Source organism: Poecilia reticulata, chromosome 3 (genome assembly GCF_904066995.2).
Source record: "Poecilia reticulata chromosome 3, P_reticulata-male-v2, whole genome shotgun sequence".
In the NCBI taxonomy this organism is placed as follows: Eukaryota; Metazoa; Chordata; class Actinopteri; order Cyprinodontiformes; family Poeciliidae; genus Poecilia; species Poecilia reticulata.
Genome location: NC_088832.1, coordinates 4658683 through 4781035, shown reverse-complemented (window position 1 = coordinate 4781035; position 122353 = coordinate 4658683). Strand labels below are relative to the sequence as shown.

General features: G+C 38.6%; 1 protein-coding gene and 1 long non-coding RNA gene across 4 annotated transcripts; one reads left to right on the top strand and one right to left on the bottom strand.

Annotated features, from left to right (window-relative positions):
• Positions 1-10330: 10330 nt before the first annotated feature.
• LOC145550992 (uncharacterized) lies at positions 10331-13158 on the bottom strand. The gene is made up of 4 exons (XR_014086755.1): positions 12868-13158; positions 11996-12151; positions 11297-11389; positions 10331-10579 (listed from the first exon to the last, which is right to left on the bottom strand). It is a non-coding gene; the product is annotated as an uncharacterized LOC145550992 (long non-coding RNA).
• A 6896-nt stretch (positions 13159-20054) lies between these two features.
• On the top strand, positions 20055-121580 carry fah (fumarylacetoacetate hydrolase (fumarylacetoacetase)). Of its 3 annotated transcripts, XR_014086828.1 has the most exons (16): positions 20055-20194; positions 26232-26342; positions 27493-27614; positions 56543-56592; positions 64566-64656; positions 65122-65219; positions 73940-73992; positions 74616-74715; positions 78321-78451; positions 88728-88803; positions 98525-98571; positions 99222-99323; positions 109601-109663; positions 109804-109962; positions 110194-110249; positions 115892-115959. XR_014086828.1 is itself a non-coding variant. In XM_081604961.1 (14 exons), exons 1-14 carry the CDS (start codon positions 20114-20116, stop codon positions 118779-118781), a joined length of 1257 nt encoding a protein of 418 aa, XP_081461087.1. In that variant the 5' UTR covers positions 20056-20113; the 3' UTR covers positions 118782-121580. The 3 variants fall into 3 exon arrangements, 2 of the variants coding, with proteins under 2 accessions (XP_081461087.1, XP_081461088.1); XM_081604961.1 differs by lacking the exons at positions 109601-109663; positions 109804-109962; positions 110194-110249 and adding an exon at positions 118705-121580 and having other exon boundaries at positions 20056-20194; positions 115892-116009; XM_081604962.1 differs by lacking the exons at positions 78321-78451; positions 88728-88803; positions 109601-109663; positions 109804-109962; positions 110194-110249 and adding an exon at positions 118705-121580 and having other exon boundaries at positions 20056-20194; positions 115892-116009.
• Positions 121581-122353: the final 773 nt, after the last annotated feature.

Here is a 122353-nt window from a genome sequence, read left to right as displayed (position 1 = left end):
CTTAGCATTTTGGAGCTGTCCATCATCTAATATGGATGAAAATTGATTGTAGAGATACGAAATCAGAGATAGGCCATTTTTCACTTCTTTCGCTGAGATAAAGCTTTTTGGCTTCTAGGCTTCTTAAATCTAAACATGAATTTAGACCTGTTTCCAGTTTGAAACTGCCAGATCTATTGCTTCTTAGCATTTTGGAGCTGTCCATCATCTAATATGGCTGAAAATTAATGTAGAGCTACGAAATCAAATAGTCCATTTTTCACTTCTTTCGCTGAGATAAAGCTTTTTTGGCTTCTAGGCTTCTATATCTTCAAACATGATATTTAGACCTGTTTCCATTTTGAAACTGCCAGATCTATTGCTTCTTAGCATTTTGGAGCTGTCCATCATCTAATATGGCTGAAAATTAATGTAGAGCTACGAAATCAGAGATAGTCCATTTTTCACTTCTTTCGCTGAGATAAAGCTTTTTGGCTTCTAGGCTTCTTATATCTTAAAACATGATATTTAGACCTGTTTCCAGTTTGAAACTGCCTGATCAATTGCTTCTTAGCATTTTGGAGCTGTCCATCATCTAATATGGCTGAAAATTTAATGTAGAGCTACGAAATCAGAGATAGCTCATTTTCACTTTTTTCGCTGAGATAAAGCTTTTTTGGCTTCTAGGCTTCTTATCTTCAAACATGAATTTAGACTGTTTCCAGTTTGAAACTGCCAGATCTATTGCTTCTTAGCATTTTGGAGCTGTCCATCATCTAATATGGCTGAAAATTTAAGGTAGAGCTACGAAATCAGAGATAGTCCATTTTTCACTTCTTTCGCTGAGATAAAGATTTTTTGGCTTCTAGGCTTCTTATATCTTCAAACATGATATTTTTGACGTGGTTCCAGTTTGAAACTTCCAGATCTATTGCTTCTTAGCATTTTGGAGCTGTCCATCATCTAAAATGGCTGAAAAATTAATGTAGAGCTACGAAATCACAAATAGTCCATTTTTTACTTCTTTCGCTGAGATAAAGCTTGTCTGGCTTCTAGGCTTCTTATATCTTAAAACATGATATTTAGACCTGTTTCCAGTTTGAAACTGCCTGATCTATTGCTTCTTAGCATTTTGGAGCTGTCCATCATCTAATATGGCGGAAAATTAATGTAGAGCTACGAAATCAAAAATAGTCCATTTTTTACTTATTTCGCTGAGATAAAGCTTTTTTGGCTTCTTGGCTTATGTTTTCTTCAATCATTAGATTTCGACCGGTTTCCAGTTTGAAACTTCCAGATCTATTGCTTCTTAGCATTTTGGAGCTGTCCATAATCTAATATGGCTGAAAATTTAATGTAGAGCTACGATATCAGAGATAGCCCATTTTTCACTTCTTTCGCTGAGATAAAGCTTTTTTGGCTTCTAGGCTTCTTAAATCTTAAAACATGAGATTTAGACTTGTTTCCAGTTTGAAACTTCCAGATCTATTGCTTCTTAGCATTTTGGAGCTGTCCATCATCTAATATGGCTGAAAAATTAATGTAGAGCTTCGAAATCAGAGATAGTAAATTTTTCACTTCTTTCGCTGAGATAAAGCTTTTTGGCTTCTAGGCTTCTGATATCTTCAAACATGATATTTAGACTTGTTTCCAGTTTCAAACTGCCTGATCAATTGCTTCTTAGCATTTTGGAGCTGTCCATCATCTAATATGGCTGAAAATTTAACGTAGAGCTACGAAATCAGAGATAGTCCATTTTTCACTTCTTTCGCTGAGATAAAGCTTTTTTGGCTTCTAGGCTTCTGATATCTTCAAACATGATATTTAGACTTGTTTCCAGTTTGAAACTGCCTGATCTATTGCTTCTTAGCATTTTGGAGCTGTCCATCATCTAATATGGCTGAAAAATTAATGTAGAACTACGAAATCACAAATAGTCCATTTTTTACTTATTTCGCTGAGATAAAGCTTGTCTGGCTTCTAGGCGTCTTATATCTTAAAACATGATATTTAGACCTGTTTCCAGTTTGAAACTGCCAGATCTATTGCTTCTTAGCATTTTGGAGCTGTCCATCATCTAATATGGCTGAAAAATTAATGTAGAACTACGAAATCACAAATAGTCCATTTTTTACTTATTTCGCTGAGATAAAGCTTGTCTGGCTTCTAGGCGTCTTATATCTTAAAACATGATATTTAGACCTGTTTCCAGTTTGAAACTGCCAGATCTATTGCTTCTTAGCATTTTGGAGCTGTCCATCATCTAATATGGCTGAAAAATTAATGTAGAGCTACGAAATCACAAATAGTCCATTTTTTACTTATTTCGCTGAGTTAAAGCTTTTTTGGCTCCTTGGATTCTTATAACTTAAAACATGATATTTAGACCTGTTTCCAGTTTGAAACTGCCAGATCTATTGCTTCTTAGCATTTTGGAGCTGTCCATCATCTAATATGGCTGAAAAATTAATGTAGAGCTACGAAATCACAAATAGTCCATTTTTTACTTATTTCGCTGAGATAAAGCTTTTTTGGCTTCTTGGCTTATGTTCTCTTCAATCATTAGATTTCGACCGGTTTCCAGTTTGAAACTTCCAGATCTATTGCTTCTTAGCATTTTGGAGCTGTCCATCATCTAATATGGCTGAAAATTTAATGTAGAGCTACGATATCAGAGATAGCCCATTTTTCACTTCTTTCGCTGAGATAAAGCTTTTTTGGCTTCTAGGCTTCTTATATCTTCAAACATGATATTTAGACCTGTTTCCAGTTTGAAACTGCCTGATCTATTGCTTCTTAGCATTTTGGAGCTGTCCATCATCTAATATGGCTGAAAATTTAATGTAGAGCTACGATATCAGAGATAGCCCATTTTTCACTTCTTTCGCTGAGATAAAGCTTTTTTGGCTTCTAGGCTTCTTATATCTTCAAACATGATATTTAGACCTGTTTCCAGTTTGAAACTGCCAGATCTATTGCTTCTTAGCATTTTGGAGCTGTCCATCATCTAATATGGCTGAAAAATTAATGTAGAGCTACGAAATCACAAATAGTCCATTTTTCACTTCTTTCGCTGAGATAAAGCTTTTTTGGCTTCTAGGCTTCTTATGTCTTCAAACATGATATTTAGACCTGTTTCCAGTTTGAAACTGCCAGATCTATTGCTTCTTAGCATTTTGGAGCTGTCCATCATCTAATATGGCTGAAAATTTAATGTAGAGCTACGAAATCAGAGATAGTCCATTTTTCACTTCTTTCGCTGAGATAAAGCTTTTTTGGCTTCTTGGCTTATGTTCTCTTCAATCATTAGATTTCGACCGGTTTCCAGTTTGAAACTTCCAGATCTATTGCTTCTTAGCATTTTGGAGCTGTCCATCATCTAATATGGCTGAAAATTTAATGTAGAGCTACGATATCAGAGATAGCCATTTTTCACTTCTTTCGCTGAGATAAAGCTTTTTTGGCTTCTAGGCTTCTTATATCTTCAAACATGAGATTTAGACCTGTTTCCAGTTTGAAACTGCCTGATCTATTGCTTCTTAGCATTTTGGAGCTGTCCATCATCTAATATGGTTGAAAAATTAATGTAGAGCTACGAAATAACAAATAGTCCATTTTTAACTTCTTTCGCTGAGATAAAGCTTTTTTGGCTTCTAGGCTTCTTATGTCTTCAAACATGATATTTAGACCTGTTTCCAGTTTGAAACTGCCTGATCTATTGCTTCTTAGCATTTTGGAGCTGTCCATCATCTAATATGGTTGAAAAATTAATGTAGAGCTACGAAATAACAAATAGTCCATTTTTAAAACATAAGAATTAGACCTGATTCCTGTTTAAAACAGCCAGATATACTGCTTTTCACCATTTCGGAGCTGTCCTACATCTAACTAAATTGGAACTTAACTGTGGAGCTTCGTAAACTCAAGATGTCCATTTAATACTTCTTTCGCTGAGATAAAGCGATTTTGGCTTCAACTCTATTACAACATAAGAATTAGACGTAATTCCAGTTTAAAACAGCCAGATATACGGATTTTCAGCATTTTGAAGCTTTTCAACATCTAACTAAATTAGAACATAACTGTGGAGATATGTAAACTCAAGATGTCCATTTATTTCTTCTTTCGCTGAGATAAAGCGATTTTGGCTTCAACTCTATTAAAACATAAGAATTAGAACGGATTCCAGCTTAAAACAGCCAGATATACTTCTTCTCAGCAATGCGGAGCTGTCCACAATCTAAGTAAACTGAAAATTAACTTTGGAGCGTAATAAACCAAAGAAGTCCATTTATTACTTCTTTCATTGAGATAAAGCGATTTTGGCTTCAGCTCTATTAAAACATAAGAATTAGACGTAATTCCAGTTTAAAACAGCCAGATATACGGATTTTCAGCATTTTGAAGCTTTTCAACATCTAACTAAATTAGAACTTAACTGTGGAGCTTCGTATACTCAAGAAGTCAATTTTTTACTTCTTTCGCTGAGATAAAGCGATTTTGGCTACAACTCTATTAAAACATAAGAATTAGACCTGATTCAAGTTTAAAACAGCCAGATATACTTCTCAGCATTGCGCAGCTGTCCACAATCTAAGTGAACTGAAAATTAACTTTGGAGCGTAATAAACCAAAGAATTCAATTTATTACTTCTTTCGTTGAGATAAAGCAATTTTTGCTTCAACTCTATTAAAACATAAGAATTAGACCAGATTCCTGTTTAAAACAGCCAGATATACTGCTTTTCAGCATTTCGGAGCTGTCCTACATATAACTAAATTGGAAATTAACTGTGGAGCTACGTAAACTCAAGAAATCCATTTATTACTTATTTCGCTGAGATAAAGCGATTTTGGCTTCAACTCTATTAAAACATAAGAATTAGACCTGATTCCAGTTTAAAACGGCCAGATATATGGATTTTCAGCATTTTGAAGCTTTTCAACATCTAACTAAACTGAAAATTAACTGTGGAGCTTTGTAAACGAAAGAAATCTATTTTTTTACTTATTTCGCTGAGATAAAGCGATTTTGGCTTCAATTCTATTGAAACATAAGATTTAGACCTGATTCCAGTTTAAAACAGCCATATATACTGCTTCTCAGCATTTCGGAGCTGTCCAACATCTAATTAAACTTAAAATTATCTCTGGAGCTACGTAAACCCAAGAAGTCCATTTATTACTTCATTCGCTGAGATAAAGCAATGTTGGCTTCAACTCTATTAAAACATAAGAATTAGACCTGATTCCAGTTTAAAACAGCCAGATGTAATGTTTTTCAGAATTTTGAAGCTTGTCAACATCTAACTAAATTTGAACTTAACTGTGGAGCTTCGTAAACTCAAGAAGTCCATTTATAAATTATTTCGTTGAGATAAAGCGACTTTGGCTTCAACTCTATTGAAACATAAGAATTAGACCGGATTCCAGTTTAAAACAGCCAGATATATTGCTTTTCAGCATTTTGAAGCTGTTCAACATCTAACTAAACTGAAAATTGACTGTGGAGCTTCGTAAACCCAGCAAGTCTATTTATTACTTATTTCGCTGAGATTAAGCGATTTTGGCTTCTACCCTATTAAAACATAAGAATTAGACCTGATTCCAGTTTAAAACAGTCAGATGTACTGCTTTTCAGCATTTTGAAGCTGGTCAACATCTAACTAAATTTGAACTTAACTGTGGAGCTTCGTAAACTCAAGAAGTCCATTTATTACTTCTTTCGCCGAGATAAAGCGATTTTGGCTTTAATTCTATTGGAACTTAAGAATTAGACCTGAATCCAGTTTAAAACAGCCAGATGTACTGCTTTTCAGAATTTCGGAGCTGTCAACAATCTAAGTAAACTGAAAATTGACTTTGGAGCGTAATAAACCCAAGTAGTCCATTTATTACTTATTTTGCTGAGATAAAGCGATTTTGGCTTCAACTCTATTAAAACATAAGAATTAGACCTGATTCCAGTTTAAAACAGCAAGATGTACTTCTTTTCAGAATTTTGAAGCTGGTCAACATCTATCTAAATTTGAACTTAACTGTGGAGCTTCGTAAACTCAAGAAGTCCATTTATTACTTCTTTCGCTGAGATAAAGCGATTTTGGCTTCAACTTTATTAAAACATAAGAATTAGACCTGATTCCAGTTTAAAACAGCCAGATATATGGATTTTCAGCAATTTGAAGCTTTTCAACATCTAACTAAATTGGAACATAACTTTGGAGATTTCTAAACTCAAGATGTCCATTTATTACTTATTTTGCTGAGATAAAGCGATTTTGGCTTCAACTCTATTAAAACATAAGAATTAGACTTGATTCCTTTTTAAAACAGCCAGATATACTGCTTTTAAGCATTTCGGAGCTGTCCAACATCTAACTAAATTGGAACTTAACTATGGAGCTTCGTAAACTCAAGAAGTCCATTTATTACTCATTTCGCTGAGATAAAGCGATTTTGGCTTCAACTCTATTAAAACATAAGAATTAGACCTGATTCCAGTTTAAAACAGCCAGATGTACTGCTTTTCAGCATTTTGAAGCTGTTCAACATCTTACTAAATTGGAATTTACTGTGGAGCTTCGTAAACTCAAGAAGTCCATTTCTTACTTCTTTCGCTGAGATAAAGCGATTTTGGCTTCAATTCTATAGGAACACATGAATTAGACCTGATTCCAGTTTAAAACAGCCAGATGTACTGCTTTTCAGAATTGCGGAGCTGTCCACAATCTAAGTAAACTGAAAATTAACTTTGGAGCGTAATAAACCCAAGTAGTCCATTTATTACTTCTTTCGTTGAGATAAAGCGATTTTTGCTTCAACTCTATTAAAACATAAGAATTAGACCTGATTCCAGTTTAAAATAGCCAGATATAGGGCATTTCAGCATTTTGAAGCTGTTTAATGTCTAACTAAATTGGAACTTTACTGTGGAGCTTCGTAAACTCAAGAAATCTATTTATTACTTCTTTCGCTGAGATAAAGCGATTTTGGCTTCAACTCTATTAAAACATAAGAATTAGACTTGATTCCAGTTTAAAACAGCCAGATGTACTGCTTTTCAACATTTTGAAGCTGTTCAACATCTTACTAAATTGGAATTTACTGTGGAGCTTCGTAAACTCAAGAAGTCCATTTCTTACTTCTTTCGCTGAGATAAAGCGATTTTGGCTTCAATTCTATAGGAACACATGAATTAGACCTGATTCCAGTTTAAAACAGCCAGATATACTGCTTCTCAGCATTTCGGAGCTTTTCACAATCTAAGTAAACTGAAAATTAACTTTGGAGCGTGATAAACCGAAAGATGTCCATTTATTACTTCTTTCGCTGAGATAAAGCGATTTTGGCTTCAACTCTATTAAAACATAAGAATTAGACCTGATTCCAGTTTAAAACAGCCAGATGTAATGTTTTTCAGAATTTTGAAGCTTGTCAACATCTAACTAAATTGGAACTTAACTGTGGAGCCTCGTAAACTCAAGATCTCCATTTATTACTTCTTACGCTGAGATAAAGCGATTTTGGCTTCAATTCTATTGAAACAAGAATTAGACCTGATTCCAATTTAAAACAGCCAGACATACTGCTTCTCAGCATTTCGGAGCTTTCCACAATCTAAGTAAACTGAAAATTAACTTTGGAGCGTGATAAACCGAAAGATGTCCATTTATTACTTCTTTCGCTGAGATAAAGCGATTTTGGCTTCAACTCTATTAAAACATAAGAATTAGACCTGATTCCAGGTTAAAACAGCCAGATATACTGCTTCTTAGCATTTCGGAGCTGTCCAACATCTAACTAAACTGAAAATTAACTTTGGAGCGTCGTAAACACAAGAAGTCCATTTATTATTAAATTATTAAAGCGAATTTGGCTTCAACTCTATTGAAACATAAGAATTAGATCTGATTCCAGTTTAAAACAGACAGATATACTACTTCTCAGCTTTTCGAAACTGATCAACATCTAACTAAACTGAAAATTAACTTTGGATCTTTACTTAAACGCAAGAATTTCATTTTTGAATTCTTTCGCTGAGATACAGCGATTTTGGCTTCAATTCTATCGATACATAAGAATTAGACCTGATTCCAGTTTCAAACAGCCAGATATTCTGCTTCTCAGCATTTCGACGCTGTCCAACATCTAACTAAACTGAACATTAGCTGTGGAACTTCGTAACCCCATGAAGTCCATTTATTACTTCTTTTGCTGATTTGAAGCGATTTTGCCTTCAACTCTATTGAAACATAAGAATTAGACCAGATTCTAGTTTTCAAAAGCCAGATATTATGCTTCTCAGCATTTCGGAGTTGTCCAACATCTAACTAAACTGATAATTAACTGTGGAGCGTCACAAACCTAAGAAGTCCTTTTTTTAATTCTTTCGCTGAGATAAAGCGATTTTGGCTTCAACTCTATTGAAACATAAGTATTAGACCTGATTCCAGTTTAAAACAGCCATATATAATGCTTCTTAGGATTTCGGAGCTGTCCAACATCTAACTAAACTGAAAATTAACTGTGGAGCCGTTAAACCCGCGAAGTTCATTTATTATTACTTTCGCTGAGATAAAGCGATTTTGGCTTCAACTCTATTGAAACATCAGAATAAGACCTGATTCCAGTTTAAAACAGCCAGATATACTCCTTCTAAGCATTTCGAAGCAGTCCAACATCTAACTAAACTGAAAATTAACTGTGGAGATTCGTAAACCAAAGAAGTCCATTTATTACTTCTTTCGCTGAGATAAAGCGATTTTGGCTTCAACTCTATTGAAACATAAGAATTAGACCTGATTCCAGTTTAAAACAGCCAGATATACAGCTTCTCATGATTTCGGAGCTCTCCAACATCTAACTAAACTGAAAATTAACTATGGAGCTGTTAAACACGCGAAGTTCATTTATTATTACTTTCGCTTAGATAAAGCGATTTTGGCTTCAACTCTATTGAAGCATAAGAATAAGACCTGATTCCAGTTTAAAGCAGCCAGATATACTGCTTCTCAGCATTTCCGAGCCGTCCAACATCTACCTAAACTGAAAATTAACTAAAAAGAAAAAAGTTGATCCAACTTAATTGAAATACTTCTGTAGTAATTAAAACAGCCTATTTTAAGTAATTCAATTAAGTTGGATCAACATATATTTTTTAGTTTAACTTGATAAATGTAGGTCAGTCTAACTCAATTTATTTACTTTAATTCATATACAAATTTTTAATCCCTCTTACTTAAATTTATAGAAAGTCAACTCAAAAATTTAAGTTGTTCTAACTTAAAAAATGAAACTACCCCAAAGTCGTTTTGTACATATTTTGTACTTATAATAACGCTTAAATATAAATCACCTTTAAAGTATGTTTTAGATTTTACAATAGGAATATAATTCCTTACACTACTCAAAAATTCAACTTGGTTATAATAACAAATTTACATTGCACAAATAGAAAATTTTTTATTTTATTGTGAAATCAAAAACTTACAGATTTTTCACAACATATGCACAGAAGATACTACACAGATCTTTTGCTTTTCTGCTTTATTGGGTTAGCTTTTTAGTAAACTCAATATGGGGTAACCTAAGTCCAGTTCTGGAGAGCTACCATCCTCCAACTTTCAGATGAATCCAATCTCCAAATAAAATCAACTGCTCATTACTATGCCTCTGCTCAGCTGAGTGTCTGCTGGTGTGTGAATTCAGCAAGGTGGTATTGAAATAGTCCATCTGAAAGTTGCACATTGATGGCTCTCCAGAACAAACCTTGGACATCCCTGTGTGAGCTTGTAGAATCCAGAAGTATTCCTCTGAAAAAATAAGGATTTTTAGATTTACCACAAGTCCTCCTAAAATAAAGGAAATCAACATTCTCAATCCCTAAACTGTTTTTACATAAAATGCAACAACATGTGTGACTGTTTTCAACGTCTTCAATAACAAACTGAAAACAAGCAATAACATCTACATCCTTTCAAACAAGGACGTGGGGTCATGGCTGCAGCATTTAAACCATGTCTGATACTTAAGTTAACTGACATCAGAACAGAATAGTAAACATTAAGCACTGCTTAATCTAAATTGAAAAAAATATATATTAAAAAAACGCTGTGAAAGTGTCTGTGAACAATACTACAGCAGCCTACTAATGCTGTGGCTTTTATATGCACAATGTCCCAAAAGAAATTCAAAAAGTTCAGTCCCTTGAGGTTAAGCTTCCAATACATGGTCCCTCATGTTCAAACAAAGACAGAAAATAATCTATCCTTTAGCACAGGATGCAATTGTCTTCACTGTGAGGTCTGAAGTCCTCCAAACAAATACTGAACTTAGGAGACATCTTGTGTTGGTCAAGTTGCATGAAGATTTTTTGAAACACTTCAAATGTGAAGTGCAGAGGCTTTGGATAAGCCAGGTTAAGGGCATATATCAAACCAAGAAGCAGGGCACATGCTGAGGCAACTGAAGTCAGGTCATGCAATCCCCTAATGCCAATGTCTTCTGGGGATTCTTTTAATCCCTCTCCCTCCTTCCAAATCACAAACACTGCCAGGATGAGTTGTTTGAGTTCCATCTGGGCATCATCCCCACTGCTGCCCTGTAGTGAGATAAATCATATGTTAAACTTGAAGACTGTAACTAATCTCTCAATTGAAAAAGAAAAGCCTTATAAAAACAAGCATCGAGTATAAGTGTATAAGTGTACAGCTTGTGAATTGAAGAGAATCGTTTATGGCATCTGAAATATCCTTGATAAATTTTCCAAGTTCACAGTTGCATTACAAATTGAATAAGTCAAAGGGTGATATTTAATGTTTTTTTAAAAGATAATGCAAGCATGTAACTTTATATGTGTTTGGTCATATTGCAGGCTTTAGCTTAAACAAATTCATAGATTATACATCAAAGCAGAATAGTAATCCAAGCCAATGATCATTTTAGGTTGGAAATCAACACAAAATGCATATTTCTATTGCTTATCAGATATTTTGGAGCTGGTATGAAAATAGCATGACTAAAACATTCTTATTAACTTGTTTTTATTATGTTGGTGAACAGGAAATGAAGTTGATAGTGAAGTTAGATAATGGTCTCTCCCGAATAGCAAAGCACACCACTGCTGGATTTAAGCAGGACATAGCCATGTTAAATTTACAATTCTGACACTAAATCTGCCTGCTGTATTAAAACAGATGTTTACATATAGAAAAGCCAGGCCAGAAATAATTTTAAAATGTAAAAGCAACTGACATTGAATTTTTCAATTTTTCTGAATGGATTAAGATGCAACTTCAAACCTTTAAAAGAAACTTACACATTATTCCTTAATAAGGTCTTCTGGATCCTCTCCAAGAAAGGTGATGAGCCCTTTCAGAACACATTCCCTTCGAATCCCAGTGTCCTCCACCTGGAGAAAAATTATTATCAATATTCCATATCTCTGACAAGATTTCGGATGCAACAGTAATATATTCAAGCTATTCACAACAGCAAAGGACTAACAAATACCATAATGTGCAGCCCACATGTCACCCGGGCTTTAATAGTGCTCTTCAAAATTACGTAAATTCCACCTCTGCCATATTAATGCTTTCAGGTCTCAATTTGTGAGACTAGACTATATTGTTGAGGTTAAGGCTTTTTCTTAGTGCAATCTACTGAAACTAATGAATATCATTTGTTGTTAAAGAGATATCTTGCAGCATAAAACTGATACAAGTCTAACGTTTAAAAAATTTTAATTTTAAAATAAGCTAAAAATAATGTTTCTGGCAAGTTGGACTGAAAGGTGTATTTTATGAAATTCATGAATGAACCACAATACAGACTGACTAAATCCACCAAAAATACATAAGACATTAAAATTGCTTTTCTTTGAGTGATATCAGCTTTACACAAAGTGTATCAAGTATTAATAATTAAAACAAAAAGTCTGAAAGTAACTAGAGACTGTAACTTCTTTGTTTTAAATTAAAAATGGTAAATGTCCCCCAGATATTGATTATATCCATACCTCATCATAGGTTCTCATGATTCCAGCTATTTTTGCACGTGTTGCTCCTCCCTTGGCTTTGATGACTTTAATCAGCTGACTTGAGAGACTGTCCAACTGGGCAAAGAAAGTCTGGTCAAGGGGAAGAGCCATGAGTCTCAGGAACTCCGCATTAATCTGAGAAACAAAATAAAACTTTAGTATGTTATAAAATGACTTAAAAGTAAATACTGACCAATCATTCCAAAATCTAAGTAAAAATCCTCAATCTGCATTACTTGCACTGCAAATGGGGCATTTGAATTTGGTTAAGTAATGACTTAACATGTTTATCAAGACATGGACTGGATGATGTCTTGATAAATGGTTCAGTAAAGCATTCCAGGTCTTGAATCTACACGCGCAACTTAAATATGTGCATGGACATGAATAGCCCCGTCCATAATGCCTGTGATTTAGTTTGTAGTGCTTGAGCAATTCAGATCTTCTGGAAAACACGCTCTCGCAGTCTTTGCATCTCCACATGAAGTGCAACATTAGAAGGATAAGACGGGAACTGTGTTACATGTATGTTGGCAAATCTGAAGGCAAGGAAGATGAAACAAATATGGATGCAGAGTCAATTTTGAGTACTCTCCGAGATGACTGAGCTTCTGACCCCATGTTGAGGGAGAGCTCATCAACCCTTTGGAGGAAATTAATTTCATCTCGTTCTTTGACCATCTATTATTCCTTTTACTTTAAACTCCCTAAATGACGTTATTTATGGAACGTATTTTTGAATTAGTTTAGAGTATGTGTTTTTCATATTATCAATACAATACAGCATATTAACTAATAACTTACTTTTTTTTTTGCTAAATTAGAAGCTTAATGAAGCAAATATGGCTTACCTTCTATGGTCTGATGATGCTTGGTTCCAGGCCTGGAGAGTAGGAAAGAGAAATTAACTCAAAGTTCCTATAAACATGAATTTCTTATTTTATTTTTTGCTTTTCCCTTTTTAAGAGAAATGACATCTTATGGATTATTAGCGAAGTTAGGATATTATGCGTTTTATATCATGTTGTCAGTAAGCAGCGTGACATTTGGAACAAAGGCTTCCCTGACTGCAGCTCCACGATGACGAGCAGAGCGCAGTTGCGTCACATTAAATTAGTTTTGCGTATAACACCAACACCTCCGTAACTGTATGTTAAGCTTACCCATTAAAAACAACCTGTCCAGTAGTTCCTGTTATAAAGTCTGGCCACCACTGCAGTGCATTAGCTGCTCCCACACTTTGACCCAGTCTAGCTTCTGACCGGAACACGCCAGCAGTCCTCGGTCCACATTTCATATTGTTCACTACCTACAAGGCTTCTAGCTATTTAAGTTATTTAGGGTCAAATTAAAAGTATACACCCAAAATAAACATCCATTAACTAACAGAGCAGTTAAGTTCAAACATGCTCCGCCAAATAGCGCAGCTAATTAAAACTAGCAAATGTGTTCAAAGCAAATAACTGATGATACTTCGACGTTAAACACAGTTAACTGTTTCAAATTAAAGGTAGAAAAAGTAATGAATATTATTACACCGTTTAAATAATATTTTGTCATGGTGTGTAGAATACTTGCTGTTTTATTACAATCCGGTGAACAGTCGATGGTCAGAAAATATGGCGGCTGCACACAAGAAGTCAATTTATTACTTCTTTCGCTGAGATGAAGCGATTTTGGCTTCAACTCTATTGAAACATAAGAATTAGACCTGATTCAAGTTTAAACAAGCCAGATATACTGCTTCTCAGCATTTCGACGCTGTCCAACATCTAACTAAACTGAACATTAGCAGTTTAACTTCGTAACCCCAAGAAGTCCATTTATTACTGCTTTCGCTGAGATGAAGCGATTTTGCCTTCAACTCTATTGAAACATAAGAATTAGACCTGATTCCAGTTTAAACCAGCCAGATATACTGCTTCTCAGCATTTCGACGCTGTCCAACATCTAACTAAACTGAACATTAGCTGTTTAACTTCGTAACCCCAAGAAGTCCATTTATTACTGCTTTCGCTGAGATGAAGCGATTTTGCCTTCAACTCTATTGAAACATAAGAATTAGACCTGATTCCAGTTTAAAAAAGCCATATATACTTCTTCTCAGCATTTCGGAGCTGTCCAACATCTAACTAAACTGAAAGTTAACTGTGGAGCTTCGTAAACACAAGAAGTACGTTTATTACTTCCTTCTCTGATATACAGCGATTTTGGCTTCAACTCTATTGAAACATAAGAATTAGACCAGATTCTAGATTTCAACAGCCATTTATAATGCTTCTCAGCATTTCGGAGTTGTCCAACATCTAACTAAACTGAAAATTAACTTTGGAGCGTCACAAACCTAAGAAGTCCATTTTTGAATTCTTTCGCTGAGATAAAGCGATTTTGGCTTCAACTCTATTGAAACATAAGAATTTGACCTGATTCAAGTTTAAACCAGCCAGATATACTGCTTCTCAGCATTTCGACGCTGTCCAACATCTAACTAAACTGAACATTAGCTGATTAACTTCGTAACCCCAAGAAGTCAATTTATTACTTCTATCGCTGAGATGAAGCGATTTTGCCTTCAACTCTATTGAAACATAAGAATTAGACCAGATTCTAGTTTTCAACAGCCAGATATAATGCTTCTCAGCATTTCGACGCTGTCCAACATCTAACTAAACTGAACATTAGCTGTTTAACTTCGTAACCCCAAGAAGTCAATTTATTACTGCTTTCGCTGAGATGAAGCGATTTTGCCTTCAACTCTATTGAAACATAAGAATTAGACCTGATTCAAGTTTAAACCAGCCAGATATACTGCTTCTCAGCATTTTGACGCTGTCCAACATCTAACTAAACTGAACATTAGCTGATTAACTTCGTAACCCCAAGAAGTCCATTTATTACTTTTTTCGCTGAGACAAAGCGATTTTGCCTTCAACTCTATTGAAACATAAGAATTAGACCTGATTCCAGTTTAAAAAAGCCAGATATACTTCTTCTCAGCATTTCGGAGCTGTCCAACATCTAACTAAACTGAAAGTTAACTGTGGAGCTTCGTAAACACAAGAAGTACATTTATTACTTCCTTCTCTGATATACAGCGATTTTGGCTTCAACTCTATTGAAACATAAGAATTAGACCAGATTCTAGATTTCAACAGCCATTTATAATGCTTCTCAGCATTTCGGAGTTGTCCAACATCTAACTAAACTGATAATTAACTGTGGAGCGTCACAAACCTAAGAAGTCCATTTTTGAATTCTTTCGCTGAGATAAAGCGATTTTGGCTTCAACTCTATTGAAACATAAGAATTAGACCTTATTCAAGTTTAAACCGGCCAGATATACTGCTTCTCAGCATTTCGACGCTGTCCAACATCTAACTAAACTGAACATTAGCTGTTTAACTTCGTAACCCCAAGAAGACCATTTATTACTGCTTTCGCTGAGATGAAGCGATTTTGCCTTCAACTCTATTGAAACATAAGAATTAGACCTGATTCCAGTTTAAAACAGCCAGATATACAGCTTCTCAGCATTTCGAAGCTGCCCAACATCTAACTAAACTGAAAATTAACTGTGGAGCTTCGTAAACCCAAGAAGTAGATATATTTTTTCGTTCGCTGCAACAAAGCGATTTTGGCTTCAACTCTATTGAAACATAAGAATTAGACCTGATTCCAGTTTTAAAAAGCCAGATATACTGCTTCTCAGCATTTCGGAGCTGTCCAACATCTAACTAAACTGAAAGTTAACTGTGGAGCTTTGTAAATACAAGAAATACATGTATTACTTCCTTCTCTGAGATAAAGCGATTTTGGCTTCAACTATATTGAAACATAAGAATTAGACCAAATTCTAGTTTTCAAAAGCCAGATATAATGCTTCTCAGCTTTTGGGAGTTGTCCAACATCTAACTAAACTGAGCGTCACAAACCTAAGAAGTCCATTTTTGAATTCTTTCGCTGAGATAAAGCGATTTTGGCTTCAACTCTATTGAAACATAAGAATTAGACCTGATTCAAGTTTAAACCAGCCAGATATACTACTTCTCAGCATTTCGACGCTGTCCAACATCTAATTAAACTGAACATTAGCTGTTTAACTTCGTAACCCCAAAAAGTCCATTTATTACTTCTTTCGCTGAGACAAAGCGATTTTGCCTTCAACTCTATTGAAACATAAGAATTAGACCTGATTCCAGTTTAAAAAAGCCAGATATACCGCTACTGAGCATTTCGAAGCTGCCCAACATCTAACTAAACTGAAAATTAACTGTGGAGCTTTGTAAACCCAAGAAGTCAATATATTTTTTCGTTCGCTGAGACAAAGCGATTTTGGCTTCAACTCTATTGAAACATAAGAATTAGACCTGATTCCAGTTTAAAAAAGCCAGATATACTGCTTCTCAGCATTTCGGAGCTGTCCAACATCTAACTAAACTGAAAGTTAACTGTGGAGCTTCGTAAACACAAGAAGTACATTTATTACTTCCTTCTCTGGGATAAAGCGATTTTGGCTTCAACTCTATTGAAACATAAGAATTAGACCAGATTCTAGATTTCAACAGCCAGATATAATGCTTCTCAGCATTTCGGAGTTGTCCAACATCTAACTAAACTGATAATTAACTGTGGAGCGTCATATAGCTAAGAAGTCCATTTTTGAATTCTTTCGCTGAGATAAAGCGATTTTGGCTTCAACTCTATTGAAACATAAGAATTAGACCTGATTCCAGTTTAAAAAAGCCAGATATACCGCTTCTCAGCATTTCGGAGCTGTCCAACATCTAACTAAACTGAAAATTAACTGTGGAGCTTCGTAAACCCAAGAAGTCAATATATTTTTTCGTTCGCTGAGACAAAGCGATTTTGGCTTCAACTCTATTGAAACATAAGAATTAGACCTGATTCCAGTTTTAAAAAGCCAGACATACTGCTTCTCAGCATTTCGGAGCTGTCCACAATCTAAGTAAACTGAAAATTAACTTTGGAGCGTAATAAACCAAAGAATTCCATTTATTACTTCTTTCGTTGAGATAAAGCGATTTTGGCTTCAACTCTATTTAAAACATAAGAATTAGACCTGATTCCTGTTTAAAACAGCCAGATATACTGCTTTTCAGCATTTCGGAGCTGTCCAACATCTAACTAAATTGGAACTTAACTGTGGAGCTTCGTAAACTCAAGATGCCCATTTATTACTTCTTTCGCTGAGATAAAGCGATTTTGGCTTCAACTCTATTGAAACATAAGAATTAGACCTGATTCCAGTTTAAAAAAGCCAGATATACCGCTTCTCAGCATTTCGGAGCTGTCCAACATCTAACTAAACTGAAAATTAACTGTGGAGCTTCGTAAACCCAAGAAGTCAATATATTTTTTCGTTCGCTGAGACAAAGCAATTTTGGCTTCAACTCTATTGAAACATAAGAATTAGACCTGATTCCAGTTTAAAAAAGCCAGATATACTGCTTCTCAGCATTTTGGAGCTGTCCAACATCTAACTAAACTGAAAGTTAACTGTGGAGCTTCGTAAACACAAGAAGTACATGTATTACTTCTTTCGCTGAGATAAAGCGATTTTGGCTTCAATTCTTTTGAAACATAAGAATTAGACCTGATTCCAGTTTAAAACAGCCAGATATACTGCTTCTCAGCATTTCGGAGCTGTCCAACATCAAACTAAACTGAAAATTAACTGTGGCAGCTTTGTAAAACCACGAAGTCCATTTATTACTTCTTTCGCTGAGATAAAGCGATTTTGGCTTCAATTCTATTGAAACATATAAATTAGACCTGTTTCCAGTTTGAAACAGCCAGATCTATTGCTTCTCAGCATTTCGGAGCTGTCCCACATCTAATCAAGCTAAAAATAAGATGTAGATAAATAGATTTTGGACTCTTGGCTTCTGTTCTCTTCAAACATTAGATTTAGACCTGTTTCCAGTTTGAAACAGCCAGATCTATTGCTTCTCAGCATTTTGGAGCTGTCCAACATCTAATAAGGCACAACAAGTCATTAGTAGAGCAGCTGTTTAAATCAACTACTTAACCACCGCTGTGCTCAGGCGAAAACTTATTAATAATGACATCAAGCGTAACAGCATAATGCAACAGGCTAAATGTTCTGTTTTGGTGTTTTTGCTACTTTTTTGTGTGGGAAATGTTTGTTTTTTGGTGTTGATTCCCCTGATCGGTGATTTCTGCTCTATCTGCTCGTGGAGCTGTTGTCGGTCGGTTGCCATGGCAACGGGTCCACGTAAAGCCGACACACAGAGCGACTAAAGGCAGAATAGAAGTGATGTTTGGTTCTTCACCTGTTTATCAGCTTTATTGTACCTTTATTGTGGCGCACTGTCTGCAGCCGCTGCAATTTCTAAAAGTTAAACAAGCGACAAAAATTGAACTAATCATCAAACTAGGGCTCATACAGCATATTTAAAATAAAACGATTTACCAATATAAGAGAAATTTGCCCCTTCTTGCATCTTGACAGAACTAACAGAAACAAAAGTGTTTATAGATTTGTATCACGGAGAATTTTTCAGTTTTCTCCTCTTTATTTTAAGTCGTATTTAATAGCTATATCTGATTACAAATGATGGCACTATGAATATTTTTGTGACAGATTTCTGCTCATCCTGCTTTGGGATAAAATGGTTTTCTGGACATAACTCAATGAATCACATAGCGACTAATAGGCGCTGTCCAATCCAGTAATACATATCAATTAGCAGGAGTATGAAAGACATAAAAATAATTAACTATACTATATTAAGAAATTATATTTAATCCTAAGTGCTACATGAAGCTCATTTTGAAACAATGCAAGTAAAAAACAATATTTTGCAACAAGTAAATTAAGTCCAATGTTAGGTCTGTGCAAGCTAAACGTGAGAATGAGACATTTTATTTATATATACATTCTGGCATATGCTGCCACCCCTGAAAAAATTTCTGTCCCCCTCTTGCCACCCCATAAATATTTTTCTAGATCCGGCCCTGTTTGTTGTACCACGGTCCTTTGAGAACCATACATGTCTACACAGTTAAATTTGATCAGCTTCAAGAACATTTTGTTTGCCCAAGAAATTGCTTAATTTACTATAAGTAGGAGTATGAGTTTTCACAAGCCATAAGAAACACTTTATCCTTTGTGCATATTTTCTCTCACTGACAAATGACAGTCCTATTGTGTTTCTTTATTTTTCTTAAGCTCATCTGTTGTTTCCCTAGATCATGTCCGCATTTAAATATGCCTGGAAAAATGAGAATTGTGTGTATACCTTGTGTAAGATAAGATTAGCTTATATTAATTCTTAAAAATCTTGGGTTCCAATCTAAAAGAAAAAACTATTAATTTAATTTCAGAGTTTTCACACTTTTGCACCTCAGGATGAAAATTATGTTCCCTCCAAGAACATACTTTTTTGTGTACAACAGATCCTAACCTGGCCATACTGTGTAAATAAAAAAAACTTTTATACAAACTTCTTGTCATTACTTTTCTGCAGCCATTGTATTGATAGACTCCTATGCAAAAACATTGTTCGACATACAGATGATGACGACTACAATATAAACTGACAAATTAGAGTTTGTCAGTGACTGCAACTAGGCTGACTTATTGTCTTGCTGCTGCTTCTATAGATAGATTTCCACAAAGAGAGCCAACTGGCACAACTGTGCTTTTAAGCATTTCTTTTAAACTAATTTACTTTGCTTGACATTGATTTTTTTTTAATCTAAGTGGTGTGCGTGTACTACGCATATTGTTAGCTTTCAGAATTTTCCTCTGTTCAACACCTTTCCTTTATGCTGTGTGTTGTTTTTTTTTGTCCTTGCTGACAACAGAAACTGAACTCCAGTGCTAACAAAGAGGGGGTTTTTCACTTCATTTAAAATTTTGCCTAGTCATTTCAGGACTGTTATGAATTAACCAAGAGGACTTGGAGCAGGGTGGATGCTGTTTGTGGCATATGATTGGCTCCCACACTGGGAGGCGTATCTATCCAAAGTTACTCTTCTGGAAGCACTTAACACTGCTCAGTATTCCAGATAGTCAAAGAAACTGAGTGGCTCAACAGAGACAAGCAGAAGATGTCTTTCATAAGAGTAAATGCAGCTTCTGACTTCTCCTACCAGAATCTTCCATATGGAGTGTTCTCCACATCTGACAATGTAAGTTTGCTTTCAACCTCACTAAATAATTAAAAATTATTTAGTTATTAAATTTAAAATTATTAAATTTAAATTTTAATGCAGGGGTGTTAGAATGCAGTAACTGCAAAAAAGTTACAGTAAAAAGCATCAGATTTTGTCATCTTTGGAAATGCTAAAAGACTTTGATTATAGAAGAAGACCAAAACAAAACTAACCATGCCACCTTAAGAGGTCTAAAAAGCAATAGTTTAAAATTTCCTGGAGAAATTTCCTCAAAATTCATGGAATGTGCTGTCAATTCATTGTCTATACCTTAAGCAGAATCACAGTAGTGCTAATACGTTTTTCCAGTGGTCACTGTGTGAGAGGTGTACACCCTGGGCATGTCTCCAGTCCATCACAGGGCAAAATAGGGCAAACAATCATGCAACACACACTTTTTTTAGAACTGAAATTTTATTAATTTATTACAGAGCAATTGCACAGCCATACATCAGCAATAATTGCAACACTCAGGACAATTTAAACAGACCAGTAAGCCTAACAGCAGGGTCATGCAGATACCATTGGATGGGTGGGTGCTTAACGTTAAAATAATATATCATTGCCATTATGCAGGGTTTCTGCAGATTTCACAAAATCAAAATTTAGACATTTTAAGACCTGTCTATATGTCTGTCTATCTAAAAGCTGCCGGTGTTAACGCGTCAATGCATATGATTAATCTGAAAATGTGAACACATTAATATTGCATAATGCAGATTAATTAAAGGTCCACTATTAAGTAACATTCACTTTTTGCATGTTTCTGTCCTTTCATTTGGGTATTTCGTGCTTCTTGAAACAATAGGAGCGTAATGCTGTCATGGAGGAAAATGAATTTTCAAGCACTATAATTATATTGTATAAACATGACAATTATATTGTATAAATGTGATAATTATATTTTAAAACGAGGTAATTATATTGTACAAGCATCGTATATTGTATAAACATGATAATTTTACTGCATCAATGTGACAATTTCATCCATCCAGAAGGTGGCGGTAGTATGCTTTTAGTGCCAGCACTTATGTCCCTTTAAAACAGGTGTTCTGTTTATCTTTGTACCCCTAAAATCCGTCCTACCTTGTGGTAATGCGCATGCTCGCATCGATGTACTGCTTACTCAGCAGATTTCTTATAAATACGTCCTACCTGTGAAGTTTTGTTTCATGTATTTTATTTCATTGCAGATTACGGTTAATTTTATTTATTTTATACCTGGCTTTCATTAAGCTGCTGTATTACTTCATGTTTTTAGTTTAAATGACAGGCAGCTTGTAAATATATTTATAAATGGCTTTAGTTTGCCTTCTGCCCAGGTGAAAAAAGGTATACTTTAGTATAGTAAATTTTAACATACTTTAGTATACTTTTATCGATGTACTTAAACTGTACTATTTTGGAACAACTAATTAGTATATTTTAGTATACTATACATACTTTTTTGGAACAACTTCCAGTGTACTTAAAGTATACTTTTTAAATATATTTCAGAGCTTTATTATTATATTTTGATATAATTATTATAGTTTGAGTGTAATAATTCTGCCTCAGAATTATATTAAACATATATATATTTAATATACTTCAAATATATTTTAAATATACTATTAATATATTAGTAATGTATTTAAATTACACTTAATTTTTATTTTTGATTTCCTGCTATTGATAATAAACTACAATTTTAATTACTCGTGAATGTCTTTATTCCTATGTACCTATTTTGTAAATGACATGCATAATTACGCTTCAGTACTTACATTGTTTTAGGCTACAATTACATGGAAAGATTAATTACACAAGGTAATTCAAATATTTTGTTTTATTACCGACATTTTAAAATTTTTCACTTTTACTCACAACTTTATGAACTTTACATAAATTATCAGTTTACACATCAAAAGTGGACACATGAACATGAAAATTTAAGTGTGACAATAAAACATGAAAGTGAGGATCAAAATTTTAAAATTTTGTGACACACATTTAATTTCCATCGGTTGTTGTCCCTTTGTGTTGTCGTCTAACTCGGACTAGAACGTCACCAGCTTAAATTTACCAAAATTACTAACTATTGTCAAGGCCCTCTCTACTTTTAAGGCAATATTATGCGAGTAAAAATGGCTAATTTGAACAGCGTCTGTTATCTTCCCTGATTCAAGTTTTTTCTTCGCTTTGTGGCATTTTTTAATTAACTGAAAGTGTGCAATACTGCAACCATCTGGTCTGGAGGATGAACTGGAGCTAATGCCGTTGATTATAAGGTTTTACATCACACATCTGAAAATTGATTGGGTACTTTCTTAAAAATTACATCATGATTATCCTTTTTTTATTGTATGCAATTTTAATAAATAGTAAAAGATTATTAATAAGTTTTCGCCTGAGCACAGCGGTGGATGATTAGTTGATTTAAACAGCTGCTCTACTAATGACTTGGTGTGCGGGTTGACCTGTTTTAGTGCTAACTGAACCAAAACACACCGAAATGCGCAGCACATGTTAAGGTTATCAAAGTCAATAGAAGGCTAGCAAAAATAAGGATAGCATAACTGACCCACTGCTCCCTTTTTCCTCATATTTTCTTTTAAGTTAAAACTTTTTCCTCACCTGTTAAATCTGAAGCCCTTGTTATCTAATTCATAGGGTTGAATTAACCGCTAAATATTGCGTCCATTTTTCAGATTCTTTGCGTGACTGTGGTATTTTCCTGACCACCATGATGACAGCAATGGCGCATGTGTGGTGAACGATAAGTCACGTAATGTCCAGTCCAGTAATTTATATCCATCCATAGAAATGCTGCTGCCTCGCGCTCTGTCCTTCTCTCGCACTTCCCGCTACTCAGCTGTAGGTGTCAGGTTGCATTGTGTTGCATTCAATGTTGTCGGAAAAAAGAGATTCATGCGCTTAATGTCCGATTTCCCATAACTATTTATTGAATTCATAGTCGCCAGCTGGGGTGGCAACAGGGGTGGCAAGGCTCTCATTTGGGGTGGCAACTGCCACCCACTGCCACCCCAGTAGATCCGCCCCTGGTCTGTATTTATATGGATATCACACACTTTTACAAGGGCAGTCTCCGTGCTGTGGTGAACACGAAAACCAGACTAGAATGAGTCAAAGCGGTTGGTTATTGTTAGGAAGCTATTTAATTATTTAAGCACAGCTTTTTCAACAACTTTGCTGATGAATGGGAGGTTGGAGATCGGCCTGTAATTCTGCAGTATAGAGATTTGTCCAGATTGTTATTTTTTATAATGGAATAAACTTTCCAATTTCTGGTACCTGGCTGATTGAACTTCCCAAGTTGAATCAGCTCTGCCTGGTACAAAAAACTGGTTACCCCACACTGGACTGAACAGAGACAAACAATTTGGCTCATTTAAAAATTTTTTTTTACTTCTCTCCATACTTTTATCATATTTTTAAGATATGGGTTCTTAGTCTGTTTCAGAAGATTTATTATTGAATTTGAATATAAATATGAAGAGTCAATTTTAAATCCTTTCCATGTCAGTCCAATGTGGAGAATGATTACTGTAATAAAACATCATAGATATCAACTGCACAACATAGTAATACAAGTGAAAATTTGGGTACTTCAAGCCTCCACGGTCATAAGGGGAGGTACAGTAAGGACAAACAGATTCTTGACTTCCTGTTGTTCCATAAGAAATGCACCATCTTCTTCTTTATTTGTGAAAAGAATTCAGGAGGAGGCGGAAGAGCAACATTCTGAAATATATAGAGTAACTTTATATTTATTCTTCCAATCATAGATATTGGTAGTGGCATCCATTTTTCAAATGAATTATCAACTTCATTTATTATGAGTGTAATTGGTAGCAGCTACCTGTTTCAAGATCTGAAGAAATGTGTATTTCTAAATATTTAAACTGAGTCACTATTTTAAACTGCAATACATCTGAACTTGGGCTAATTCTTTCATTTGTATTTAACAACAGAATCAAAGATTTGGTTTTGTTTAATTTGTATATAGATATCTCACTAAATAATTAAACTATTTCCAAAATTATTTGTATTGATTGACTTAATTTTGATTTGAATAAGATCACGTCATCTGTGAACAAGGAGATCCTGTGTTTTGTAGGTCCAACAGTGATTCCACTAAGATGAGCCCTGTGTGCAGTCTCTATTGATCTTTATTGGCTTAGATATATTTCTGTTATTATTTCAGCTGAAGGATTATTGTATAATATTTTGACCTATTTTACAAAATTGTTTCCACAGTCGAATTTTTCCATAAACTCAAAAAGATATACCCAGTGAACCCTATTGAACGCCTTTTCAGCATCTAATAAAAGAGCAGAATCTGAGGTACCTTTATTATAATGAATTACTGTATGCTTAATACTCACCTCACGTTATGCCACCCCAGTAGATCCGTCCCTGTTATCAACTGAGACTGAGAGGGGAGTCTCAGTTCTGCCCTTTCAGTACTAGGGCGGTACTGAGGCCAACTAACACAGCCTGCAACAAATTTGTCAACTTCTTTGAAGATATTTTTTTTAAATCAGAGGGTTAATCTGCACATCCACACTAAATAAAGTACCAGCACAAACATAACAAATGTGGAAAAATTACTCTATTTCAACTACTGAAATATAAGCCTAGAAAAAAAATATAAGTCAATTAAGTTCAAGTTCCTGCTGTCTGCATATCCTACCCACACATTTCTTTAAAAAGTCCTCCCTGCCATTACAAATGATCTGATCCGAATAGTAATCATTCTCATCAGGTGTTTTTTCCTCACTCTTGAAAAACATTGTCAAGTCAAGCCACTGATATAAACGAATAATCTGAACAAATCACTGCTGCATAATTACAGGCTGATCTCCAACCTCAAATTTATCAACAAAAGTATTGAAAAGGCTGTGTTTAAACAGTTAAATGTCTTCATAATGATAACCAACTGCTTTGACGTGTTTCAGTCTAGTTTCCTGGCTCACTACAGCACTCAGACTGCCTTCGTCAAAGTGTTCAATGATATCCACATAAATACAGAGTGTGGAAGTACCATAGTGCTGGTTCTGTTTGACCTCAGCACAGCATTTGACACTGTTGATCACTGGAACGACTGGAGAGTTGGGTCGGACCCTGCGGTCCAGTACTCAACTGGTTTGAATCTTACATAAAGAACAGGGATTTCTTTGTTTCATTAGGAAACAAATGTGGGGGACCTCAAGGCCCCATATTATAACCTTTTTTTCTCAGGTTATAAGAGGAAATAAGATTAGCTACCATAACTACGCAGATGACACACAGCTCTACATAACATCACCACGTGACTCAGAACGTATCCAAGCACCGAACAAATGCCTTAGAACAGATAAACTTCCCAAAACTGTCTTCAGTTGAACAGAAACAAAACTTAAGTTATTCTGGGACCTAAAGAAAAATGCTCTGGAGTCAACTTCAGTTATTACAACTAAAAACAGGCCTGAAATATGTGTGTAGCGATGGACTCTGAACCTTGAGAGTCACATAAAGAGTTTTAAAGTTTTAAAAGTTCTTCCACTGGCTAACTGTAGCTCAGAAAATAGGTTTTAAATACTGTTGTTAGTTTATAAATCACTGAAATGCTTAGCACCACAACGCATTAAAGATCTGCTGTTATTGTAACAACCTTCCAGACATCTGAGGTCTTCTGCTCTGCATCCAGAACAAAACATGGAGAAGCAGCATTCAGCTTCTATGCACCACAAATCTGGAACAAAGTTGCAGATAACTGCAAACATTGAGTGCCTTTAAATCTAGACCAAAAACACCACACCTGTTTGGAGTTGCTTTTGAAACATAATCAATGAAACATTAATAAACAATCTGATATTTAATGACAGCAAAATGTAATGTTTCAATTGACTGTGTTCTATGACTTTGTATTTTTGTGCTTTCATAATATGAAGCACTTTGAAATGCCTTGTTGCGGAACTGTGCTATACAAATAAAATTTGATTTGCTTTCTATTTTTTCTATTCACCAGCCCAGACATCGCATTGGTGTTGCAATTGGAGACCAAATCCTTGACCTCGGTGTGATAAGCTCTCTGTTTATTGGACCTGTAATGTCCAAACACCGTGATGTCTTTGATCAGGTAAAGTTTATTATTTTTAGACTTGGTTTACACTGCTAGCTACAACCTTCAATTAATCAGCCACATGAAAGAACTAGCAACTTCATACATTCATCTTACTACTCATTACTACAATTCAATGTTCAGAGATCATTTACAGTATCTCTGAATATTTTATCTGTGGCTATGATATTTTTATGGAACAACCATTGCAAAATGTAATTTCAGTATAATTTGAAAGGCCTTCATCACCTGGTTCTGTTTGCACTAGATTTTTATGCTATACAAGTTAAGAGCTGATAAGTGAACTGCAGAATGAGACCCTGCCAATATTCATTTGCATGACAAAGCAGTCCAGATAAAATAACCATATAAAACTTTTGTGATCTTAATGGTCCTAGCATCTGAATTAATTCAAACCCAATACTGTTTAAATTGGATAAAGTAGCAGAAATGTTCATTTGAGACAAGTATAGTTTATGAAAGATCAGCAAAGCACCACTGACAGTTTATAAGTTTCATCCATCCATCCATTTTCTTTACACCCTTGTCTCTTAGTGGGGTCGGGAGGGTTGCTGGTGCCTATCTCCAGCTAACGTTCCGGGCGAGAGGCAGGGTACACCCTAGACTGGTTGCCAGTCTGTTGCAGGGCAACACAGAGACAAACAGGACAAACAACCATACACACACACTCACACCTAGGGACAATCTGGAGAGAGGCCAATTAACCTGACAGTCATGTTTTTGGACTGTGGGAGGAAACCAGAGTACCTGAAGAAAACCCACGCATGCACAGAGAGAACATGCAAACTCCATGCAGAAAGACCGGGGCCAGGAATTGAACCCAGAACCTTCTTGCTGCAAGGCAACAGCTCTACCAACTGCGCCACTGTGCAGCCCAGTTTATCAGTTTAAAATTGAAATTTACTATTCCTAATCCACCCGACCCCTTTAGGGATAAGGGTGTATAGAAAATGGATGGATGGATGGATGGATGGATGGATGGATGGATGGATGGATGGATGGATGGATGGATGGATGGATGGATGGATGGATGGATGGATGGATGGATGGATGGATGGATGGATGGATGGATGGATGGATGGATGGATGGATGGATGGATGGATGGATGGATATTCCTAATGTTTTACTCTGTTCTGTTTTTTCAAGCCTACACTAAATGCTTTCATGAGTCTTGGTTATGAAGCCTGGAGTGAGGTGCGGAGGACGCTGCAAAATCTGCTGTCACACAATGAGAGTACTCTGAGAGATAATGTCAGCCTTCGGAGCAGGTCAGTCTGAATGCAATCTGTCTTTGTTGATTTACTGTATTTCTAGCAGGTTCCAAATGGTAGAAAGAATGGTACACAGACACGAGAGGCAGAAGTCTGGTCACTGCACGTTTAATGCACCCTTTAAAAAGGCAACAAAAGGCACAAAGGACATAGCAGCAGCTCCTAACACAGAAATCTTCCCACATAGCACAGACCAATCATCTCAACTGTAGCATTCATACATATAAAAATAATAAAATAAAAATTAATTGGATGAAAATCCAAATTAGTATGACATTAATTAATATAATATAATTAGGCTCAGTTCAGTACCAGACTGATAATATACACTAATTTCACAAAAAGATTAAAAGAAAAAAATTACATGTATTTTATATATATATATATATATATATATATATATATATATATATATATATATATATATATATATATATATATATACAGTGAAAGTAGTTTTAAATCCATCCACCCTTGTCTCTTAGTGAGGTTGGGAGGGTTGCTGGTGCCTCTCTCCAGCTAACGTTCCGGGCGAGACCAGTCTGTCGCACGGCAACACAGGACAAACAGCCATGCACACACACACCTAGGGAGAATTTAGAGACCAATTAACCTGACGGTGATGTCTATGGACTGTGGGAGGAAGCCAGAGAAACCGGAGAGAACCTACCATGCACAGGGAGAACATTCAAACTCCATGCAGAAAGACCCAGGCCGGGAATCGAACCCAGAACTTTCTTGCTGCAAGGCAACAGCTCTACCAACTGCGCAGCCATATAACCATTGATTTTATCTTTTAAACTGGTTATATTCATCCTGTGTCCAGACAGAGGGATAATCAGTAGGCCTAGCATCATGACCTGACTGTTCTGAAGATCCTGCAGCTTCCACTTCGTCTTCCTAACATGGCGCCTCCTCACCCTGACTCTCATACTGATGGGAGGAACCACAGAGCTCTGTTAAGGTAAAGCTCATCTTCTGAAGTTGGGATATTTTTTCTCCAACAGGTTTCAGAGGAATCACCTCAAACCAGACGTTGGACTGGATTTTATTTCAATGTCATTTGTGAATGTTAGAGCCTCATTTTCAACAGTGGAGCTATAAAAGTTGAAAAAGGTTATCATTTTGGAGAAAATCTCAACATCAATATTTCCACTAAATAAGAGGCAAAAATAGAAAAATTGTTTGATAGAGGAAAAGCCTCTCAGACTCTGAGCTCAAAGCGAGATGCCAGAGAGCAATAAAACTATTATTTTTGAATTAGACAATTTAATTTCACATAATTATCACAGTAGAAGCAATTTGTTTGTTAAATACTTAATGAAACATATTTACCGTGTTTGATGTTTGCTGTAAATGACATAGTTGCAGACGAACGAGATAATAAGTCCAAGTTTGTCGTTTATTGAATGTTCAGCAATTACAGCGGCTGTGATGCGCCACAGCAAAGGTAAACAAAGGTAAAATAACGTGAACAGGTGATCAACTCTAAACCACTTGCATCTTTATATATATATACATATATACAGGGGTGAAAGTAACGGGATACGGCAGGGTACTGCCGTACCCCTAAAAGATTTAGCGGGGGTACGCAGTGCCTGCAAGACAGAGGAGCGGCTGTAAAAAAATCAGTGAGTTCACTGTGCAGCCGCGACTGTGCCCACTGGTGCCCCTTTTCCACCGGCCCGCCCGGCTCGGCTCCGCTCGCTTTCCTTGTGTTTCCACCAGCCTTTTCAACGGGGCTGGCGCTGCTTTTTTGGGTCCTGCTTCAGAGCAGGGTCAGCAGGGCCAGCCCTGGTTTGGTAGGTGACGCAAGCTTCGCTGCTGTTCACTGATTGGCCGAAGGTGTGAGGTCAGAAGAGCGAGTCGAAGAGAGAAGAAAAATGAAGGCGCAACTTTGAAACTCGCTGCAACACGGAAGTGATGGAAGATACAAACAAGCCATGAACTAAAAGATGCCGGCTTCGGATTTCAATATTCAGCGGCAGCTCGATGGAGCTGTAAGGAATGAGTCGCTTTTGTCACCGTAGTGGAGAGAATGGAAAGCCTCGTTAGCCGCTTCGGAGCGACGCAGCCCCTCGGTGAACACCGGCTCAGACGCAGCTAATGCCGCTGCTGCTCTCCAGCCAGGTGAGCAGTTTGTAGATATATCTGTCTGGTTGTTACTACATTTAAGGTTGCATAAATACAGCCATGGACGACATTTAAAACACAAAGCCTGCTGTATTTTTATTGCTCAAACACAACATGCGCATTTTCTGAAGACACTCAGTTGCACATTAGTTATAAATGACTCAATATTGTTCAGCATGTTACCGTCATTTGTTTATCTTTGTGTGAATCTACGTGCTTGGATTGTTTCTCATTTTTCTGTTGCATCTGAGTTTCCCCCATTGTGAGATAATAAAACATGTCATATGACATCCTATTGTAAAATGGCTAGATATCAGTTCTCTAATCAAATTGTTATGAATTATTAATTGTAGAATGAACAATAAGCCTGAAGAAAATGATAGTGGTATTTTATCCATGGCTGTATGCCTGCATAGGTCTAAAACTTAGAAGTAATTGGATTTTGTCTTTAATTTACACAACTACTCCAGTTATTTAATTCTGGCTGGATGGTAAAAAAAAAAAAGAAAAAGTGTTGTATCTATATATATAGTAACATTAAATAATTCCTTATGTGTATGTAACGTCCACATTAGTAACTCTGTTATTTATCTACATTTATGTGCTATAAGCTATAACATCTAATTACTTTTCCCAGGGAGCAGAAGATGAGGAACAATGTCTGACATGATGGAGAACCATCAGAACACCTGGATCTCCTTCAGGAGGAAGCAGCTACCAGCTGAGATGGCAGAGCTCCATGGAGAATTGAGACAAACAAAAGAAAAATAAAAGTTGTTGTGTCTCAGTGAACAAAGTCTCTTTATTTCTGCTCACTCCACACATTATTGTACTTACTGTAGTTTATATCAAGGTCCTAATACAATCCTCCCAAAATGTGAGGAGCTTTAGCCAGAGTGAAAATAACATTATATAAATATTTCATTTAACTTAATGAGGGAAGAAGGGAGCGGGAGATCGACATGCGGATTGGGGCAGCGTCTGCTGTGAAGCGGGCGCTGTACCGGTCCGTCGTGGTGAAGAGAGAGCTGAGCCAAAAAGCGAAGCTCTCGATTTACCGGTCGATCTACGTTCCCACCCTCATCTATGGTCATGAGCTTTGGGTCATGACCGAAAGAACGAGATCATGGGTACAAGCGGCCGAAATGGGCTTCCTTTGCAGGGTGGCTGGGCTCTCCCTTAGAGATAGGGTGAGAAGCTCGGTCATCCGGGAGGGACTCAGAGTAGAGCCGCTGCTCCTCCACGTCGAGAGGAGCCAGTTGAGGTGGCTCGGGCATCTGGTAAGGATGCCTCCTGGACGCCTCCCTGGTGAGGTGTTCCGGGCACGTCCCACCGGGAGGAGGCCTCGGGGAAGACCCAGGACACGCTGGAGGGATTACGTCTCTCGGCTGGCCTGGGAACGCCTTGGGATTCCCCCGGAGGAGTTGGAAGAAGTGGCTGGGGAGAGGGAAGTGTGGGCCTCCCTTCTGAAGCTGATGCCCCCGCGACCCGACCCCGGATAAGCGGAAGAAAATGGATGGATGGATGGATGGATGGATGGATGGATGGATGGATGGATGGATGGATGGATGGATGGATGGATGGATGGATGGATGGATGGATGGATGGATGGATGGATGGATGGATGGATGGATGGATGGATGGATGGATGTTAACAAGAACCCAAAATACAAATCATGTTTGTTAGTTTATACATAATCATTCTATTCACTCACTGTTTAGCTGTCTTCCTGCAGAATCTTCAATGTAAGAAAGTGAGAAAATGTGTCCAAAACCTGTAACCTTAATTAGTGATAATTAACACCGAGTTTAGACTTATTGAAAAGTTAAAAACAACAGATTGTTAATGCACTTCAACTCCGTAAGAACATCAGACACTTTTTGATGAAACATCAGAAATGTTTCATCAGCATATTGAGCTCATGTGATTCCTGCTCCACAAAGGTGGAGGTCTCTGGACATCCTGAAGGTAAACACTGGAAGACGAACACTGATGAGATCCTACAACCCAAAGGCTGCACGAAGAACCACAATGGTCTGCGGCGGCAGTTTGCCAACATGAAAACACATTGGAATATATTATGAATTAATTCTGACAATTTTAAATTATTTGCAATACCCTGACTAACATTAGCTCATGTATATTCGGCGCTATTACAAGTTTTATCGTAGTTTAATACAAAAATCATCGTTAGCTTACCTGAACCGTCTGAGCCGCCTGCTTTCCTCCCGCTGCAAGGCGGAGATCAGCTCCTCCTCACCACATCGCAGCTTATCACATTTTCTTGAATTCTCAGAAAAATGCAATCAGGCTATAAAAAAATTAGCTCAGCTCTCTCTTCTTCTTTTATATCAGAAAAACAACAACTTGCATTAGGTCGCATGTAACGAAGCACAGCACAGAGCCTGGAGGCGGGGTGCTAAATTAACTAATCAACCACCGCTGTGTTCATGAGAGGCTTATTAATGATTGCAAAATAAATATTAAGCCTGCAAAGCTGTTACTGTAATGAACTAAATGTTTTAAGAGTAAAAAGGTGCAAGTGGTTTTGAGTTGATCACTTGTTCGGGTTGTTTTACCTTTGTTTACCCTTTGTCTTGGCACATCACAGCCGCGGTAGTTTTCAATAAACGACTAACTTGGACTAATTACCTCATTCTTTGTGAGTATACTCATATACAACAAACATCAACAACGGTAAATAGGTTTCATTAAGTATTTAACAAACAAATGGTTTCTACCGCGATAATTATGTGAAATTAAATTAATTGTCTAATATAAAAAAAATTGTTTGGTGCTGTTGGGCTCAGAGTCTGAGAGGCTTTTCCTCTATCAAACAATTTTTCTATTTTTGCCTCTTATTTAGTGGAAATATTGATGTTGAGATTTTCTCCAAAATGATAACCCTTTTCAACTTTTATAGCTCCACTGTTGAAAATGAGGCTCTAACATTCACAAATGACATTGAAATAAAATCCAGTCCAACGTCTGGTTTGAGGTGATTCCTCTGAAACCTGTTGGAGAAAAAATATCCCAACTTCAGAAGATGAGCTTTAACTTAACAGAGCTCTGTGGTTCCTCCTGTCAATATGAGAGTCAGGATGAGGAGGCCCCATGTTAGGAAGAGAAGTGGAAGCTGCAGGACCTTCAGAACAAACAGGTCATGATGCTGGGCTACTGATTATCCCACTGTCTGGACACAGGATCAATAGAACCAGTTTAAAGCTATAATGAATGGTTATATGCCAGACATGGAAAACTGAGATGCACTCCAAGCCATGATGTTCAGAATTTAGGTCTCATGGCATCTCAAGGTGTCAACATTGCAGCCAGTGGAATGAGGAAAATACAGCTTTATTATGTAGCAATTCAAGAGCTACCCAGGTTTTATTGCTTCACTAAAACAATTAATCAGCACAGAAACTCCAAAGCACACAAAGATATATATATATATATATATATATATATATATATATATATATATATATATAGGGAGAGAGAGAGAGAGAGAGAGAGAGAATAGGGACAAAACAGGTCCTATGGATAAAGTACAAAATTTGAATAAAATATACATAAAATGTAACTTTTTAAAATATCTGACTAAACTAACCTGGGTCATCTGAGCACAACAATGTATGTTTTCCTGGTGTTTGCTGAATATTTTTTTATTTTAAACATTGTAGTAGGTGCATGGTGTCTGTAAAAGCCCTTGTCCTGGTGCAGAACTCAATACATTATCATAGTTTAAAAGAATTAAAAGAATTATATTTAGTTATCATAATACATTATTTTATAAGTATTCAAACAACTAACTTCATAAGTATCAATGAATGCAATTAAAAGTCATTTAATGTATTTTCAAATTCAATTGAAATTGTGTCCTCAGTTTTTGTCAACTCCGTCAGACATAAAAAAAAGTTAAGAAAAAATCTGGCATTATTGAGGAACACCAGAAATTCTGAGGACCCCATGACCACTTACTTTCTCTTCCTGTGCTTGGGGGGGCTAAGCAGCTCTGGTAAGTTTATACTACTCGTCACAACCATGAAGTGTCAACACCATAAGTAACATTTTTCAAAATTTAAATTTTGATGAAATTCTGTTCAATAAATGCTTAATATTGGTATGTTTTAAGGATCTAAAGGAACTGATGAGCTACAATATGGCCTCCTTCAGAATATCATTATATAAATGAAGTTAGCATGGCGTTTTGTCAACTCCGTCAGACGTCAACTCCATCAGATTTTTTAACTGACGGTGTTGACTCTCTTAGTGATGGTGTTGACAAATGTCACTTAAGTGTGCAGTTAATTAATTTTACTGTATTTTACATAAATGACAGCACTTCACATGCATCAAGTATTTCTTTTTAAACATGTTTCTGATTATTTTCAGCAACTTGTACAATTTAATAGTTTAAATTTAATACAATTTTATTAGTCCTATAAAATTATTAAGATGTAGTTTATTTTGAAAGGGAAGGGTATGTTTATCCCATGACAATCAATGTGCTGATTATAATTGCCTGTATTTCAGGCTACAATGGCCAGAGAAAAGCTATCAGTGGAGGAGCGCAAGAGAAGGAACAGGGAGTATCAGAAAAGAAGGAGAGAAAAAATTAATAGCCAGCCTGAGCTGAAGGAAGAGTTTTTAAGAAAGGAAAGGAAAAGATGGAGACAGAGAGTGGAAGGGGGAAAAATAAAACATATCACTGATTTGGGTGAAAGAGATAAGAGACATAAGAGAAGACTTTGGAAGGAAAACCAGAAGGAGTCAAGAGAACGCAGAAAAAGAGCAAAGGAAGGCCAGAAAAGTGTAGATACCCCACCGTAGAGTCCTGTAGATTTAAATTTTGAAGAACCAAGGAGCAGTAGGCAGCGTGCAGCAGGGAAAGGGAAAGATCTAGAATGAGGAAAAGGCATTCAAGACAGGTCAAAGAACTAAAAGACAAAATTCACAAGTTATCAAAAGAGAGAAGCACTCTAAAAAAGTGACTTGTACGCATAAAAGAGAGACAGACGTAAAAAAACAAAAGACTCCCCTCAGAGTAAGACCAAAAAGTTGCTTCAAGGGAGCAAACTAAGGAATCCATTAATCAAAAGATCATTAGTTTTCCACCATGCCTTGACTGCAGAGTTGAAAAGCAATGCCCATCATATTCCCAGAAGAAGCAAACTTGTAACAAAAGCAAGCACGCACAACTTTCTTTGTCTGGTAGAATTCTCAAGAAATACCGGCAGTAGCCTCTTGAACCCGATGATACCCGATGAAGTATCATCGGGTTCAAGAGTTTGGCTTGACTTACAAAACACTGAGAGAAAAGTGCAAAAACAAAGGAAGCCTAGTTTTCTCCAGCGCATTTCCCGGAGTGTGCACATGTTTTTGGAAAACAATTCCAGGGTGACGACTGACAAGCAAGACACCATCACCAGAAATAAAATAAAACGTCAACGAATGATTCTAACTAATACTATGCAAAACCTTCATGGTGTATTTCTCCAACAAAACCCAAATATTAAGCTTAGTTACTCATTCTGTGCCTTGTGTCCTTTCCACATCACAGCTATCAGAGCCTCAGATCGAAAAACCTGTCTGTGTCAGCACCATGAGAATGCCATGTTGATGCTTGAGGTCTTGAAATCATTCAATGCTGTGGCAACCAGCAACCTTGAAGAAAGTTTCAAACTTATCTGCTGTTGGTCTATCCACTATCCACTTTTGGTCTGATGGTCCAAGCAAACAATATAAAAATAAAAAGAACTTCTTTCTCCTCTGTGTTGTCCCGCAATGTCTGGGATTTAAGAAAGCTACATGGAATTTCTTCCCAACATCACATGGCAAGGGCGCTCCAGATGGCATTGGGGCGACGGTGAAGAGATGTGCTGACAATATTGTGCTGAGAGGTCAGGATATCATAGATGGCAAATTATTCTTTGACATGGTGTTCAACAGCTTAAGTGGTGTCAAGCTGCAATTTGTGACAAATGAAGATTTTCAGTCTAATGACTCTCTCCTCCTGCAAACCCTGAAATCAATTCCAGGAACAAGAAACATTCACCAAGTGCTAGCTCAGGGGAATGTCATCCATTGTAGGTTCCTTTCATGTTTTTGCGGAGAGCCACAGATTTGCAAGTGCTTCAGTCCCACCATTCATTCTTTTGGCGACGCAACACAGGACCCAGATGTCCATGAAAGTTCAACCACTGCTAAAGTTCAGAATCCTCTGGAAATGCTGATGGAGGAAATGGAGAAGGAGCCCAGCAAGACATCTAAAGGAACAACAACCACCATAGGTCCTAGTGATGTCCTAAGTGAAGACTGGCTTGTTGTGATGTATGATGGAAAGTGGTGGCTGGCTAAAGCCTTACAAATTGACAAAGAGCACGAAGACGTACAAGTGGAATTTTTTCAACCTCATGGACCAACTCTAACTAAGCTTCAAGCAAAAACAAGGTCGTCGGGATGTCTGCTTTGTGCCATTTTCGGATGTCCTAGTTAGGCTGAGAAAACCATCCTCACCAGTCCGCACAAGCAGCACCAGGGGTGTATACCACATTTCACCAGCTGTTATGGATTTTATTGAAGGAGAATATGTGACACGTCTATTGCCTGGGGATTAAATATACTGACTTTTAAGTGATTTAGAAAGATATAAATTAGTTCACAATATATTTGAGAGTTCTGTCTTGTATATTTTTGTTTATATTCATCTTCTACATTTTGATTGAAAATCATCCTGGTTGATGACTTTAGTGACAAAGGTACGTTCTCAAAAATTTAGACGTTCCTTGAAATCTAAATATGGTTATTTCACATTTTTTTCTTCATGTCTTCATATTCTACAACATTTCAGCATTTAATTTTTCTTATGTGTAATTTCAAGTTAAGTGTTTTATTTTTACTTACTAGTTTGTCACCACCGTCAGTTCTGTGTCAACACCGTCATGTGCCGTCAACTCTGTCAGATGTAGTTTATGTTGCATTTTGTTTAAAATAATGTTTATTTTTTTCTTGATAGGCATTTGTTTGTGAAATGTCTGAATTCATCTATTTGGTGCATATGTTGTTTTTTTACTAATAAATGACACTGTTCATTGTGGTGATTACTTTCAAAATTGTTTTTTTATCAATTAGAATGGAGTAATTAAATACAAACAAAATAAATGTTTAAATTGTGGTATGATTAATTAAAAAAAACATGGAACGTAATTAAAAAAATTAAGACACCACAGAGAGTAAAAATATCAGTCATAAGTTCATTATAAAATAATTTTATACCAATTTATTTTTGTCTGATGGTCTTGACAAAGTTCTCAGTCAGATCCAGTAAAAATGTAATTCAAAAGAAAATGTTGCATCTGGGAGCCTGCACCTTTACATATTTACATTCCCAAAACATTATTTGTCATGTATGAATACATAACTTCAGGAATTAATAACATTTTTGGTGGAAGAAATTTAAAACCATTTTGTCCCTTATCTCAAGAATAACTTATATATATATATATATATATATATATATACACACACACACACTGCTCAAAAAATAAAGTGAACACTTAAACAACACAATATAACTCCAAGTAAATCAAACTTCTGTGAAATCAAACTGTCCACTTAGGAAGCAACACTGATTGACAATCAATTTCCCCCAAATTTGCACAATTTGCTATTGTGCAAATGGAATAGACAACAGATGGAAATTATTTGCAATTAGCAAGACACACTCAATAAAGGAGGGGTTCTGCAGGTGGGGACCACAGACCACTTCTCAGTACCTATGCTGTCTGGCTGATGTTTTGGTCAGTTTTGAATGTTGGTGGTGCTTTCACACTCGTGGTAGCATGAGACGGACTCTACAATACACACAAGTGGCTCAGGTAGTGCAGCTCATCCAGGATGGCACATCAATGCGAGCTGTGGCAAGAAGGTTTGCTGTGTCTGTCAGCGTAGTGTCAAGAGGCTGGAGGCGCTACCAGGAGACAGGGCAGTACACCAGGAGACGTGGAGGAGGCCGTAGGAGGGCAACAACCCAGCAGCAGGACCGCTACCTCCGCCTTTGTGCAAGAAGGAACAGGAGGAGCACTGCCAGAGCCCTGCAAAATGACCTCCAGCAGGCCACAAATGTGCATGTGTCTGCACAAATGGTTAGAAACCGACTCCATGAGGATGATATGAGGGCCCAACGTCCACAGATGGGGGTTGTGCTCACAGCCCAACACCGTGCAGGACGCTTGGCATTTGCCAGAGAACACCAGGATTGGCAAATTCGCCACTGGCGCCTTGTGCTCTTCACAGATGAAGGCAGGTTCACACTGAGCACATGTGACAGACGTGACAGAGTCTGGAGACGCTGTGGAGAGCGGTTTGCTGCCTGCAACATCCTTCAGCATGACCGGTTTGGCAGTGGGTCAGTAATGGTGTGGGGTGGCATTTCTTTGGAGGGCCGCACAGCCCTCCATGTGCTCACCAGAGGTAGCCTGACTGCCATTAGGTACCGAGATGAGATCCTCAGACCCCTTGTGAGACCATATGCTGGTGCGGTTGGCCCTGGGTTCCTCCTAATGCAGGACAATGCTAGACCTCATGTGGCTGGAGTGTGTCAGCAGTTCCTGCAAGATGAAGGCATTGAAGCTATGGACTGGCCCACCCGTTCCCCAGACCTGAATCCAATTGAGCACATCTGGGACATCATGTCTCGCTCCATCCACCAACGTCACGTTGCACCACAGACTGTTCCAGGAGTTGGCGGATGCTTTAGTCCAGGTCTGGGAGGAGATCCCTCAGGAGACCATCCGCCACCTCATCAGGAGCATGCCCAGGCGTTGTAGAGAGGTCATACAGGCACGTGGAGGCCACACACAATACTGAGCCTCATTTTGACTTGTTTTAAGGACATTACATTAAAGTTGGATCAGCCTGTAGTGTTTATTCACTTTAATTTTGTGTGTGGCTCCAAATCCAGGCCTCCATTGGTTAATAAATTAAAAAAAACAGAAAATCTTCTTTGAGAGTCTTCTGGTCATGGAGATGAAGGACTCAACCAACACAATGGGTATCTTCCAAGGCGCTGTAACAGTCGTAATTGTGTAGTATCTCTTTAAGACATTCTAGTATCTCAGATGATGTCATGTATGCGTCGCTGTTTCTTTTTAGAGAACGTCTGAGAAACCTGCTACAGTTGGATACTGTAACAGTCGTTAAAAATTGTTACAATACCTGGACTGAGACAGACTCTTACGTTGGTGACGTTACGGGTTGCTTTGAACTCTGCTTATTTCATGTGTGAATGTGTAGCAGCCGTTCAACCGGGCTTGTAAGGTTGGTGAAGAGCGTTTTATTAAAGGACAACACTGTGGAATTCTCAGTACCAGTGTAGTTGTGAATTTCTAACTGTCCAGTCGAGTCTACCGCCTCCTCTCCTCTTAAACACAACCTGAAGCGTTACAAATGGCGCCAGAACAATTTCTCTTGGACCTCAGTATGCAGTATCTTCTACCAGCTAATATTTGAAACATGGAAGAAGTACTTTACAGTATAGTGGACGTCCGCCGCCATATCTCGTGGGAACGAACTGAGCTAGGCCAGGCGCGGACTTCGGAGTTTTTCAACGGCAACAAGCGGAATCTTCAACGCCGTTTTTGGAATATAACACGGTCCCAGGTTTAAACCCTTTACCGTGACAACGTGGAACAACTGCACCGCCTAGACGTGAGATGGATTTTGCTTTATAATTTCTGAATGTGCCTGTGTGCACGGCAAAGCGAAGCGGAAAACCCCTCATCGGCTAAGCGCGCGGCAGACCTTTTTTTTTTTTTCCGAACACTCCCTTCAGAAATTTCTTACTGGACTCAACTCTGTACCGGATCAGGGCTGCGAGCCTTTAAGTCCATCAGAGAAAATACGAACTGAAGCCGTGAGTACTTGGAAAAATAAATAAATAAATAAATAAAAGGAAAAGACAGAACTGAATTCATCCTAGCACAACTTGCATTGCACGGACTCGGGTTCACATAAGTGTGCATGATGGCTACGAGTGTAGCCATCATGATTTGGACTTTAGGTTGCTCCCAAACCAAAATACCGTCAGGTGCAAAACCCCTGACCTAGAACTCAAAGTACAAAGTCTAAAAGAAGAGGTGGACATGCTTCAACAATGTTTACATGGTTCATTGGATCTCCAGAAAATGTTTTAGAACGTTGGACTCAACAAACTAAAACTGTTCCTAAAGTCCCAGCTACTCAGATTACTTTTACTTTTACCTACTACTACTACTTACTTTTACCTTTTACTCAAGCGTCATCTACTCCATATGTGCCTAGTCTACATGCCAGGAGAAAGGAGCAATGCGACTCAGCACCCGACCCAACTCAGACCACAAGGGCTTCGTCTCAGACCCATTTGGTTTCGCTGGAGTTAATTAATACTACCAGAGTGCTCGCTGCCGCGTTGCACTAAACAAAATTGGAGCCCCCTGTGTTCACTAATGATGGTGGTCTTCACCCAGAGGAATGGCTGCAGTCTGTCAATGCTTACAATACTTCTTTAGACTTAACAGACACACAGATTCTCAGAGAACTACCACATTTTCTAGCTAATGCACCAAGGAAGTGGTTTAATGTTCTCAGCTCTCATGTCTGTACGTGGGCTATATTTTGTGGACTTTTCAGAACTGTGTTCTTACCTGCTGACAACCAGGAGAATATTATAAGGGGTATCCTAGACAGTTTCCAGTACCCTGAAGAACCTCTCCCTACATTTGTGGCCCATATGGTCAGTGAGTTCCAAAGACTGAGGAACCCTCCACCTGAGCAGGAGCAGATTGACCTTATCTGTAAACATGGAGTAGAGAAGTACAGAGTGGCACTATATGGAACACCTGTCAGGTCAGTAATGGACTTGGTGCTGCGTGCCCATGAGCTCCATTCTGTTCTCGGCACCAGCCTGTCACAGCCATCAAGGGTCCAGATGAAAAATGATGGTGGTCTCTACTGTTTTAGATGTTCCATGCCTGGTGTTACATCCCGCACATGCCCAAACTGTTCCACTGAGTATCAGGGAACTCGACAGTCTGCAAGACCTGCTAGAGAGCATCCCCAAACTGCACCTGCAGAACCAGAAAGTGCTAACATGATGAGAGAAACACAACCAGTGAGTAGAAAGCAGGAAAACTTCAGAGGGGGGAGAGTTTTTCACAGTGCCAACCCTCCTCCCAGTCAGTAACTCCGCCCTCATTGCCTGTGTCAGTTACAAGTTCACCACCTATACTCAATCACGTTGAAGATGGAGCTTCACAATCATCTTGGAATACCCCTTTCAGAGTTAGAGTGAACTTTAAAGGAACAGCTCTGGAGACCACACTTGACACAGGTGCGTCGCTTTCAGCAGTAAACGCAGACTTGATACCCGAAAAGACCCAAAATATGTCGTTAAAGAATCAGTGGCATTCCCCACCCATAAGACTGGCCAACGGCACCGACTGCAATCCGTTAGGTGTAACCTGGTTGACCATTGGATTTATGGGCAAGTCAGACTATCAACGATTTGTGATAGTGCAGGACCTCTCATCCCCCTTAGTTCTTGGAATGGACTTTATGACTCGCACTTCACTAACAATTCATGTCCCAACCAGAACAGTAATTGTGGATGAAAATTCCCCATTTCTGGATGAACCCTGTGAAAATGACTTTGTGGAGGCTGATCTTGAGTGTGGAACGATGACTCTACAGAACACTCCACAGCTCTCACTTAAGGAAAAAGTTGAAGAAGCTAACTTGAATCCTGAGGAAAAAAATGGACTGTTAAAGTTGAGAGATAACTACAGTGATCTATTTGATGGTCATCTAGGTCGCACTTCTCTGACAGAACATGTCATTGTCACTGAGGATGCAAAGCCAGTTAACTTACCGCCCTATGGCACCTCCCCAGCTAAAAAGCAAATCATTGAAGAGCAAGTACAAAAGATGTTAAAGGATGACATCATTGAACCTGCGTCTGGACCAGGGGCGGCTCCTGTGGTCATTGTGACCAAACCACCCCGTGAACCACGGTTTTGTGTTGACTTCCGGGGTTTGAATCAGCTGACTGTGAAAGACTCTTACCCACTACCACGAGTGGATGAGTCATTGGACTTTTTATCAAGAGGAAAGTTCCTGACAACATTAGATCTTGCTCGAGGTTACTGGCAGGTCCCCATTGGCGAACAGGCTAAGCCTAAGACTGCTTTCATCACGCATTGTGGCCTGTTTCACTTCAAGGTCCTTCCTTTTGGTATATGTAATGCTCCTGCGACCTTTCAGCGACTTATGAACAATGTTCTAGCTGGCCTGATTTATAAGTCGTGTGCAGTGTATCTGGATGATATTGTTGTCGCATCACCAACTTTTGAGCAGCATCTACTTGACCTAGAGGAGGTCCTTGACAGGCTTATTTCTGCTGGTCTCTCATTGAAACTGAGCAAATGTCAATTCTGCCTTTCGGAACTCACCTTCCTCGGCTACCGTGTCACACCATCTGGCATTCATCCTGACCCTGACAAGGTGAGAGCTGTGACTGAGTTTAAAGTGCCAACCACGACAAAGCAGGTGCGACAGTTTCTTGGCTTAACAGGCTACTACCGCCGCTTTGTACAAGATTATGCAAGTCATGCAGAGCCACTCCACTCTCACTAAAAAGGACGTGCCGTTCAACTGGACCGACGAGTGCCAAGCAGCTGTCGACTTTCTAAAACATTCCATAACTTCGGCACCAGGGCTAAAATTTCCGGATTTTACATATCCGTTCTTCATCCACACTGATGCATATGATGCTGGACTTGGAGCACCATTAATGCAGAGGGATGAGAATGGTAAAGATGTAGCTGTGGCTTTTGCTAGCCGTTCACTGCATAAGTCAGAAAAACCCTATTCAACTCCAGAAAAAGAATGTCTGGCTGTTATCTGGGCATTGGAACATTTCCGTCCTTATGTCGAAGGTTTACATGTGACTATTTACACCGACCACAGCAGCCTCAAGTGGTTGATGTCTCGACCAAATTCCTCTGGTAGGCTTGCCAGGTGGTCTCTTCGCCTTCAGAACTTTGACTTCAGCATCATCCACAAACCGGGAGAATGTAATAAGGTGCCTGATGCCCTTTCACGTAATCCCCTCCCAGATGTGGACACACCCATGGATCTTCTTCCTCCCTATGCCGTGATTGAAAGCATGGATCTTCATGCTCTGCCCTCTGTAATTGTATCAGACCGTCCTCATGATCGTCAGTTGCAACTGGAGGACCCAGTCACAGCCAACTTACTCTGCCAACTTGAAAATGACCAACAGAGTGAGGAGGATAACCAAGATCTGCAAAAGTTCATTGTACAAGATGGACTCTTATATTTCATTGATCCGAAAACAAAGTGCGGTCTTCACCCACTCAAGCAGATTAAACTTTTTGCTCCAACTGCACTCCGTAGTTATCTGCTCAAGTATTATCATGACCATCCTACAGCTGGACATCTGGGTGTTGCAAAAACTCTGGCACGCTTGCGTCTCAGGTTCTTCTAGCCAATCATGAACTCTGATGTAAAGAAATATGTGGTGTCATGTCGTTCGTGCCAAGTCACTAAACCGACTCAAAGAAAACCAGCAGGCCTCATGGTCCCAATCCAACCACAGAGACCATGGGAGTACACGGGTGTGGACTACATCGGCCCACTCCCCCGCACACAAATGGGAAATGCATATATCCTTGTTTTTGTGGACTATTTCTCCAAATGGATTGAAGTGAGTGCTGTCAGGGAAGCAACTGCTCGAGTTGCTGCTAATAAGTTCATCAACGACATATTCGCCCGACATGGTTCCCCAAAATACTTTATTTCAGACAGAGGAACACCTTTCATCAGCGACCTGTTTGAACATGTTGTGTCAACACTTGGAACTGAGCACAGAATGACAACTGCCTACCATACTCAAACTAATGCAACTGAACGTGTAAATCGCATGTTGAAAACAGCCATTCGAGCATATATTGAGGACAAACACACTTCTTGGGACAAATATCTTCCCCAGATTTGTTTCGCGCTGCATACGGCACCTCATGAAAGTACAAACCTGAGTCCCGCAATGATGGTCTATGGACGAGAGTTAGACACTCCCTTGGACCTCATCACTCAGCCGTCGTGGGAAGGAATGGATGACCCTGAGACTTCTTACCCAGATCACCTGAGAGCCTCGATTCAAGATGCTCATGACCATGCTCGTACAGTTCTCACAGAAAGTCATAGAAGGCGAAAGCATTACTGTGATCTAAGACGACGCCCAATCTCGTTTAAAGTTGGAGATCTGGTCAGAGCAAAATCACACCCAAAGTCGGATGCATCATCTAACTTTTCAGCAAAACTGGCGCCTCTCTACATGGGTCCCTACTGTGTCTACAAAAAGATGTCCGACGTGAACTATTGTCTAACCAAGGTGGACACTGGAGAGAAAGCTGGAGTTTTTCATGTTGCAAACCTTCAACCAATCTACACCTGGGCTACAACTTCATCTAACAAACACTCAAAGCAAACCACTTCTGCAGATTTGGTTTCCATTTCACCAGACAACAGTTTTTCCCTGGCTCTTTTGGACCCAGAGCCTGACTATGATGTCGACGCTGATATCGTCTCTGATGACGTCCCAGTCGAAACTGATTGGGAATATGCGGATCCTGTTCCAGCCTTTTTGGACCACGACCCTGTCCAAGACACTGACACTGCTTTGGAGACGGCTCTTAACAGTTTGACCCCTGCGGACAATGGGTGTGCTGCTGGTGTCTCTTATAATTTTAGACCGAGACGTGTTCCGAGGGTCACCACTGACTGGTCAGTCAATAGATGGACCAACCCTTTTCATACCTTCAGGTTTAACCTGAAGTGATCTTGTTTGAACTTTGTTTTGCTAGTTTCAGTAGTGTTCTGTGACTGTCACTTATGTTTTGTTCGGGTCAAGTTCAAACGTTTAACATATGTTATGCTAAGGGTTCTAGCATTTTCAAAAGACAAAAAAAAAGGAATTCCACTTTTGTAATCGTCCTGCCTGCCTTATTTTTTTGTTTTTACAGTACTCCTCAAAGTAGATATTGCCGTTGTTGAAAACTGTCATGTATGTCGGCTTTTCAATATTATGCTGTATATTCCCGGTTTACTTTTAACAACTTATCCATGTATGGAGGTTTGTTAAGTATTGACTGTGCCTTTGCTGTGTTCGGCTGAGGGCACCCTATTCTGACCTGGGGGGAATATGTAACTGTCGTAATTGTGTAGTATCTATTTAAGACATTCTAGTATCTCAGATGACGTCATGTATGCGTCGCTGTTTCTTTTTAGAGAACGTCTGAGAAACCTGCTACAGTTGGATACTGTAACAGTCGTTAAAAATTGTTACAATACCTGGACTGAGACAGACATATAACTCTCTTACGTTGGGGACGTTACGGGTTGCTTTGAACTCTGCTTATTTCATGTGTGAATGTGTAGCAGCCGTTCAACCGGGCTTGTAAGGTTGGTGAAGAGCGTTTTATTAAAGGACAACACTGTGGAATTCTCAGTACCAGTGTAGTTGTGAGTTTCTAACCGTCCATTCGAGTCTACCGCCTCCTCTCCTCCCTTAAACACAACCTGAAGCGTTACAGCGCCATGAGGGGAAAATCGGCAGGGAGGCCAAAGGTAAGTACAGATCAAAAAAACGCTGGAAAAACTCAGAGACAAAGCTCAGAGAAGCACAGATTACCATAAAAGGCAAACACTCAGGCACTAAAGAACTGGCAGTCGACTAATCTTATACTCAGGTTGATGAAGTCTATTACTTGCAGGTGCATAGAGACTGCCCTGCACAGACATTAACCTTCTGGCTCTCCCTGGTGGAAGAACAGGAAAACAATCCCGCACAAGAAACTCCAGTTCCCAACATCTGTTGATTGAAATTAAAATCATCTGGGAGGGCATGACGTAATGACATAAACAAATTCACAAAAGAACCGGTTACATTATCACAGTTTACTTGAATATGGGGAAACCAAGATTTAACCCCTGGGAGAGCAGATTCTATATTTAAACAATTGGCCACAAATGGAATAGGTAAAATTCATCAAACAGATTCGGCTTACATTATGTCTTTTGAAGAGCTCAAACAAATATTTTATATACAAAAAAAATACTTCTTTAAATACCTTCATCTTTGAAGCTACATTATGACAAAAAACAGATTAATCAAATCTCAGCTAGAAGAAAAGGTCTGCAAAGATAGCTCAAGTAAGGATGTGATTCCAGAATTTTATAATTTAATAGTTTTGAATCTCCCAGAGGACTCAACACACAAAATGAAAGCCTAGGAAAAGACCTGCGAGTATTTCTGTCACTGGAGGAATGGCAATCTGTCTCAGGCACGTGGAGAGGGTAGCGGGGAGGTGGAGGGGGCTTTAGTCCCTGCCCCTTTTATCCTTGATGCCCCTAGTACCCTTTTTGAGTTTTTTTGTTGTTTTTTTTACATTTTTTAATTTATTTTCTTTATCTGTGTGCCAGGAGGCCTGCTTGTGCCCCTCAACAATAATGTTTAGCTAAATATAACAATTTAGCAAAAAGGAGGTGGGGGGGATCTGTGTCCCAGTGCTGGACTAAATGCCTGGTTCGCTACAAGCAGTCTGATTCGTCCCTACCACCCTACAGATAAAGCGGCCCTTCAGCTTTATCTGGTTCAGTGGTCAGAACCAGGTAAAGAAACTGTACCGTAACTGTCACTGCGACGCTCATCAGAGCCCCGGTACCGTCTGCTTACTGTTCGCTCTCTGCTTCACCTTTATGTTACTACCAGGCAGTTCTCACCGCTGCTGACGAGATCTGGGCTGGAGGCGAGTGGCTGTGAATAGAAGACGCTGCAAGACCTCAATTGCTAAAGAAAGATCCAGCTGATAGCATTTGGAGCTCATAAAATATCACATAAACATCAGCAAAAATACTTTACAACCATTTGGACTGCAGCAACAACCAAACATGCCACCAAAACAAGATATTCTAAAAGCAGGGCGGATTGGCATATAGGGGCTACCGGGGGATTCCAGGTAGATTCCAGCACAGAGATGCGACTTGCTGTTCATGGAGGACCGGCCCAAGATAATAAGGGGCCTTAGACAGAATCATGATTTAGCCCCCGCCAACCACCTTCTACTAAGGTAGAAGGTGGTTCTTCTTAGTAGAAGAACCACCTTCTACTAAGGTAGAAGGTGGTTCTACCTTCTACCTAAGGTGGTTCTACCTTCTACCTTCTAAATCAGGTTCTACCTTCTAAATCATGATTTAGCCCCCGCCAACCACCTTCTACTAAGAACATCAGCATCACTAACAGTGTTAGATCTAGTGAAGTCTGTTGAAAGGGAGCCCATTAATTGGCTGAGTTTTAAATCAATCACTGATTATTATTTGCTGTAATGTATTTGGGAACAAACCCAGTTCAAATACAAAGATTACATCATATAGTACCCATGGAAACACAATAATCAAACTATCCAGATGATTCTTTGCAGTTTTGCAAAGTTTTACAGTTTTACAGCTTTACAAAGTAAAAGTATTAATTAAATCTTAAATATACAATTTATTTTTTCTCTGCTGAATGTATTAAATAAAATTTAATAACATTATGGTTTTTAATAAATGGCTGTTACAGGTTTAGATGTATGGTCTGTGTTACAATTCAACCATTTATAGAGGCCCCTCAATGTCTGGAGGGCCCTAACACCAGCTACTGAGTTTTCTTTGCTTTGATACATCCGTCTTACAATTCTAGATCTCAGAATTGTAAGACGGATGTCAACATCAGAAAATTATGTAGAGATCTTTAAAGCAGTCTGCAGACAAGTTGTTATAGAGCAGTGTTTCTCAACCCTGGTCCTCAGCGCCCCCCTGCTCTGCATGTTTTATCCAGCCATCCATCCATCCATCCATCCATCCATCCATCCATCCATTTTCTTCCGCTTATCCGGGGTCGGGTCGCGGGGGCAGCAGCTTCAGAAGGGAGGCCCAGACTTCCCTCTCCCCAGCCAATTCTTCCAGCTCCTCCGGGGGAATCCAAGGCGTTCCCAGGCCAGCCGAGAGACGTAATCCCTCCAGCGTGTCCTGGGTCTTCCCCGAGGCCTCCTCCTGGTGGGACGTGCCCGGAACACCTCACCAGGGAGGCGTCCAGGAGGCATCCTTACCAGATGCCCGAGCCACCTCAACTGGCTCCTCTCGACGTAGAGGAGAAGCGGCTCTACTCTGAGTCCCTCCCGGATGACCGAGCTTCTCACCCTATCTCTAAGGGAGAGCCCAGCCACCCTGCGGAGGAAGCCCGTTTCGGCCGCTTGTACCCGTGATCTCGTTCTTTCGGTCATGACCCAAAGCTCATGACCATAGATGAGGGTGGGAACGTAGATCGACCGGTAAATTGAGAGCTTTGCTTTTTAGCTCAGCTCTCTCTTCACCACGACGGACCGGTACAGCGCCCGCTTCACAGCAGACGCTGCCCCAATCCGCCTGTCGATCTCCCGCTCCCTTCTTCCCTCATTCGTGAACAAGATCCTCAGATACTTAAACTCCTCCACTTGAGGCAGGACGACCTCCCTGACACGGAGAAGGCACTCTACCCTTTTCCGGCTCAAGACCATGGAGGCACTGAGTCTCATCCCGGCCGCTTCACACTCGGCTGCGAACCGCTCCAATGAGAGCTGCAGATCACATTCCGATGAAGCCAACAGGACCACATCATCCGCAAAAAGCAGAGATGCAATCCTAAGGCCACCAAAACGGATCCCCTCAACACCTTGGCTGCGCCTAGAAATTCTGTCCATAAAAGTAATGAACAGAATCGGTGACAAATGGCAGCCTTGGCGGAGTCCAACTCTCACCGGAAACGAGCCCGACTTACTGCCGGCAATGCGGACCAGACTCTGACACCGGTCATACAGGGACCTGACAGCCCGTATCAAAGGGCCCGGTACCCCATACTCCCGGAGTACCCCCCACAGGGCCCCCCGAGGGACACGGTCGAACGCCTTCTCCAAGTCCACAAAACACATGTAGACTGGTTGGGCAAACTCCCATGCACCCTCCAGGACCCTGCTGAGAGTGTAGAGCTGGTCCAGTGTTCCACGACCAGGACGAAAACCACACTGCTCTTCCTGAATCCGAGGTTCGACTATCCGACGGACCCTCCTCTCCAGGACCCCTGAATAGACCTTACCAGGGAGGCTTAAGAGTGTGATTCACCTGTAATTGGAGCACACCCTCCGGTCCCCCTTTTTAAACAGGGGGCCCACCACCCCAGTCTGCCAATCCAGGGGAACTGCCCCCGATGTCCATGCAATATTGCAGAGTCGTGTAAGCCAACACAACCCTGCAACATCCAGAGCCTTAAGGAACTCCGGGCGGATCTCATCCACCCCCGGGGCCCTGCCACCGAGGAGCTTTTTGACCACCTCGGCGACCTCGTCCCCAGAGATTGGAGAGCCCAACCCAGAGTCCCCATGCTCAGCTTCCTCAACAGAAGGCATGTTGGTGGGATTGAGGAGGTCTTCGAAGTATTCCGCCCACCAGCCCACAACGTCCCGAGTTGAGTTCAGCAGCGCACCATCCCCACTATAAACAGTGTTGGTGCTGCACTGCTTCCCCCTCCTGAGCCGCCGGGTGGTGGACCAGAATCGCCTCGAAGCCATATGGAAGTATGTCTCCATGGCTTCTCCAAACTCCTCCCACGCCCGAGTTTTTGCCTCAGCGACAACCCGAGCCGCATGCCGTTTAGCCCGCCGGTACCCATCAGCTGCTTCTGGAGTCCCACAGGCCAAAAAGGCCCGGTAGGACTCCTTCTTCAGCTTGACAGCATCCCTCACCGAAGGTGTCCACCAACGTGTTCAAGGGTTGCCGCCACGACAGGCACCAACAACCTTGCGGCCGCAGCTCCGAAAGGCCGCCTCGGCAATGGAGGTACGGAACATGATCCACTCAGACTCAACGTCCCCCACGTCCCCCGAAACGTGTTTGAAGTTCTGCCGGAGATGAGAGTTGAAGCTCCGTCTCACAGGGGACTCCGCCAGACGTTCCCAGCAGACCCTCACTACACGTTTGGGCCTGCCAGGTCTGACCGGCTTCCTCCCCCACCACCGGAGCCAACTCGTCACCAGGTAGTGGTCAGGGGACTGCTCCGCACCTCTCTTCACCCGAGTGTCCAAGACATGCGGCCGCAAATCCGATGAGACGATGACAAAGTCAATCATCGAACTGCGGCCTAGGGCGTCCTGGTGCCAATTGCACATATGGACGCTATAGAACATATTGTCTCAAAGGACATTGCACTATATCCATTTTTCCTCATTCTAAGTCTGTATCCCAAAAATACTAAATGTGGACAACTATTGATATTTGTCTATTACAAGCTAAAAGACTGATGGCACTTTTCTGGAAGAGAACAACATGACCAAATAACAAGCAATGGATCAGACAAATGCTGAAGACTTTACCCTTGGAACGCATAACATATCTCCAAAAAGGGAAAAGCGAGTTATTTGAAAGCGTTTAAAAACCCCTGCAGACTTTTGTTGAAGGTGTGGCCTTGTGTCAAGAGAAGGAAGCCAACTAAAGACAATAATATCATAAGACCATGGTGTTAAGAAGCAATGGAGTCTCTACAATGGTTTATTATCTCCTGTATATTTAAAAGAATTTATGCAGATGTGCATCAAAGAGGGCATTTGTTGTTGTTGACTGTATTGGCAGGTATGGTTGGCCAAAAAGTTGATTGTCAACAGATCAAGACTCCATGACTAGAAGGCTTATAACCATTCTTGAAAAGAAGGGTGGCTATATTAGTCATTGATGTATTTTTTATATGTTTGTCAATTTTGAGATGTATGTATATTATTCTCACTTCAACAGATGATAATAAATAAGTGAGATGTGAAAATTTTCAGTTTTAATTCAGTTGCATAATATTTCTGCACCCTAATAGTTGCCCAATAATCACAATAATAATGCACACACAGATATTGTACTAAAAAAGCCTAAATCTTTGGATTGACAAAAGGTTATTGACTAAATAACCTTTGGACATATCAAAGATAAACATTTTGGATTGATCGAGACCGCTGCAGTTTTGTTCAACAATAAAATGAATCCTCAAAACTACAACTTGTGTAATAATAAGCGACCCTCTTAAGTTCTCAATAGAGATACTAGTTGAATACCTGGGCTTCAGCTGTGTATGCAATCTTGCATACAAATGGCTGTTTTAAGTATTCATGTTGCACAGTAAAAAATAATAGTCTTATCGTATAAAACATCTGTTTTTATTAGGTTTTATAAAGTTTTATAAAGTCCTTATCATATAAAAACATATGTTTTGATTTAAATTAAGCTCTTATCAAAATAAAACAGACAGGATTCTGGAACTTTCTCCTCTATTGCATCATATAAACATTCTGGAACTTTCTGCTCTCTTGCATCATATAAAATATTTTGGAACTTTCTGCTCTCTTGCATCATATAAAACATTCTGGAACTTTCTCTTTTCCATCATATAAAACATTCTGGAACTTTCTCTTAAATAAAGGAACATGTCAGGGCAACCCTCTCCTCTCTCTTGCATCATGTAAATTTGTTCTCTCTTGCCTCATATAAAATATTCTATAACTTTCTCTCTTGCATCATATAAAACATTCTGGAACTTTCTCTCTTGCATCATATAAAACATTCTGGAACTTTCTCTATTGCATCGTATAAAATGTAAGTTATCAAAATAAAGACAGGATTCTGGAACTTTCTCTTAAATCAAATGGTAAACAAGGTGCATGTCAGGGGTTAACCCTCTTTTTCATCATATAAGATTTAAGTTCTTTTAAAATAAAATAGACAGCAACATGACTTTTGACCCAGTTATTCCCCTCCCCCTAAGTTGAAAGTTTTATACCTATGCAAATTTTCTGATGCAACTCCTCCTCACATAGACTCCACCCCCAACTGCTTTTATCTTCCTGCTCCCCAGCAGATGCCCCAGCCCACTTTTATTAGTTTATGTTTGAATGAGCCAATAGAGATAAAGAGGTGGGATTTCTGGTTTTTTTTGCTTTAAATATTTTTCGGAGGCCCTGTCATTCTTCTTGTTGCATTTGGTAGAGGAAGAACCAATTGCTCTGACAAAAAAAAATGGTTTGCGTTAAAAGAGAAAAGCCTCAAAAGACAAGACTGCAAGAAGCGAATCAACTAGCATGTAGCTCATCTGCTCCAACCTCAGAAACTACAGATGGACAAACCATCATGAGACCCTGCTCCATGGCTGATGCTTCATCCTCTACACTCCTGGATACAAATCTGGTCTTACCTCCATCAGCAGCGTTCGAATCCTCGGTTCAGCACGAGATTTCCACGTTCCAGGACTCTGAGCATGTTACTCCAATGAATCACACTCTGCTGAAGCTCCTTCATCTGGTGTGGGAAAAACCAAGACATCCTGGTGTTATCCAGTGGGACCTCCCTTCTCTGTCAGACTCCAGGTACGGTCTATTAAATTCTAGTCCAAAAATTTGGATGCTTTCTAAAAGTCCACCTTTTTTGTGCAAGAGAAAACCTGAAGACAAAAGACAGCAGGTTGTGAAGTGAGGTGGAGAAGCTAGTCTGCTAACATCCAACTCAACTGCTTGAAGATCCAAAACATCAGATGGGAATCCCACCATCTGGGATTCCCATCTGATGCATCACTCCAACAAGTAAATCATTACAGTTGGACAAAGTTTCCTCTCTATTTTTGTTTTTGCTTCATTCATATAAATTAATCCAATAAAGAACTTTTATCTCCACCTCCAAGCCTGGATCCACTCTCAGTCACTTCATCCCAGTCAAGGCTGATGAAGAAATTAAGGTCAAGGAAATTATAGTCACTATGTACTCAATAGTTAAGCATCTAATAAATCATGTTAATTGTTATATTAATTTCAAATCATAATAAAAAAGAGAATAGTTTATTTCATAAACAAAAATGTATCTGTGTTTAACTACCTCACCGTTTCTTTCTCTGTCCTGCTCTCAGCTGGTATCTGATAAACCGTCCTCCACTCTCTCACTTCAGCCAACCAACTTGGTTCCGGGTGAATAAAGGTCCACGTAATTTTGAGTCACTATCTACTAAATTGTCAAGTATCTTATTGACTAATATTTTGTTTTTACAGTAAATTAAAAAAAATACAATTTAAATAAAAAGAGAATGGATTAATTTTGTGGACAACTGATCCATATCTTTAACTTTGAGAGCTTTTCTTTCTCTGTGCTGCATCAGCTGCTGAGCTCAGCCTGTATCAGATAAACCAACAGCCCCTCTGCAGGTCACTTTACCCCAGCTAGGGATGGGAAATAGTAAAAGTCAAAGATATGTGGAACCAGTAAACTGTCAACCATCAATACATTTTAGAATAATAATAAGTGTTTGCCGCTTCTTTCTCTGTGCTGCACTCGACTTGTATCTGATAACTCAGCAGTCTGTCTCCAACAGCCACTTTAAGCTGTTGCTTATTTTTTTAAAAGTCAAGGAAATCTGGGTCTATTGTTCCCTAACTCAACAAGTACTTACTAAGCCATCAAACATGCACAAAATTATTAATATTAGTACAGGTTAATCATTTTAAATTAAGTTAGAATTGCTTACCATGTCTTTAGTTTTGTTTTTCTTCTGTCAGGTAGTTTTCTATTGATCATTTTAAACTCCTCTCCTATCTAGAGAAACCAAAAGAAGAAAAAAAAAACACCACAGCACTAGCACACGATTAAAGAACATACTTTTTCATAGAGATTAGGACAGAGCACAAGAATGACAGGACCGAGTGGAAGTTTGATAGCTTGGCCTCTAGTCAAACCTGATCCCATGTAAAAATAAATGCATATTAAAGATTAGCTTTGTGCATTTCATCGTAAACCAAAATGAACCAGCTTTAAAAAAACATCTTCTTGTTTATGTGTGTCAGGCTTAAACACACAGGAAAGAAGAGTCTCTTATTTAATATTAGTTTATGGAAAACTATTTTAATATTTGGTTGTTTTTTCTTTTTTCTGTGACTGAAACAAGCTGAATAACTGACCTCTATGTTTACGCTACAACTACCATTACCTGCACAAGACATATGAGGAACATTTTTATCATCCTGTCTGATTATGCACCGAGAGGCAGATCCAGCAAAACAATAAATTAAATTAAAAATGCATTTCCCTTGCCGTTAGTGATTCTATTAAATCGTTCAACCTTATTTTTCCTCAATATCTTTCCTAAAACCTATTTAGTACCATCTATGGTTCAATTACTGGTTGCCATCTTCAAAACACCAGGGTAAGAACATGCATGCAGTTATGTACTAGCATCAAGTGTTGTAGGAAATAGGCCTCCCTGAAAGGAGAAAAGTTGGAAAAAAAAATTAAAAAAAACAAGAAAACATCACCACAGAAGCAAATCCACTCAGACTTGGTCTCCAAATGCAATTCTGAAACAAAACTGCATAAGTAGATCCACAAGTCCACCACACTTTTCAGATGTTTTTTTTTTCTAATCCTTAACTTTATAAACCATGTATCCCATATAATTGTCAATCTATTGGAAAAATGGAATACACTGAAATATGTGGTTATTTACCTTCTTACATTTGTTACGCTCCTGCACTGTACTTTCTTTTTTCTCTCGACTTGTATGTCTGAATGGTTTACCGAAATCAGTACAGACAAAGTTTCAAAAAGGAACATTTATCATTTTCATAGTTTTCTTGTAAGCTAACAGGTGAACCATTCTTTATAATAAATCCCTTTAGTCAATATGTCATCACCAACAGTTTACTTCATTAGGATGAAAAGGCAGTTTAGCTGAAAAGTTTACTTAGTAGATTTTTTTTAATTACCTCAGAGGCAGGACTTTGATTAGACCCTAACCTGCTAACACAGCAAACTTCTTTCTGCTTCGTCTAATGTAAGTTTTTTGCATCAGTGAAATAAGAACATGTTTAGTTTATGGTCAAGGATGTACTTGCAGCCAGACCCAAGCCATACAGAACACAAACTTTCATCTGTTACCTTCTCCCTTTTGCAAGTAATAACTACTTTTTAAAAAATAACTTGTCTTTTTTATTTTTTTTGCTCGTCAATATGTGATTGCAGTAAAGTCAGAAACACAAGCGTTACGCTAACAAAGTATTTTTTTTCTCTACTAAAATGTATGATCTTTCAAATTCATCTACGTTGTGAATTCGTGCTGTTACATTCTGTTCTGTGTAATCGAAAAGATAGTGACCGAAAAATAATAATAAAACAACCCTGCAAGATATGTTTTTGACAACCTTGATTTGAGTTGTAACTCTGTCTGCTAGGAAGGGTCCAGTGAACATTTTAGTTTATTTTCAATTGCATCTGTTTGGCTTTCCACAAAGAAATTTTTTGTAGTCCTCAACTTGATGAAGTGTGGAATGAGTTAAGAATGGAAATCAAGGAATGTTCAAACAGTTTAAATCATGTTTTAAGCAAATGGTCTTCAAAAAGAATGACAGGGCCTCTGAAAAATATTTAAAGCAGAAAAACAGAAATCCCACCCCTTTATCTCTATTGGCTCATTCAAACATAAACTAATAAAAGTGGGCTGGGGCATCTGCCAGGGAGCAGGAAGATAAAAGCAGTTGGGGGTGGAGTCTATGTGAGGAGGAGTTGCATCAGAAAAATTGCATAGAGGTATAAAACTTTCAACTTAGGGGGAGGGGAATAACTGGGTCAAAAGTCATGTTGCTGTTTGTTTTATTTTGATAAGAACTTAAATTTCATATGATGAAAAAGAGGGCCCCCACCCCTGACATGCACCTTGTTTACCATTTGAAGAAAGGTCCAGAATCCTGTCTTTTTTGATTTTATATGATGCAAGAGAGAAAGTTCCAGAATATTTTATATGATGCGAGAAAGAAAGTTCCAGAATGTTTTATATGATGCAAGAGAGAAAGTTCCAGAATGTTTTATATGATGCAAAAGAGAAAGTTCCAGAATGTTTTATATGATGCAAAAGAGAAAGTTCCAGAATCCTGTCTTTTTTGATTTTATATGATGCAAGAGAGAAAGTTTTTACATGATGCAAGAGAGAGGAGAGGGCTGCCCTGACATGTTCCATTATTTAAGAGAAAGTTTCAGAATGTTTTATATGATGCAACAGAGAAAGTTCCAGAATGTTTTATATGATGCAAGAGCAGAAAGTTCCAGAATGTTTTACATGATGCAAGAGAGCAGAAAGTTCCAGAATGTTTTATATGATGCAAGAGCAGAAAGTTCCAGAATGTTTTATATGATGCAAGAGCAGAAAGTTCCAGAATGTTTTACATGATGCAAGAGAGCAGAAAGTTCCAGAATGTTTATATGATGCAATAAAGGAGAAAGTTCCAGAATCCTGTCTGTTTTATTTTGATAAGAGCTTAATTTAAATCAAAACAAAACATATGTTTTTATATGATAAGGACTTTATAAAAACATATTAACACAGATGTCTTATACGATAAGCAATATATGACGTAGATTTAACAGATGTTCGTGTGCGATAGTATCGATTTATCAATTTTTGATTTGGGCGTGGCATTTTAATCCATCAAACTCGATTAATTAAAATTTGACACAAAGTAGTATCCTTATCTTTCACAGTCCCTTATTCAAATTAAATAATTTATTAGGTTTTATTGGACTTAAAACTTTTCGTTGCATACAATTTCTCCACAGATAAGTTTTATTTTAACTTATCTGTTGCTTTCTGCAGGGCATTTGTCAGTCAGAGTGAAGCCATGATGCATCTTCCTGCAAATGTTGGTGAGTAGTTACTTTTTTTTCTTTTTTTTTGGAAAAACCTTCAACAAACTGCATACATCTGCACAAAGATTATTATTTTACCTTATTTCACCTTCTTGTTGTTATTGCTTCAACAGCATAATGTCTCATTAATAATCAATGGCTTACATTTGCAGACCTGTTTTTATTTGATGGCATGAACAGTAGGTATAATAACATGTCCAGTTGGGTCAGAGAGGTATTTCTACCTCTCTCTTCACATTAGCAACGTACTAGCTCATTTTAGATCAGTTTTAATATGATCTAATATGAGCACTACATATTAGATCATATATTCAGGATTTCATACTGAATAAAGAAGTATTCAGTATGTCAGTTTTATTCTTAAATGTTTAAAATTGATCTCTGTCCTCTACACTCTTAGTCATAAATTGGATTGAATTTATGACTAAATTCAATCCAATTCAGTTCATTATTGTGATGGAGACCAGGGGTTCCATCACTAATAAAGGAATGCTGATATTATGTTGTTTAGTTTATTTACAATCCAAATGTTTCCTGTTTCAGTTATTTATTTTAGCTGCATTGTGACATTTAGTTGAAAATTTTTTCAGGTAGGGAAACCGGCCATCTTTACTGTTCAGGGAGAATGTGGGGGGAAATGTCAGTTTGTTTCTGATAACTTTTATGGGTTTAATTTGAGTTTGCTAATTGAGTGCAAAAGCAACCTCAATTTGCATAATCTTAATATAAGTAAATGTAAAGCACATATAAAAAAAAACTTAACATGAATGCTTTTCATATACATTAATAAAGATAAGGATTTGTTTCAAAACCCATCCATGCACCACATCACTCCTGTCCTGCAAAGACTCCATTGGCTGCCCACCAAGTTCCGCATAGAATACAAAATTCTTCTGTACACTGGTGTGTCTCCTCAGCAGGGTAGAGCAGCAAAGGGAGACATATGCACCAGGTACTGCTGAAAAGTTCCTGGAGCATACCATGTCAATTAAGAGGGGTAGTGCTCTGAGGATGGGTATTAAGTTAAACATATTATTTGATTGACTTTATATTAGTTTGGTTCTAATGATTTGCATGCATGTAAATATTGATTCCATTTATTGTGATGTGTTAAGTTTGTGTGTCATAATGTTTATTTCTAATTTTGCTTTTTGACAACCCCTTTATTTGGTATGAATGGTGAATTTGCCCCATGTATAAAAGCCAGCTTCTTTGGCCCGGTCCCAATGAACAATGCACACGCAAACGCCCCTCTGTGAAGTGTGGATTCAGTCAAGTGCGCATTTGAGTGCGCAGGATTACAAGCGTGCAAAATGTGAGAACTTCAACATCCAAAATGGCGGGATTAGTCGCTGTTCAGGCCTTTCTTATTTAAATTATTTTAAATGTACAGTAAAGGTATTTTTGATTTTCTAAGTCATTGTTGGAGATATTTATTTTGTTATGACTTGTTGAATACAGAAAATTCTGTGTAATCACATATGTTCAATAGAGTGAAACCAAAATTATTTCAATACTTTACTTTTAAAAAATGATTTTTATTCTATTTTTTTGTGACAGAGCTTGCTCAATGAACTTTTCCATATTTCCAAGATGGGAAAAAATACACATTAAAATGTACAAATATTTAATTTAACTGTCTGGCATTTGACTAACTAGAGACATGATTATTTTTTACTCATAGAACCATCTCTTTCATGCAGCTAAAAGTTAATTTGGTATAAAGTGGAGCTAACATCCTAACAAAGACCAAGTTAAGGACAAATATACGGCATATATAAAAATAAAAAAAGACCTGATGCTACGTTTGAAAAATAAAAATACTAATGGAACCAAAATGTACTTTTTTCTCATTTTCCAACATACCTTTATTGGAATTTTAGCAGTTTAGACAAACAGCTTGAAAATTCTGCAAAGTATCGCAGCAGGAGTAGTGTTCAGGCCAAAATAAAAATACAAATAGAAATCAACAAAATGCCTCTCACAATCCTGCTTATAATGCAACCCATCACAAATTCCACACATCATCTTCATATTGAGATATTAAATTCAACAGTATATGTGCTCTAATAAAATTGTCTTTGGGAATTGCCGTTAGCATGTTTTTCAGTCACTTGTACTGTCTTACGACATGTTCAGATCTTTGACATACATAATGAAGGGATTCCAGATTAACTCAAACAAATCCTGTATGTCCTTTAATACATATGTAATCTTTTCCAGAGGGAGAGCAGATAACATTTGCCACAACCATTGGTTTACAGTCAGTCCATGAGTCTTTTCCCAGAACAATGATATACATCTTTTTGCACAGAGCAAACTTAAGTTTATAAATGTTCATTTGTTTTAGTATAATTATGTTTTTCTAAACACAAACGGCTTCAGATCCAAAATTATTTGGTTGGAAATTATTTTCTTATACATCTTTTACCCCGTTGACCCGCGTCCGGGCGAGGGAACGCCACATCCAAAAATCCAAAGATATTTTCCATCATAAGGTTTCTTTGGGCTGCGCTATGTCTGGTTCCTCACTTAGGACCTGTCTGCCTTGGGTGACCCTACCAGGGGCATAAAGCCCCAGACACAGGGGCGGATCTAGAAAAATATTTATGGGGTGGCAAGAGGGGGGCCATATATATATTAAAAAAAAAAAAATTCCCTTCTCACCCTCCGTGGGTGGTCTCTTTCATCCTCTGAGCTCGGGTCCTCTACCAGAGGCCTGTGAGCTTGAGGGTTCTGCGCAGTATCTTGGCTGTGCCTAGAACTGCACATTTCTGGACTGAGATGTCTGATGTTGTTCCTGGGATCTGTTTGAGCCACTGCTCCAGTTTGGGGGTGACTGCCCCGAGGGCCCCGATGACCACAGGCACCACTGTGGTATTCACCTTCCAGGTCTTTTCCAGTTCCTCCCTGAGGCCCTGGTATTTCTCCAATTTCTCATGCTCCTTTTTCCTGATGTTGTAGTCACTTGGTATTGCTACATCCACCACAACAGCTTTCCTCTGTTCTTTATCCACCACCACAATGTCCGGTTGGTTCGCCATTACCATCTTATATATATATATATATATATATATATATATATATATATATATATATATATATACCAAACCAACTTTATTTATAAAGCACTTTAAAACAACCACAGCTGATACAGTGCTGTACATTAAAACACAAAGTAATAAAAAATAAATAAAAATAAAAACTTAGTTTGAAAACAAACACATACAATTTAAAACTAGATCCTGCTGGTGTTGAAAGCCAAGTAAAATAAATGTGTTTTAAGACGAACTTTAAAAGTGGACAGTGAAGGGGCCCCTCTGACCTGCAGCGGCAAGTCATTCCACAATTTAGGGCCAATGACAGAGAAAGCCCTGTCCGCTCTGAGCTTCCTTCTGGATCTTGGTACCTCCAAGACCAGCTGATCTGCGGACCTGAGAGACCGATGGGGTACGTAGGGATGAAGAAGCTCAGAGAGGTAAGCTGGGGCAAGATTATGCAGTGATTTAAAAACAAACATAAGAATTTTAAAATGAATCCTAAAATATACAGGCAGCCAGTGAAGTGAGGCCAGGACAGGGGTCACATGTTCCCTCTTTCGAGTTCCTGTCAGAAGTCGTGCAGCAGCATTTTGAACCAGCTGCAGGCGTGAGAGCAGCAACTGACTGACTCCCAGATAAAGGGAGTTACAGTAATCCAATCGAGTCAAAGTAAAAGCGTAGACAGCAGCATTTTAAAATCACTGTCCACCTTAAAACCAAGATCTTTAATAACAGGTTTAAAATATACCTCCAAAGGTCCCAGGTCAACAGAGGAGGACTCACAGGAGTCACTGGGTCCAAACATCACCACCTCTGTTTTGCTTTCATTAAAATGTAAAGAGTTCAAGGCCAACCAAGCTTTAATATCACCTAGACATGCCAGGAGATGTGTGATTGAATGTACATCCTTCTGCTTCATGGGCAAATAAATCTGACAATCTCAGCATAGCAATGAAATTAAATCCCATGTTTCCTAAGGATAGAACCCAGAGGCAGTAAATAAAGTGAGAAAAGCAGAGGGCCCAGAATTGAGCCCTGCGGGACACCATAAGACATTGAAGCAGCAGATGATTCAGAGTCACTAATTTTCACTGAAAATGTTCTCTCCTCCAGGTAGGACCGGAACCATTTAAGAACAGTGCCATTAATACCAACAATGTGGTGTAATCGCGATACTAAAATGTCATGGTCTACTGTATCAAAGGCAGCAGTTAGGTCAAGTAAAATCAGAACAACATGGTTACCAGAATCCCATGCAAGAAGGATATCATTAAAAACTCTTATTAAAGCAGATTCTGCACTATAAAGAGTTTTAAAACCTGACTGGAAAACCTCCAGATTGCCATTATCATCTAAAAACTGTTTCAGTTTACAGTACACAATTTTTTCTAAAACCTTAGAAAGAAAAGGCAGCTTCGAAATAGGCCGATAATTAGCCAGAACAGTATGATCAAGGCCAGGTTTTTTAAGCAGTGGCTGCACTACTGCATGTTTAAAACTAGCAGAGACCACACCTGAGGACAGACTGATATTTATAATTGCAAGAACAGGCTGCCCTATGCTAGATAAAATATCTTTAAAAAATCGTGGAGGGACAGGATCACGTGGGGAACCTGATGGCTTAATGCGGCCAACCACGTCCTCTAAAAGTGAGACAGTCACAAGCTCAAACTGATTAAAAGCAGCAGAGCAAGGTATCGAAACAGAGGGGTCAGAGTCAGGAGTTGTGATAAGATCCCTGGTACTACCAACCTTTTCAATAAAGAAACACAGAAAATTATCACACATGTCAGGAGAAGCTTCCAAACAAGCATTCTGTGGAATATTAAGTACAGAGTCAATGGTGTTAAATAAAACACGTGAGTTATGGCTGTTTGAGGAAATTCTATTTGCCAAATATTCCCTTTTAGCCTCTTTAACTGTGCTCTGGTAGAGACGCCAACAGTCTTTTAAAATCGGAAAAGTAATCTGCAGTTGATCCTTTTTCCATCTGCGTTCAACACGACGACATTCCTTTCTTATATATATATGTATATATACATATGTGCATACACACACACACACACATATGTGTGTGCGTGTGTGTGTGTTTTCACCTCTCGCCCATTTCAGTGGTGCCTGTGGTCATCAGGGCCCTCGGGGCAGTCACCCCCAAACTGGAGCAGTGGCTAAAACAGCATTAAATTATCATAATTTACAAAATCATGCAAAGTTGGCATTTTTAATGCACTTTCAATGCAACTTTTAGAGCAATTTTGCACTAAAAGTGTCATTACAAACATTCATAAAGACTTCTTCATGTTCATGACAGTGTCATGTCAGTCTTATGCACACCTCTTCAAATAAAGTGTTACCATAAATTCTCCGTGATACAAATAAACAATTTTGCTTCTTAGTTCTGTCAAGATGCAAGAAGGAGCAAATTTTTCTTATATTGGTCAGTTGTTTTATTTTAAATATGCTGTAGGAGCCGTAGTTTGATGATTAGTTCAGTTTTTGTCGCTTGTTTAACTTTTGTGAATTGCAGCAGGTGCAGACAGTGCGACACAATAAAGGTACAATAAAGGTGATAAACAGGTGAAGAACCAAACATCACTTCTATTCTGCCTTTTCTCACTTTGTGTGTCGGCTTTACGCGGACCCGTTGCCATGGCAGCCGACAGACAACAGCTCAATGAGCAGATAGAGCAGAGATTACCGATCAGGGATTTCCCACACAAAAAAGTAGCAAAAACACCAAAACAGAACATTCAGTCTGTTGCATTATGCTGTCAGGCTTGATGTCTATATTGTCATTATTAATAAGGTTTCGCCTGAGCACAGTGGTGGTTGATTAGCTGATTTAAACACTTGCTCTACTGATGACTTGGTGGGCAGGTTGACCTGTTTTAGGGCTAACGGAACCAAAACACACCGAACTGCGCAGCACATGTTAAGGTTATCAAAGTTAATAGAAGGCTAGCAACAGTTAGGCTAGCATAACTGACCCACTTGTTCAATGTTTTCTTTAAGTTAAAACTTTTTCCTCACCTGTTAAATCTGAAGCCCTTGTTATCTAATTCATAGGGTTGAATTACAACCAGCCAGCTGTTGAATTACAGCTGGCTGTTAATGCAGCGGGAGCAGACATCTCCGAAAACGTCGGAGCAATATTGTAATTAAGTGATTCATTGATGAACTGAGCAGATATTTTTGATCTATACATCTACATTCTCGCCTAAAAACATTGTAAAAAATAATTTTGTGTAATTTTAAGTGTAATACAGCAAAAATTATTTTGCCGCCATTGCTGCTTTTCTGAACACCCGTTTTAAAGGATGCAGACCCTAAATTTGGACACAGCTGTTTTTTGTTTGACTCCCTCTAGTGGTCTGGAGCACTTCTGGTTTTCAGCACTTTTTGTTTGCATCTTTTCTTTTGTTTGCTGCATTTCATTTGTTTGTATCTCTCTTTTTTTGTTTGCGCCTCTCTTTTTTATTTGCTGCATTTCATTTGTGATTGTATTCTTTTTTGTTTGCGTCTTTTTTTTTTGTTTTCTGCATTTCATTTGTGGTTGTATTCTTTTTTGTTTGCATCTCTTTTTTGTTTGCTGCATTTCATTTGTGGTTGTATTCTTTTTTGTTTGCATCTCTTTTGTTTGCTGCATTTTATTTGCTTTTTGTTTGCGTCTATTTTTATGTTTGCATGTTTTCTCTGTTGCTGCGCATTTGCACCTGTCGGCAACCGTAATTGGGACACTCAAACCCCTCCACCACGATAAGGTGGCAGCCCAAGGAGGAACCACAAGGTCCCGAGTTGCGCTTCAATTCCTCATAATCCTAAATCAAAAGATGTGTGATTGGTGTGCGGTATGGTGTACGCAGTTTATCTAGCATGGAATCAGTGAGTCTGTGATCGATATCATGGTCTGCTGAAGAAATCTGTTGACGTGCATTCGCCTAAATTATTTGAGTTTGGCTCGACATAGTCACACCTCTTGAGCCTGGTTTGGTCTTTGTGAATTTGATAAAAGCAGGATGAACTGATGGCGCTATGTCCAGCCTGGTTTTGTCTCTTATCCTGGATTTTCTAATCCTACTTTTGTGAAACAGCCATCAGTTTCACAAAAGAGAATATCTGTAAAACAGTTATTCTGTTTTACAATACTGTATGCTGCATTTATGGTTGTGCAACTCTGTTTTTCCCTTTTCTTGTTTATTAGATAATTGGTTTTGAGGTAAATCTTTCAGTATTCTAATTTCATTTTGTCATAGCTCATTCATTAATCTGATTTGATTTCCATTTTATTCTTCTACATATTCCTTTTGTCTTGTCAGTAGTTAGATTACATGCCAGTAGTTAATGAAAGAGATAAATTACAGAATGTTTCAGCTGTAAAGAATTTACATTTTATTAATAATCTAATAATAAATTATTGATTATAATTATTAATAATTACATAAGTCTAACATTAATGTGAATTCTGATTCCCAAAAGAAGACAGAGAAGAATGCACAAGAAGAAACTGATGAAGTGATATAGAATTATTTTTGATGTTCATGAAAGCAAAAAGTAATTGCAGGAAAGGGAAAAGGATTTCCTGATGGCGACATTATCTCAGCTGGTGCCCCCTCCAGGAAGAAATCACAGCTAAACGGAATGTCAGACCAGGTGGTAGCTTCTATGGAAAGAAAAATAACAGAGAAAGCAAAACTTTAACAGTTGAAATAGCGGCAAATAATGCAAATTGTAGAAGAGTAGTATGAGAACATGAGAAAAAGTGGTCATTTTGTCTTCCAGTAGCCTAAGACTATCACAGAATGACAGGATAACCTAAGCCAGTCTCACTATAAACTTTAAAAGAAAGTTTATAGTGAGAATATGGAAAGATTTTTTGGAGAGTTTTACAAATTAATTAAAAATAGAAATCCACTTCTGTGTGTTTCACAGGTGATTACACTGATTTCTACTCCTCCAAGGATCACGCCACTAATGTCGGTATCATGTTTCGAGGAAAGGAGAATGCTTTGATGCCAAACTGGTACATGCCATGCTAATATCTAGAGCATCAAAATAAATGAATAACATTTCATGAATAATATTTAAAGATAGAAAGTCAGCCTAAATATGTTGTTCAAGGATTTTCATGTTTACACATGTTTTTCAAGACAAAGAGAGCTTGATAACGGAGGTTTGCATGTTTTCAATTTACTAAATTAGAAACAGGAATAAACCCTAACCCTTACCCTAACCCTTACCCTAACCCTAAGGGTTAGGGGTTATCTATCACTGTTAAACAGTGATAGATAATCACTGTTTAACATGTGATTATCTATCACTTTTTTATTGATACTGAAACATTTGATTTAAAAACTTTGTACCAAGTTTAAGTCAATTGATAGAAAGTTCTAGCTATCAGTTTTCCAGTTGGGCAAGTTTGTGCAAAAACACAACCCAAATCATTGTGTGGTTTTGTTGTTAAAAACTGTGTTATGATGTTTGGCAGGTTGAGGCTTCCAGTAGGATACCATGGCAGAGCATCATCACTGGTTGTGTCTGGAACCCCGATTCGCCGCCCTTGTGGCCAGATGAGGCCTGATACAAGTAATCTCCTAATCTCCTAATGTTTGCCAGTGTTGGGTATCATTAACAGGCATGTGCAGAGGGGGGGTGCTTGAGTCCCTTTTCTCCTTGCCCCCAAGTGCCCTTTTGGTCAAATTTTTATTTATTTATTTATTTATTTTGTATTATTATTTCCTAAGCCCTCTTCTGACACATAATAACATGTACTAAATTTTTTTTTTTTTTTTTGTACAACATAAGCCTCCAGTCACCTTGTTACCTTTGACCTTTTGCCCTTGACGTATGATGCAATTGCCTCTCGTGCAGCCAGATAAGGCGGCTAACTGGAGCTCAATGTAGCGAACGTTCCAGATTTCAGAACAGTTTTGGTGAATTTAAAAAAAAAACGTTTTTGGTGAATAAAGTGGAGTAGACTTGCTACTTGTCAGATGACGGAAAACGTTGAAGTATCATTTCTGCTTCAGCACGGAGTATCGGTTTAAGCAGAGAGGTAATGAAATACAACAGACACTGACAGGCCTTTGCGACTGCCGTTCTCTGAAGAACTACTGAGCGGGAGGAGACAGCCAGGTGAGGAAAAACTGTTCTTATCTATCGATTCAGTATTTTTATCATACATGTTGTTGATGTTCTATTAGCTAACTGCTAGCTAACGACTTTGCTAGCAACGCAAGATAACTAAAAAGCTTCTTCCCTGTCGTCCAAACCCGATCCTCTCCATAATGGTTATATGTCTTCTAATTTCCTTTGCTGCATAACGTACATTGCATTTATTCTAGCGTTAGGTAAATGTATCTTGAAGGAGAATAGCATAAAAGACCAGCAAGGATATTCATTTAGAATTAAAAATAACACCCTGAATTATCAAGATAGATAATGTATGTAATAAAAGTTTGTCATTAATGAAGGGTAAAAAACTCAAACCAGACTTTAAGTAAATTTAGGGTCTGGTTTGCAGAGTATGAATTTATATATATTTTTCCCCCAATTATTCAATGAAAATTTTTTTTACCTCAGTTAAGTAAAATAAAATTGTAATCAAAATTTTTGGAATTGTAATGATTTATTTTTTTTAAAAAATCAAAATGTTTTGTTTAACTTTTTTTAAATTAAATAACTCATTTTTGTCGTGAACTTAAAAAGTTATTTGAAAAACATAAACTTTTATTTGCACACATCAGAAAGATTTTGTTGCGATTTTGGGCCCTTCCCACGACGTCATGTGAGAAAAAAGTTTTTTAAGCAAAACTCAGTAGGCCTTTCTCATGGTGACATGCATTAACAATTCAATATTTGCTTTTGTTTTTGTTTTGTTTTTTCGTTTTTCTGCAGTTCCACGTTAACATTTGATGCAGCTCTGCTTTCCTGAATGGACCATCTTCATCTCCACTGCAAGAGTAGCAAACAGGCAGCTATTTTTTATAGATTTCTGTACACTAAAAGGTTGCATTGTGCCCTTTTTTATATTTATAATAGTGTAATTATGTAAAGACAAAATATGTCTGGTGATCTTGCTCTGATTTACATGCCCTGCTAAATTGCGGGTTTGAATAAGGCAATACTTATAACAAAATAGACCTGCAGAAAGAAATTACTAATAAAATATCTTACATATGCATAGTTGTTTGCTTTATATAGAGATTTTCCTTAGCTTTGATTGTATCTCACAATTTTATTTATTATTGTTTATTAAACTCTGAAAGCTGTGTGGCTTTGTTAATATTCTGTCCTAGAATGCGGTTAGATGTGCCCTTTTTTTTTTTTTTTTTTGAGCACCTGCCCCTTTAGTGGTCTCTGCATGGCCCTGATCATTAATGTCCTTTTTAATTTAATTACGAGTTACACACATTTGTGTTCCTCATTAATTGAAACAGACAAACCTATTTTGAAGATGGGTTTTCAAATCCTGTTTCACATCTTCTTCTCTTCATACCAAAAAGTATAAGTTTAACTAGTGACCTGAGTAGAGCATAAAACCAACCTGAAGATATTTTGACGTAGTAGAGACTACCTAGACCAGGGGTCACCAACCTTTTAGAGACTGGGAGCTGCCTCACGAGTCCAGAGTAACACGAAGGGCTACTTGTTTGATACAGACATAAATTAAATTGGCTCAGCCAGCCTTTATAACAATAATACATGTGATTACATGCTGCCTGATCATATTAATGTTAGGGACTACTCCCAACAGTTATCAGTAATGATTCACCATGGCACCTATGGTTAATTGCTATTATGTGATCAGAAGTTCTTAGTTCAGAGTTAAAAGTTTGACTCCCTTTTGGAGCTCTTCTGTGTGATTCTAAATTTCCCACAAGTGACTGAGAGTATGTATTGTTGCAGTAGCACCTGCAGCTGTACGGGAGGATCAAACTCTGCTCATTCATCTTTAGCTTACAGAAAAAGTGCCAAGCCACCAAATAAACAAAAGTAAACTGATCAATAAGATTTAGGCTTTGGCGTGCCCACCTCCACAGACTCGCTACATACAAGATGTTTTGACACAAAAGATCTGTTTTTCTCCACAATTTTATTAACAATAAAAGGGTTGGATAATACAAATTCCAGAAATTATTATTTTCTTTTTTTACTTAAGGGAAAATCTCAAGGTACGCAGAGTGAGTACTCCGTTAGCTGCAGCCACTACTGCCTTCCGATAATGTTCTGCAGGCATCTGCGCATAATTCTGAACTTTAACTGTAGAAAAGAGTTTTATACATACAGCAGTTTATTGTAAATGTTTTTATAATTTACTTTTTTAAAAATCTAAATATAAACAAATGTTATTTCAATGTAAAAACATTTATTATATATATTTTTTTTCTTGGCAGTGCTCCCTAATGACAATGGCTATTTTTAGAACTTGCTCTGGGGCGACTGACAGGCATCTGGTTTTTAGAACTTGCTCTGGGGCGACTGACAGGCATCTGGTTGAGTTACCAGGTTGAGTCCGCAGGCATCAGGCAACCAGATGCCTGCGGACACCATTTTGGTGACCCCTGACCTAGACTTTATTATTAGAGTGACTTCTTTTTTTCCTCTTGGCTTTTCCCTTGAGGGAATCTATCTCAGCTTGGCTTCTCTGACTTTATCTCCCATGCATCTTACATGAGCTATTCCTCTGATGTATTCATTTCTGATCTTATCCATTGTTGAGGTTCTCCTTGGGAGTGACATGTCCTTCTCTGCTACCTACAACTCTGTATCCTGCCTCTTTGTCGTTGCCATGGTGTCTAAACCAAACAGCATTGCAGGTCACACCACCATCTTGTACACTTTTCCTTTCATCCTTCCTGATACACTTTTATCACACAGCACACCTGACACTTTTCTCCACCCATTCCAACCTGAGTTGACATGTTTCTTTACTTCTTTTTCATGCTTTAACTACTTAAAATCGTTCACCTTCTTATGTCTGTTCTCTGTAACCTCGTGTCCACTTGGGTCCCTCTCATTCACACACATGTATTCTGTCTTGCTATATCTGACCTACATTCCTCTCCTTTCCAGGGCAAACTTCCATCTCTCAAGATTTTCCTCCACCTGTTCTGTGCTCTCTGTAAACTATGATGTTTACCGATGTTTACAGTGTCATCTGTAAACATCATAGTCTATGGAGATTCCTGTCTAACCTCATTTGTCAACTTGTCCATCACCACATAAACAAGAAAGGGCTCAGTGCTGTTCCTCGGTGAAATTCCACTTACACCTTGAACTCCTTTTTTGTCACTCCAAAGCACATCTCACCGCAGTCTTACAGCTCTCATACATAACACATCCTGCGCCACTATAACATAGTAGTTCGCCACTATAACATAGTTTTCTGCTACTCAAATTCAAATACAAAATTACTTTAATGATCCAAAGGGAAGATAAATGTTGTTGTAACTCATATTAATTCAAATGAGTTATTGTAGGTAGTACAGCTGTTGACAGGAAAGATCTCTTGTACCGGTCTGTATTACAGCAAATCTGAAGAAGTGTTTGACTGAAGATACTCTGTTTTCCCAAGACGGTCTCATGAAGAGGATGGTCAGGGTTGTCCATAACTTTTGTTGGTTTTATGAAGAATCATCGTCTTCATAGGCTCCACAGTTGTACCCAGAACAGAACCAGCCTTTTTTATCAGGCTGTTAAGCCATTTTAGGTCCCTGGTTCTGAGGCTGCTGCCCCAACTGCAGAAGATATGACACTCTCAACAACAGACTTATAGAAGATCTAAAGTAGCGGTTCTCAACGTGGGCAGTACCGCCCCCCAGGGGGCGTTCAGAGGACGGCAGGGGGCGCTGGCGGACATTTTTACAAAAGGGGGCGCTGGGATGCCTTTGGGGGGCGTTTGGTCGAAGGTAAACTTTACACCTTAAATGCACAACAATGCCAGTTTAGACTTTGAGCAACTTGGTAGAACTGTATTGTGTAACATTAAATCATGCTTGGCTGCAACTGTATCAATGGCAGCTCTTCTATTCAGTGTTTGTTAGCTTCTGTTAGCTTCTTGGCGCAGCTCCATTCTCCTGCTACTGGTAGCTAAAATCACGATACTCTCACTGTGTATCCCTCTGAAAAATGAACCCATTTAAATAAAGAAATAAAGAAATAAAGAAATCCATCCATGGGTGATACCATGATAGAGAGTGTTCATTTTATAGCGTTAAAACCGGTGCTGTAAGTGGTCCAGTATGAAACGGGAGTGATTGAGCAACGGTACCGCAGCACTTTTAAATTTCAATAATCAGAATGCAGAAATTGTTTCCGTTGTTTTAAAAGGTTTATGTCAGTCTGCCTTTTCCTCATCAATACGCTTCCCGACCGCCCTGCACCTTAGGGGGTTAAAAAAAAAGACAAGCACATCGCGCAAAACTCTGAAACAGGAGAAACGGGACATAAAACGGAGCGATGAACTAGATGTGAATTATGGCATAAAAACAGAGAATCCGACACTGAACAGTGAAAAAATCAACACATGATGTGAAACACATGACGATTAGGAGGCGCAGCAGGTGATGAGATTACTGATGATGAGTGTCAATAAACTATAAAATAAATCTAGCAACAGGAAAGAAACTAAAGTGGATATAGCAATAAACCAAGAGAGGATAATAATACTAATCAAATAAAACTAAATGGAAATGAATGAAGAAAAAAATGCAAGAATAAACTAAGAAACTAAAGTAAATACAGAGGAATAAACTGGTATGGCAAGACCTTTCAAGCAATAATTAATACAGAGGACAGAATGGCAAGAATAAACCTACACTATTTCCAGATAAAAGGTAAAATAATATTGTTGAAGTGCCATGGGTTTGTTGAGACCACATCTAATACTGAGAATAAATATATTTTACAGACCATAACAGTAAAGAACTGATTACTTTTATGTTTTTAATTAGATTTGATATATTTATTTCTTCAATATTATTTTTCATGTCAGTGGCTGATGACTCCATGTCATGAGGCTGATGAATCCATGACACTTTGAATTTGACTCATTAGGATTTGATTAAGAACCAGATTTGTTCTTTGTAATTTCTGTCCAGTAAAACTATTGATCTATAAATCAATAGACAGGTCTATATAAAGATATAATCCATGTTTTTGTCTCACATTTGTATGGCATTAAAAGGACCTGGAACTTTTGTTTTTCCAATGAAAGCTCTGGTTTGCACAATAAATGCCATGTGGGTGAAATTTTATGGATTATTCTCTGATGTCCCATTCTCCTGAAGGCAGCACAGAGCTGCATCACCAGAAACCGACAGAAACACTGAAGAGAAGAAGAGTTATGATCAATGTAGTTACAGTTCTATCCATGTTTTAATGCTGCAGAGCTCAGTCGTTTGCAAATCGTTCAAAGTTTAAACTGGCATTGCTGTACATCTTTTATCTGCTCATTTGTGTAATATTTAACAACTAGAAAATGGCAAAGAATAAGAATATTTTTTCCACTCTGACTGGCTGCTGTTAGACCTACAAATTTTAACTTGAATGTTTGTTGCATTTTTCGTAGACACCTGTGAAAATAATTTCTATTCCCATGGCTTTTTTGTTCTCTGGGAAATAATTTTTCATGATAAATACAGAAACAAGCATAAAAATCAAAACATCTACAATAGTGATAGTAATATTAATGATAAAATAATGGTCAGTGCAAAGTAGCCTGCAAATTCTTTGGTGGGGGGCAGTGAGGGACCTTAATAAGGGCTAGGGGGCGCTGGGGCAAAAAAGGTTGAGAAACACTGATCTAAAGCATCTTGCTGCATACCTTGAATGATCTTAGCTTCCTCAAGAAGTCCAGTCTGCTTTGTCCGTACTTATAGACACTTCACTGTTGCATCTCCAATCCAATCTGTTGTCCAGATGAACACCGAGGAATTTATATTCCTCAACCACCTCCACTTCCTCTCCCATGATGGAAATAGGGTTTGATCTAACCCCATTTCCACTGAAATATCTAGACTTTCTTATGCAGTGCCATAACTCCTATCTTGGAATACAGTCATATGCTTTCTCTAGATCTATAAAAACACAATGTAGCACTGCCTGACATTCTCTAAACTTCTCTATCAAAATCTGCAAAGACTGAATCTGTAGTATGTTTTTCTCACATAAAACCATACTGCTGCTCACAGATTCCCACTTCTGACCTTAGTGTGACTTCAAAAACTTTTTCCCATAACTTCATTAAATTCATCAACTTTATACCTCTGTAATTGCCACAAAAAATACCCACTTTTTCTTAGCTGCTCTCTTTCTCTGTACCCACACACTTGCACTTCCTTGTTCCACCACTATGTCTTCTTGCCAACTTTCCCTCCAGAAGACACAGACTACCCTCCTACCTCTCTCCCTTATAGCATGAGCAGTAGTTGTCCAGTTTTCTGAGGGTTCCTCATTGTTAACCAGTGTCCCATCTCCTCCTGAAAGCCACACAACTTTCTTTCTTTTTCATTTTCTCAACTTCCACCACTTTGTCCTCGACTCTGCCTTTGTTCTCTTCACTTTTTTCACCTTCAGAGTCATCCTACACACCACCATCCTGTGTTGTCCAGCAACACTCTCACCTATGAGCAGAGGTAGGAGCACACAGGTGGATTACTTCTTGTGAGGACGGTGCAATCTGAAGGAATTCAGTGACTGCAAGGTGGTGTGGGGTCTGTAAGAGAATAAATTCATTAACTTCTGGCTCGTATTCTCTTGTCCTCCCGGATTCAATGATGCCATGCGTGGAAACAAAAGCCACGCATGGCTTTTGTTTCCACTCCACATCATACATTTTCAGAGTTTATTCCAACATTTCAAAGTATAAATTCACATCAACAACACAGACACTTCATACACACTAAGACAGACCTTCATTTACCTGAGACAAATAGGATAGGGAAAAATGCCAAAACAGAAAAAAAAAAAGGCAAAGACAAATGTTTTACAAGTACAATCATAACAACATTTATTAGACGAACAAACTAATGAAGCTGACATAACTCATAATAAAATTACAAACCAGCATCCAATTCAATATTTACCTGACTCCACAAACATCCACACACCAAGACAAACTTACGGGGAACCATTTCACCGAAGCACCATTCCCCGGAGACAGCATCACGGGTAACCCCGGAGCGATCTGAAGTTAAGGTTCTGGGTCCTATACTTTTAAAGGAGGGCGTGCTTCCCTTTTCTGCTGTATTCTAATTAGGGGACTGTCCTTAGCTAAGTTAATTTAAATCTAGTTTATGTTCCCATAAAAGCCTTTTCTTTAAGATTAAAGAAGCGTTATTTTCTTTTGAGCGGAGACAGATGTTTTTTATAAGCCTACCAGAGAGGGAGTTCTGCTCTGGCGACAAGACCAGATTGTTTTACAACAGCTGTTAAATCTTATCAAGATGGTCAAAAGGTTAAACTCACACACAGAGCCACTACCTCCTGTGAATGCCTGCTGTTAAGAGAATAAAATCAAAAACTTCTGGCTCGTTATATTCTCTTATCCTCCCGGATTCAATGATTCCATGCGTGGAAACAAAAGTCACAGAGAGATGACAGTCAACGCTCCACGTCATACATTTTCAGAGTTTATTCTAACATTCTAACTGACGTCTGTGGATATTCTGCATCACTTTATCTAACTCACTCCAAAATTTCTCCTTCTCTTCTAACTCACATTTTTCCAATATAAATATTCCCTCTAGCACTGTCAGTCATGTTTGTGTATGTACAGCTCACACATTTTATCTTGCTCTATGCTGTGCTACAGCTCCTCTTTAACGTTGGAGCCTGCCGGGAATGCAAAGCATAGCTATCAAAGCTTTGCCACCAATGATAGCGAATAAGCAGTTTTTCCATAGCGTTAAGTTGTTTCTTCATCACTAACACAGCTGCAGTAAACCGGTAATCTTGAGCTTGTACATTCTGTGGGGGGAGCATCCTCCTGGATTCTGACCGGGAACAATGCATTTCAGATGGTAGGAGGACCAATGGGAGGAGGTAGAGTAGAGTAGAGTAGAGTAGCTCAGTTTTTTCACGGTCTTATACTGTCAGGACATAGTGATAGTTTTAACAAATATGTAAAAAAAAATTTGATTTTATAAAAATGACTTACAGCAGCTTTAGCTATGAGAATGACTGGTAGCTCAAATAGAAATAAAATCTTTGTCCTTTGCATTGTGGAGTAAAGAAAGATGTATTTTGATAAATTATCTGACTTATTATGCTTAATGTAACAACATTTACCTTTTGCCTTTCAGCAAAACCTCCAATCTTTGGTCCTTCCAAGCAACTGGACATTGAGCTTGAGATGGTAATTATGCTGTTCTTTCTATGAACCACAGAGACAGAGTACAGAGTAGAGTGATAATGTGAAGACACAAACTGTTGACTACCAGAGAAAGGTCTTTCTCATCATAGCATATTTCAATGCATGTTAATATACATCTGTGTCGTTGTTGCTGGTGCAATAGAAAATTTCATTTTTAACCTTATTTCTAATGGAAATATTGAATGCCTGACTTGGCAGTCTTAAAAACTTGGCATGTGTGGAATGCATTGTTGGTACTTTTGTTTGACCCTGCAACTATGGGTGAAGAACTAGAAGTTTCTGTTGGCATCCTTATCAGCTTTTTTTCCTGCCATAAAACCGTTACCTCTAAAGAGGTGAGGGACAGTTCATGAGGTGGGGGTAAGGATTGTCTTTGTGGTCCATCTGGCAATAGAGATAAGATCAGACTTTTGCTGTGGCTATATAACCATGTAATGTGTGTCGTTCAGGGTTTTTCTCCTGACTGCGTTTAGTGAGACGGGTCTTCGAATGCTTTTGCCTTCAAATAAAGACACTTAAAGACAAAGTTTAATCTTTCTCTTATTATTCTCATTCTTTGATAAATGAAATTTCCATAACTCTGGAACTTCCTTTTTTGTTAACAGGCATTCTTTGTTGGTGGAGAAAGTCAGCTGGGGGAGCCTATTCCCATCAACAAAGCCCACGAACATATCTTTGGGATGGTACTTATGAATGACTGGAGCGGTAAGAATCTTTTTATTGATATGGCTTAAAAATGAGTAGCCATCTAACAAAATGTAGTACACAAAAATCTAATCATCCAGAATGATTTGAATTCAAACTTGCTGACTGACTTTTAAATCAAAGAAAACTGAATTAGTTCCAAAGTGTACTTTGATGCAAGTACACTTCGCTGCAGCAACCAGGAAGGGGCGGGGACGGACCACTGTCAGTCTCATAAATGGGACCATTGCAATAAGGAAGGAAAGGGGGTGCTGTTTCCTGTATTATCCGCGGTCTCCCGTTTTTATTTTATTTTAAAATCTGTGATATATCTTCATTTTTTAAAGTAGTTTCACTTTCAGTATGTTTTTGAACTTCTCTCTCTCATTTACTTCAGCGCAGCTCACAGTTTTTTTTAACAACTTCTGTAGATTTCTTTTTACTTCTAAATCTGCTCCTTAGTCGCATCTACCGCCTCTAGTGGTGTGGGGGTGGTAGAACAACTAATATAATTACTAAATCAGAATACCACAAAGTCTTTATTATTTATTTTTAATTCTGGCATTACTGGAACAGTAAAATATAAATTCCCTCACAAAAGAACATACCTTTTCATTTTCTTAAGGAAGTAGAGCTAATTAAATGACAAAGAAGACCTGAAAGTTATTTCAATTTCACTTAATGGCCAACCTGTTGAAACTGTGGCAAATTTTAAATTCCCTGTGTCATTCCTGGACAGTCAGCTCAACTTTGATGAAAACACTGACTCTATCTTTAAGAACTGTTCTCAGAGACTCTATCTTTTAAGAAGACCTAGTGATCTTGGGGTTACCCAACTTGAGGTTGTACACAACTAGATGTTGTTGAGTTAAAATGTTAAAACTTAACATTCTAACTAGAGTTTTAACTTAACTCAAGTTAAAACAACATCTTAACTCAAGTTTTAACTTTTCATCTCCTCAGTTGGTTTGGTCACATGAGCAGACTAACAGAATATTTTAAGAATACTTTGTGGCAGGTATAACAGCAGGTAAATAGTGGTGAAACCAAAAATAACTCTGTCTCAACTGTTTGCTGAAAGAACATGAAAGAAATATTTTAGAAGGGAGCATCCACCCTCTTTATTCATCAGCTTGACCCTCTGAGCTTATGAAGATGTTACTGTGTTCCTCTGGCAACACAGTAACATGTGTTGCCATGTATTTATGCCTATCTATTAGGCATAAATGATACCTAATAGATATTAGGCATCATTTATTGACGGTACAATAATTATTCTTAACCAAACTAAATAACATTTACCTTCAGGTAAATGTTATTTACCTGTAGGTGCTAAGTATTTTTGCTCTATTCACGAATTGTTGATAATGTGATTCTATGAATATGATTTATCGCTTTAGAGTTGAAGGAAAATGTCCATGTTGATAGACTAAATAGTTTCATCTTATATTTTCCTATATATAAGACTCTACCAATAAAAAGTCTCTCAGAATAACATACATGGTACCATAAAAACAAAAATGTGAATTTTTGCTTGTATCTGTTTAACAACCCTGGTTGTAACAACCTGGATTTTTATTCTTCTGTTAACCTAATTAATTTGTTTGTTATTGACTTTTGCTCAATTAAATTTCTTACTTATACATAGTTCATCGTGTTGTTTTTCATGTCTCCTTATTTCTTTTGTTCCTCCTATAATTGATGGAGATATATAGACATTACTTATAACGTTACTTACTTCATACACACTTACTTACTTATAAGGTTTTATTTAGCATTATTTAGCCTCTTCAGAGCCTTCATATGTTTTCAGTCTGTTAAAGACAGTATTACCGATAGCAGTACAATTTGCACAATGCCTGTTTTGTTTTATTTTTTTCTTGGAAAGAGTTATTAAAAACATGTTTTTGTCTAAATTAAGGTGAATTCATGGTTCCCTTTTCCACATAATGTAACCGGTAGTGCTTATGATTAAAAAACAATTATAATTATGTGATCGGTATCGGTGATCGGAATCGGCAGGAAAAAACCTGATCGGCACATCTCTACTATTATGACATATTTATGACAGATTCTTGGTTAATATCAAGTTGTCATAACAAAGACATTTTGAATAATGTCAACTTTGCATTAAAAGTGTGAATATTTACTGAATGACACTTTATGACTGTTTCTCAATTCCGGTCCTCATTCCCCCCTGCCCTGCATGTTTTAGGTGTTTCCCTTCTGCCACACACCTGGATTGAATCTGTGGGTGATTAACAGGCTTCTGCAGAACTTGATGGTCATGCAATCATTTGAATCAGCTGTTTTGGAATAGAGACACATCTAAAACATGGGGGCCTGAAGACTGAAATTGAGAAGTACTGCTTTATGACAACAGTCATAAATATACATGAAGACTTATTCATGTTCATGACAGGTGTTATGTTTATGACTGTGTTATGTCAGTCTTACGCACACCCTATCAAATAAAGTGTTACCTATTCTCATCCTACACGCTCTCTAAAGAGTGCTGGCTTGCTTCAATCAGTTTTTGTTTATATGTGACTGTGCCAGTCTGATATTATGTATGCATGCCAATAAAAGAGATAGAGGAAAGATACAGAATCATTTATCCATAATAAGAAAGACCACCCCACCCTAATCACTAAAGCCCCTTTTGCGCTGCACAGTGAAGTGCATGAGGATCCTAAGCTAAGATGTGGCAGACTGTTCTTTCCAGCCCTCGAGTAGTTCCGTGGCTCCCCCATTAATGTCTCCAGTAACGACCTGCAATCCTCGGTGTTGCATGTGGACATGTTCCACAAAATTAAAACTATGCTAAGATTGAAGTGATTAAGCATTTCAAAAACATGGCTAAAACATGTGAAATGTAATAAGATTCTAAAAAAGATTGATTAAACATAATAAAAATATTGCTAATTCAAATAAAAAGATGAAAAACGAGAGGTAAAGTATTTGTAAAGGAAAAGGTTATAAATAGGGAAACCTAGAAGCACAGCAAAATGAGCAAGCACATTGTATTTTTCTGCATTGGGTGGCATTTTACAACGCTTCCACCATATATGGCCAACAAACAGTCCTCAGACATGTCTCCCGTCCAGACACACAAACACCCCAAAAGCAGCACCACTTAGACCCTATATTATAGACCCTAACTGTGTCCAAATTCAAGGGCTGCATCCTTCGTAGGCTGCTGACATCATAGCGCAGCAACAAGGTCTGTTCGAATTTGAAGACTCAGACAACTGCGTCCTTCAATCAGTTGATAGCTCAGAGTGACTTATTTATAGATTAACATATTTCGATTCACATGCTTGGTTTGTTCTTTACTTTGTTAATTTATTTGTTTTGGGTTTTTAAATACATTTTTATCACTCATAGTACTTGTATCACTAATATTTAACACCTTAAGTAGAGTAGTAAGTAATTTCCCCTTGGGAAAGTATATTATGTTCTTTTGTATTCTATGGAATATATTTTTTTGGCTAAAAAGTTTATTTTAAAAAGTAGGCACACGTGAGATTTTTTTATCAGCATTATTTATTATTATTTTTTATTTAATTTTATTCTTTGAACCTACAATCCATTTAATGATAATGTTGCTTTTTGTCTATCTGCAGCTAGAGATATTCAAGCTTGGGAGTATGTTCCTCTTGGACCTTTCCTGGGAAAGAATTTTGGGACGACAATCTCACCCTGGGTTGTGCCAATGGAAGCACTTGTACCTTTTGCAGAGTCTAATCCCTTGCAGGTTTGAAGACAATGTCCAAGTGGCATCTTACTACACAAAGTCATATTTGTATTTTCTAAAAGTTCCTTTCAGACATAGATATAAAATTTCTTGGTACTTCATTTGAGAAAATATTTAAATTATTTAAACCATCTACAGTATTTCTCACACCTTTTATGAATTAATAATTAAAATCTTAGTCATGTTTAGAACTATACTCAGAACTGTCATAGTCCATTTTGTAGGAAAATTATAGTTGATCTTGCTTACAATTCATATTGCTTACCTACTTGAATCCTATTTGAATCCTACTTATCTACTTGAATCCTTTGGCAACCACTTTGGTTACATCCTGTGATATACTTCTTTTAACCTGTTTAAAGCCTAAGTAATCCCAAATAGGCAAATTTGTTTTTGACAAATCTGCCTACAAATTTGCACGAAGGAAGTCAATCAAAGGGAAGAATATATTTCACACACACGCACACACACGCACACACACACACACACACGCACACGCACACACACGCACACACACACACACAAATAACATGAATTTACAAACTACAGTCATGACTAGAGATGTGCCGATCAGGTTTTTTCCTGCCGATACCGATCACCCATGAGGGCCGATCACCGATACCGATCATCGATACCGATCATCGATACCGATCATATAATTTTTTTTTTTTATCATAAACACTACCGGTTACATTATGTGGAAAAAGGAACCATGAATTCACCTTAATTTAGACAAAAACTTGTTTTTAATAACTTTTTCCAAGAAGAAAACTAAACAAAACAAGCATTCTGCAAATTGTACTGCTATCGGTAATACTATCTTTAACAGACTGATAACATATGAAGGCTCTGAAGAGGCTAAATAATACAAAGAGCCAAAATAAAACCTCTCAACATTGCCAAAAAAATTTAAGTATAAAACTTAACATTCAAAGGCAAATACAGGATCCATTACAATAAACAATCATGGGTTACTGAATGAAAACTTCCTGATAGCATGGCGGCTAGCTGATTACTAATAGTTCCGAGTGGCTGTTTCTGACTGAGCGGAGTAATTATGCAGAGCAAGGAGGAGATCAATTATTTTTTTAGAGATTATCTGTCTCATGTTAAGACAGCGAAAGTTTTAATACGTATGTAAAATGTATTTTTTTAAGTTAGATGCTGCAGCTTTAAACAGAGGTTCAGTGTGAGAGTCACTGCCAGGTGGAGCAGAAGCGGCGCTCCGTCTGTGAAATATTACTACCTGTAGCGCGTAGCAGCAGTTCAACAACTAGAGCAGAACCAGCGTCTTACCTCGCAGCTCGAAGACTTAAATAATTTTGCGGGTTATTTGTTTAGCTTTCTGACCGTCATGCTAATCTGGGTGAGTGTTTGTATCTGTGCGCTGCTTTACCTGCCATCTGATCCTCCATATGTTTTTTTACTGCAGTGAGCCTCGATGTAGCCAAACTCTGTAAAGTATGGCATTGTTTTTATGTCGTATTAGCTTTGTTGTGTTGATGCATTTTGACATGCTTCAATTTTCCGCCGCAACACGCAAACTTCCCCATTCACTCAGTGCGTTATAGTTCCACATTGCTTAGGATTTGTTGCTGCGCGTTTGCGCAGTGTGAAGGAAAGAGAAGACCAGCTACACAGGCTGGCTGCAAAATGAGATGCAGGTGATCGGTATCGGCAACAAGAGCCAATGATCGCCGATCATTCACTTTTTCACGAAAATCGGCCCGATTATGATCGGTGACCGATCAATCGGCACACCTCTAGTCAAGACCAAAAGTTTTGAGAATGACACAAATATTATATTTTCACATGATCTGCTGCCCTCTGGTTTTCATGTGTGTATGTCAGATGTTTTCATCACATACAGAAATACAATTGCAATCATATTATAAGTAACAAAAGCTTTAATTGACAGAATGAGTTAATGCAGCAAGTCAATATTTGCAGTGTTGACCCCTCTTCAGGACCTCTGCAATTCTCCCCAGCATGCTCTCAATCAACTTCTGGATCAAATACTGACTGATAGCAGTCCATTCTTGCACAATCAATGCTTGCATTTTGTCAGAAATCCTAGGATTTTGTTTGTCCACCTGTCTCTTGATGATTGACCACAAGTTTTCAATGGGATTAAGATCTGGGGAGCTTCCAGGTGATAACTAACTGGCTCAGGGAACAAAACATAGAGATTTTGGGTCCATACCCAAAATCTCTATGTTTTGTTCCCTGAGCCAGTTAGTTATCACCTTTGCTTTATGGCAAGGTGCTCCGTCGTGCTGGAAAAGGCATTGTTCATCACCAAACTGCTCTTGAATGGTTGGGAGAAGTTGCTCTGAGGACATTCTGGTACCATTCTTTATTCATGGTTGTATTTTTAGGCAAGACTGTGAGAGAGCCGACTCCCTTGGCTGAGAAGCAACCCCACACATGAATGGTTTGAGGATGCTTTACAGTTGGCATGAGACAAGACTGGTGGTAGCGCTCACCTCGTCTTCTCCGAACAAGCTGTTTTCCAGATGTCCCAAACAATCGGAAAGGGGATTCATCAGAGAAAATTACTTTACCCCAGTCCTCAGCAGTCCACTCCCTGTACCTTTTGCAGAATATCAGTCTGTCCCTGATGTTTTTCCTGGAGAGAAGTGGCTTCTTTGCTGCCCTCCATGAGACCAGGCCTTGCTCCAAGAGTCTCCGCCTCACAGTGCGTGCAGATACACTCACACCTGCCTGCTGCCATTCCTGAGCAAGCTCTGCACTGCTGGTAGCCCGATCTCGCAGCTGAAACACTTTTAAGAGACGGTCCTGGCGCTTGCTGGTCTTTCTAGGGCGCCCTGGAGCCTTTTTAGCAACAATGGAACCTCTCTCCTTGAAGTTCTTGATGATGTGATAGATTGTTGACTGAAGTGCAATCTTTCTAGCTGCGATACTCTTCCCTGTTAGGTCATTTTTGTGCAGTGCAATGATGACTGTACATGTTTCTTTAGAGATAACCATGGTTCACAGAAGAGAAACAATGATGCCAAGCACCAGCCTCTTTTTAAAGTGTCCAGTGGTGTCATTCTTACTTAATCATGACAGATTGATCTCCAGCCCTGTCTTTATCAACACCCACACCTGTGTTAATGGAGCAATCACTGAAACGATGTTAGCTGGTCCTTTTAAGGCAGGGCTGCAATGAAGTTGAAATGTGTTTTGGGGGATAAAGTTAATTTTCTAGGCAAATATTGACTTTGCAATTAATTGCTGTTAAGCTGATCACTCTTTATAACATTCTGGAGTATATGCAAATTGCCATTATAAAAATTGAAGCACTAGACTTTGTAAAAATTAACATTTGAATCATTCTCAAAACTTTTGGCCATGACTGTACAAAAAAAACCAGACGAAGGGAATATTAGTAACTGGTGTTCGAAGAGAACACTGTGTCAAGCTCCAGTCCTCAAGGGCCACTGTCCTGCAACTTTTAGATGTGCCTCTGATGCACCAAACCAGGATAGAATAATTAGGTCATTAACAAGGCCCTGGAGAACTTATCTACACAAGGAGGAGGTAACTAAGCCATTTCATTCCAGTGTTTTGTACCTGTGGCACATCTAAAAACTGCAAGACAGCGGCCCTTGAGGACTGGAGTTTGACATCTGTGGTTTAGAAGATACTAACATCTTCAGAATTATCGAACTCTCCAGAGAGGGATATTATATTTTGACACACATATCAAACAGTATATATGGAAACACATTAAACTCTTCACATCACACTTTGAGACGCTACGATCAAATAACAAGCAGAAAACGGCAAGGTGACCTGCTAAGATCAGGCCCCGGTTAGCGGGGTAAACACACTCCACCCGCCCGTTGAGCCTGGAGCCGCCTGGCCCCGTTAGCGGAGCTACGCTGCAGTGAAGGAGTATATTTCAAAGAAACTGCATGAACTAAGTGCGTAAATGAAGCTAGGAGGGCTACTTTCTTGCCTAAAAATATCTTGAAACAACTTTTTGTGACAAATTAGAAGTGTACTTACCTCTATTGCTGCTAGTGGCGCAGTGCAATGGTGGCCATTTTGCTAGTCCAGAGACGAGACATGTATGGCTGCAGGATGGTGTGGAAAGCCACTCCCCCGTGCTCTGGCCTTTCAAAATAAAAAAACGAAGCTAAAAATTCAAGCTAACCATTTTTATCGGTGACCAGATGTCCGGTATTATTTGTTTCTCACAGGAGCATTACTTAAACTGACTTGCAGCTGGCAGAAAATACCACAGTATATAGCCTGAAACAAACAAGCTTGCCTCACTGCAGCCTGCATAATGTCTTATGTGTGATACGGACAGAGAGAACTTCCGGGTCAGACCGTTTGTCAAAAATGAAATCATAAAAATCGAAATTGAGCGCTCGTTATCCGTTTTTTCCATTTTTGTTTTGTGCACTAAATGGGAAATCGGATAACGAGCCGGTCTGTGTATTTTCAGGCAGTTAGTTTTTTTGTTTGAAATGAAAAATGAGAAAACGGAAATAGACAATTTTTTTCATTTTCCGTTTAGAAAACCAAATTGGAAATCGGATTTTTGGATTATCGGATTATCTGATTTCCCATTTAGTGCACAAAACGAAAAGGGAAAAAATGGATAACGAGCTGTCAATTTTGATTTTCATTATTATTTTTTTTTGTAGGATTTGAGTTTAAAGCTGTCTACATATAGGTTGATACAAATTAAATATGAAATAATTATTTTAATGTTTCTTGCTTATAAATCCAGTGCTAAGAAATAGGAAAATATTTATTTAGTTAAGCTTTTAATAATCTAATTGGCACATTATTTCAAACATTTCCTACCTGGTAGAAATAGATACATTTTTATATTTTGGATCACATTTTCTGCATGCTTGTTCATAACATACCGTATTATAACTGGTATGCTATGCTATTCAGAAAGGAAAAACCTAAAAAGCTATAGATTTGAATGACAGCGTTGGACAGAATGAACTAGTCGCGGTTTGAGCGTCGTTTTAAACCACAGCAGATTGAAGGTTGGTAAAAATTGGGCGGACTAGCCCTTTGGCCATTTACTGAATCGGAAGCTGCATTTAGAACAGCGTTTCTCAACCTTTTTTGGGCCAGCGCCCCCCTAGCCTTTGTCCAGGTCTCTCACAGAATTTGTAGGCTACTTTGCACTGACTATCATTTTATTATTAATATTACTATCACTATTGTAGATGTTTTGATTTTTATGCTTGTTTCTGTATTTATCATCAAAAATTATTTTCCAGAAAACAAAAAACCCATGGGAATAGAAATTAGTTTCACTGGTGTCTATGAAAAATGTAACGAACATTCAACTTAAAATTGGTAGGCCTAAAAGCAGCCAATCAGAGTGGAAAAAATATTCTTGTTCTTTGCCATTTTCTAGTTGTTAAATGTTCCACAAAATGACCAGATAAAAGATGTTCAACATGCCAGTTTAAACTTTGATCATTTGCAAAACGACTGAGCTCTGCAACATTAAAACATGGATAGAACTGTAACTACATTAATCATAGCTCTTCTTCTCTTCAGTGTTTCTGTGAGTTTCTGGTGGTGCAGCTCTGTGCTGCCTTGAGTATAATGGGACATCAGAGTGTCATCCATAAAACTTCACCCACATGGCATTTATTGTGCAAACTAGAGCTTTCAGGAGGGGCATCACTTATTTATTGATGCTCACCATCAGTAATCTTTTGCTGCGCCGCCTAATCGTCATGTGTTTCACATCATGTGTTGATTTTTCACTGTTCAGCGTCCGATTCTCCATTTTTATGCCATAATTCACATCTAGTTCGTTGCTCCGTTTTATGTCCTGCTTCTCCTGTTTCAGAGTTTTGCGCAATGTGTGCGTCGTCTCTTTTTAATTTTTTTTTACCCCCAGTGGTGCGCAGTGTTCAGGAAACGTATCGATGGGGAAAAGGCAGACTGACATAAACCTTTTAAAACAACGGAAACAATTTCGGTATTCTGATTATTGAAATTTAAAAGTGCTGTGTTGTTCTATCACACCCGTTTCATACCGGACCACTTTCAGCATGTTACACAATACAGTTTTAGCGAGTTGCTCAAAGTCTAAACTGGTATTGTTGTGCATTTAAGGTGTAAAGTTTATCTTCGACCAAACGCCCCACAAAGGAATCCCAGCGCCCCCCTTTTGTAAAAATCCCCTCCAGTGCCCCCTGCCGTCCTCTGAACGCCCCCTGGGGGGCGATACCGCCCACGTTGAGAACCGCTAATTTAGAAGCAATTAGCTTCTTATACAAAACAAAGTCGGAGTATAAGGCTTTCTGTGTGAAGGTATCATGATCAAATTGCAGATTTGGATGAGTTTGCAAAAACAAACTGTGCTGGACAGACAGGACTTCCGGGTCAGACCACTTGTCAAAAATGAAATAATGAAAATCGGAATTGACAGCTCGTTATCCAGTTTTTCCATTTTCGTTTTGTGCACTAAATGGGAAATCGGATAATGAGCAAAAAATCTGATTTCCAATTTTTGTTTTCTAAACGGAAAACGAAAAAACGAGTCTATTTCCGTCTTCTCAATTTTCATTTCAAACGAAGAAAGGAACTGCCTGAAAATACACGGACCCATAAGACATTTGTTTCTTAATGTTTGCTGAATTTGTATGTGTATGGCTGATCTTTATGAATTAAGGATAGACATAAATTTAACTGGAATTTCAAAGTAGCCTATCACCATAATTTTATTTCAGTTCAATTTCTTTATTTTTCCCCAAGTGGGAAATTTAAGTTTTAATGGAACTGGGAAATTTACATTGTGAAAGTTCAAAAATAATCTTCATTGATTGATTGTTTTGTTATCATAGCTACAATCTGATGCAATGAGTTTAATATTTGTGTGATTAAAAAGTTTCAGCATAAATAAATTGAAAAATGTAAAATGTTTAACACTTAAATTTAAGATTCAACAGAACTGGCAAGTTTACTTCATAAAAGTACGATTAACAATCTATACAGTTTGATTGTTGGTTTGCCATAGCTACAATCTGATCCTATGAATTTAATTTTGTGTTTAATCTACTCAATATATCCACGATTATCTTTCAGCAAATAATAACTAATTATATCGCAGAGTTCCTGTCTGAGATTCCACCGAATTTTTATTGAAATGTTGTTAGTAGTGGAAATCTTTTTAACATATCATATTCTGCTTAAAGGATCCATGATTAGCTGTAACAATAGACTTTTAGATTATTTCGTTTTTATACATTTTAATTAAATATTGTCACACGAACGTTGCCATGTTGATTACGCTGCAATGCATTCTGGCATGTCTACAGGTCCGACTGTGCAATGAGCAATGAGTAACATCTTTAAGCCTTTTCAACTTTGAAGAACGTTCAAATTGACGGGAATGTAGAAATCACAAGAGGTAATGAAGATGAGGAAGAGGACAGAGTTGGCTTACGCTGGTGTTTTGCTGCTGCTGCCACCACCTTCACGTCCATAAATGAAACAATGAATGATACGTGCCTTTGGTCGGCAGTAACAATAGCTCCGTAAACATATTAAGAATTCCCAGCGCTACTTATGTCTGATCTTTCTCCTAGTGTCTGCAGTTCCGTGTCCTGTCTGATAACAGTTGTTTAGGGTCCGGTCTTTATCCAAATCCTGAACGTGATCTGGCGGCAGTAGCTATAGCTCTGTTAGCATTTAAAAGAGCCTCCAGGGCTTCCTCTCTGATGTTTCTCCTAGCGTCTGTAGCTCTGTGTACGATCCAGTAGCAACTGTTCCGGAGTATGGTATGGGGAATTTTACTGCCATAAGTCAAGAGCACACATTTTCACTTTGAAAGAATAACTTAATTTCTTAGTTCTTAAAGTGAAACTAACTCCCAAATCAACCTTCTTTTTTTCTGATAAACTGTCTAGATAGGTTTAGTAGTGTTCTATCTCAGTGGTTCCGAACCTTTGGATCACCACGGACCGGTCAAGGCTTGACAAATTTACTGTGGCCTGGGGGGCGGGGGAGTCACAAGGCACAGTTTCCAATTTTTTGTCCCAATTTTCCGTTTACGACAATCCTAGAACGTTCCTAGTTCTAAGATTGTCACCGATCATCCTGCAGTGTGTGGTGTGTTACGTAGAACGTCGGGCCACTGCGATCTAAAATCGGGCATTCAACATGTTGGATTGTCTTGACCCTTTTATAGCGGGTGAGGAGCGTCGCTCCTTCGAGAAGGCACCAATAGTTGTTCTTCATTCCATTTTTGGTTTTGGATGGAAGACATTGACAATAAAACAAGACTCAAAATTCTTTTTCGTCTTTTTCTGCTGACTTCCACAATACAGACGCGCCACAAAAATGAATATTTTACTTTCATGAAAATGTTAACTCTTAATGACAAATTAATGGGAGCCCTGAGCTTATTTCTGTGCAACGAGACGGTCCCATCTGGGAGTGATGAGAGAGACACCCGAAGTGTTGCTTATGCACAGGGTCCTTACTTGGTCTCTATGTGGCGAAGCAGTTTGAAGCACTTTTCCCCTTCGCAAAGAAACTTTCCAAAGACATCTGTTCTGTTTCTTACTGCTTTGCTGCTTGTGGGCTCAATGTTGGCGTGTAAGACGTAAAGGAGAGAATCCGGTTATAGGATTTTCAAAATAAAAGATCCTCCAGACTCAGGTAATGCATATAACGGAAATATTTAATTATTTCTTGTGCGGCCCGGTACCAATTGGTCCGCGGACCGGGAGTTAGGGAAGATTGTTTTATCTCTTTGTTTCTGTGCAAATTTAGACATGTTTATGCAATTTGTTTATGCAATTCATTATTTTTGTTTATGCAAAATAATGCTTTTAGGCATTATTTTGCCTAAAAGCATCTCACTACTGGCTGTCTTAAACAGTTAAATTTTCAGCAGTGAAGTTTGCACAGCCCGGTTTAGATATAAAAGCACAGTGCTCCCTCCCCACCTCTGCCCGCCCAATGGTGAGTCAGAATTTAATGTAGTAAAGGTTGCCAAGGCAACCTGTGAGCATTGGTTGATAGTGGTACTCAGCTGTGATTTATTTGCAATATTGACACAGAGTGACATGGGTCTGCTCTGCTCTGACTATTTGGTGAAGGCATGGTGTTGAACGGATGACTGTGTCAGACTGGCTGCAGTGCTGAAGAAGCAGAAAAGAATTTGCAAGCAAGCAGGAAACTTTTTGAGAACAAAAGGATGAAACCCTGCTCTCAAACTGAAACCCTATTACAAGTTCTGAGAACAAAGAAATTAAATTCTGCTTTCAAAGTGAAAATGTGTGCTCTCGACTTATGGCAGTAAAATTCCCCCATAAATATCCCCCTATATATATTCCCCCATATATATGCGGGCCTAAACCTGCATGGCTGCGGGTTTAGGCCCTTTGTGGATAAAAACAGTTGGAATGCAATTGTTTTTAGCTTGTAAAGGCAACGATCACCTGTTAGAGCCTTCATCAGTTTTGCCTGTACAAATGAATCAAAATCTTCTTTAGAGAAATGTTGAGAGTAGGTCCTTCGGAAATTGTGTTTGGCTTCGGCTCACAATTTCCAAGCCGGTAATTGACTCGGAAATTGTGAAATTGGTAAACAACTCAGGGAAAGTTAGAATTCCTGTGTTTAACTTTGTAGATTCCAGTACAGAACCGCATCACAAGCCAGCAGGTGAAAAACTGGCAACCTCAATGGGTGAAAAATATAATGAAAGATACAAATTTTTTGAAGTATTTATGAGCATTGGCATATCACAAACAGCAATTTTTTATTTAACAGTTTTCCTGTTAACTAAAAAATTGCTGTTTGTGATATGTTAGCCTATATTTAGGCCAACATGTTCAACTAATCTAGGATTCCTTTAAGGTTCAATAACACCGTGGGCCAGCCCTGCTCAGAATCAAAGAATAATCTGTGAAATGATATATCATGATAAAGGCCTTCTTAAACTAATTTAGAATAGTGAAGAGTGTGCAAGAGTCTGTCTATGTATGGTCTAGGTCAGCCTGTGTGTTTCTGCTACACTTTTAACCTTTTCCAGAATAGATTACTATCTGCTTTTCTCTTCGGTAAATAACCATGGAGTAACAGCTCCCCAAAAAACCTTTTCACTTTGTTCTGCCATCCTACAATGAATAAATTAGCTGAACTAAAACAAACATATTTTATTTTGTTCATTTTGTTTACTAATTTGATAGAAATTCATTCCATTTGTGCTTCAGTGTTGTGACTGAGACCCCCTTTGTTATTTTTTTTTTTCAACCTTATTTTACAGGATCCCCAACCTCTCCAATACCTACAACATGAAGATGCCTATACCTTCAACATTAACCTGTTTGTGTCACTCAAGGGTACTGTACACATCCAAAACACACAAGAAACTTGCAAAAACTTTGTGTACATTGAACTACAGATGAAAGAGTTTTTATCTACAATCATCTACAGTTGAAACCACAAGTTTGCATGCAGAAATTTGTTTTTTCTCACAATCTGAAATTAAATGAGACCAATCTTCTCTTGTGTTAGATTAGTTAAAATTACAATTATTTATGTTTATAAATGCTAGAGAACTTAGTGAACACATTTGTTAGGGATTTTTTTGTTGTTGCCATTTTTTATTTCAGAAGTTTACATACATAGATAGGGTCAACATCAGCTGCGACAGACTGGCGACCTGTTCAGGGCGTACCCTGCCTCTCGCCCAAAACGTTAGCTGGAGATAGGCACCAGCAACCCTCCCGACCCCACTAGGGAGAACGGTGTATAGAAAATGGATGGATGGTCATCATCAGAGATCATTGTCGTTTAAACTGTATGACTTCTTTCATATAAAAAAAATTACTCAAATATTTTTAGACAACCATGTCTACCCTTGGAACAATCAACACCCAATCCAGGATCCTTAAATTAAAGTCTTTTTTCATACAAAAACAAACTGTAAATCATAATTTTAATTGCTTTTCTAATGTGCCGTCCAATAAAAAAAGAATTGGATGGAAAACAGGTCATGTAAATTCCAAAATCTTCTTTGACAATGTCTTTTGTAACAGGAATGTAAAAAACACATGTCCATGTTCCTATATTACATGGTTTTAATGAAAAATAGCTGTCTGTTCAAATAATAATAGTAATATAAAACAAATAATTATAAAAATTAATACAAAATCCATATTTCATAAAAAAAAGTTCATGTTTGTCTACTAGAGGAACTATTTTAATCATGTCTTATTAGTAGGAAAACATCCTTCAACAGAATTTTTTTCACAGTTTTTAACATAATTTTTGCCCCACGGTGAAGGATGCCGGTGTACCAGGAGCCAAGTTAAAGGTAAATGTAAACATGCTGATTTACACAAAGATCTAGCCATCCATTTTCTTTACACCCTTGTCCCGAGTGGGATCGTTAGGGGTGCTGGTGCCTATCTCCAGCGAACGTTTCGGGCGAGATGCGGGGTACACCCTCGCAGGGTGTTCAGGGTGTACCCCTGAACAGGGTGTACCCCGCTAAAAAATCTAAAAAATGACAATTGTCTAAAAAATCTAAAAAATGACAAAAAAGTCTAAAAAAATGACAATTGTTCTCTGTGGTGCCAAAGCTTGTAAACTGATGCTGCCTGAGCTTTATTATTATTGCAGGGCATTACACAAAGATATAAATATAAAATGAAAAAGAAATAAAATCTGAATAGTCTGTTTTATGTGAAATCACGCGGGCACGGCACACAAGATGGCAGCTGACTAGGTGCTCTCCGTGCTCACGTGTCGGTGCTCGCTGACGTGAATAGTTGACGATAATATTGTAATGGGCTTTTATTTAGTGTCACTCCCTTTAATTGAGGTAGTATAGCCTGGTTGTGGACATTTTCTTATGAAGAAAAGTATTATAATTTCGCAATGGTCACAGGCCACGTTCCCACCTGCAGCAGCTCTTCACATGAGCAGAACATGAAGAAACACCTCCTCCTCCTAATCTGGCCAGTTTGTTTTCGGAAGTGGTTAAAATGAGTAACATGCTACAAAACATAGGTACTGATGTTTCTACAATAACAGTAACAATAACTCCTTTGAATTTGTGTCGTTTCATCATTAGTGACCATGTAGCCTCATGTTTTTGTTGTCTGATGCTACCTGAGCTTTATTATTTGGATATAAAGTTCCCTGTCATTAGATGCGCTGCCAAGCCAGCACTGACTTATTCTGCTAGTGACATCACTAAAGACCTGGCGGAGGAAAGGAAGGTTTTCACTGCTGTGAAAAAGCTGCAGGATTGCAACATTAAATAAACCTCAAAAATAAGTCTTAAAAATCCTTGTGCGCTTGCAACCTGATCTGTGTGCGAATGGGCCTGTCACGATAACAAATTTTGCTGAGCGATTAATTGTCTAAAAAATTATTGCGATAAATGATAATATTGTTTCAAGACCTTTTGACACTGATTTAATGGAAATTAAATAATAATGCACGCTATTTCCTGCTATTTCCATGCACTTTATTTTCAAAAGAACACATAACACTGGGACTAATAAACTAAATAAACAAAACAACCAAAGACAAAAATAAAATGTCCCCATTAACAAAAAACGTGCTTGAATAAAAACTAAACATAAATCCAAAGTGGAAATAAATACTGAATTCAACCAAAAGAGTGCAGATTATGAAGTCTGTATACTATATTGCTCTTCAGTAATCACTAGATTTAAATAGAGAAGATGGGTACATCCGACTATCTACTGCAGTAGTTCATACTACATGATTTTTTGCCCTATTTTCCCCTTACAGACAGTCCATGTAACTCACAGCTGAACTTAAACGTACATGCATGCACATATGTTCAAGTATGTATATACTTCATCATGCTGAACAAGGGTTGTTTGCCTACCTCCAGCAGTCATTGGGAGAGGTGGGGTACAACCTGAGCAGCACAAAGACAGTGCTAACAACCATCCACACACTCACAGCAGAGCAATTGTCTAGTTATTTTTTAACAGTGCAGCTTCCCCACTTGAAAATGGATGGATAAATTGATGCAGACTTTAATCAACAGGGTTTTACTCGTAGGACCAGGCATTTTTCTTGATTTTATCATCCATTTATTTATTAGTGTGTCATGATATGTTCACAATTGGTACAGAAGCAGGTAAAAACCTTTAGTTACCTTTAGTTTTTACAATTATTATACAGCATAATTGAAACCAAAAAACAAAATCTGTTTTCAGGTCAGCGGATGTGCGTGTTCATCAATCGGGCCTTAATGTGATCCGGAGTCATGTCATTAAAACGTCTCCTCCAAACTGCTTTGCAAGATTCACAGATGTATCTATGGCAGAGCGATGGATCTCGGGTTCTGCGCTGCCTCTGGCCACAATCTTTTCCAGCAGGCATTCAAAGTTTTCAGGTTTCCATCTCCTGAATGGCCAATCTGTATTACTTATATTTAAATACAGTAACGTTATTGGCACACAGGTAGAGAAGGACCTCGGAGACTGTTTAGCCAATCAGGACGCAGAACACAATGCACTGTGAAAAAAAACTGCACAAAAACATCCGCGAAGCAGCGAGACCGCGAAAGGTGAACCGCGTTATAGTGAGGGATCACTGTAAATACTAAGCAAACCACTGTGAATCAAACCCACAAAGTAATCAAAGGTAAATGAACAAGTAACTAAACTTAAGTTCTTTAACTTTAAAATACATTTCCAATTATTTACATTTGCATAATATTTACAGTCATACATATTTATTTTATAAATATAAATAGCTTCAAGTTAACTTAACACCCAAATCCATTATTCAACAACACAACAATCAGTTCGATCATAAAAATCAATCAATCAACGCCACAATCCACCACTTCAGTTGCTGTTAATGGGCCGGCCGGCAAAGCTGGAGGAACGTGGGTAACCTTGCAGTCCGATCTCATAAACGATACAGATTGTGCCTTACCGGCTGCCTCTCCGCCTGTCCACAGATTCATCCAGTTCCGCACAGGTCGATTAGGATCTCTGATCAAAAGAGTCCGCAACTCCCGTCCTCTTTGTTTGGATTTCTCATAGACATAATATAAGAGTAGACCCCGCATTGGCTGTTCCGGCGCAGGAAATACGGCGGCCATCTTGGAGCAGTATACCCTCCTACTTTGCTCAATCAAAACAGCAGAAGATGTCTCAGCACTGAGGGATATTGTTGTTCTGATCGATGGACTATTGATGTGAGGGCTCCGCAAACAACATTTCACAAGTAAGATGGACATATTATTGTGTATATATTGGATATTACTTTACTGTATTTATGTCCACCGGTGAGATACCAGCTAGTATTAGCTACTGTGCTTGGTGTAATATGGGTTCAGCCCCGCTATGAAGGCTAACTGAGATTCCGTAAATATAAAAAAAAAATAATTATTCACTAACATTGACTTAGATTATCTGACACAAGAGCCTATATTAGAAATGAAACAATATAACACATATTATGTGTTATAACATTCACCAGCAAAGTTTACACAGGTGGTAAAGACTATTATTTATATGTAATTCTTTCACTAGTAAGATACATCCCAAATCTTCCGTTTTTGTTTTGAAAGTTTCCTAAAGACACGATGTGAGGAAGAAGAGGGAGATATCTATAAAGAGAGAAGGATTCACTGCAGCATGGATGAATCTCACATCGGATTTTGGACTCAATGTCAGCTGCTGAATCTCTCTGAAGCTAGAACTCGTCCGCTGAAATACATACATACATACATACGTACATACATACATACAGTATATATTATTCAGTATTAATCATTATTTATTTGTGCCATTATTAATCATTATTTATTTGTTTTTGTATAGTTATATAAATATGTATTGATATTACTAAATAATTTATTAAATAAATTATGAACGGCTGTGTGCTTTTTAATATGCTCATCATACATCAATATCAGAATATTCTGATATGGCCACTAAGCATATTTAAATATGCTGAACTATGTATTAAAAACATACTTAAATAATACAATTGTTTATGAATGTAGCTTTGATAGATGTTTGAATATGGTTTCCAATACCAAAAAGCGTGTTATGATCGATTAAATGCGCTAATATGTCATTTTGCCTGCTAACATATAAGCTGAGTGGAGTGGTGTACCGCTCCAAGATGGCGGCCCTAAATCTCGTCAGCGACAATAGGCGAGAGCGGTCCATGAGGCGTCTATCCTTATATTATGTCTATGGCAGTGGTTCTTAACCTTTTTTGAGGTACCGAACCCACCAGTTTCATATGCGCATTCAGTGAACCCTTCTGTAGTGATAAATAAAATATGTTTTCCCCCAAATTGAAGACATAGGGGTGACCCAACTAGAGTCTAGTTGGGTCATCCCATGATCACTAAGTCTTCTTAAAAGGTAGAGTCTCTGAGAACAGTTCTTCAAAATATAGTCAGTGTTTTCAGCAAAGTTGAGTTGACTGTCCAGGAACGACCCAGGTATTTAAAATTTGCCACAGTTTCAACAGGTTGGCCATCGAGAGAAACTGGAACCACTTTAAGGTCTTGTTTAGATTATTTAATTAGCTCTACATTCTGAAGAGAATGAAAAACTAATAATAAATAATAAAGACTTTGCGGTATTCTGATTTAGTAATTAATTAGTTGTGTTACCACCCCCACGCCACTAGAGATAGTACCAACCCCGAAAAGATGCGACTAAGGAGCAGATTTAGAAGTACACCGAAAGCTACAGAATTTGGTAAAAACTGTGAGCTTTGCTGAAGTAATTAAAGACACAAGTTCAAATCCATGCTGAGAGTAGAACTCCTTCAATCAGGGCTCAATTGCAGCTCTGATTGGCTAAGCAATGTAACGTGATCCTCTGCAGCAAGTGATGGCAAAGCGGGGCGTCATAACGACTTTACACAAGTGTGTCGAGGCTCCGCCGAACCCCTGAGACCGACTCATCGAACCCCTGGGGTTCGATCGAACCCAGGTTAAGAACCACTGGTCTATGGGCTTTCTCTTCCACTTTTCTTCTTCATCTTCTAGTTGAATTTTATTGGCGGTTGGCAAGACACGTTAGGTAAGCATTACCGCCACCAACTGATAAGGAGTGTGGAGACCACATGACAAAAAAACAAACAAACTATATATTACTATATATATATATTATATACTATATATATAAACTATATATTAAACAACTTACACTGTTTTAAAAAATAAAATAAGGCCTCATATCCTCTACTTCCTGAATCTTTTTTGCAATAAATCAACAATATCAAATTTCTTTTTCATGCTACTAAGATTTCTAATTAACTTATTTCTTTGCATCAAATAATTCCTACAACTCAAAATAACATGTTCCACTGTCTCATCTTCCCTGCAGTCACATTTCCCTGCCTGACGTTTCCCTATCAGAAATAATGACCTTTTTAGTGCAGTATGTCCGATTCTAAACCGTGAAATAATTATCTCTTCTCTCCTGATTCTTTCTGTTCTTCTCATTTCACCAATAGTCTTTTGAATTTTATATAACCACCGTCCTTTCTTTTCTTCTTCCCATAACTTTTGCCACCTCTCTCTTGTTTTTTGTTTAATTATACCCTTTATTTCTGTTACACTAAAACTAACATCAATATCTGTCCTATTAATGTTAGGACAGATATTAATCAACCGATTAGTACTCTCTTTAGCCAGTCTGTCTGCCGTTTCATTCCCCTTAATCCTGTGATGTGCTGGAACCCAAACAAAATGTACTGTTAGCCCCATCATATTGATTCTGTTAAGTGTTTGTTGTATTTCAATTAATATATCTGGTCTACTATCTGATTTATTATTTTGCAAACTGAATAACGAAGAACTAGAATCTGAGCAAATACTTGATTTTAATGGTCTTACTTCTTCCACCCATTGAACTGCTAAAAGCAAAGCAAGCATTTCTCCTGTATACACAGACTCCATCACTAATCCTTTTTCCTACTTTAATTTGAAACTGTGGCACAATAAATGCCAGCCGTACCTTATTAACTGTATTTTTTTGATGCATCTATGTATATTTGTATATAGTTAAAATATTAATTTAAGTATTCTTGTATTACATATCTATTCATAATGTGAAATTTATCTTTGCTGTTCTAGCTTCAGAGAGATTCAGCAGCTGAGATTGAGTCCAAAATCCGATGTGAGATTCATCCGTGCTGCAGTGAATATAGATATCTCCCTCTTCTTCCTCACATCGTGTCTTTAGGAAACTTTCAAAACAAAAACAGAAGATTTGGGATGTATCTTACTAGTGAAAGAATTACATATAAATAATAGTCTTTACCACCTGTGTAAACTTTGCTGGTGAATGTTATAACACATAATATGTGTTTTATTGTTTCATTTCTAATATAGGCTCTTGTGTCAGATAATCTAAGTCAACGTTAGAGAATAATTTTTTTTTTTATATTTACGGAATCTCAGTTAGCCTTCATAGCGGGGCTGAACCCATATTACACCAAGCACTGTAGCTAATACTAGCTGGTATCTCACCGGTGGACATAAATACAGTAAAGTAATATCCAATATATACACAATAATATGTCAATCTTACTTGTGAAATGTTGTTTGTGGAGCCCTCACATCAATAGTCCATCGATCAGAACAACAATATCCCTCAGTGCTGAGACATCTTCTGCTGTTTTGATTGAGCAAAGTAGGAGGGTATACCGCTCAAAGATGGCCGCCGTATTTCCTGCGCCGGAACAGCCAATGCGGGGTCTACTCTTATATTATGTCTATGAGAAATCCAAACAAAGAGGACGGGAGTTGCGGACTCTTTTGATCAGAGATCCTAATCGACCTGTGCGGAACTGGATGAATCTGTGGACAGGCGGAGAGGCAGCCGGTAAGGCACAATCTGTATTGTTTATGAGATCGGACTGCAAGGTTACCCACGTTCCTCCAGCTTTGCCGGCCGGCCCATTAACAGCAACGTCTGAACTGAAGTGGTGGATTGTGGCGTTGATTGATTGATTTTTATGATCGAACTGATTGTTGTGTTGTTGAATAATGGATTTGGGTGTTAAGTTAACTTGAAGCTATTTATATTTATAAAATAAATATGTATGACTGTAAATAATTGGAAATATATTTTAAAGTTAAAGAACTTAAGTTTAGTTACTTGTTCATTTACCTTTGATTACTTTGTGGGTTTGATTCACAGTGGTTTGCTTAGTATTTACAGTGATCCCTCACTATAACGCGGTTCACCTTTCGCGGTCTCGCTGCTTCGCGGATGTTTTTGTGCAGTTTTTTTTCACAGTGCATTGTGTTCTGCGTCCTGATTGGCTAAACAGTCTCCGAGCTCCTTCTCTACCTGTGTGCCAATAACGTTACTGTATTTAAGTATAAGTAATACAGATTGGCCATTCAGGAGATGGAAAGCTGAAAACTTTGAATGCCTGCTGGAAAAAATTGTGGCCAGAGGCAGCGCAGAACCCGAGATCCGTCGCTCTGCCATAGATACATCTGTGAATCTTGCAAAGCAGCTTGGAGGAGACGTTTTAATGACATGACTCCGGATCACATTAAGGCCCGATTGATGAACATGCACATCCGCTGACCTGAAAACAGGTTTTGTTCTTTGGTTTCAATTATGCTGTATAATAATTGTAAAAACTAAAGGTAACTAAAGGTTTTTACCTGCTTCTGTACCAATTGTGAACATATCATGACACACACTAATAAATAAATGGAGGATAAAATCAAGAAAATTGCTTGGTCCTTCGAGTAAAACCCTGTTGATTAAAGTCTGCATCAATTTATCCATCCATTTTCAAGTGGGGAAGCTGCACCGTTTAAAAAAGAACTAGACAATTGCTCTGCTGTGAGTGTGTGGATGGTTGTTAGCACTGTCTTTGTGCTGCTCAGGTTGTACCCCACCTCTCCCAATGACTGCTGGAGATAGGCAAACAACCTATCTCCAGCATGATGAAGTATACACATACTTGAACATATGTGCATGCATGTTTAAGTTCAGGTAAATTCTACAGCTGTGAGTTACATGGGCTGTCTCTGTCATATAGGGTTGGGCACCATTTACAATTGAACAATTCCAGTTCCTAACAATTCTCAACATCAACTCTATTTAAAGATCCCTCTAAATAGAGTTTTCTATTTAAAGGGATCGATCCCTTTACATAGGTCTCTTTAAAGATCCCTTTAAATAGAGTTTTCACAGAGTTAAAAAAAAAGTTAACAACAAGCCAAAGTTAACCAGTTGCTTCTGAACAAAATATTCTCAATTTTAATTGCCTGATCTTTTTACCTTTCATGAACTTAATTATTAATTTTCTCCACAGAGCTACTTCTAACCAATATATAGATATCTTATCTCACATATGTACTTAATTGTTATAAATCTTTTTTTTTACATGGGTACACTTTCACAGGAGAGCTTTGTTTTTTTAAAGTTGATGAAACCACATTTACCAAATATTTGGTCAATTATATTCTGCCTTTTAAGGTTTCTTTAAATGGTGATGGAAAAATATAAGGCCATCTGTCATTTTGACATATCACGCACACCCAGACCACTTGGTCCAGACACGCAGACTTTATGCACATTAAATGAATCAATAAGAGAAAAATACTTTATCAGAACATTACCTGTGATGTCACAGGTAATGGACACAGAGCTCATTTCATCTCATTATCTGGGTTGCACTCAGCTGAGTGGTCCATTCATTTATTAAAGTGAATATACGAGTATTATTTATAAAAACTATAAATAATACTCGTATTTTAATTTTATACTCGTATTTTATATTTATAAAATACTCGTATTTTATACTCACACACTCTCAGTTGCTGCCGCACACTGTCCATGGCTGCGCACACACTACAGCTGCTTTTTCTTTATTGAAATTTGGCAGCTTCTTCAGTTGCTGGACTGGGAATTGAAACTTGGAATCAAAATGTACAAACTTAAATCATTCTGGGAGAACTGAAATGTTAGCCCTATGCTTGAGTTTGACAAATGATTCTTGAGACTTGATGCCCTACCATTGTGTATATGCTAAAATGTTCTCTGCTTTTTCTCCCTCAAGGTCAGGACATGACTGAGGCTGTAAACATCTGCAGTTCAAATTTTAAAGTAAGAATCTGAACAAAACCTCAAGAGGACATTGTGACATTTTAAGTAGGCTCTAAACATAGACAGTAACATTATATTTGATTATCCGATTAACCTTTCTCTATTATTTCTGACCAAATCAATCAGGTGGTTCAACAACTTTGTGTTTGCGGCAAATAATTTCCCGGACCTGATGTATAACTGGTTTGAATTGTTGTTCTTGTTTTTTGCCTATCGCCTTTTCCTTGATGTTGGATGTTAACACCTTTGTTAACACTGTAGATATTTACTTTATTCATTAGACTTGTCAGTTTGGGCCCTCTCTGTAAGAGACAGTACTTCATAGAATTATCTGCCCTATGATACACTCACATGTTGTGATAATAAAGTGTGAAACTATTTAGAGCTTCAAAAATGGTTATCAGTTCCAGATTACTAAACATGTTGCAGAATAATAAAGGTTTGTTACAGAAAGACTGTGAAGGTATGTTGTCTGAAGAGATGATCATGATGAAGCAGGCTTTCATAGCTGCAGGCTTTCCCAGCTGTGAGTGTTATTACAGATGTGAGTGTGACAGCTGTAATGAAATCAGGGGTAGAGGATCGGAGTTTACAGTAAATTTAAATTAAATCATTTCCTTTTCCTTCTTTGTATCTCTCTTTGTTTAAAGTACATGTACTGGACAATGAAGCAACAGCTCACCCATCACACAAGTAATGGCTGCAATGTCAGACCAGGAGACTTACTGGCTTCCGGTACCATCAGTGGGCCCGTAAGTGTCAGCAACCTTACTAAATGGTTTTGCACACATACACACTATATCTGTCTGTCTTTACAAGGTCTTTGCATTGTCTTCCATTAATTTTTTCCATTCATTTCTATAGCCTTACCCTGACCTTTCTCTAATTCTAGCCATTACCTAATCAAAGCTCAATTTATACCTTAGTCTTAAACCTAAGTTCTGAAAGGTCATACTTCATCCATAGTGCCAAAGTTTAATCTCATTGACATAGATCCGTGACAAAAATTGTCAGTTTGTTGCCGTGCTTGTGCATTAACTAGTCTGCTAACACTATCTGGTTTTGGTATTTGCAGGAGACATAGTTACTTTTCAGCAGAGGTCGCACTAGACTTTTTTGTTCTCCATCATTTTGACCGACAGGATAAAAAAAAATCGGTCATGTACTATTTTTATCCGTTAAATTATAATCACAATTAACCGCATTTTTATGCGGTTTAGTTAATATTCACCTTGTTAAACCGTGAATCCAGATCCCATCACACATAAAGCAGATGAACGGATCTAACTTTTTCTCTGTAGTGACAAAAACCACTGACTATGGCCCCAATAACGTATAATAAATTAAATTTAACGACCCCACTTAAATTACATCACTTCACCTGCTGGGTTCTGAACTCACAGCATCAAAAATTCTTCCTGGTTCGCATCTGCAGAGAAATTTGCTGTATCAGCTGGATCTGTCTGATCCAAACCGATCAGTTTAACTTTTTTTTTTAAACTCTGTGCTTTTACGAGTTTCTTTTTTTTTATTATTCTTTTTTTTTTGCGTGGTTTCTCTTCCCCGAACTGGACAGATGTTACGTCTGCCGTGCTTCTGAGCGCCGTTCTCCTTCTGGGCGCGGGGCGGTAACGTCTTCAGCTCCATTTCTTAAAACCGCAGGATGAGTTAAGTTTAATTCTTCACAGTGGCGGAGCCGCGTCCACATTGGTTGTGCAGCGGACTGCTCATGTTATGGTCTAATTAATTTCTGCACTTTTATTTATTTCCTCAAGATAATCTGCCAGCTCCTCTGTTTAGACCAGTGGTTCTTAACCTTTTTTGAGGTACCGATTTAGAAGTTCACCGAAAGCTACAGAATTTGGCAAAAACTGTGAGCTTTGCTGAAGTAATTAAAGACGCAAGTTCTAATCCATGCTGATAGTGGAGCTCCTTCAATCAGTGCTCCTCCGCAGCTCTGATTTGCTAAGCAATGTAACGTGATCCTCTGCAGCAAGTGATGGCAAAGCGGGGCGTCATCACGACTTTACACAAGTATGTCTTTACATCCGTGGCAGAGGCTCTGCCGAACCCCTGAGACCGACAGGGGCAGAGCCAGAGGAGGGCCGGGGGGGCCAGTGCCCATCGTGTCATCTGATTGGCTCCCCTAGTGGCCCCCCCAGATGATTGACATGTAACAGCACCAGGTCATTCCTGTACATTATTTGGAATCATTCTAAGCCAACCTAATATGTAAAGAAGAAGAACAATAATAAATATATGAAAAGAAAATGTATAAAACTTTATATAAGTCCATGTGATGACATAAATAAATAGATTTTTTTTATCAGGCGCGATATCAGCCTCCTTTATACTCATAAAAACAAGCTGAAATTGTTCTCCTGGATGTTTCAATTATGCTGCGCTGTGGTGCAACTCAAAGGCTAAAGCACTTCATACCTGGTGGTGATGGTAAAACACCAATAAGTTATTTACTGATCCTCCGCAAAAAGAAAAAAACTGAAGAGGGGCCGACAATGTTCGTAGTTTGGAGCAGAGGTGGCGCTGGAGTTTTTTCGTTGCCCGTCAAAGAAAAAAAATCATTTTATTTCCAATTTGTAGTCATCCAACGAAACATTTAGTATTTCTCTGCGAGAGCGTTTTTGAACTCAGGTAACAATTCACAAAATTACGTGATTGGAAGACGGCAGAACTCTGATCGTTTCCTGATCCCTCAGCGGGAGAAAAACTCAGCAGAAGCGGATCAGCTGCGCTAGACGCTCCAAAGCCTCTGGTCCGTTAAAGCGTCCAGATCAGAGGTGATTCTCTGACAGATATTGTTCTTATAGTGATTAATAATGAGCTCCACGATGTTCTCTGTGCGTAAAGTTGAAACTGTCTGCGCACCAAGTAGTCAGCTGCGCTTGATCACATTCTGGACAGAAACCAGCGAACTGTTCTCTGTTCTTATCAAGATGAGGGTGAGGAGGGAATCTGACATATTAACTGGGTTAAGTTTTTACTGGTTTTGTTTTTAAAACACCATTAACTAAACAGTGTAACTATATATTGTATATTTGGCGTTTGTCATCTCATGTGTGATTAATTGGAGCGTAAACCGTGGAGCATTTATGCGCATTTATTGTCCAGCGCACTGCGCTTGTTTCCGTCTAACGAATCTGCACTTTAATTTCTTTCCTCCCTCAACAGTCAGCTGCTACTCCTCTATTTAAACTACAATAAGTATATCAACACAACTTGATCACACATTCTCTTTAGTTTTTCTCTGTGTGCTGCAAACTCATTAAATGTAAACTCATGAGAAGCCCGAACCACCATCAGGCAAATAATTCTGGTCCGACCAGAACTACTTTTACCTGTCAAATTACCTGTCAAAACATACTAACACAGACTATTTAGCCACATTTTATGCGATTTAGATAATATTCACCTAATTGAATCCAGATCCCATCACACATAAAGCAGATAAATGCATTTAACTTTTTCCCCGTAGTGACACAAACCACTGACTGTGGCTCCAATAACTTATAACAAATGAAATTAAGCGACTCCACTTAAATTACATCACTTCACCCGCTGGGGTCTGAACGTTCAGCTTCTCAAATTCTTCCTGGTCGCATCTGCAGAGAAACCTGTGCTGGTTTATCGACAGTTGGATCTGTCTGAACCAAACCGAACAATTGAACTCTGTAAGATTTTTTTCGTTCTTTTTTTTTTACGCTGTTCGCAGTTCGGGCGTGTGTTTTTGCCAGGATTTATTTTATTTATTTATTTTTGCATGGTTTCGCTTCTCCAAAACGGACAGATGTTACGTCTGCCGCGCTCCTTCTGAGCATCGTTCTCCTTCTGGGTGCGGAGGGTCCCGTCTTCACCTCCATTTGTTAAAACTGCGAGGCAAGTTACGTCTAATTCTTCGCAGCAGCGGAGCCGCGTCCGCATTGGTTGTGCAGTGCACTGCGCATGGATCTAATTAACTTCTGCACCTTAATGTATTTCCTCAAAGTAAACTGCCGGCTCCTCTGTTTAGACTGTAAATGGATAGCTCTACATTGCATTCTCTTTAGTTTTCTCTGTTCTGTACTGGAGACTGGAGTTAAAGGCGCCGTTTCAACTAAAGGTTTGCAATGAGCTTCCTAACCAAGGTGTCCGGTACATAACTCTTCAACACGCTGTCAGCTCCCGGTGAGAAAGACGCATTTAGTTCAGTGTCCATGAGATGATATTCAGAAAGGATTTTTTTATTGATTGATTTTAGTTTCCTCTGTGATGAACTCTTTACGCAAAGTCTGTCATGACTCCATGTGCGCCAGTCAAAGGTGTTAATTATAAACTGTCAAATGACAGAGGGGCTTAAAAAATAACCAAATATTCAGTTTATATATATATATATATATGTGTGTGTGGGGGGGGGGGCGGGGGTGCGCACACACATTTAAAATTTTGCCCCCCCAGAGGTAGTCCTGGCCCCCCCCAACTTTAAAAGTCTGGAGACCGACTCACCGAACCCTTGGCGTTCGATCGAACCCAGGTTAAGAACCACTGGTTTAGACTATAAATGGATTAACACAGCATTGCATTCTCTTTGGTTTTCTCTATTTTGTAAGTAATGGAGACAGAAATTAAACGTGCCATTTCTATCAAAGGTTTGTAATGCGCTTCTGAACCAGACGCGCTCCAAGGCGTCCGGTCGATAACTCTTCAACACGCTGTCAGCTCCCGTTTAGAAAGACCCATTTAGTCTTTCTGACTAAATGGGTCAGAAAGACCCATTTAGTCTTTCTGACTTTCTGACATCTCATGGATGTCCATCATCCATGAGATGATGTTCAGAAAGGATTTTTTATTAATTAATTTTAGTTGCCTCTGTGACTAACTCTTTGTGTAAAGTCTGTAATGTACAGTATGCGCATGTGCACCAGTCAAGGGTGTTGTTAATTATAACCTGTCAAATGACCGACAGGCTTTAAATTTTCCCATCGTTTAAAAAAATAAAGGAAAATATTCCATTAACGCGACCTCTGCTTTTGAGAAACATTTATATGACGCAACAAGGAATTATGCACATTTGTACAATTCTTTACTTCTTTACTGAATAACTTCTATAAAAATAAGACTGATGAAAAGTTAACTTCTTGATGGAAATTGTAATGTTGTTGCTCAAAGAAGAGGCTGTCTGTAGAAAACTGCGGCTCTCTGTGACTGTTTCACAAAAGCAAAACAGAGGAAGTTGAGAGGGAGGGAAAACCCCTGCGGATAGCAGACACATTTTTTAAAGAGCCGTAAACGTACATAAGAAATGGCTCAAAAATACCTACTGGCTGTAACAGTCATAATTATGTGTTTCTCATCAACACAGCCTAGGTTATTGCTAGTGATGTCACAGGTATGCACCACTACTCCCCTGTTGAGAGCATAGGAGAAACGTGTTTCAGATGGACACGTGTCTGAAACATGGACACGTTTCAGACACGTGTCCATGTTTCAGACACATGTGTAACTGTGTTTTCCATCTGAAACACAGTTACCTACTGGCTGTAACAGTCATAATTGTGTGGTTTCTCATTAACACAACCTAGGTTATTACTAGTGATGTCACAGGTATGCACCACTACTCCCCTGTTGAGAGCATAGGAGAAACGTGCTTCAGATGGACACGTCTGAAACATGGACACGTTTCAGACACGTGTCCATGTTTCAGACACATGTGTAACTGTGTTTTCCATCTGAAACACAGTTACCTACTGGCTGTAACAGTCATAATTGTGTGGTTTCTCATTAACACAACCTAGGTTATTACTAGTGATGTCACAGGTATGCGCCACTACTCCCCTGTTCAGAGCATAGGAGAAACGTGTTTCAGATGGACACGTCTGAAACATGGACACATTTCAGACACGTGTCCATGTTTCAGACACATGTGTAACTGTGTTTTCCATCTGAAACACAGTTACTGTGTTTCAGTCCTGGCCCCCCCTTGACCCCCCCCAACTTTAAAAGTTGGGGGGGGCAAGGGGCCCCACAGCTACTGTGTTTCAGATGGAAACACAGTAACTCTCCCTAACTAAGAGTAATTCTCCCTAAGAGTTAGGTATTTTATCCCCCTAACTCTTAGTAACATTACAGGGTGTATGGACACTGCTATTTCATGTTTGACAATACAGTCATTCAGCCAGGCTTTGTAAAGTTGGCAAAGAGTGTGGTACTGTGGAATTCTCAGTACCAGTCTGGTTGTGAGTTTTTGACTCTCCTGCTGATTGTGTCAGCCGCCTCCTCACCACCACTGATCACGACTCAAATGCTTTCACTTTCTACACTGTAACAAATGGCTGTAAAATTTACAGCATGAAAATACAACAAGATGGTTGGGCTTTGAAAATACAGCTTTTTACTGTGATTTGAAATGCGTATGGAAAGTATGAGACGTGATTGGACCTCTGGATCATGTACGGAAATTTACAGCTGTACTGTAAATGTTTAATGTACAGTTGCATTGTGAGATATTTACCGGCTGGAGGCGAACGTTCATAGGCTAGAGGGCGTGGTCACTTTCACCGGGTAAGTACTTTTTAACAAACATTATATTGCAGTTTTGTGTTTGTGTACAAAAATATATTTTATGTGGTTATATTGAGCTACTCTCGCTTATTTTCTAAAACTAACTTTGGTTATTTCTCAGCTAGCATTATGTGCTTTTTAGTTTAGTTCACCTAGAATAGGCAGATGGCTATTGCTGGGTTTCAGATGACGTAGGACCGATGTTACTCAATGAAGATGGAGGGCCAGAAGTAAATGCAGCCCATTTATTTCTGTTGATCCAGCATCAAAATGTTCATACTTTGAGTCCTGTACAGTTGTTCCAACCGTTCTAATTCCCCCACATGGTTCTTGTCTGACCGCGAAGTATATTTGTATCCAGACACGAACATGGGGTTTCTGTACATTGGACCTGAATCCAGTGTCCTACAACGACTCAACATTAAAGTATAACTCCAGCATGAATTTGGGTTTATAGAAGCTAAATCAATTATTTACCAGGAGATCCAAGCTCATAGAAATAACATGGGTTAGTTTGTTGTTAGCGATAGCATCGTTATCATACACTAATTACTTAAAATAGCACAATTCACTACTCATCCAGCAGAAACTAGTCGACAGCCTAGTTTCTGCTGGAAACTAGGCAGAAACTACAATAAGTAGTTTCTGCCTACTGGTGTTGACCTAAATGCTTGGGTCAAGCATTTAGGTCAAGCATTGATCCTAAATGCTTGACCCAATTTGAAAGTAAATGATTGTATTCTCCAGGCTTTTGAAAGCTTTCTTCTGGCTCGTCGTATAGTATGAGGTCTGCAGCTCCAGGTAGTTGATGTCGATCGCCTTGATGCGGGTAAATCCTCAAAATTACTGAGATAATGCGAATCATATCCTAAATATACGCATATTTTTTCGAGATGCCTTGTCTGTTCCAGCCTATTTAGGGCATTAGCGTACTGTTGTGATCAATTTTGCTTTGTTTTGAACTGGAGAAATCCATTTCCGGCCCTACATCTGAATTTTGTGCATCATCCGCGTCATGTGTCTGAAACCCAGCAATATTCTGGTCTTTTTGCGGAAGTTGTTTGAGGGTAGAACAGTAGAACAGTTTTTTTTTATTATTATTTTCTCTCACACATAGGACTGTCAACGTTAACGCGTTAGCACACACAATTAACCTGAACACTTTAAGGCATTAATATTATGTAACGCTAATCAATCGAACCATCTATTTTGACATCAGATCCTCTCTTCCACGTTGAGGTATCTAGTTCACAGTAGCACATTACACACGGGGAGCTACGGACAGCAAAATACTTTTTTCGCAACATCAGAGCAATAAGAGTTGAATAGTTTCAACTTTCTTGTGTTGGGTCTTTAGCCAACGTTGTGTACATCTAATTTACTAGTCCGCAATTTCACGTGCACGAATTACACTGGTCTTTGCTGGCTGGATGAGGACAATTGAGTGCTGCTTCATCACAGGAAATGAATGTAGAGGAACATTTCTAAATCAACGTTTAAAACAAACTAACTTTCTATAAACCTTACTGAATATAAAAACCTGGAAAACTAAGAATCTAAGAATCTTCAGACGTGGTTGGTTTGAGACAACAAAATATTTTTTGAGAATGTGCATGTTTGATATGGGCTTCATGGGCAGTTGCTCTTGGCAGTATCATAAAAGGGTGGGGCAACCAAGAACTAAAAATTAAAATAGATAAGATCTATTTTATTAGATCTATCAGTTTGAACAAGTTTGGTACCACTTGTATGCATGTGTAGTGGAGTAAATTTCTCTTAGTTGCTATTGAGTATGCAAGATAATTGCTTGAACTTTAAATTGTTGGTGTGCAGCAAGAGGGGTTTGCACAGCTGTGTGCATATTTATATCTCAAGTAGGCCTGTCACGATAACAAATTTTGCTGGACGATTGTCTAAAAAATTATTGCGATAAATGATAATATTGTTTCAAGACCTTTTGACGCTGATTTAATGGAAATGACTAATAATACATGCAATTTCCTGATAGATACACTTTATTTTCAAAAGAACACATAACACTGGAACTGATAAACTAAATAAACAAAACAACTAAAAACAAAAATAAAATGGATTCTCAGTCTCCATTAACAAAAACGTACTTGAATAAAAACTAAAACATAAAGCCAAAGTGGAAATAAATAGGGCATTCAACCAAAAGAGTGCAGATTATGAAGTCTGTATACTATATTGCCCTTCAGTAATCACTAGATTTAAATAGAGAAAACGGGCACATCTGACTGACTACCTAATGCAGTAGTTCACACTACACTATTTTTTGCCCCTATTTTCCCCTTAAGATAATCTTAGATCGTTGGCCGATCTAAGATTGTGGCTGGTGATTTCGTAACCGAATCATCCTGCAGTGTGTGGTGGGTTACGGTAGATCGTCGTGGCCGTTCCAATCTAAATCAGGGTTTTCTCCGACTGGGAGCTTAACGCTGAATGTGACAGGTAGCCAATCAGAAAGCGCGGATTCTCTTCCGCGCTTTCTGAGGGGAAATTACGGAGGGGAATCCCACACAGCTAACATGGCGCAACCATGTTAGCTGTGTGGCCAAAGTCCAAAGTGTAGCGGACATCGGAGATGATTTGTGCTATCATTAATGTTTATTGCAAAGAATATAAAAATGACAAGGGGAGGAGTTGGAGCCAAATTGCTACCGCAGTTGATAAACCCTGTAAGTTTTCAGCTGTTCTTCGTTAACGTGACATAAATAGGTTATAATGATTTTCATTCAGTCAGGACTTTACACTGACACATGCATCACAGGTAGATTCTAGTAAAGCATTGATTTATGCCTGGTTTTGAAATTAGTTAACTGGACTTGTAGCCATTATTTTGTGCCCATGTGGCTGGACACCACAAAGCACAATCAGACCCGATCGAACCGTTATACCTAGGATTTCTGTCGGCTAAGGTGTGGGTTTGAAAATGGGCCGACAACTCGTGTCGTGTGCGCTGGACATTAGACTAAGGAAATGAGGAAGGGAGGGTCAGTGGAGAGCACCAGAGCTGAGCCTTTTTTCATTCAGTGTCATCAACAGAAAGAAAAAAGGCCGGAAGAGACGATAAAGACGATAATTAAAATGAGGTCGATAGGTTTAATTTATCGTCCCATTAATTGATTTATCGTTTATCGCAACAGGCCTAATCTCAAGCTTACAAAGTTAGACATAGTGATTAATTGTGATTGATCAGCCTGTGCCAGATTCTGTTATGGGCGACATGGGCAACCGCCCAGGGCGGCATCTTGTAGGGGGTGACAAGATCGACCCCTCACCGCTCTCACCGCCCCAGATACTCCAATTGTCTGTCTCACTGTAACTTCCATAGACGAATGGATGCAAGACATAGTGAGATATTGCCATCTCACTGTATCTTCCAACCTTAGGTCCAGGCCCCGCGGCATGGGCGGGAATTGGGGGGCATTGCCTGCCCACAGAATCAGCCGTGCCCCCCTGTACTGGAAGATGTTTGTTGTTTTTACCTTAAAGCGGCCAACTCTGTTATTCCTATATTGATTTGATACAGTAGGGCACAGGTGTCCAACTCCAGTCCCCAAGGGCCAGTGTCCTGCAGTTTTTGGATTTGCCACAGGTTCAAAACACTGGAATGAAATGGCTTAATTACCTCCTCCTTGTGTAGATAAGTTCTCCACAGCCTTGCTAATGACCTGATTATTATATTCAGGTGTGGTGCAGCAGAGGCACATCTAAAAGTTGCAGGACACCGGCCCTTGAGTACTGGAGTTTGACACCCCTGCAGTAGGGGCTTCCGCACGTCCCATATATGTGCCCTCTGTCACTTTTTTTCAGCAGCTAAAACTGTTTAATCCGTTGTTAACGCGTCCTGTTTTTCCGAGCCACCTTTAAACGCAGCATGAGCGCTAAGATGCTCTTGCTGAAGCTGCGCAGGTGTGTTAGAATCATGGCAGCAAAATGCAAAGAACTTGGCACAGTTTTACCCCCAAACTAACTGACTGAGTTGAATAATGCTGTTGGATGCAGGTAATGTTAGCTAAATGATGACTAGCTAGTAATACAACATGTTAAGCTTGACAACAAGTAGTCTACAGGCTACTGATGTTGTTTATGTTCAAAAGTGGGTTGTACTTGTTACGTTCACTTGAGTAACTTTTTTGGGAGAAAAAATGTATTTATAAGAGTAGTTTTACTGCACTTTTTCTTTTACTTGAGTAATATTATTATTGCTACATAGATTCCTTTTGCCCCCTCAAAATAAGCTGATGCCCCCCTGTTAAACTCGTCTGGAGCTGGGGCTGCTTAGGTCTACAGACAGAGGCACAGAAGGTACATACATTGTCTGTGTCTGTCTACAAACATTGTATATGGATAGAGAGATCAGAATGTATTTGTCTATGGAAATGTCTCTCTGTACCTGAGTATTAAGATAAAATTAAAACTAATATCACTGAACATTGTTATTTTTCAGGAAACTGCATCAAGGGCACAAGCTGGTCCAGCACCTTTTGCCACCTAGAGTATTTTTTCATAGGTGAGTGAGAACTTTGAGAACTATTTCAGTAATGCCTTTACAAAACATATGTGGTACTTCACAAGCATCTAATCTAAAAATTTAATACGTACTTAAAAAAACAAAAGGGTTGATTTGAACAGTCTCCCATCTGTTTCTAGGCGATTCATAGGCCTCAACCCAGAAAGCAGAACAAAAGCTGCAAACGGAAAAGTGACATCAAAACCAACAGGACAACTTATGCAAAACACTAGGACAGCAGTGAACCCGTGTGTCTCCATTCTTCTCCTTCATGGACTACCAGTGGAACTTTTAAAATGGTTAAAAGTTTACACACAATCAGTTCTCTTACTCCATCTCTCTCCCTGTCTGTCTTTTTCTCTGCCTGTCTCTCTGTATCTGTCCTGTCCTCCGACGAAGGAAGGTCATAGAGAGTGTCTGTCCACTAAATCTTTCCTTTTCATCTTGTCTGTCTTTAACTGACATAAATGCAGTTTAATGTGCTGTTTATCTCATGTATTAAAACATGTTTTTCTTTTTTTATCTTCTAGCAACCCTTTGATTTCTGGAGAAGTTCAGGACTGAGACCAACTCAGAACTCATCCATGTTGGTTTTGTTTGGCTGTTCACCAAGTCTTAAATTTGCCCAAATGTTTAAGATGTACTGTTGGGGTTCCAATAAAGTTTTGAAAAATATGTAACTTCAAACTTTGACATTGCTGGATCCCCCTTCCTTCCTTCGAAGGAAGAAAATGACAGACATTTAGAATTTTGACTGCAAGATTTACATAAAAAGCTGGTGAAATATTGTTTTTATGACTTTGACATGCAGTTTGCTTGGAAACTTTGACATTTGGGCACTTTTGTTTTAGTAATTATTTAATTCATTGTATTCAATGTCTGAGTGGTCCGTGCCTCCATTGCCGAGGCAGCTTATCAGAGCTGTGGCCGCAAGGTTGTCAGTGCCTGTCGCGGCGGCAACCCTCAAACTCGTTGGTGGAGGGACGCTGTCAAGCTGAAGAAGGAGTCCTATCGGGCCTTTTTGGCCTGTGGGACTCCAGAAGCAGCTGATGGGTACCGGCAGGCAAAGCAGCATGCGGTTCGGGTGGTCGCTGAGGTAAAAACTCGGGCGTGGGAGGAGTTTGGAGAGACCATGGAGAAAGACTTCTGCACGGCTTTGAAGTGATTCTGGTCCACCATCCGGTGTCTCAGGAGGGGGAAGCAGTGCAGCACCAACACTGTTTATAGTGGGGATGGTGTGCTCCTGACCTCGACTTGGGACATTGTGGGCCGGTAGGCGTAATACTTCGAAGACCTCCTCAATCCCACCAACATGCCTTCCATTGAGGAAGCAGAGCCTGGGGACTCTGGGTCGGGCTCTCCAATCTCTGGGGACGAGGTTGCCAAGGTGGTTGAGCAGCTCCTCGGTGGCAGGGCCCCGGGGGTGGATAAGATCCGCCCGGAGTTCCTTAAGGCTCTGGATGTTGCAGGGTTGTGTTGGCTCACACGACTCTGCAATATCTCATGAACATCGGGGGCAGTTCCCTTGGATTGGCAGACTGGGGTGGTGGTCCCCCTGTTCAAAAAGGGGGACGGGAGGGTGTGCTCCAATTACAGAGGGGTCACACTCTTAAGCCTACCTGGTAAGGTCTATTCAGGGGTCCTGGAGAACAGGGTCTGTCGGATAGTCGAACCTCGGATTCAGGAAGAGCAATATCGCCAGCAGCGATATTGCATCGCTGCTGGCGATGCTGTCATCAATATCATTGGTTATGGTCTTCGCCAAGGCTTCCTCCATCTGACTGACAGTTTCATGGTGAGTGTATATGTGTGCACTGGTAAGGTTTGGGCAGCCACTTGACTGTAACAGCTTTATCAGGTCAGGATACAGGTGGCTCGGGGTGTTTGTTTTAGCCATATGCAGCACAACTTTAAGTTGTGTTTTTAATGCCTTATTGCAGGCAACCTGTGATTTATCCACATGCTTAATCATAGCTGCACTCTGGTTGAGCACTCTTGAAGCCTTGATGTGGCTGTGGCTTTTTTGGTGGTCATTTAATGCTGATTTCTGTATGTTTGTGCACCCTCGAACAAATCTGTTTCTCAAATTGGCTTTTTTACACGTCGCAAAACATTTTTCCATCCTCCCTCCTCAGCCAAGAGAACTCCTGCTCCCACTGAATTCTGTATTCCCGCCTGACCTCCTTGCTACAAGTTGATCGTGTAGTGTAGGGCGGATTACTTGTTTGTCCTTCATCCTCCACTGCATCACTCCCTCTTTTTTCAACATGATTGCAGTTATTGGGCTTTTTGAAGAAACTTCATATTCTAAGCTGCCTTGACATTTTTTTCAAATGTAGTTGTTGGGGTTTTTTAAAGTTAGCTCAAGACCTATATAGAACCAGACACAAGACAAATGAGGGTTTTATGACTTCCTTTGCAAAGGGAGAGATCCACAACCTCTAACCCGCTCGGGATCAAAGATTGGTGAGCTCTGCTCCACTCTGATTGGAATTAGCTTTTATTATGATGACCTTCTTCAGTAGAACAATGCTGAGATAACAGAACAGATGGACCCCTTGAGTAGGAAATTACATTATAGATAAAGAAAGAACCTTAAACTGGTCAAAGGTAACTGAACACATGTAGATAAAACACTCAAATAAAATGATGAAACAATGATTAGTTAAAATGATTAATTTTACCCAACAGTAGTCAACAACGTCATGTATTTTCTTCTCCCTTTGGTTTATTGGCGGTTGGCAAAAACTGTAATGTGCAATTACCGCCACCTACCAGACTGGGGTGTGAAGTTCATGCACCGGTTGGTAGAGAGTGGATGTTATTCTGTCAAACGACGGATGGTGTTTAGATTTCTCCGTCATCACGTAAAATAACCAGTCAAATACGGAAAATATTCGGTTAACGCGACCTCTGGGAGGGTGCATGGGAGTTCGCCCAACCGGTCTACATGTGTTCTGTGGACTTGGAGAAAGCATTCCCCGTGTCCTTCGGGGGACTCTGTGGAGGGTTCTGCAGGAGTATGGGGTACTGGGCCCTTTGATATGCGCTGTTCGCTCCGTGTATGACCGGTGCCAGAGTCTGGTCCGCATTGCCTGCAGTAAGTCGGGCTCGTTTCCTGTGAGAGTTGGACTCTGCCAAGGCTCCCCTTTGTCACCAATTCTGTTCATTACTTTTATGGACAGAATTTCTAGGTGCAGCCAAGGTGTTGAGGGGATCCGTTTTGGTGGCCTTAGGGTTAGGTCTCGTCTCTGCTTTTTGTGGATGATGTGGTCCTATTGACTTCATCGAGTCGTGATCTGCAGCTCTCGCTGGAGCGGTTCGCAGGCGAGTATGAAGTGGCCGGGATGAGGATCAGTGCCTCCAAATCCGAGGCCATGGTCTTGAGCCGGAAAAGGGAAGAGTGCCTTCTTCGGGTTGGGGGGGGGGGTGTCCTGCCCCAAGTGGAGGAGTTTAAGTATCTGGGGATCTTGTTCACGAATGGGGGAAGAAGGGAGCGGGAGATCAACAGGTGGATCGGTGCAGCGCCTGCTTCACGGCAGACGCTGCACCGGTCCGTCGTGGTGAAGAGAGAGCTGAGTCAAGAAGCAAAGCTCTCGATTTACCGGTCGATCTACGTTCCCACCCTCATCTATGGTCATGAGCTTCGGGTCATGACCGAAAGAATGAGATCACGGATACAAGCGGCCGAAATGGGTTTCCTCTGCAGGGTGGCGGGGCTCTCCCTTAGAGATAGGGTGAGAAGCTCTGTCATTCGGGAGGGACTCGGAGTAGAGCCGCTGCTCCTCCACGTCGAGAGGAGCCAGTTGAGGTGGCTCGAGCATCTGGTCAGGATGCCTCTTGGACGCCTCCCTAGTGAGGTGTTCCGGGCACGTCCCACCGGGAGGAGGCCCCAGGGAAGACCCAGAACACGCTGGAGGGATTATGTCTCTCAGTTGGCCTCGGAACGCCTTGGGGTTTCCCCGGAGGAGCTGGAACAAGTGGCTGGGGAGAGGGAAGTCTGGGCCTCCCTTCTGAAGCTGCTGCCCATGCGACCCCACCCCGGATGAAGCGGAAGAAAATAGATGGATGGATGTATTCAATGTAATATTACTATGAGGGTAAATGTATCAGTTATGTTTTTAGATCATTGTATTTTTCACTTTGGTTGCAATACTTTGACTTCTATGTAACAAGCAAATATTGCTGTTGCAAAATACTATATTTTGTTTTGCTTCAGTTTGTCAAATCTAAATTGACAATAAAATAAAGCGATTTTAAAATATATGTATATTTTTTTTAATTAGAAAAATAAGATTTTTGAGAGTTTGATAAATTAAGTTGCAAGTTCACATTTATACTTTTAAAAGCTAGCAAACTATGCAGTTTTATGAACTACTGTAAAATGACAACTTTTTGTAATTCTATTATAAAATTACTGTAATTTATTTTTTTATGATAAAATGTGATGAAATCACAGTAACCATGTTATATAATTACTGTCCTATTTTAAAGAAATTATAGTAGCACTAATCAAATTACAGTAAGACAGTAATAAAAATTACAGTAAACTGCAATAAAATTGCAGTAAACCTGCAATAAAATTACAGTAAAATTATAATAAAATTACAGTATACCTGCAATAAAATTACAGTAAAATTGTAAAAATTACAGTAAAACTAATAGAATTACAGTAAGGCTACTGTAAAAAAAAAATACAGTAAGGTTACTGTAAAGTTATTGTAATTTATTTACCGTAAAAATTACAGTAACTGGCTGGTAACCCTGCTGCCAGTAAGTTACTGTAAATTCTACAGTGACTTTTTTTTTTTTTACAGTGTACACAAACTGAGAACATGTATCTAGAAAGTTAATTTTCTATTCCCTCCCTCTCTGTTGTGTTGTGCTGGAATAAGAATAAGCAAGTGATTTCTTCTTTTTTTCTGGGGGTGCCGTTGTTGCTTCTTCTTAATATTTTCTAAGATACATAAGCAGAATCTCCACCTTAGAGATGATATTATGTTTTAGTGCATCAATTTTCTCATTCAAGATGTATTTGGTTTTGAATCATGGACCCATAAGTGACTATCTGTGATGTGCTGGTCACTTGAAAGACCCAGCTGCATTTGATTTTGAGCCAGTTCTCTTCTTTTCCTCCAGCTGTGTGTTACATCTGACTCATAAAAATAATTTAGAATAACTCATAAGTTATAGATCATTTGCTAGGTTCAGCAGGATTAGAATTGGAATTCCATTTTTCATTTATGTTAAATGTGCCGTTTTTATATCAGAATAAAGTTTACAGTACATATGTAATGAACCCATTTGCTCAGAGAGAGTTTTACTGATACAAAGGATAACTAAGGGAGAATATTAGATCTAGAAAGACTAAGGCTCCTTGGTAATTGTATTTCATGTCATGTTTTACAAAAGCTTAAAAGATTATTTAAGAATGATTTAACTGGTTTAAAATGCTAATCATAATTTTATGGTTAAAAGGAATTTAACTTATGTGTTTTCTGTGGTTAAAAATAATGTTATGTAATACAAAAGACTGAGTCAAAAAAAATAGAACATGCATGTAAAATGTTACTGTGGTAAGTGGGGAATTATCCGTTCTCCATGCTGAGTTCTTGATATATGAGGTTAAAGAAGAGTCAGTGAGTTGAATTCATGAATTCCATTTATTAATACCAAAATACACCTGGTCCATTTCTCATGCCACCTTTAGGAGTTAGCCAGACAAAATGGCAACCAAGAACAGTTTGTGATCTGCTTTGTTAGCCTCTAGCCAAGTTACGCCCTAAAGAGGGCGTTCCCTAGTGTGTCATTCCCTCTAACCCTAGCTCTCATTTGCATTTCCTAACATGTAATTTCCGTTAGGTTTAGCTTAGCAACTAGTTAAAAGAGATAGAAGGAAAACACAGAATTATTTATTTTCAACAGGTAATACGAGAACTGAAGATGAGAATGGACAGGAAAAAAGTTTTATTTAGCTGTATGCAATGATATCATTATTGTGTGTAGGTTAGGTTTCTTTTGGTGGATCAGATTTCTGGATTCTACATTATTAATATGTACTTTGCATTAATAATGAAAAGAGTAAACATTAGGTCACATTTAGGTCATGTTTAATTGACAGTGCAGAAGCTGACATAATCACACTGTGCATTGTTGTCAAGGTATATTTCTTTACATATTTCTTTAATTATGACTCTAGCTAAATGAAAATTTACTTTATTTCCACAGAACCCTGGCAGTTTTGGTTCCATGCTGGAGCTGTCTTGGGGAGGGTCAAAGAGTATTGACATTGGAGGAGGAAAAGCTAGAACATTCTTGAAGAATGGAGATGAGATCACCATCACAGGTTAGACATTTTGTTGTCAAAGGTGAATAACATATTCATATAACGAAACTTAGGTGGTGCTAAAATCTATGGAAGCCTGTTATTTTGAGATAGTATCTCAGTAATAATGAGATACTATCAAAGATCCAGGATACTCTCACTGGCCACTTTATTAGGTACACCTTGCTAGTGTAGGGTTGGACCGCCTTCAGAATTGCCTTAATCTTTCATGGCATAGATTCAACAAGGTACTGGAAACATTCCTCAGTGAGTCTAGTCCATATTGACATGATAGCATCTCGAAGATTAGTCAGCTGCACATCCATGATACGAATCTCCCGTTCCACCACATCCCAAAGGTGCTCTATTGAATTGAGATCTGGTGACAATGGAAGCCATTCGAGTACAATGAACTCATTGTCATGTTCAAGAAAATAGTCTGACCAGTGCAACGCCGTGGCTCTTCGTGCAGGGCTTGGCCTTAGGCAGAATTAGAGCTGAAACGATTCCTCGAATGATTTGAGTACCTCGATTATTAAAATTCCTCGAGGAAAATGTATCTGCCTCGAAGCTTCATTAAGTTATGTTTTATTATTTAGCGCACCATATTCCGGCTGGGTCGTTATTTGCATTGCGCATCACTATCAGCGCCTGAGTTGTTGACGAAAGCTAAGTGTTAGCAGCATAACATCCAATTTCCAAGTTTGGTCTGGGAGGATTTTATTGACTTTTGATAATGTCCGGGTTTTTGTTGTTTTTTGGGGAACCAATAAGCATCCTTAAAATTAAGGGAGCAATGCTTGGAGTACAGCAAACTTTCTCCTCCCGGAGCTGCTGGTTCAGAGCGAACGGCTGTGGGATTATTTATACAGGTGAGCGGATAGACTGAACACTGGGCGGGTGTGCTTTAGATGCGTAGCTTTATGGATGAACCAGAACATTTATTTCATATCATCCCGGTCTCAACAAATGGGTGGTGGATCGCATTGTGATGGTACATAGCTGGTAGATAAGTTTCTGTATGTGACGAACGAAGGTGTCAAATCCCGTCGATAACATGAACACAAAGCTATAAATGTTTTGGCAAGGTGAGAGTTAATCTATTAAACTGAATGAAGAGGAATACAAAAACTAAAAGCTGGAGTACGGACATTTTTTATAAGCGTATTTGAAATTATATTCAATTTATTATTAAATTGAATATAATTTCAGATTTTTGTAAAACTTTTCTTCAGGTTAATTTGGAGAGCTATTATTGTTACAGGTTAATTTTCTAAACTACAGAAAAGTTATTGTTAGGGATGCTCAAATATGAAAAATTTGACAGAATGATATCCGATAGTAATACTGCTGTTATTTTAGATTTACCAATGTTTTATTTTATCTTTCTTTAATGCGATTACTCGATTAATTTTAAGAATAATCAATAGATTACTTGATTACTAAAATATGTGTTTACAAGAGCCCTAGGCAGAATTATGACTTAGGCTCCCCAAGCCTCTAAGCATAACTAACAGTGTTTAAATATAGATTTATTGACGTTTATGAGAAGGAGACCAGGTTAATTGGCCAGCTTAAAATTAATCACTGATTACTGGTTGTTATTATTTGCTGTGATGTACATGTGAACAAACCCAGCTCAAACACAAAGTTTACACTACATTGTAGCCATGGTAACACAACAATCAAACTATCAACAGGATTCTTTGCACTTTTACAAAGTACATTTCCTAATTAAATCCTAAATGTACTACTTATTATTTTTTTCTCTGCTGGATACATTAAATAAAATTTTATAGTATTGTCATACTCAATAAATTGATGCTACATGTTTAGATCTATGGTCTCGCTCAATAATCAATCGCTCAATGTTAGAATTCAACCATTTATAGGGGCCCCTTAATGTCTGGGGCCTACCAGCAGCTACTGAGTTTTCTTTACCTCTATATCTCAGTCTTACAATTCTAGATCTCAGAGGTGCCAACATCAAAAAATTATATAGAGTTAACCCCTCTGAGCTTTTGATCTTTAAAGCAGTCTACATCCAAGTTGTTATAGAGGTTAAACAGAAGTAGTAGGGCTTATTGTGGAGATTTGAGTTTCTCTGTGTGTTCATTTTAGGTTTTGTTTCTAGTGAGTCTCCGTGCTGTCGTGTCTACCCTCTTGAATGTTCCCAGGTGTGTCTCGTTCTGTGAACCCCCTTGTGTATTTAATGCCACCTGTTGTCTCTGTGTCTTCGTCTGGTCCTGGTTGTTACATGTCGTCTTAAGTCTGTTGCTACCGTACATGTAATTCAGTTGCTACCAGTTATGAGCTTTAGCCTTCCACTCAACTGTGCTCCCTGTATCTTGGACTGTTTTTTGAGCTTTTGCCTTCATTAAATCATCATCTTCACTTCAACCTGAGTCCTCAGCGTCTGCCTCACCACCACACACTGCACTTCCTGACATTTATTAAAATAGCAGCAAATTTGCTTATTTCATAACATGCTTCATAACCAGCGACCTTCTCTCCTGTGATCTGTTAAATTGCAGTCTCAGATCAACACAACCCTCCAATCTTATTTTTTAAGTGACTTTTATACTGACTACCAAGCCTCATCATAATTTTAAAATGTTTATGTATTGTTTTGATGTATGCTGTCTAATTATTGTTATATTCTTCTGTAACAGCTGAATGTCAGTATTTTGTAATAATGATTATTTCTTCTTCTTAGGTTACTGTGAAGGAGATGGATACAGGGTGGGGTTTGGACTCTGCAAAGGAACCATCCTCCCAGCCCTAAATCACTGAAACCAACAGTTATTGCTAAAGTCAAATATATATAAATATATCCAATCAACTTTTATGCTTCCAATTCTAATACCGATCACCCTTGAAGGCCAATCTTTGCCGATCACCTAGATTGGCTGTTAATTTTTCGCTAATTATAGCAGTATTTATACATAAGTATAAATACTGCTATGTGATCTGGCAAAATGGAAAAATTACCTGGCAATGTATTTACCTTATTTAGACATAAACTACTAAATATTTGCAGGCACAATACAGCAGCTATTCAGTCAAAAGGACAACTGAAAAACCTGCAATCACTAAAATAATATTTAACAGTAGGTCCTCAGTACCATAAATTATTCATGTCAAATAAATCTCAAAACACTGCCTATATCAAATAATGTCAAGAAGAAAGAAATATTCATTCAGAGTCAAATGCAGGTTGCATCAAAATAACAATATTGAGTTACTGAATCAAAACTTCCTGATAGCTTGGCTAGCTGATTAATGCTGGTTCTGATTGGTTGTTTTTGACTGAGCAGAGTAATTCTGCAGAACACAGGGGGGAGACAAAGATTGTTTTTCTTTTTTTTAGAGATCATCTATCTCATGTTATTACATAGCGAAAGTTTTAATGCATACAATATCTAAAATCTTTTCTTTTTTAAAGTTACGTGCTGCAGCTTTAAGCAGAGGTTTGGTGTGAGAGTGGAGCATAAATGGCGCTCCGTATGTGATATACTACTACCAGTAGTGCAGAGGTGCCCAAAACGTCAATCGCGATCGACCGGCCGATGGCGGGAAGGTTTTGAGTCGATCTCGGCAGGTGACAAACTGATCGCCGCCGGGACACTGAGACCAGCAATTCCTCTTCTGACAGGCTTATCAAAAATATTCACTAAGATCCTAAACGTTTGTAGCTTCATTAAAAAAAGAATAATTATAAAAAAAATCAACGAAACGTGTTCAAATTTAAAATCTCAGTAATTATTGTATTAAACAAGGTGTTGCGCAATTCAATGCGTTTCGGTTCCATTAATAACAACAAAAAACGCGACTCAAAGACCGACTGAGAGCAGAGCAGGAGTTTAAATTAGCTATTTAACCACCGCTGTGTACATGAGAGGCTTATTAATAATCGAGAAATAAATATCAAGCCTGGAAACCTGATATTGTAACGGACTGAATGCTGTGTTTTTAAAGAAATCGCTGCTCAGCTTGGCAGGCGGTTGCCACGGCAACGGGTGTGCTTAAACGACAGAGAGTAAAAAGAGTGGTTTTGAGTTGATCGTCTTTTCGGATTGTTTTACCTTTTGTTTACCTTTGCTGTGGCTCATTACAGCCGCTGTAGTTTCTGAACGTTCAATAAACGACAAACTTGGACTAATTACCTCGTTCGTTTGTGAGTAGGCTATACATCACAACAAACATCAAATAGGACAAATAGGGGAAACTGGGTATGGTTGTAACACTTTTTGCTCCAGCACCTTTAACTCACAGAATTTTTGAGCTAGAGTTTTCAAACTTTTATACAAAATACCCAGTCGTGAAAACTGGTACAAGAATGTGAGATCTGTCCAGGTACACGCAGAAAACGGAATAAAGGCCTGAGAAATAACAGCAAATCTTGTATATTGATTTGATGATGATTAAGAGAAACAAGTATGAAATATAATACACAGGTGAAAGTAAGAATGTCTGTAATGTATAATCAAACTGTATGCTTTGTATTTTTGAATCAGTTAAAATGTTATAATGCATTATGGAAATTTAGGTTTGTACCTTTGAGTTAACAGTAACAACTTGATTGTTGTATAAGAATCATTGATTATTAAAAGATTAGAAATGATGAGTGAGGAAGAATCATACTGAAGTAATAATTGATAAAGTAACAAACTGATTATGTTTTGTGATGAATTGCAGAGATGAAATGTAGAAAGACTTAAGATTGTGAGAAACAGAATTTACTGTGTTGCAATTAGTACACTGAGCTGGGCGGGGGTGCTGGGAAAGCAGATGGCCGGTGGAAAAAGAGAAGTACCGAAGAGAGTTGCAGCAATGAGTCATGGGTGAGGTGATGGTTGGGGAAGGTTGGGACTTTCCACAATGAGTCATGAAGGAGGTGATGGTTGGGGGAGGTAGGGACTTTCCACAGACAGTGGGACGGTTCGAAAGCCACATAGACCTCTCCCATAAACAACCATGGGTCGAGAAAGTATAAAAACCAGCGGATAGGGGAGGGAAGTGGTTCTTTGTCCGTGGCGCAGAAGAGGAGCCAGCAAGAGGACGCAGGCTGAAGACCAGCAGAGGACCGCACCCTGGGACCAAGGGAAGCTCAAAGACTTCACGCCGCCAAGAAGGGACGAGTTCCATCAGCCCCGACCCTGGTTCCTGATCCGACCGACTCCTCTGCCTCTACCCAATGTTCTCCACTCTACTGCAGCAGACTTGGAGAAGAGACGGAGGTCATTTAATGACAAAGATTCTGCACATTAGGACAACAAACAGTTCTGCTCTGCTTCTCTTCTGAAAGAGGACTTTGCTCCGTCTGGACAAAGACTTTGACCAAGGATATCTGAAAATTACAGCTGCAGAGACCAAGTGCCATCGGGTATGAGTTGACCTGCTTCTCCCCCCGAAAGCCTCGCTCAGTAAACTTAGTGACACAGGTTAGGGATAGGAATGAAGACAGGATGTGATTGACTTTAAATTGATTTTATTATATTATTACCGATTTCATAATTTTTGGAAAATTAACCTGCTTGTCACCTGCCCCTGCTAAAACTTGCTTAATAAAGTTATATTCTAAAATATTAATGAGAATTGTGGACAGTGAATTTAATTGTGTCATTTTTAATCACTTGATTCTCCTGATTGTAGTGAAATTAACATACATGATTCTAGAGATGTGTTGGCTTTGTATTTTTTCTCTGGTGAGAGTTAAAATAATGACCCTGGGACTTAAATCTAAGTCACTGAACCCAATCTAGTCGTTGACAAGTGCCGTTATTTTAGGAAAAGAGCTACCGTTAACAGGAGTGGTTGTAGGGGTTATGCAGCTGTGAGGGCTACTCAGCTGACTGCTCTTCAACTGAAAAGGGTCATAACTTCTGGATCGAAGGTAGTTAGAGCTAGACGAGTCTTTTCCGCCCCCAGTTTAACTAGCTAATCCTCCATAAACTTTCCCTAGGGTAAGACCGAAGTTTTGGGGGTTTTCCGGACCTGTTAGACAGAGAACTGGGCAGTAGCGAGTCCGAGGAATGGTGAGACGTAGGCGGGGCTTACTACTGCAGAGTAACAAACAACCCACATTTGTTTACTACAAATGGCACCAATTCAAACCTCTGCAAGAATATCACAGACCTCATGAGGTCATGTCAAATACATGGTGTTCCTTTGTTACAACCTACTCCGCTACTGGGGTAAGTTGTAACAATTACACAAAAGAAACAAAAACAGAGGCCACACCATGTGATATGTTTATGAGGAATAGAAAATCAGAGTACATAGACACAAAATGTTTTTCAGTTTGTCTAGCACCTACGCTGGTATTCAATTCTTCTCTTGTCTCCAGTGATTAACCTGTCATA

Bases quoted from the DNA above. Each gene is read 5' to 3' on its own strand.
- fah (XM_081604961.1), top strand. From the start codon at position 20,114: ATGTCTTTCATAAGAGTAAATGCAGCTTCTGACTTCTCCTACCAGAAT. The intron at 73,993-74,615 runs GTAATTATGCTG...TTTTGTTAACAG, and splicing joins TGGACATTGAGCTTGAGATG to GCATTCTTTGTTGGTGGAGA. The intron at 116,010-118,704 runs GTTAGACATTTT...TCTTCTTCTTAG, and splicing joins AGATGAGATCACCATCACAG to GTTACTGTGAAGGAGATGGA.